Genomic DNA, 132,366 nt, shown 5'->3' on the forward strand with positions numbered 1-132,366 from the left:
GGACACACTGGCCTGGTGCAGGAGGAGCTTGCCACAGGGCCAGGAAAAGGGACCCAGCGAGGAGCCTGGAGGCAAGGGTATAGAAAGCACCGGGAAACCACCTGGAAAGGTGTTTATGAGGCCCTAGCCCTGCACCCAGGCCCATGTAGAATGAACCGTAACCCGTGCCTGAGCAGCAGACTGGCCCGCTCCCAGACTGGAGGCACAGCAAAGCCAAACAGACGACATAGTGAAAGAAAAGGGGATGACCTGGGACTAGAGCCACCGAGGCCACAGCTAAAACCCCAGCATTGTCCACAGGATGGGGGCCAGACCCCAGGCTCACAGACTAGTATTCAAAATATCACAAACCAGAACTGGTTGCCACCTGGAGAGCCATGGAAATATTGGCCAGCAGGGAAAAGGCCCCAGCACTTAGCAACACTGAGCAGCACTTTGGCACCGTCCTAAACAGAAATCACCAAGACAAAGCACAAAAGTGCAAAAATGCAGCACTGCATAGGCTCTGAAAAAGAAACAGTTTCCAGGATGTGGAAACAAGAAGGCTGAAACAAGAAGGTTGCCTTCTTCAACCTCGGCTGAGAAAATGCATGTCTGGCACTCGGGTGTTTTGCTGCCCTGCACATGTCCATGAATGACCGTGCAAGTACTGATTTGGAGATCACCAAAAAAATTTTGTTAGTAGGCAAAACTGCAAACACAAGATCCACAAATAATGAAGACTATGTTAGCAAATCAAATCCACTAATATATAAAGAAAAGAATGCACCACAACCAACTATAGTTTCTTCTGAGACTATAAAACCGGTTTAGTATTCAAGAAAGTCAACCAATGTAATGCATTATGTTGAGAGTTTAAAGAAAAATCACATGAACACATTAATGGATAAGGAAAAAGCATTTGACAAAATGCAACATTCGTTTATGAAGAAAACTTGTCTAGCAAACTAGAAGGGAACTTCCCCAACCTGAAGAAGGGCATCTATGCAACACTTACATCACACCTACAACTAACACCATGCTCAATGGTAAATGACTGAATGCTTTTCCTTAAGACTGGGAACAAGGCAAAGATGTCCACTCTCCCAACTCCTACCCAATATGCAACTGGAAATCTTAGCCACTGCAATAAGGCAAGAAAGGGAAATAAAAGGCATGCATATTGGAGAGGAGGAAATGAAACTATTACTGTTAACAGGCAACACAACTGTCTATGTCAAAAATTCCGGGGAATCTATACACAAATTCTTAGAACTAATAAGTGAGTGTTAGCAAGGTAGGAGGATACAGATCAACACACAAAAACCAACTGTATTTCTATTTACTATTAACAATTGAATATGGAATTTAAAAGTAATACAACCTGTAATAACCCAAAAGGAAATATTTAGGTATAAATCTAACAAAACATGTACTATAAAATACAAGACAAAGACTGTAATAAAAGACAAAGAAGTGATAATGATAAAGGAATCAGTCCTATAAGAGGATATAATAACCCTAAATATTTATGCACCCAACATAGAAGCACCTAAATATATAAAGCAAATATTAACAGACCTAAAGGGAGAAATAAGCAGCAATACAAAAATAGTAGGGAACTTTAACACCCCACTTTCATCAAAGGATAGATCATCTAGACAGAAAAGCAATAAGGAAACATGGGTTGTAAACAGTACCTTAAACCAGATGGGCTTAACAGATGGACACAGAACAGCCCACCAGCAAAGGACCACACACTCTTCTCAGGAGCACACGGAACATTCTCCAGGACAGATCACATGTCATGAAAAAAGTCTTAATAAATTGAAGAGGATTGAAATCGTATCAAGCATCTTTTCTGACCACAATGGTATGAAACTAGAAATTAATTACACAAAGAAAACTGGAAAATGCACAAAATGTGGAGATTAAACAACATGCTACTGAACAACCAATGGGTCAAAGAAGAAATCAAAGGAGAAATTTAAAAAAATACCTTGTGACAAATAAAAAGGGAAATACAATGTACCAAAATCTATGGGATTCAGCAAAAGCAGTTCTAAGAGGAAAGTTCACGGTAATAAATGCCTACCTCAAAAAAACAAGAAAAGTCTCAAGTAAACAACCTAACTTTATACCTCAAGGAACTAGGAAAAAGAACAAATGAAGCCCAAGGTTAGTAGAAAGAAGGAAATAGCAAAGATCAGAGCAGAAATAAATGAGACAGTGACTAAAACGATTACAGAAAAGATCAATGAAACTAAGAGCTGGTTCTTTGAAAAGTTAAGCAAAATTAATAACCTATAGCTACGTTTACCAAGAAAAAAAAGAGGGCTCAAATAAAATCAGAAATGAAAGAGGAGGAATTAACAAATGACAAAGAAATACAAAAGATCATAAGAGGCCACCATTACCAGTTCTACACCAACAAATTGGACAGCCAGAAGAAATGGATACATTCCTAGAAACATAAAACCTACCAAGACTGAATCACTGGATTCAATGGAAAATTAACGGAAAATCTAAACAGACCGATTAACAGCAAGGAGATTGAATCAGTCATCAAAAATATCCCAGCAAGAAGTCCAAGACCAGGTGGCTTTACTGGTGAATTCTGCCAAACATCCAAAAGAGAATAAATACCAATCTTTCTCAAATTCTTCCAAAAAACAGAAGAGGAGGGAACTCTTCCAAACATTTATGAGGCTAGCATTATCCTGATACCAAAACCAGGTAAGGATGCCACCATCCTTATATATATATATATATTATATATATATATATATGTGTATATATATATAATATATATATTATATATATGTGTATATATATAATATATATATGTGTATATATATAATATATATATAATGTGTATATATATATATATATATATATATATATATATCTCCCTGATGAACATAGATGCAAAAATCCTCAATAAAATATGATCCAAATTCAACAATACATAAAAAAGATAATGCACTGTGATCAAATGAGATTTACTCCAGGGATGCAGGATGGTTGAATATCCACAAATCAGTCAATGTGATACACCACATTAATAAAATGAAGGATAGGGGCGCCTGGGTGGCTCAGTCGGTTAGGCGACCGACTTCAGCTCAGGTCATGATCTCATGGTCTGAGTTCGAGCCCCGCGTTGGGCTCTGTGCTGACCGCGCAGAGCCTGGAGCCTGTTTCAGATTCTGTGTCTCCCTCTCCCTCTGACCCTCCCTCATTCATGCTCTGTCTCTCTCTGTCTCAAAAATAAATAAACATTAAAATAATAATAATAAATAAAATAAAATAAAATAAAATAAAATAAAATAAAGGATAAAAATCGTATGATCATCTCAATAGATGCAGAAAAATGATTTGACAAGGTTTAACATCCATTTATGATAAAAACTTAATAAAGCAAATATAGAGAGAATGTACTTCAACATAATAAAGTCTGTACATGACAAATTCACAGCTAATATCATACTCAAGGCTGAAAAGTTGAAAGCTTTTCCTCTAAGATCAGGAATGAGACAAGAATGTCCACTTTGCCGCTTGTATTCGACACAGTACTGGAAGTCTTAACCAGAGCAATTAGGCAAGAAAAAGAAATAAAAGAATTCTAAATTGGAGAGGAAGAAGTAGAACTGTCACTATTTGCAGATGACATGATATGTCTAGAAAACTTTAAAGGCTCCATCAAAAAAAAAAAAACAGAATAAACAAATTCAATAAACTTACAGGATACAAAATCAATACACAAAAATCTGTTGTATTTCTTTACACTAATGAACCATCATCAGAAAGAGAAATGAAGAAATAATCCCAGTTACAATTGCACCAAAAAGAATAAAATACCTAGGGATACATTTAACCAAGGAAGTGAAAGACCTACGTATTAAAAACTATAAGACATTGATGAAAGGGGTTGAAGAAGATACAAATGAATGGAAAGGTATTTCATGCCTATTGATTGGAAGAATTAATATTGTTAAGATGTCCATACCACCCCAAACAATCTACAGATTCAATGCAATCCCTATCAAACTCCCAATGGTATTTTTTACAGAACTAGAACAAACAACCCTAATATGCATATGGAACCACAGAAGACCTGAAACAGCCAAAGCAATCCTGAGGAAGAACAAAGCTGGAGGCATCATGCTCCTTGAGTTCAAACTATTTTACAAAGTTATAGTGATTAAAACATTATGGTATTGGCATAAAAACAAACACATAGAACAGAGCAGAGAGCTCAGGAATAAACCCATGCATGTACGGTCAATTAATTTACGACTGAGGAGGCAGGAATATTCAATGGAGAAAGGACAGCCTCTTCAATAAATGGTGTTGGGAAAATTGGGCAGCACCATGCAAAAGAAGGAAACTGGACACTATCTTCCACCATACACAAAATGGATTAGACTTGAATGTAAGATCTGAAACCATGAAACTCCTAGAAGAAAATAGGTTAGAAGCTCCTTGATATAGGTCTTGGTGACAATTTTTTTTAAAATGCTTATTTATTTTTGAGACAGTGTGTGTGAGTGGGGGAGAGGCAGAGGCAAAGCAGGCAGAGGATCCGAAGCGGGCTCTGTGCTGACAGCAGCGAGCCTGACATGGGGCTTGGTCCCACCACACACCAGATCATGACCTGAGCTGAAGTCAGATGCTTAACTGACTGAACCACCCAGGGGCCCCTTGGTGATGAGTTTTTGAATCTGACACCGAAAGCAAAAACAACAACAGCAAAAATAAAATATTGGGACAACGTCAAACTAAAAATCTTCTGCACAACAAAGGAAACCATTAACACAATGAAAAGGCAACCTGCTGAATGAAAGAAAATACTCATATATCTGAAAGTGGCTAATATCCAAAATATGTAAGGAACTCATGCAACTCAATAGCAAAAAACTAAATAAGCTGATTAAAAAATAAGCAAAATATCCAAATAGATGTTTCTCCAAAGCAGACATACAGGTGGCCAACAGACACATGGAAAGATGCTCAGCATCATTCATCGTCAGGGAAACACAAATCCAAACCACAATGAGATAACACCTCACACCTGTCAGAATGTCTAAAATCAACAACATGATGGGGCACCTGGGTGCTCAGTCGGTTAAGCGGCCGACTTCGGCTCAGGTCACGATCTCGAGGTCCGTGAGTTCGAGCCCCGCGTCGGGCTCTGTGCTGACAGCTCAGAGCCTGGAGCCTGTTTCGGATTCTGTGTCTCCCTCTCTGTGACCCTCCCCTGTTCATGCTCTGTCTCTCCCTGTGTCAAAAATAAATAAAAAAACATTTAAAAAATTGAAAAAAAATAAAATAAAATCAACAACATGAGAAACAAGAAAAAGGAATCCTCATGCCCTGTTGGTGGGGATGCGAACTGGTGCAGCCACTCTGGAGAACAGTATGGAGGTTCCTCAAAAAGTTACAAATAGAACTCCCACATGATCCAGCACTCCCACTTCTGGGTATTTATCTGAAGATGACCAAAACACTAATTCGAAAAGATATATGCACCCTGATGGTCACTGAAACATTATTTATTTATTTTAGAAGATTTTTAAAAGTTTATTTCTTTTTGAGAGAGAGAAGAGAGGTACAGAGCATGAGTGGGGGAGGGGCAGATGTGGGGAATAAACTTCGGAATTCCCTGAGCCTGCACTGATGGGTTAACAAGGTGTGAAGAATTACAAAGCCATAGGATGCTCACACCCAAGTTTGGGTAAACAAGTTTAGGTAAATAATAGGCGGGGCAGAGGCCCCAGTATAGAACAAGGGTATATGAAATAAACAAGATTAGGTATCCTGGGCAAAAGCGTTCCTTAAGTTTGTATTATAGCAGAAAGCTGCTTTCGCAGGAAGGAAGGACCAAATTAGGTAAACAGGTAAATAGGGCTATAGACGCTGCAGGTGAAGCTGCCCAGAGTGGAGCTGATTAACAAAGAAAGGTGCCTTGTTGACCCTGAGGTTACGTACTCTGTCTCATCCCCTAGGCCAGCTAAGACAAACAGACTCGGCAACTCCTGTCTGCTGTTAACAACCATCTGCCCATCCACCCGGTGCCAGGATTTTGTTTTGTGTTAACCCAAACCCCTAACCCCAAATATCTTCAAGACCCCCTTTCCCTCACGTCCATGAGTTAATGTTCACAGATTTATTGTCTCTTTGTGCACGTCCATCACCATATCTGTAAGCCTTTTGATCCTAATAAAAACGGAGCAAGGACCCTTACTTGGGGCTCTTGTCTTCTCCCAGACATTAGCCATCTCTCACTTTTAATCCTGTGTCCGCTCTCTTGCTGGACAAGAAAGAACTTTAGACTTAGAGTCTATGTCAGGCAGAGAGAGAGGGAGACGCAGAACCCGAAGCAGACTCCAGGCTCTGAGCTGTCAGCACAGAGTCAACATGGCACTCGAGCTCACGCACTGTGAGGTCGTGACCTGAGCCAAAGTCAGACTCTTAACCGACTGAGCCATGCAGGCACCCCTTGAAACAATATTTATAATAGCCAAGATACTTAGACAAAACCTAAGTGTCCATCAGTGGATGAATGGATATAGAAAATATGGGATGTTTGTGAGTTGTATATAATGGAATATCACTCAGCCATCAAAAAGAATGAAATCTTGGGGCACCTCGTGGCGCAGTCAATTAAGCGTCGACTCTTGGTCTTAGGTCATGATCTTGTAGTTTGTGAGTTCGAGCCCTGGATGGGGCTCTATGCTGACGGGTGAAGCCTGCTTGGGATTCTGTCTCTCCTTCTCTCTCTGCCCCTCCCCCACTTGTTATCTCTCTCTCTCTCTCTCTGTCTGTCTCTCTCTGTCAAAATAAATAAATAAACTTTAAAATTTTTTAAAAAGAATGAAATCTTGCATTTGGAACAACATGGATGGATGTCGGGGGGATTCTGCTCAGTGCAACGAGGTAGATGGAGTGTGACAAAGACCATGTGACCCCTTACATATGGGACCCAACCAGCACCACAAAGCCAAACTCATGGATACAGAGAACAGAATAGTGGTTGCAAGAGATGGGGGTAGAGAGCAGGAGACATGGGTAAAGTGTTTGGCTTGGTTTTGTTTAAAGAAATGGAATTTAAAAAGCCCACAGAGGGGCGCCTGGGTGGCGCAGTCGGTTAAGCGTCCGACTTCAGCCAGGTCACGATCTCGCGGTCCGTGAGTTCGAGCCCCACGTCGGGCTCTGGGCCGATGGCTCGGAGCCTGGAGCCTGTTTCCGATTCTGTGTCTCCCTCTCTCTCTGCCCCTCCCCCGTTCATGCTCTGTCTCTCTCTGTCCCAAAAATAAATTAAAAACGTTGAAAAAAAATAAAATTAAAATTAAAAAAAAGCCCACAGATACTGGGGCGCCGGGGTGGCTCAGTTGCTTGAGCGTCCAACTTCAGCTCAGGTCATGATCTCACAGTTCGTGGGTTCGAGCCCCACATCAGGCTCTGTGCTGAGAGCTCAGAGCCTGGAACCTGCTTCAGATTCTGTGTCTCCCTCTCTCTCTGCCCCTAACCCACTCGCATTCTGTCTCTGTCTCTCTCAAAAATAAATAAATAAATAAACAAATAAATAAATAAATAAATAAATAATTTAAAAGCCCATAGGTACTAGATCATTGTTCTGAAAACTGGAAAATTCAGACAAAAGAAAAATTTTAAAAGATGTAAATTCTAAATAAATAGAAGAGAAATTGTGCTCGTGGGTTGAAAGACTCAAACTTGTAAAGATGTCAGAAACACAGAGGAGCTACAGCGATAGTTAAAAAGAAGAAGAAAATGGGAGGGGGGGCTCCTCACACATGGCACTGAGACCCCCTGCGGACTGTAGCGGCCAGCACAGGAGTGGGGGCATGGGGACACAGGACAGCCCCAGAAACAAGCGTAGCTATTCGTACAAAGGTGAACAAGGGTTCATACAGAAAGGATGGTCCTTTCCCCAGATGTGTCTGGAGTGATCAGTTGTCCACAGGAAGGCCGTGGTCCTCAGCCTAAGCGGCACATCTTACACAAAGTTTAAGTGGACTGGGGCTCTAAACACCCATCATGAAACTATAAGGCCTTTAGGAAAAAGAAATCTTGAAGATCTGGTAGATGAGAAGTCCCCAGTAATGACGTGCAAGGTGCCACCCCCGGAGAACACACCGATAAACTGGATTGCATCAGGAATTCAAAATGTTGCTCTGTGAAATACACTATTAAGAAAACGAAAAGACGACCCACCCACAGACGGGGAGAAAAAAACTTGCAAACCACATCCGTGACAAAGACAGAGGGGTAGATGGAGAATATATAAAGAACTCTTTAAACTTAACAGGAAGAGATCAAACAATTCCGTTTCAAAATGGGCAAAAGACATGACACCATCAGAGAGGATATATGTGTGCAAATCCGTGCGTGGAAAGGTGTTCAGCATCACAGCCAGGGTGCATGCATCAGATTGGCTACAATAAAACATTGGCTCCAAATGCTGGCGGGAAGGCGGGGTGCAAAGAACCTGGACCTGGCTCTGGAAACAGGCAATTTGGAACTAAGTGAGGCGTGACTCAGCCACAGGCTCAGCAGCGGTCTCCTGGGTGAGACTCAGGCACCAGGATCCGTGGCAGCTCTTCACCAGAGTGGAAACTCCCCGGATGCCTCATGCCTTCCACAGGGGCAGGCCATGCAAACTGCAGCCTGTCTATGCAGACTGACTCAGGCACAGAGCAGGGACCTCAGAGCCCATGGTGGCTGCTGGGCCTCAGGCCTCACACCTATCCCTGTGGCCAGGAGACAGAACTGTGACAGGAGCCAGTTGGTGGGGCTGGGCTGGGCTGGGGCCAGGGTGTGACCCTGGAGGGGCAGAGGAGGGGTGCCTGGTGAGTCCGACTGTGGCAGTGCTCCCGTGAGCCCACACGTGTGCACAAAAGTGGGGTAATGTTATTGTATGCTTGAAATCACCAAAAACATTGCTAAGAAGCTGAATTTCCCTCCTCCCTGGACCACAAGCTAGCCGGGCCTCTGGCCTTTGCTCTGGTCAAGCCCTGGGTCACCTGACTGACCTGCCCTTAGCCTGAGCAGAGGCACTGGGCCTCCCACTGGGGGAGGGTGAGGTTAGAGGGCAAAGTCTGAGCACCTCCAGGGAGGGGTGGGGGCCCACCTGGGTGGTCACCAAATGCGGCAGGTGGGGCAGGAGAACTCTAGGCAGCAGGTGAGGGTATAACCCTGGGTGATGTGGCGGGGGGAATTGGTGTGTGGAGTGTGACCCTAAGTAGTGGGGGATTAACCCCCAGCAGGGGCTGAGTTCAACCCCACGGAGCCTCTGTTGGCCAGTCTGTGATCTGGGGGTGGGTGGGACCAGCCCCCAGTGGCCAGAGTTCGCAGCTCCGTCACCTGCCTGGTGAGGTCCAAGCAGAGGTGGGCGGTGACTAGCTGAGGGAAAGGGAGAGGCGGGACCGCACCCAGCAGGTGCCTGAGGGACAGCAGCCGGCTTCCTCCTTGCGGCAGCCAGCTCTCCAACAGTCCAGGTGAGGGGGCTGTACTGGGCTGGGGGTGCTGTCTGGGTCTGGGGGGGCTATCCTAGTCTAGGGGGTGCTATTCTGGTCTGGGGAGAGCTGTCCCGGTCTGAGGAGGGCTGTTCCGGTTGTGGGGGGCAACCAGTCCTGAGGGAGGGTGTTCTGACTGTGGGGGAGTCTGCCCATCCTCTTTGCCCACTCATTGGGGACTCAAGCTGAGGAGTCTCAGATTGCTGTATCCCTTGGAGGTGAGATATGAGGTGGGGTCCCAGTGTCCCTGGGTCTTGCCTGTCACCTGTTTGTATGATGTGGCCTGTGACCCAGGTTCTGGTTTGGGGACACAGGCTGGGTTCCCTCTGGGCCTCACCAACCCCGAACCCCCATCTTCCCACCTTCAAATGGGTCCCTAATCCACACAGCCTGTCCCACGCCGCAGGGGGGGGGGCGGAGCCCCAAGACAATGGCATCATCACCCCTGCCTGTCACTCCATTTGAAATAAGCACATGAGGGATGTTTACGCTTTTGTGAGACACAGTGTGATACAAAATCACAGGAATCTCTGGGCCTGGGAGACCCCAGACAGCTGTCTCCTTTGGACGGAGGCACCAGCGGGGCCGAGGCTCCCGGCAGTCCTGTGTGTATGGCCCGGCTTGGGGACGCTTGGGGCCCGGGGAGGGTCCTGTAGGGGCCAAGGCCACTGAGCTGGGCACCTCGGCCCTGTGCAAACTGCACTCCAGCCTCAGCCTCGGCCAGCTGCCCGGGGCGGGATGTGGAGCCAACTGCAGAGCTTCCAAATCAGATGAGAGAAGGCAGCGGTTGGTTTTCGAATAGAAACCAACGTCTTTGTTCGGAACTCCCTGATCTCAAGTTCCTTTCAAGAAAATGTGCTCCTCGGGGCCCTACCGACCTCACTCATTAGGGCACAAGGGAGGCTGCTTGGGAGCAGTTATATGTCTAGCTGGTCCCCTGGCCTCACCTGGTTCAGGGCTGACCTCAGGGCTCCCAGAGTGAAGATCCTACCCTGGGGGAGGCCTGGGGAGAGGGCTGCAGAGAGGAGGGGGGGGCAGGGTCCTGGGTCCCCCAAGGTCAGTCTGGAGCTGACCTTCAGAACTGGGGCTCCTCCCGGGAGGGTGGGGAGAGTGAGGGCACCTGGGGGGCTCAGTTGATCAAGCGTCTGACTCTTGATTTTAGCTCAGGTCATGATCCCAGGGCCGTAGGATCTCGAGCCCCAAGTTGGGCTCCACACTGAGCATGGAGCCTGTTTGGGATTCCCTCTCTCTCTCTCTCTCTCTCTCTCTCTCTCTCTGCCCCCCTCGCTCTCTCTCTGCCCCCCTCGCTCTCTCGCTCTCTCTCTCTCTCTCTCTGCCCCCCTCTTTCTCTCTCTCTGCCCCCCTCTCTCACTCTCTCTCTCTCCGTCTGAAAAGAAGAAGAAAGAAAGGGGCTCTTCTGGACCCCATCAGCACTGTGTGTCCCAGGCTGGACCCTGGCTCCACAGCACTCCTGGGCAGGCCCGGCTCCTGTGGTGTGGTCTTCCGCTCTGCCCACTGACTGAGCTCAGACATGCTGAGCCCCAGGGAGGACAGGGTGGCTCTCCAGGGCAGCAGTGTCTGCGACAAGGGGCGTCCGGTTCCCACTGCTGCCCACACCCACAGGTGCCAGCCCAGCCCTGCCCTGCCCTGCCCTGATGGGGCTGACCTGGAAGCCGCGGGTTCTCACGGCACTGCTCGGGGCGGCAGTGGCCTCAGGCCTCACCACGCTCATTCTCATCCTGGTGGAGGCCACTGATATCCTCCTGCCCACAGACACCAAGGTAGGCCCCCAGACCCCGAGCAGTGGGGAGATTGGGCTGGGCTGGGCTGGGCGCTGGCCCCACGCCCTCCTGACCTTGTTGTCACTCTCAGTTTGGGATTGTGTTTGACGCGGGGTCCTCCCACACGTCCCTCTTTGTGTACCGGTGGCCAGCAGACAAGGAGAACGACACGGGCGTGGTCAGCCAGGCCCTGGTCTGCCAGGCGAAAGGTCAGTGGGCAGCTCTGGGGACAGCGGGCGGGTGCGCACGGCTGTCGGCTGCTGTCTGGGAGGGATTCCCGGCGAGGAGGAGGGTTGGGAGGCGGTACAGGCTGGAGCCAGCTGAGCCACATTTACATCCTTTAGCAAATCAGCAGATGAACCTACAGGAAAAGTGGCTCAGAGAGGTTGAGTGAATTACCCAAGTGGCACAGATGGTCAGTGTGGAACTGGACCAGAACCTACATGTGCCTGCACAGAAGTGGACCAGGGCCTGCCCGGTCCTTCCTGCCTCTTCCAGCTTCTGGAGGCTCCTGGGCTGTGGCCACATCGTTCCAACCTCTCCCCCCAACCTCACGTGGCCTTCCTCCTCATGTGCCTTGACCTTCCCTCTCCTCTCTCTTAGAAGGAAATGGGTCATCAGGGGTCGCCTGGGTGGCTCAGTCGGGTAAGCGTCCGACTTCAGCTCAGGCCACGATCTCCCGGTTCGTGAGTTCAAGCCCTGCGTCGGGCTCCGTGCTGACAGCTCAGAGCCTGGAGCCTGATTCGGTGTCTCCCTCTCTCTGTCCCTCCCCTGCCTCTGCTCTGTCTCTCTCTCTCTCAAAAAATAAAACGTTAAAAATTTTTTTTTAAATTAGAGGATACGGGTCATCGGATTTAGGGCCCACCCAGGGAATCCAGAATGATCCCATCTTAAAACCCTTAACTTAATTACATCTGCAAAGATCCCTTTTCCAAATAAAATCCCACTCAAAGATCTCAGTGGTTAGGACATGGGCATACCTTTTGGGGGCGGTGGGGGGCGGAGACACTGTTCAACTCCCCACAGGCCCTTCCGGCCCAGCCCAGCCTTCAGGCCTGGAGCCTCGGCCTGGGGTGCTGTGTTTCAGGGCCTGGAATCTCCTCCTACGCCTCCAATCCTGCACAAGCCGGTGAGAGCCTGCAGGGCTGCCTGGAGGAAGCGCTGGCGCTGATCCCAGAGGCACAGCAGTGGAAGACGCCCATGTTCCTGGGGGCCACGGCTGGCATGAGGCTACTCAGGTGAGCTGGGCTGACTTGGGGCCTGTGGCACATCCGTGAGGAACAGCTCCGAGAGCCGTGGTGTCAATGCCTTGGGCAAGCGGGCCGAGTGGAGTGGGTGTGGGTCTCCTGCCAGCTCGGGCTGCTGGTCTTTTCTGTCCAGCCAGAAGAATAGCTCTCAGGCAAGAGACATCTTCGAGGCGGTCACCCAGGTCCTGGGCAAGTCCCCCCTGGACTTCTGGGGTGCTGAGCTTCTGGCCGGGCAGGACGAGGGTGCTTTAGGTTGGATCACCATTAACTACGTCCTGGGCATGCTGGTCAAGGTGCTGTGTGCAGCCCGAGGGTGGGGGTTGGATGACCAGGGGCGGTGGGTCAATGAGGCTGGTCCCAGGACTCAGTGCCCCTTGTCTGTGCTCAGTACTCCTTCTCTGGAGAATGGATCCAGCCTCTGGAGGGGACACTGGTGGGCGCCCTGGACATGGGTGGAGCCTCCACCCAGATCACCTTTGTGCCTGGAGGCCCCATACTGGACAAGAGCACCCAGACCACCTTCCGCCTCTACGGATCTGAGCACAGTGTCTACACCCACAGCTACCTCTGTTTCGGGCGGGACCAGATGCTGAGCAGGCTTCTGGCACAGCTGGTGCAGGTCGGCTGGGCCACAGAGGAGGGGGAGGCGAGCTGGGGCGGCCTGTGGCCCTGGGCTGGGCTCAAGGCCACCTCCCTGCCCTCCCGCAGAGCAGCTCCGGCCCCCTGGTCCGCCACCCATGCTACCACAGCGGCTACTGGGCCACGCTGTCCCCGGCCGCCCTCTACGAGTCCCCCTGTGTGCACACAGCAGCCCCTCCAGAGCTGGCCGGGAACCTCACTGTGGAAGGGACAGGGAACCCCGGGGCTTGTATCTCAGCCATCCGGGGCCTCTTCAACTTCTCCAGCTGCCAGGGCCGAGGACACTGTGCCTTCAATGGGGTCTACCAGCCCCCTGTGCGGGGCCAGTTCTATGTGAGCTCCCTACCCTGTCCTCCCCAGGGTCTCAGCCTCCTTCCACGGCCCCGGCCCCAGGGGTCTGACCCCAGGTGGGCCCAGGATGAGCCCTGCACAGGCGGGCTCTTGGGAACTCTGGGGCCCCGCATGGGGGCAGGTGGGGACTTTGCCTGGTTTGTCCAGGGCTCCTCTGACCCGGGCCCACCGGGCATCACCCCAGTGCCCAGGGAAGACACACAGCTCATCACCCCCCTCCGCCCCCAGGCCTTCTCCAACTTCTACTACACCTTCCACTTCCTGAATCTCACCTCCAAGCAGCCACTGGCCACTGTCAACGCCACCATCTGGGAGTTCTGCCAGAGGCCCTGGAAGCAGGTGGGTGGATCCCAGGGCCGCCCTGGGTCTCCGAGCTGCAGCTGTCGCAGGCACAGACCTCAGCAGGCAGGGACTTGGTGGGACCCTGTCCCTGGAAGGCTGGGAGCGGGGACACCAACTGGCTCCTCACCTCCCGGGCCCCCAGGTGGAGGCCAGCTCGCCCGGGCAGGACCGCCGGCTTCGTGACTACTGTACCTCGGGGCTGTATATTCTCACGCTGCTGCTTGAGGGCTACGGGTTCAGTGAGGAGACTTGGCCTGGCATCGAGTTCCGCAAGCAGGTGACCACCTGGCCCAGGACGAGGGTGGGTCAGGGGCTCCAGGGCAGCCACCCACGGCACTGAGCAGCCCATGTGTCCCACAGGCTGGTGGCACGGAGATGGGCTGGACGCTGGGCTACATGCTGAACCTGACCAGGATGATCCCGGCCGAGGTGCCTGCCCAGTGGCGGGCACAGAGCTATGGCATCTGGGCGGCCGGGGTCGTCTTTGCCGTGCTGACTCTCACGGTTACTCTGGGGGCTGTGGCAGGCCAGCTCCTCTGGCCCCAGGGCTAAGCTGGGCGGCCGCCTGATGGCGGAAGGCACGGGCTCAGCTCCCACGGTCTGAGCTGGTCAGAGCCTCCCTGATCTCCTGACCCCTGCCGGGTCCCCTTGTCCCGTGGGCTCTGGCCCCACGGTCAGATGGCCCCCGTGGATGCAGGAGATATTGTGGCCTCCCCAGGGCGGCAGGTGATAAATGCCAGGCCACAGGGGCCCCTGCAGCATTCCAAGGCTCTGTGACCTTCAGTGTTAGCGGGACGTGGGGCCCGGTCAAGCCCGGATGTGGGAGTGACTGCTGAAGAAGGGGTCGGCTCCCTGGGAGAGGCTGGCAGGGCTTCAGGAGGTTGGCGGAGGGGCCCGGCCCGAACGGGGGTATCACTCAGCCTGAGGGGAGGTCTCCAGGCTCCTAGGCTTCTCTGGGAGCAGCCCCATCCCCCATCCTCAAAGCCTCCATCGGGCCCTCACAGTGGACAAGCCAAGAACACAGACCACACCTCAGTGGGGGGAAGATTGCTTTATTAAAACTGTTCTTGCCACGGGACTTCCTAGGGCTGATTTCCTCACTGGGCTTGGGGTATGTGGGACTCCAGGTGGGGGTGTTGGGCTCCTCACATGTACTGTCCAGCTGGGACCACGAAGCACTTGGGGAAAATGCCGATGCGGCCATCACAGTGGCCCTCCAACCAGGCCGGGTCCACTGCACGCGAGGGGATGTCAGTGTTCCTTAGGGCACATCAGATAGTATCTGCTCACAGAAACCCCTTTGGCCCCAGCGCCCCACTGACCTTCACACAGGACGTCCACGATGTCCCCTGGCTGTAAGTCCAGGTCCTCAGGCCCCTGGGCAGAGTAGCTGTGCCGGGCCACCACCCGGTAGAGGACAGGCCGGCCGCCCGCTCCCTGTGGCAGGGGAGGGCTCCAGGGTGGGCCGGCTGCAGAAGGGCCCCAGGGCCTCCCCCGCCCCGCACGCACCGGGACCCACACCGGGACCCACACCGGGCTCTCCTGGGGCTCACCCGGCACTGGAGCCGCAGGACCCCAGGGCTGGCCGCCTTGTCCCGCCAGGCCCTCTGTAGCACCTCCTCCCTAGCAAGGGGGACCCAGCGCCCCTCGTTGCTGGGGTCTTGGTAACTGCAGAGAAACTCCTCCAAGTGAGCGAGCGGGAGGGGGGAGGGCAGGGGGGGGTCTCTGCCAGGGCACAGATGTACCAGCCCCTCTTCCAACCCCTGCCCTGGGGCTTCTGCCCTGGGCCAGGCTCAGAGACCTCAGGTCCCACCTCTGACTGGCTCACCTGAGCTGCCCGTGCTGGGCCTGGTGGGGGAGGGCCTGGCTCAGCAGGGTCCGCAGGCTGGACAGGTCAGCTCCTCTTGGGACCTTCAGGGCCAGTGTGAAGGCACACTGCACTATGAGGGTCACCAAGGACTCAGGGTCCCCCACAGCCACTCCCTGGGACAAGGCAGAAAGGCAGTGGTCAGCTTGTAAAGCCCCAAATCTCCATGCACAAGGCCCAACTGGGGTGGCCTTCGAGCTGGGGCTGAGGGTGGGGACAAAGACGGTGGCAGGGGGCTGGGGCTACGGGCCTGTAAGTTGCTCATCAGCTGGGGTCCCCGGGGCCACTTGAAGGGATGGGGCCTAGCCTCAGGGCCCCAAATACCAGAAGAGTGGGGGTGACACCAAGGCTCTTACCCCAGCATGAGAGGGGTCTTCAGAAGGGCCGGGGTGTGGCTCCCCTGCCACCCGCAGCCCTGTGGAGGTTAACAGAGCAGGTTCTCAGGTGGAATATTTTGGAGCAGAGGACCTGCCTGGACCACACGCCCACTGGGAAGCACAGGTAGCCAATCTCCTCCTTAGGGGACAAAGAGGCTGCTCCCCACACCCCCAGATCCCTGCCCCCTTCCCCCAGTATCCCTGCCCACCGCCTGCAGCTCAGGAGCCCTTACCTGGAGGAACCTGTTTGCCAACTTGTTCCACACTGGGCCTCTGCAGGGAAAGCCACAGGCTTGGAGCAGGGGCCAGGGATGGGGGCCCTGGGGGTGGGGCAGTGTCCCTGGCTTGTGGAAGCAGGCCCAGTGGTGAGGCGTACGGCCTGTGAACCAGCTGACCACCAGCAAGCCAGAAATGCAACCCGTGTTGGGGTGTGTTCAGGGCAGGCACCGGGGTCCCCACAGTCCTAGCGACCACAGACAGGCTGCCTTACATCAGTGCGGATGAAGCTGTCATCCCGGGTGGTCCCAGGTGGAGCCTGAGGACCCAGGCCAGGGACCAGCTGGACCTCACCCTATGCTGGATGTGCTGCAGGGGCAGCAGGGCACCCCAGAGAGGCCCCGGGGTCCAGGCCATCCTGACTCCGTTCTGACTTCAGGTGAGGGTCTGGAAGTTCATTGGTAAAGGAAGCATTTGGACTTCAGCGTATTTACCAGCTGGTTAACGCACTTCAGAAGCTATTCGCTATCGTGCCAGGAGGGTCGAGGGCCTAAAACCCCTAAGTACCATGAACTTAGTAAATGCAGCTTTAACCGCATGCAGGAAGTTAATAAGGCACAGCTGTGACAGAGAATAACCGCTAAGGGCACAGGTCCGTTCAACTTGAGTTAGCTGAGCACCAGGGAAAAGAAAGGGAAGTGACCGCATATTCCCTCATGAAGTCCTTTGATAAAATGCCTGTTCAGGTCAAACGCCTGCTCTGTGCGTGGAGGCCCCTCTCCTGGTGCTGGTGTGGGAGGGGGTCAGCCACGCCCCTCCTGGCTGCACCTGCCTGGGAGAAGCTGGTGTCCAGGAAGGAGGGCTGGGGTGCCAAGGGCCACGGCTGGATGGAGCAAGACCCAAGACCCAGAGGCACAGGCTGCAGGCCAGGCCCCCCAAGGCCTACGGCCGGGTGAGGACGGCCATCAGCAGGCCCCCCCCCACCGACCCCGGTGTCTGGCTCCGGCCCTGTCTCTGACCCGACAGAGAAAGCCAAGGCTCTGTCCCCCAGCAGGGCACGAGGTCGCCCGCCCCAGACCCGCAGAGCGCCTGGCTGTGGCTGCTGTTCCCCATCTCGGGGTCACCCACCTGTTCATCGGAGAGGACGGGCGCATGGTGGTCAGCCTGCCCCGCCTGCCCGGGGCCGACCTGTGTCTCTGTCTCGGGGGGCCTCCTGGGACCACAGGCGGTGCAGGTTTTCCAGGCCCCGGTGACTGCAGCCCTAGGGGAAGCGGGGGGGGGGACCCTTGGCCTCAGGACTTCCTCCCGGACAGCCTGAGGAGGGCCTGGAGTGTGGAGATGAGGGCTAGGTCCGAGCAGGGCCCCAGGGCGTGGGGCCGGCTCTACGTCGCCGCAACCTTGAGCACCAGCCCCTCTCCTGAGTGGGGACAGCCCCATCTGTGAGGCTCCAGTCTGGCAATGCCGGAAGCGTAATCACGCCAGCCTGCAGTCCCGCCAGCACCCTCCCTGGGCACCTTGGCCCTGAGCTCTTGCGCTGCTTGGAGTCATCATGACCGCAGTCTCAACTCCCCTCTGGTGCCCGCCGGGGCCAGGGTGACGGCTCTATGAGAGGGGGACACCCCTCCCCCGGCACCGGGGGCTCCGGCCACATCCACTCTGGAAAGGGGGTGTGACAGTCCTGGCCCCTGGCCAGGTCTGCACGGGGGCTCCGGCCTTGGGCCTCACACCAGGGCCTCTGCCCCAACAGGAGGGACGCTCCTTCCTACCGCGGGGCGGCTCCGGGCCTGGCTCTGCCATCCGTGCCCTGAACCTGTGGGCACAGAATGCCAACCTCTCAGGATGCAGACCCCGGTGGGGGAGTTCGGGGTGGGGAGGCCTAGCAATGCTCTTCCCCACCCCCCCAAGCAAGACTGCGTGATTTTTATAGACTCTCGCACAGAATAGGCCTGCCACTCCCGATTCCAGATCAGAGGAACACTGGGCACGGTCCAGAGCATTTTCCTCCCGTAACAGTAAAAAGGTGCGAAGGGCTCAGGCCTGCAGACTGACAGAGAAAGCGGGGCTGGCTGGCAGGCCACCACCCACCTGGGGCTGCTGAGGCTGGATGTCCTCCTGCCGGTCGGCAGGGAAGGCAGAGGATACCACCTGGTAAGGGACAGCAGGGGGACAGCAGGGGGACAGCCGGGTCAGCAGGCACCAGCCCCAACCCCCAGGGGGCTCCGTGATGTTGGCTCCCAGCCCTTGCCGCCCACCGCACCCCCCTGAGTCTCCCATCTGCTGGGCAGGGGCCTGACCCAAGCTGCCAGACCGCCACCATGGGGGCTGGGAAGGCAGGAAGAATACGTCTGATAAAGGAAGACATCTGTGCTGAGAGTTTCGACTTATTTTGAGTACAATTTTTGAAATATTTTTGTTTCTTAGAGGTCTTATACTGTGATAAGTGGACTCTAAACTGATCAACGCAGCTCAGAACCGCCTGGCCCCCACCAGCAGATGTTTGCGAACATGAGGTGTCTGTGGCAGGTGACCTCGCCAGCACTTTTAACATGGTCACATGCAGCACGCTGGCCCTTGGTGACCTCGGGGGTGCCGGGGCTAACCCAAGGTCCACCAGCTTGAAGTCAATGTGAATTTTCCTTTGTGCGCACAGGAGTTATTTCCCTGTGTTCCCCAGTGTTCTGTGATTCTGGTGGTGCTGCCCGGCCCTGACCAAGGGGTAGGCATGAAGTGGCCCGGGCCAGCCTACCTCGGGCCTCCCTGAGATCTCACTGTCCGGGGCAGAGATGCAGGCAGACAGAGCCAAGGAGATTCTGAGGCCAGAAAAGCATGGCTGAAGTGGAGGCAGGCGGGGGAGCCTCGGGGATCCCCGTCAAAAAGGCATGAGCTCCCTCCTCCGCAGCCAACTTCTGGTGGCCTCTGTGTCCTGGTTCCAAGAGCCCGGGATCTGTAAACTCCACCTGGAGACACTGCTTCTGACCTAGGAAGCTCTCGTATGTCTGCAGCTTGCGGGTGGCCGGTCCCTCCCCAGCTTGCTGGCTCCTGAGCACCTGGGCTGGGAAGCGAGACGCTGCCCCCTTACCTTGGCCTTGCCCAGGAAATCCACTGGTTCCAGGAGCTCCAGGTGCCACCTGTGGGGCCGGAAGACCTCACCCCTGGGGCCCTGCCGAGGCTGCAGGTGCACCTGTTTCTGGAGGGGGTCCGGCCAACGCAGACCTGAGCATCTGACCAGGGCGGTGGTCTCAGGGGGCCCCTCCACCCACTTGTCACAGACTACGGGAAGTCCTTCCCCAGCCCCCACACCTGGGCACATGGGCTACCTCCCTCTAGAAAGTCTTGGGAGGCCTGTATAGATATGAGCCCTGCACAGTGGGCTATGGGACCAACAACCCCAAGGGGTGGGGACAACCTGCTTTCCTCCCTGCCCTCCCCCCTCACCTGCACTTGGTCCAGGGCAGTGCACAGGTGGTCTCGGGCCCCTTCTGACCCCTTGGAGAGGGCTTCCTCTAGGCTGCGGGTGGCCTCAGCCCAGAGACCCAGGCGGCACTGTGCGGCCCCCAAGTTGAAGAGCACCTGGGAGCCAGGGGACAGCCCACTGCCTCCCTTAGTCCCCTCCGCCTTTGGGTCTCAGCCCCCCCCACCCCCCCGCCTTGCCCCGCCTTTGCCCCAGATTCTACCCCGGGGCGTGCCCCCAGTCCCACCGCCGACATTTCTCCTGGCCTCGCCCTCAGTGCCACTATGTAGCTCCAGCTCCAGTCTCATGGTCCCCTCCCAGGTCTCACTCCTAGATCAGACCTTCTGGCCCGGATTCCGGACCTCCCCGCCCTTCCCCCCACCCCCTCCCGTTCAGGCCTTGGCTCCCAGTCCCACCCCCAGCCCCTCTCCTGGCCTCACCTCCAGTTCCCCTCCGGGCGCCTCTCCCGGCCCCACCCCAGCCCCTCCCCTGGCTCCACCCCCGCCCCCACCCCAGCCCCTCCCCTGGCTCCACCCCCGGCCCCCTGCCCGGCCCCCAGCCCCTCCCCCGGACCCACTCCCAGCCCCTCCGCTGACCCCGCCCCACCCCAGCCCCTCCCACAACCCCACCCCCGGCCCGAGGCACAACAGCGAGGGCTCTTCTGGCCCAGGAGCCTGGCTCAGGGCTAGGCAGCCGGTCCGTGGCGGCGCCGGTGCGGGGCTCTGCCGGGCAGGCCTCACTCTCCAGACCCCCCCATCCGGAGCGGTTCATCGCTCTGGCGCTTCTCTGCTCCAAAAATCAGGGGCGGATTTCTGGAAGCGGGAAGCATCCTCTCTGCCTGCCTCACCCCCATTCTGCATCTGGCCAAACCCCTTTTTGCGGCCCCTTCGTCTGTGTGCTGTCCTGTCAGTGCATGAGTCTGGGGTGCCGTCCAAGGAACCCATTTCTCTGTCCTGTCCCCGTCCCCACCCCCGTGTCACAAGACGTTTGACAGACAGTTTGGGTTGGGTTAAGGCTGCCGCGGCCGGACATACCGAGGGCAGAAGCAAAGTTGCCTGGTGCTCCTGGGAGCCGACCTCCCCACTGAGCCCCTGCTGCTGCCACCGAGGCAGCAAGTGCCACCCAACTTGGCCCAACGTCAAGAGAAATCAACACACTCCCTCCGCGCGGCCCTCTGTCCCCGTGGCCTGCCAGGTGACACCACACCCCCAGAGCCAGCTGGCCGCCCTCTGGAGACTCCTGTTACAAGGCCAGGTGGGGGTCACTGCCAGGCCATTCCTCCCCGCGCCCCCCACCGCCCTGCACTGTTCAGTGCCCTGGGCCAGGGGACCCCACCTGGAGGGGCTTTCCCACGACTTGTTTCTTGCAACACTGCTTGTTGGGAGAAGGCTGCAAGGCAGCCAGTTTCCGGGAGCACTACGGTGTCCTCTCCACTCCCCTCCCTTGGTGTCAGCCACAGAGAGCCAAGCTGTGCTGCTTCCTGACCCCACCTGCCTTTCACCTGTCTGCTCTCTGCCCCTCCCCTGCCCTTCTCCTGGGCAAAGCACTCCTGGTGGCCTCTAACTTCTTCTACCCTCCAGCTTCCTCAGGATGAAAGAGTGGCCAGAGGGAGCCTCGGTCAACACGGCCCCACCTGTGACAGTGAGAAGAGGATGGAACCCAGAGGACGGGGCCTGAAGGACCACCCGGGCCACCCGCAGACAGCACCCCCAGAGCCCCAGCGGGCCACACTTCCCCGTGCAAGCTCACCTCCCAGGCATGCAGCTTGAACCGCAGGCCCAGCTGTGTATAGTCGATGGCGGTGTTGTCCCTCAGCTGTGCCAGGGCCAGACGGAAGTCACACAGGGCCTCCTGGAACCTGTGGGCAGTGGGGGAGCCAGCAGCGAGGGGGACCTCAGTGGCTGCAGGGAAAGGGGCCAAGCCCTGCCCCAGCCTCCCCACCACCCCAGCTCCAGGGACACCTGCTAGGGGGCAGTGGTGGTCACCCAGGCCTCAGCACATGGTGGGCCCTCAATTCACAACACATGGGTCATGGACAGACTGGCTGTGAGGGGCATGGGGGCACCACATCCGGGGTGTGAGGTGATGCCAGCTCTGATCCAGTCCTGATTCCTGGGGACCTCACTCACTCTGCTGCCTAGAGCCCCTGTCTGTACCCCAGACCCTCTTCCACATTTCCCTCCTGCTTCACAGGACCCCCAACCCTGTGGGCCTCCTGCCGCAGAGACCGGCTGGACACTCCTTGGCCTCCACTAGAATCCCCATCTCCTCCAAGGAGGCTCCTGGACCCATGAGAGGAGGAGGTTGTCCCCAGAGCCTGCCTGCCCTGGCATGGGGCCTGCCTGCCGTGAGGCTTGTCCTGGGGCTAGGTGGGGTAGGGGGAAGCCGGGCCTGTCCTGCAGAATGTTTCCTCCTCTGGGAAGGACCACAGTGCAAACAGCCCAGGTGAGCATTGAGGACCCCAACCCCCTCCCTGCCCTGGGACACACCATTCCTGCAGCCCTGTTCGAAGTTTCCTCATCTGCAGAATGGGTGTAATCCCGCCATCCCTGCTGCAGCAAAGATGTGGTGAGGAACAAAGGAAGAAGTGCCCGTGAAAGCGCCCTGTGAACCTCAGCACAGAGACAGGGCTCACCGTGTGGCTGTTCCCTGTGTCCCCCTCCAGCATGACCACAGTGTCCTCTTCCAGGCTTCCCTGAAGCTATGGAGGAGGGGGTGGGCAAGAGAAGGTGCCCCATGGGGAGAGAGGAGGCGGGGAGCACAAGAACGGACTTTGCAGAGACAAAGGGCCCTCAGAGAAGAAACGAGACACCTCTGTGCTCACCTCTCCAGCTGGAAGCTGGCCACTCCTCGCTGGAAGAAGCCCACAGCCATGCAAGTGTCCTTGGTCACTGCTTGGTCAAATGCCTGAGGACAGAAATGCCCACAGATCACCAAGGTCTGCAATTCCATCACCCCTGTGTCACAGATACAGCCCAGACAGATGACCAGTGACAGGGGGCCAAGGAATTTCACTGGGCCCCACAACAGCCTGCATGCAGGGCATCACCATTCAGTTTCCCTCAGTGGCACGACCTAAACCAGCCTGAGCTCCCGAGGTGCAGAGAACACAGTCACAGTCCAGTCTGTTTACCGTAATGACAAGGGGGTACAAAAAAAGGAAACACTGCGGCACATTAATGATGGTTACCTCTGGGGGATGCAGTTATGCAAGATTTTTGTCTTTTTAAAATCCTATGTGGGGAGGGGCGCCTGGGTGCCTCAGTGGGTCAAGCGTCCGACTTCGGCTCAGGTCATGATCTCACGGTTTGTGAGTTCGAGCCCCGTGTCGGGCTCTGTGCTGACAGCTCAGAGCCCGGAGCCTGTTTCGGATTCTGTGTCTCCCTCTCTCTGACCCTCCCCCGTCCATGCTCTGTCTTTCTCTGTCTCAAAAATAAACATTAAAAAAAAACTTAAATTCTATGTGGGGAATAAACTTCAGAATTCCCTGAGCCTGCAGGATGGGTTAACAAGGCGTGAAAAACTAGAAAGCCACAGGATGTTCGCACCCAAGTTTGGGTAAAGGAGATTAGGCAAAGTGCGACAAAGGTCCCAGTATAGGACAAAGGCACAGGAAGAGGGACTCTCAGGATGAAAACATCCAAGGTGAGGTGAACAACATTAGGTATCCAGGGCGGAAAAGCCCCCCAACTTAGTTTAATAGCAGAAAGCTGCTTTCACAGGAAGGAAGGACCAAATTAGGTAAACAGGTAAATAGGGCTATAGACGCTGCGGGTGAAGTTGCCCAGAGCAGAGCTAATTAGCAAAAGAAAGGTGCCTTGTTGACCCAGAGATAGCCTGCTCAGTCTTTCTGGTCCCCTAGGCCAGTTTAGGTAGTAAACAAGTCAAGTCTGCTGTAAACAACCTTTCGCCAGGAGCCAGGATTTTGTTTTGTGTTAACCCAAACCCCTAACCCCGAATATCTTCAAGACCCCCTTTCCCTCGCGTCCACGAGTTAATGTTCGCAGTTTCATTGTCCCTTTGTGCACGTCCATCACCATGTTGGTAAGCCTTCTGATCCTAATAAAAATGGAGCAAGAACCCTTACTCGGGGCTCTTGTCCTTCTCCCGGACATTAGTCGTCTCCCGCTTTGAATCCTGGGTCTGCTTTCTTGCTGGACAAGAACTCCAGACCCAGAGTCCATGACAACCCTATTTCTGATAGTTCTCATGAAAGGACACACTCCTTATCTATTAGAATCAGAAAGAACAAAAGTTTTAGTGTGTGTGTAAAGCACAGCTCTTCCCTACACCTCACTCAGAAATGATGTTGTCTGTTCCTAACGAGGACAGTGGCTCTCAGTTAGACACAGGCAATCCGTCGGAGGGGCTTCATGCTCTTACAATCTGGCCAAATGGGGGGCTTGTGCAGCCCTGGGTTTGACCTAAGGTTGAAGGGATGCACGGAGGCCCTGATGCGGGGGGCGCTCAGTGCCAGAGAAGTCCATTTGTTTACCACCCTGCCAGGAACAGCAACCAAATCAGGCTCACATAGGTTCCTATCGACAGACCACAGTCCTCTCTACACCCTCCTCACCCGCCCTGCTCCCCAGAGACACTTGTATTCATCGCAGCAATTCCGTCTGCTTTCAAAAATCTCCACGTTTCCAATTAACGTGCCCATGCTTTAATTACTTAATTTTATTGTCTTTCCACAGTCCTCCCTCTCCTATTGGGTAGAGGATTTAATACCATATTCTTCTGCTCACCACCTCTGGCCCCTCTGTCTGGCTAAATCACAGTTTATAAGGAAGTGATAACTGGATTGGCCTCACATCTACCATTCGCTGTTGAACTACCTGCTGTCAGCGATTGTGTTCCCGTTCTTAGGTAACATTTTAAAACTGAAATTGTTGGGGCGCCTGGGTGGCGCAGTCGGTTAAGCGTCCGACTTCAGCCAGGTCACGATCTCGCGGTCCGTGAGTTCGAGCCCCGCGTCAGGCTCTGGGCTGATGGCTCGGAGCCTGGAGCCTGTTTCCGATTCTGTGTCTCCCTCTCTCTCTGCCTCTCCCCCGTTCATGCTCTGTCTCTCTCTGTCCCAAAAATAAATAAAAAACATTAATAAAAAAAAAAAAATTAAAAAAAATAAAACTGAAATTGTTCCTGAGAATTGTAGATTTGTATGCAGATGCAAGGAATGACAGAGGAGATCCCTTGTAAGATCTGCCCAGTTCTGCCCGCCCCCGCCCCCCCAACTCCTATGGTGAATTTTTGCAAGATATTGACATGGGCACTCTCCTACAATACCTAATTCTCTTTTCATTTGTGTCATTTTCCAGGTAACTGTCACTGATGGTCTCCACAGCTGTAGGATCCTGTTTCTTTTTACTGGGGAGATTTGGGGACCAGAACAATGAGCAGAGTGCTGCTGGATTTTTGCGGAACATGAATCACTTTAAAGAACACAAAGCATTTAAAAGGCGGCGAGTGGCTCGGTGCTGCCCCCTCCGCAGAGGCAGGTATGTGTGTGTGCCCGTGTGCACTTTTGAGTCTTGGTTCTGTTTTGGGGGACAGATTGGGAAACAGAAGTACTCAGATCAGACGAGACAGACCTCATCTCCTTGCCATTGCCACAGGCATCTGATGAAGTCCCCTGCTCTAAGCTCTACACCTCGGGAAGCAGGTAAGTCCCCTCCAAGCAAGATCCAGCCTCGAGCCTACTTCCGGATATGTTAGACAGTGAGCACCTGAACCACTAGCAAGAGCCCGGGCCTTTCTCCTTGACTGGGGAGTGTGGCACGTGGTCATCACCTAGTGGAGGTGGTGAGGGAGCCCAGCACCTCCATCATGGCCCAGACTCGGTTCTGGTGGGATCCCCCGATCACACAGTTCCCACCTGCTTCAGGTGTTCATTGAGGCGGAACCCTAGGGGGACATCCCCAGGTGACTATCAGGAAGAACGGCGGGGGGGGGGGGGGACCCCGGGCTCATCCCTGTAGCTGGGTCTTTATCGCACCGCTCCTTGACCCGGAGCAAGGTAAGTAAGGTTCCCCAGGGCCAGAGAACAGCTTCCCCAAGAGGTGGGGTCTCCGCGACCAACCCTGGGGGCGCCCGGCTGTCAGGCCCCCGGCTCACCCGCAGCGCGGCCTCCGGGTCCCCGGCCAACAGGTGCACGCAGCCCACGTTGAAGCACATCCTGGCGGACGGCTCCGGGTAGCCCGAGAAGAGGCGCAGGGCACAGTCCCAGTCCCCGCGCGCTACGGCCTGCGCGCCCCGGTCCCATTCCCGCAGCAGGTCCCCGAGAGAGGGCATGGCGGCGTGGACACCCGCGGGACCGTGCGGCGGAAGTCCGCGCTTCCGGGCGGGAGCGCGGCGGGCGCGGCCGGCGGCGGCGGTGGGGGTCCCGCGAGGGGTCCGGCGGGACGACTGCGGGCCGAGGGCCGCGAGGCAGGGCCTTCAGGGTCGGGAGACTAGCGTGGGGAAGTGGGGCCCCCACTCCGAGGCCGGCAGGGTATCCGGGCGGGACGCGGCGCTGGGAGCGCGCGGAGTCCACGAGCCGCGGGTGCGCCACGCCTCCTGCTGCCCAGAGCGCCCTCTCGCGGCAGAGCGGCCCCGCCCCTCCCCACGGCCCCGCCCCCGCAGGGACCGCCCCTCTGCATCCGGCCCCGCCCCCCCCCCCCCCCCCCCCCCGCTTATGCCGCGCCCCTCCGGACTTCCGGCCGGAGCTCCCCGAGTTCGCTCTCCGCAGCCCGCGGCCCCTCCGGCAGTGTGGGTCTCGGTGCGCCGGGGAAAGCCGTCCGGGCCTGCCGCTACCGCCGCGGCCGGGCCAGGGTTCCGGGCGGACCCCGCGGGCTCAGGTGAGAGACCGCCCGGGCGCGGGCCGAGGTGGGGCGGTCTAGGGGTCTGCAGGGGCGCGGGGAGCCAGGCAGGGCCGAGCGGGGCTGTGGCCGAGCCGGCGGCCTGGCCGGCCCTGAAGGTGGTGGGGGTGGGTCCTCCACTGCGGCCCCTGTCCCGCCAGCCCGCGGACCGAGTCTGCGAGGAGCGAAGGCGTCGTCGTTCCGGCTCCGCTGGGAGGGGAGAGCCGCGGGGGCCGGTCCTGGGGCCGGGGGCGGGCCACGGTGGTCTGGGGTCTCCCACGGCGGCGGCCCGCGCTCACCCTCGCTCAACTTCGGGGGGAAACTCGGGGGGAGGCCCCGAGTCTCACTCGTGGAAAACCAGGTCGTGGTGACGTGCCAGTGGCTCTTCTGGGGCCCGTCGGTCCTGTGCTCCCTGTCCCTGCCCCAGATGGAGGCTCAGAGGGCAGGACTAACCCAGCCCAACCCACCCCTGTGGCAGGCGGAGCCCCTGCCCTGTGCCCTGCACAACCTCATTCACTAGAAAGTGGAGGCCCTCCGGGGCCAGGAGTCTCTCCCTGCAGGGGCCCCAGCCTCTCGGGGGCACACGTCCCTACCGACACTCCCATACAGGTCTTACCTGCTGTCACATCCTTCACACCTGTGTTAGAGAAACAACCAACAGGTGTACAGAGAGATGGATTGACTTTGAGCAGCTGTGGGGGCTGGAAAATCCAAAATCTGCAGGAGAGCCAGGGAAGAGCTCAGGGTTCAACTTGAGTCTGGGGGCAGAGTTCACTCTGTTCTCTTAAGGCCTTCCCCTGACTGGATGAGGCCCACCCACGTTAGGGAGGGTCATCTGCTTTAGGACAAGTCTACTGTTGTACATGTTAATTTCATATAAAAAATGCTTTCACAGCAACCTGTGACTGTGTTTGACCAAACATGTGGACACCACAGCTTTGCCAGGGTGACACAAAATGAGCCATCACAACACCCAACCCCAGAAATGCTCCCGTAGACAGGCTCTGTCCTTTCATGCACATAAGAGAACACCCTGGCCCCCACGGTCCAGGGGAGGCTCGGGTCCTGGATGGCTGTCAGAACTCAGAACTCAGCTGTAACTCAGGGACCTGACTGGCCTTCCATGTTGGCCATCCTCTCTCCCCTGTCGGGCCTGTGGGTCCTGTGACCTGGGAGCCACTCTGCTCGGTTATGGCTGAGTCTCCTCCCTGGGTGATCCTGGTCCAGCTCTCTGACCCTATAGACTTCCTTACCTGAGGAATGGGAGCGCTGAGTCCTGGCCTGGCAGAGCGCTGTGACGACTCACAGACATCGCCTGTGATCTGCTTGGAAGGGCACCTGTGCCCCCGAGGACCTGCTTCCTCCCCAGTAGGGGCTGAGGCTCCCCGTCCTGCTGGCCTGGAGGTGGGTGGCAGCACTGGTTCCCTTTCCCACCGTGCTGCTCCCACACCGCCTCTGGGTGGCCTTCCTGCAGACCTGTCGGGGTCACTAGTAACCTCCTCCCTGGGCATGGCTCATCCTCCCCCTGGCCTCAGGGACATGACCCCCTCCGGGTCCCCCAAGCCCCCCGGCTGCCCCTCCTGCCTCCCCTGGGCTCTGGCCTGGCCTTTCTGTGCCCTCGCTCCCCAGTGGTCCCACTGTTTGAATTGCCTTTGGGCACCTGCCGCATGGCTCTTTTCTCGACTTCTCTATTTCCATAATAAAAAGATGAAAAAGTCCCATCCCTGTGCCTGTCACCATACCCTAACATTCACCGCAGCTCTGTTCATGAAGCCCCAAACTGGAAACAACCTAGCTGTCCTCCAGTGGGCGAACGGTTAGGCAGACTCGCACCCACACGTGGACGAGGGATGGGCGGTGGGCACACACAGCTTGGGGAAGGAGTCTCAGGGGCATGCTGAGTGGGCAGAGATCGCATACTTTGATCCCATTTGTATACGTTTCTAGAGGTGACAAATGATCTAAGCGGAGAGGTTAGTGGTTGCTTGGGGCCGCTAACAGATTAATGGCGTGGGGGTGGCTATAAAGGGGCAACCCTGGGGGGTCCTGTGGGGTGGAACGTTCTATATCTTGACTGAGTCGGTGTCAGTCCCTCATTATGATTTTGACGGTGGTAACGTCTTGAGAACTGGATAAAGGGTGTATGAGATGTCTCTTTCTCTCAGAACTGCGTGTGTATCTCAAAATAAATTCTTAATATAAAACCATTTTTAAAGAAGGATTCAATCACAGGTTTTTCTGTTTTACAGATGCCCTGAAAGTTGGAGTGATTACTGAGTCTAAGATTCTTCCAGCTCTGAAATTCAGCTGCTGACATGTTGTTTCGAAAACTTACATCTGCTAAAATCTGTTCCAAGTAGGTGCTTCAGCGTTTGGAGCGGCCGCGGCCTGAGGACCGGTCTGAAGCTGGCCTCTGCAGGGGGCCCTGGCACCCTCCCCAGACGTGCAGTGGCTGTGGCATCGGAGGGGAGGCCGCCCAGGCTCCTGCCGCCACCAGCTGCCTCCCTGTCAGCTTTACGGGCAGACCCGCTAAGGTTGTGTGGATCACACAGTTCCTGCCTCAGTAGAAGAGTCCAGAAAAGGGAACCATTTCCTCAGGTAAGAGCATGACTCAGATAGAGGTCGGCGTGGTGCTGGAACTTATTTGCAGAGGAGGGCAGTGCTTCTCTGTGGTTAATTCTGGAGCACGAATGTCCAAGAAACAGGCAGGAATTGGTTTTAGCCCAATACAAAGAAGTCGGGTTTGTTTGTTTTTTTTCCTTTAAAAACTGGGCACTTTCCAAGACGAAATGAAAGAAAAATAAGATTTTTCCCTCAGGAAATAAAAATAGTCTTGGTGTGATTGAAATGCATGGTGTTAGAGATCAGCTTCCTGAGACCCGGCCCTTCCTGGGGTCAGCGAGGAGGCACCCGCCGCGGGGCACCACGTCTCTCAAAGCCACCAGTTCCGCCGAGGACCTCACCCTCCACCACCCAGGAAACGTTGAAGGGACGAGGAAGGCAGAGCTCAGGCCGCTGCGGGGTGCTCTTCTTGGTGGCCGAGACCGCCTGTGTGACAGGGGAGCCGTGCCCGCAGGAAGCACCTCAAGACTCCTCTCCTTTAAGGTGCACGGTTGAGACTGCAGAACAGGGAACGTGTCAGCGTTCCTGCAGGACTCCATGCTGGGCAGACCCTCATCCTCTGGGCGATGGGAGTCCTGGGCCGGCAGCACCAACGCGCCCTCACGCGCCCCTCTACTCTCAGGCCGAAGCCAGTGCCGCCGGTTCCTCGCCTTGTGGTTTCAAACGCAGAACGAGCCGTCACCGGTCTCTGAGCCAGTTTCTGCACGCGGCCCTTCACGGTGGGTGTCTGGGCCAGGCCACACATGAGACCCTCTCGCAGCGGTGGGGGACCCTGTGCCATGGCCACCACAAGGCATGGCCCGCTGTCTGCGGGGGAAGCGAGAAAGGGGCAAGGCTCAGAGCCCTCGGGCCGACTGACACCGTCACGTTACGCCCCGGGACTCTGATAGAACAGCCTGTGAGAAAGGAAAGAGCTTATGGTGCAGGAAGTAGGTGAACGAGCTAGTGGATGACACCTTGAGACATGCAGGGCTGAATCGAAATCCAAGGATGAGGGGCCGGTCTGAGGAGGTCCCAGAGGGCGGTGACGGCCGTTTGCAGAGGAGGGAGCCAGGCCAGCACAGCAGCTCTGGAGGTCGGAAGGAAGCAGAATATCTGTGAGCCGTTCGGAGGAAAAGGCAAATCCAAGTAGCCCGTATTTAGTCAAAAGGAAGGAAATCATGCCCAAAAAAGTAAAAAGCAAAGGGAAGAAACCAAAAGGAAGAAGAGGGAGTTAATTAAGAGAAAAGCTTAATTAATTAACTAATTAATTAATTAAATCAGAAAGCATAAAATTGGTAAGACGGGGCACCCGGCTGGCCCGAGCGTGCGACGCTGCATCTTGGGGTCGTGAGTTGGAGCCATGTGTTGGGTGTAGAGATTACTTAAAAATAAAGTAAATTAAAAAAAAAAAAAAAAAAAGTCAGTGTCTCAATTAAAACAATAAAATCAGTAAGACCAAACACCAGTTCTTGAAAAACAAACGATGAAATAAACTCCTGACGAGATAGAGGGAAACCAGTGAAGTGAGACAACACTCAGGCTTAATGAGAAGCGCAGATGTTCTGCGTCCACACTGGCACCACGGTCGTAAATGGGAAAACCTCAAGAAATCGATGCCTTATGCAAACACACCTGAGAAGAAACAGAAAATTGGAGCAGGTGGTGAGCAGCAGGGACGCAGCGGGCTGCAAAGTTCCCGCCACGCGGGCACCGGGCTGGCAGCTTCCTGCCACGCACGGGTGTGTGCTCCCAGCCTGCGTGAGCCCCCGGCCCCAGCTGGGCCTTGAGACAGCGCAGCCCCTGCCTTGTTCCAGCTGTGACCGCCAGAGACCCTCACACAGGGCCACTGGGCCAGGCTGCTTCAAGTGCCTGACCCCTGGCGACCAGGGCAGGATGTTTTTTCTGTTCTGAGCCACTGAGTTTGGGGCGGTCTGTTTGCCAGCAGCAGATAACCGGTGATGAGGGCTTAAAGCCGTCCAGCAGAGCGAGGGCCGTGGGGAGAGGACCTGGTGTCCAGTGGGAAATGGCCACCGCCCCTGCGGCCTGTCGGGGGGCTCATGGAGGAGTGAACGGTGGCCCCGTCTCCTTTCTGCGGCTAAGATTCCTTTGTAGTTTATTTTAACTTTTAAGATACCATTTGTGGTTTTCTTTTCTTTGTGAATATAAAGTGGAGTGTGTTCATGGTGGAATATTTAGCAAGTACAAAAAAGTTAAAATAGAAAATACAGTAAAACCTTGGATTGTAACTTGTTCTGCGAGTGTTCCACAAGATGAGCAAACATCTCTAAGAAATTTTAACTTGATAAACGAGCCATGTCTTGCAATACAGGTAGTACAGAATGCCGAACGTCACGTGATCACAACTGAGCCAATGGTTCTTCTTTCTCTCTCTCTCTCTCTCTCTCTCTCTCTCTCTCTCTGTGGGATTGTGGGTGATCGTCTTCCATGCTTGGATGTTTGGTCTCAGGCTGTGGTGTTTGGCAGATATCCGTGATTTTTCAGAATGTTACAAGGTGCCCACAACTGGCACTGGTGTATTTTTGTCACTTCAAAGCACCAATGGACAGTCCTTTGCTTTTCCAGACAAGAGTAAGCTTAGGAATACTTTGCTTCATTCTAGGTCAGGCTGCCTGCAGATAGAGACCCTTTCCTCTGCTGCCTTATTGCCGGTTCCATTAAATACAGTCTATGACAAGAGTTTGTTAATACTGTGCTGTAATCAGCATCTGTGTGAACGTTTGCAATGGCCCCCATGCAGAGAAAGGTTGAAAAGAAAGGCAGGAAGAAGGAGATGATCACGGTGGAAGTCAAGAAGGAAATCGTCGAGAAGTACGAACGAGGGATGCGAGTGGCCGAAATTGCAAGATTTTATAAGAAGTCTACGTCAACCATTTGCACAATATTAAAGAAGAAAGAAGAAATAAGGGGGCTAGATGCAGCGAAAGGAGTCACGAGAATATCAAAGCAACGGCCACGTGTTCTGGAAGATGTAGAGAAGTTGCTTCTGGTTTGGATAAATGAGAAACGGCTGGCAGGTGACACCGTGACCGAGAACTTTATCTGCGAGAAGGCAAAGGCCTTGTACACCGACCTCGTAAGTAAACTGCCAGGTACGTCAACAGAAAACGAAGAAGGCTTCAAAGCAAGCAGGGGATGGTTTGATAACTTTAAGAGGAGAAGTGGCATCCGTAGTGTTGTGAGGCACAGAGAGGCTGCGAGTTCGGACGCTAAGGCAGCTGAGGTGTTTGCTACCGAGTTCCAGAAGCTCATGGCTTCCGAGTGTTACCTGCCGGAGCAAGTTTTTAACTGCGATGAGACGGGGCTTTTTTGGAAAGAGATGCCAAAGCGGACGCACATTACGGAAGAAGAGAGTGCAGTGCCTGGTCACAGGCCCGTGAAAGACCGTCTCACCCTCTTGTTTTGCGCTAACGCAAGTGGGGATTTCAAAGTCAAGCCCCTGCTCGTGTATCATTCCGAGAACCCACGAGCCTTCAGGAAATGCAGGGTGCAGAAGAGCCAGTTAAACGTCATGTGGAGGTCCAACAGCAAGGCTTGGGTCACTCGTATCTTGTTCGTCGAGTGGGTCAACGAGGCCTTCGGTCCTGCAGTGAAGAAATACCTTTTGGAGAAGAATCTGCCGCTCAAAGCCTTGCTGGTGATGGATGATGCCCCTGCTCATCCTCCAGGCTTTGAGGACGACCTGCTGGAGGAATTCGAGTTCATTAAGGTCAAGTTCCTTCCTCCCAACACTACTCCAGTCCTCCAGCCCATGGATCAGCAGGTCATTTCAAACTTTAAACAGCTTTACACCAAAGCGCTATTTCAGCAATGCTTTGAGGTGACCAAAGGAACAGACCTTACCCTCCGAGAGTTTTGGCAAAATCATTTCCACATCGTGAACTGCCTCCAGATCATCGATAAAGCCTGGGATGGGGTCACCAAGAGAACCCTCAATTCTGCTTGGAGAAAACTGTGGCCCGATTGTGTTCTTGCACCTGACTTAGAGGGGCTTGCTCATGAACAGCAGCCGCCAGTTGTCGGCAAAACGGTGTCCTTGGGGAAAACCAGGGGACTGGAGGTGAATGAGGACGACAGTCAGGAGCTGGTGGAGGAGCATGGCCAGGAGCCGACCACCGACGAACTGATGGGTCTGCATCGCGAGCAGCAGCAAGAGGTTATGGGGGAGATCTCGTCTGCAGGGGAGAAAAAGGCCAAGGAGTCCCTCACTTCAAGTGAGATTAGGGAGATGTGTGAAAGGTGGGAAACAGTGCAGAAGTTTGTAGAGAAGCACCACCCGAATAAGGCTGTAGCAGTGCGAGCGACGAATCTGTTTAACGACAATGCGATGTCCCATTTCCGTGAAATCCTCAAACGGAGGCAAAAGCAGGTGTCATTGGATAGGTTCCGTGTTAAAGTTGCACGAAAAGAAAGAGATTCCACGGAGCCAATAGACGGCAGTGATTCCATTAGTGATGATGAAAGTCGTCCTACCCAATAACCCTCCTCTCTCTTGTCTCCCTCACACCAGCCACGAAGGTTTTCAAAGGTCAGTGCAGGTTAATTTGTTGATTTTCCTTTATATTTTGTATTTTCTTTATTGTTTTGTATTATATTTCATATGAACACTTTTGAGTGGTGGAATGAATCATCTGCTTTTCCATTATTTCTTATGGGGAAATTCACTTTGATATACAAGTGCTTTGGATCACAAGCATGTTTCCGGAATGAATGATGCTCGCAAACCAAGGCGTTCCTATACAGAGAACCGGCAGGCGGCACCCCCCCTGCCAGGGCCCACATGTCCTTCGTGTCCGTGCCGTGTCCCGGGCTGACACCACCGGCTGTCCTGTGGCACACGCCGTAACATTGATGCTCTCGGTTAGGTTCAACGCTAGGCCACATTGTGAGGACTTTGTTTCCCGTGACATTAGATGTTTTTGTAAAATGTCTTTTTTCAGTAGCCATTCATCATTCATAGGACTTCTGCCCCGTTGTTGGATATTAGGAGGCCCTCACGAGAGCAGGTGTGGAGCCGGAAAGCCCAGCTGAACTCTGGGGCCAGTGATTTCTGCCTCCTGCCCCCGGGCCATGCCGCAGGCTGCGCCCCATGGGAAAGGGTCCCCGAAGAGCCTCCTCTCGTGAGGGGCCCCAGCCAGGACTCTGGAGGAGCCGGTTCCTCCCTGAGCTGCACATGCAGGCCTAGACCCTGCTCGGTCTTGACAATGTGCACATGGTCGTGAGTGTGCGGAAGGGCACCGCTCCGGCCCAGAATCAGCACCCGCCACGGCGGCGGCCAGAGAGGCACACACCAGCAGTTGTACCTGGACCCCTCGTGGTATCTCTGAAAAGTTACCTTCTTGTATTTCAAATTGGCAGTCTTAATTTTTAAAGAAAGGAACGGTCTGAAGTTAAACCAGTAAGTTAAAAGTCGCTCCCACGGATACGGACAAAATAAAAGAGACACCAACAAACGTTGGCAAGGATGTGCGGAAATTGGGCCCCTCGTGCGCCGTGGAGGGAAGCAGTCCGGCCGCCTCTCAGCCAGCGAACCAGCTCCGCTCAGCCGGGCAACTCTACTCTCAGAGAAATGACGGCACACCTCCACGTACGGCATCCGCGCACAAACGTCCATGGCAGCCACAAGGTGGAAACAACCCAGATGTCCGTCCACAGAGGAGTGTGGTCCGGCTGTGCCGTGGAATATTGTTCAGCCGTGAAAAGGAGTAAGTGCCAGCAGTGCTACAAGGTGAATGAGCCTTGAAAGCAGCGTGCTGGGTTGCAGGACCCAGAGGCAAAGGCCACGTATCATATGACCCCTTTTCTTTGAGTGTCTAAAACAGGCAAATCCCAGGAGACAGAAAGTGGATTTGTGGTTGCCACCGAGAGGGCCGATGGGGAGCGACTGCTAATGGGTGGTCTTTCTGGGGTGATGGAAACGTACTGCCATTAGGTAGCGGCGATGTTTTCTCCTATCTAAATATACCAAAACACCGAGTTGTGCACTTTAAAGGGGTAGATTTCATAGTATGTGTATCATATAAATAAAACTTTTTAAAAATCACTGAGCTGTGTGCCCGGACATTTGATTCAGTTTGAAAACGAATTGAAATGGCTTTCAAATTAGCATTCTCCTTTAGCAAAACAGACCTGAGTGGCCCCTGTTTTCAGGGTCCAGGCTGGACGCCCAAATGTGTCTGGGTTGGCGACCCCAGCTCCACTGGCATTTGGAATTTGGGGACGGCAGGGTGAATCCCGGTGCTGTTGTGCAGAGTGGTGCCTTTGGGCCCGGTGCCCATCTCTGTGGAGGCGGCCAGGCACCTCCAGGTCCCCTGTTGTCTGGCCGGCTGCTTACCCAATGAAGACCCAGCAGAAATGTGTGAATCACACATGTGCTTTTAAATTTTCTGGTCCAGGGAGCCTGGCTGGCTCCGTTGGTAGAGCATGAGTTTCTTGATCTCAGGGTTGTGAGTTCAAGCCCCACGTTGGGCATAGAGCTTCTGTTAAAAAACATAAAAAAAAGTGGGGGGTGGAGTTAATTTTTCTGAATGTTTATTTTTGAGAGAGAGAGAGTGCAGGTGCAGGAGAGGCAGAGAAAGGTGGGGGGGGGACAGAGACTCTGAAGTGGGCTCTGCACTGACGTGGGACTTGAACCCAAGAACCGTGAGGTCATGACCTGAGCTGAAGGCAGACGCTTAGCCGACTGAGCCACCCACGTGCCCCAGGAGAGGAAATTAATTTTCATTTCCTAAGTCCAGTGTTCCCTGAATATCACCGTTCCCACCTGTAATCGGTATAAGAGATCAGTACAGAGACGTTTGATGCCTTACGCCAGGTACATTTTGCACTGGAAAGTAGGGCGTAGCTGACCTGCTGGATGGTGGGGGGTGGGGTGGGGGGCGGGGCAGGGCTGGGAGGAGACAGGGACTCCAGGCCTCAGGGGCCTCCCCCATGAGGCCTACGGCTTCGGGGGCTCCAGGGCTGGTGCCAGCTGATGACCCTCTTACGGCCCCTCGGCATTCCTGCCGCATGTCTTATGGGTAACACGGGCGGGGCTGCCACCCATAGGGCCTGGGAAGGCTGGGTGCCGCATGGGGGGCTGGGCACCGTGTAGGGGGCGCCAGGAGGAGTCCAGGGCTCTGGCACCCCCGGCAGTGAGGCTGCCTCGGGCAATGGAGCCTGGGAGCTGGCAGCTCCGTTGTCACCCCCTCCTCGGCCTCGGCCACCCCTGTGATAAAGGGCACAGGACTCACCTGGAGAGGGGGCCACACAGCGGCGCCCCCTGTTTGCAGAAAGCATTATAGGAAAGTGGTGAAGGGACCATGACTTGGCGTTCACACGAGAGTGCTTTGGTGACATTTAAAGTCACTTCAGTGACCACAGTGTGGAGAGAATCGTGCTCTGTGGCCGCAGGAAGCCCCCTGGCCTTGTTCTCCTGGGACGAGGGACAGACAGGCAGAAGGCTCAAGCCAGTAGCCAGCCGCATTGGACTCTCAGCCAGCCACGTAGCTCCTTCCGGGTTCTTTTAACTTCTGACCTTTTCCTTTACTTCCCACCTTTCTGGGAGGCTTGGAGGGCAGCTTTAGGTCAGGACACACCATGAAGTGTCTGCTCCATGCTGTCCTGTCCTGGCCAGGAGCCTGGCCCTCTGGGCTTCCAGCCAGGTCTCAGGCTTTGCTGCTGTGCTCCTCCTATGCATGTGGCCTCTGTGCAGAGAGACCACCAGCTGGAAGAATGTGCCTCCCGGCCCGTCTCAGAGCAAGCCAGGGCCCCGCGCTGCTCTCCCTCCTGTAGAGGTGACGAGACAGCCAGGTCACAGCCAGGGCTGTGCGTGTGTCAGCCACACTCGCTCTGTGGTTCCCATGCCCTCACTTGCCCCAGGCTGCCCACTTCACCGTGCGGCTGGGCCGGGACCCCAGCCTGAACTGTGCAGGGTGCCAGCGGGCTCTGCCTGGAGGAGACAACACTGCTGGGAGGGTGGCTGGGGCGTGGCCGAGGGGCAGGGTTTCGGGAGGCCTTGGGTCCTGCTTGGTCAGTGCGCCCTGGAGCATCGGGAACCTGTAGCAAACACTGGACATGGCTTGTGTCGACCCCGATAATTAGACAGCCAGTTGTTTTGCCAGCAAAATGGGCTTACACGGGAATGGCAGAGGCTTTGCGATTCGGGACGAGCAAGCCATGACGAAGCCACAGGCAAGTCTGGAGAACAAAGGACAGGAAGGTTACTTTACAGAGAAAAAGGAGACAGTTGTGAGGCACTGCATGGAAGGGAAACCCCTTGGAGGAAGGGAGGGCTCAGGGTGCCGGCAGCTTCTCCTTGGCCGAGTCCTTCCTGCTGAGGGGTGAATGAGGCCCCAGCTAAAGTAGTGTGCACGCATGCACAGGTGCCTCTCTTGCTGCTGGGTGTGCGGCTGGCGCAGAACGCTAGGGCTGAGGGCTCCCCCTGCTGGCTGTCTGGCTCCACGTAAAAGGATGGTTCCTTTATTCTGCTTCACATCTGCTGGGGCCTGGCGGGCCTGTGCGGCTGTCAGGTAGGCTCTCCTGGGCCAGCTGTCAAGAGGAGGCCACCTGGCCCGCGCCCTCCTGCTGCCGGGTTTGCCGCTGAGCCAGGGGCTTCCCACTCAGGTGTGGAGCAGGGGCCAGGGAGCAGGGCCTCTGGAGTGAGCGGGTTCTTTGAGGCAGATGTTTTGTTGTGCTGCAGGGTACCCGGCAAGAACCTGGCTCAGGTTAGCCGCCTTTCAGAAAAATACATGGTGCTTAAATGAGTTGCACATTTTGACCGTTCATTTTAAATAGAAGTTCTCAAACTGCCAGGAGCCGCTCACCCCAGTGGGCTCCTGGAAGGCCGTCCGTGGGAAGGCCTGCTGGTTGTGGTGTGGGTTGCAAACCCAGAACCACATTCCCAGCTAAAGATGATTTGGACTCCAGATTTTTTAATTTTCACTTTAAAATGAGGTCAATTAAAAAAGTCTGTCGTGGGGTGAACTTGAACTTGGTCTCTGCCAGCTGTTTTCATTCTCAGAAGCACATGGGTTTCAGTGTGTTGCTGTACTTTGTCCAGGGCTCGGGAACAGAACAAAGGTTGTGTAATGAGAGCTGAGCGGAGTTAATGTGGCCTCGGTCCTTTCTCCAGGAGGAGGGGGTAGGTCCGTCTACCTGTCCTGGGACTGGCCTGTGAACGGAGCCCACTGCCCGCCTCTGGGTGGCCAGATGCTGGGTGCTATGCTACTTAGAGAAAAGGGGAAGAGAGCCTGTGGCAAATCTTGGAGTCGTAGGGGTTTCTCCACTAGAAAAAGGCCCCTCCCTCAAAAGGGCCATTTGGTCATCTGCCTCCTTCCTGGGCTGACCGGCGAAGCGGGTGGCTGCAGTGCAAAGGAGGTCGTCGGGGTCATGGCAGTCTGTGCTGTATGCGGCGTGGAAAGAGCCTGACCACGAGGCATGGATGGACCACACTTGGTCTGCAGGACAGGCTTCCTCCTCTGGTGACCTGACTTGAAGGGGTCAGAGGAACCTTTGCCCTGCACCGATGCTAGTCTTTATTATAATTCTGATTGGACTGGGGCTCCACCTTTTTTAAATTTATTTGAGAGGTGGAGGGGGGGATGAGTTGGGGAGGGGCGGAGAGGTAGAGAGAGAGAATCCCAAGCAGGCTCCACGTTGAGCACAGAGCCCAATGTGGGGCTGGATCCCACGTCCCTGGGGTCATGACCTGAGCTGAAATCAAGAGTGGGATGCTGAACTGACTCAGACACCCAGGAGCCCCAGCTCTACCTTTTTAAAGAGGAGCCCCTCAGACCACACAAGGGTGGGGATAGCCAAAGAGAGGGGGTGGCCTGGGGGCCTGGCTGTGCCTGAAGGAGGGCTTTAGACAGGACGCGTGGCAAGCCCTCGGCCTCCCTCTGAGACCCTTCTAGCAGCTGTCAGAGTGGCCTGCAGTTCGGAGGGCAGCACAGGGCACCTGCCTGCAGTCGACCCAGAGACAGAGGCCAGGGGGAGGAGCCACCATTTGGGGTTTATTTAAACCACCCACATGGCTCTCGGTCATGCAGGTGGTGGGTGCTTGGCCCTGTGTTTTTGGACGGTGGACAAAAGGGTGCTGAGCCAGAACTCTGTACCCTGGGGGGAACTCCCGCCCCCCACATCATGCTCTTTGCTCCTCCCCACCCCCATCCTTGTGTCCAGGGAATGCAGGCACAGGATGTGGCCCCAGGGGCTCACACTGCCCTTGGGGGTTTGCTGCTTGCTTGGGTGGGGCGTGGTGTGGAAGGACCCTGCCTAAGAGGCCCTTCTGCACATGTGCTACACATGCCATGAGGTGTCAAGGGCTCTAGAAACAATGGTGTTGACACCATGGAGAAGCCAGGCCAGGGCCTTGGCCTTGCTGAGGCCTGGAGGCTGCTCCAAGTTAGCCCAGGGAGGAACCAGGGTTGAAGGACTGAACAGAGGAAGAAATGGGCGGGGCTCCTGGTGCCTCCTCAGGGAGGGGCCCACAGGACCCGGACGGTCTCCAGCTTCCCCTCATGGGGGCCGTCCGCTGGGCCCAAGAGTTCTCCTCCCTCTTGAGGCCACAGGGGCCTGAGAGGTCTCCTTGGCACAGCCCACGAAGGCACTTGTGGCACCGGACTGCCCCCTCAGCACCCAGCTTTGTGGGGACTCCCAGGAAAGGGACAGCAGTAAACAGACAGGTGGATCGGCGGGAGACTGTGACCCGGCAGGTGTCACGGGGGAAAGACCGTGAGGGACGAAGGTGGCACGTTGGCTACATATGAGACGAGCAGACAAACGAGGAGAGCCCCCAGCTTCTGCTGCTCCTTCCAGCGGAGAGCCTGGCCATGGGCCTGGAGGAGCACCTGTGCGTGTGCCCCATGGGGCCTGGCCAGTGTGCAGGGGTGCAGGTACAGGGGTGGCCGAGACCCCCAAAGAGGGTGTGCTGTGGGAACGAGTCTCTGTCCCCCTGATTTGCTTGCCGTGGTGCAGGAGGAAGGAGGCCTCCAGGCAGCAGGTCTGGCGGGGCGGGTTGGGTCTGGGGGCGGGGTCAGGGGCAAGGCCAGGTGTGGGAAGGGGGGGTTGGGGTGCAGGGCTGGGGGAGGGCTGAGGGCCAGGGTCAGGCAGGTGTGTGAGGTGGGTCAAGGTGGTCTGGGGTGTGGGCGGGGTCTGGCACGGGGTGGGCCACGGTCAAGGTGGGGCAGGTGCAAGGGTAGCCACCGTCTGGGAGATGCTTTGGTCTTGCAGGCTGGAGCGGAGCCCTCATGATCTTCTGGTTTGGCACATTTGGCGTTTATTGTGGACTTGAGCTACCTTAACGTGATTTCGGAACAAGATCCAGGAGGAAACCCAAAATAGAGAGAAATTATGATTGTGCTACGTTAAAGTGAGAGCTGTCCCTAAAGCGTCTTCCTGCTGAGAGTCCTTCTGTTTCTTGAGTTAGGTAGGAGACAGGATGGTTTATTGTGAGGAGAAGGAGGGGCCCTGGGGCGTGGGAGCCTGTGCCTGGAGCGTGCTGTACCCAGCGTGTGCAGTGCGCGTGGCAGGGGTGGCGAGTCGGGGGCGCAGTAACTCGGCACAACCCCGACCTGCAGGAAGGCGCCTGTCCCTCCTTGTCACCGCATGAGGGCCCATCCTGCACCCAGCACCAGGAGGGGAGGAGGGCTGCCGCACGCGGCGGGAGCGCTGACCCTGACCACGTGTCTCGGCAGGGAGGCTGGCACCCGGAGCGTCGGGGCAATGGCCAGGAGGTGAACAGCACACGACTGTAGCTTTTAATAGCTTTCCTTTGCATTAATTTTTCAAAATTTGCAAGCTTATTTCATTTTCCAAATACTCTACTAATATGCATAATTGCCTTTATAAATAGTAAAAAGCCAGTTAAAAACAAATAAAAGTGAACAGTGGTGCAGGGAAAGAGCTGGAAGAAAACCCAGGTTTAGTCCCAGGTGACCCCCTTTTTCTCACACGCAAACGAATGGCAATCCCCCTGGCTCTGGTGGAAAGTCAGACCGGATGTGGTCCCTTAGTGTCTGAGGGTGCTCTGACCGGTTCGGAACCAAACGTGGGGAAGCATCAGGGGTGTCTAGCCCCCGTTATGGTTGAATTGTGTCCCCCTAAAAATTCATATGCTGAAGCGCTAAACCCCAGCACCTCAGAATGTGATCGTATTTGGAGACAGCATCTTGACAGAGCTCATTAAGATGAAATGAAGTCATTAGGGTGGGCCCTCACCCTCATCCACTCTGAGTGGTGTCCTTGTGGGAAGAGATCAGGACACAGACATGCACAGAAGGAAGACACGGGGAAAACGACCGCGTTCACACCCAGGAGAGAGGCCTCGACACCTTGATATTTGGCTTCCCTTTTCCAGAACTGAGAGAGATTAGATTTCTGTGGTTTAAGCCATACGTTTGTGGTGCTTTGCTTTGGCCACCCTAGGAAAGGCATCCCCCCACCCCCGGAGGCCAGTCTGTGGGTGGGGTGGGGTTGTAAGCTCGCCGTGAGGACCACCCCCTCCTGTAGTCCCGTCTCTCCCTTTCCTTCCTGGTGAGAAGCCCAGGCCGGGCATCCATTCATCTGAGCTGTGGTAGGAGATGTGCACACCTCTGGGGCAGGTGTTCCAAGAAGAGAACCGTGCAGGCCGACATCATTTGTGGACTCGGGTGCGACAACACTTAGGAGAGTAGTGAGACATACGACAGCACTGTGAACAGAGCGTGAGCTCTGCAGGAGCTGGGTTTATAGCAGAGACGCCTGCCTGCCGGCTAAGAGCCACAGAGACTGGGTGGTGGCTGCCTACCCCAGCCTCTTTTGAGGCCCATTAAAATGATGGCAAAGGCATTTAAAAAAGGACAGTTTTGCCTTTTTACTAAAGGCAAAAGTGCTTAATGGAAAAGACAAGGGGAGGAGATGGAAAGCAGGGTGACTAACAGCCTGAGAAAGCTGGAGCCTGAGGCAGAGGGGTGACCCCGTCCTGGCCCGAGCCCAGGGAGGCTCCAGACTGGAACCAGGGTCTTGGGGGTGTTTTCAAGTGGAGGGGTCAGACCCTGACCTCGGAGACCTGGGCGGTGGCAGCCGAGTGCCCGTCTGCAGGTGAGGAGGGAGCATTCCCTCCTGACAGACCGGCTAAGGCGAGAGACCTCTGGGCCCTGGTCTCCCAGGCCCCCAGTGTACCCGCACCAAGGACTGGCTTCTGCTCAGCCCCCAGGCGGCTGTTCAGTGCCTCACTCTTGAATATGAGCAGTGGTCTCCAGACGCTTGAGAAAAGCTTCTGAGAGGAAAGACAGTCACTGTGTAAGCAGGAAAAAGGGCGTCGATACAGAAGAATGTGTATGAAAACAAAGACTGAGTCATGAGGTCCTCTGGGGTAAGAAGAGAAAGAGTTCTTGATTAATGAAATTTTGATAGCGGAAATGAATAATGCAACGAGCATTTTAAAAAATAAAGTTCAGGAAACCTTCCCCAAAGGCACAGAAGAGGAGAGATAAGAAAAATAGAGGTTCTTCCAGGAAGCTCAGTATCTAAGAGCACTTCCGGGACAGGACGGAGGACAGGGAGGCCAGGACATTGTCAAGGAAAAATAAAAGACATGTCCCAGAACTGAGGGACATAAGCATACCCGATGGACTCCACCCCATCCATCCTGCTGAGACCCTGGATGCTTGAAGGGAGGGTGCCTCGGGAGGAGGAGACAAGCGTCCTGCATACAGTGGGGAGTCAGGTGGCTGCAGACCTCTTGGCACCAGCACTGGGAGTTAGAAGGCAGTGGAGGGCCATCGCCATCACCTGCCGCCCACACACAGCCAGACTTCCAGCCAGGAGCAAGGGCCCAGGGAAAACTCTTGCAGACAACCAAAGCCTTGTTAAATGTGCTTCTTTGCGATCGTTCTCAGGAAGATGCTGGAGAATGTGCTCCTCAAAACCAGAGGAAAACTGGGGAAGGTGAGGACTTGGAAGTCCAGAAATGCAGGAGGCACCGGGAGAGGAAGAGAATGGGAGTCTCAGGGTGGAAGCTATGGCACAGGGCTGGAGATTGGCTGTCCAGACTGAGACAGAGGACAGAGGCTTGAGAAGGGATGTCTTTAAGAACAAGTGATAGACTTCCAGGATTGTTTAAACATGTGGAGAGAGGTGTTGGAATTCTGTCAGAGTCCCATTAATGATGGCAATGTAGAGCATCCAGCAGTGCAGTTTGTTCTTTGATCTATTCCCTTTCCCCATTCTTTACATAAGATGAGTTCTAGTGATCTGTCTTCAAATCCCCCAATTCACCTGCCATCTCCAATCCACTGTCAGGCCCAATCAGTGAATTTTTCATTTCAGCTATTATACTTTTTATCGGAGAATTGCCATTTAGTTCCTTTATATAGTTTCAAGTAATTTCCATTTTCCCTTGTCTGTTTACTCATTATGACCATGTTTTCCTTTAACTTTTTGGACATGTTTTCCATTCATTCTTTGCATACACTTATGACAGTTGTGTTAGTCTTTGATAAACCCAACATCTGAGCCACGTGGAGTTGGTTTCTATTTTTTGGGTTTGTTTCGTTATTGTTGTTTTTTGTAATGTTTTCTCCTTGATTATGAGCCATATTTTCCTGTTTCTGGGTAGATCTTGTGATTCTCATATCATGTACCGAACATTGTGAATGGTGCATCGCAGCAACTCTGGATTCTGTTATCTTCCTCTGAAGAACGTTGACCTTTGTTCTAGTAGGCAGTTAATTTCTAGCTGATTACCTTGAACAGGCGAGCATGGCTTGGCATTTCGTGAGGATGGGTCTTTGTGTTGGTGGGACTCAACCTGCAAAGTGCTCCATTGTGGATTTTACCGGGGCTTGGTTCTGGATTTTGGCAGGGCAGGTCAGGAGTGGGGCTCACTCTAGGCATAGCACCAAGGCCTGGTCTTTCTGGAGTCTTGGCTAGATGCTGCAGTGTTGTCTGGGCTGGAGTCTAATGTGTCTAGCACTGTTTGACTGCTAGTGTCTCTGTTTCAGTCTCAGCCCCAAGGCAACTGTTTCTGGGAGCCGTGGGGATCCTGCATCGCTCGTACACACTCCCGGCTGCTTCAACCGCCCCTCTTGCCGGTGCGCTGCCCCGCAGATGGCCTGCCACCTCCTCCACTTGGTGGAATGCTGTGCTCCCTGGGTTCCAGATCAGTGGTCCTGGCTGGGGGATTGCCCTCGGTGGGAGGCGGTCATCCTGGGGCCCTCCTCGGGCATTGTCCTGCTGTCGGGAAGCACGGTTGTGTGTGGCCTGTTGTCCAGAATCAGCTGCCTCAACTGTGTTGTCCAGTTGATGTTTGCAGTGAGAGGGCTGCGTCAGTGCCAGCCCTCCCACGTGACCAGAGCAGAAGTCTGGAGCAAACTCTGCAAGAAAGGAGAAATAACCGTAGTCCCCATGTGGCTCAGCTGGGGATAGTATTTACAGAGTTGTACTCATGTCTTCTATAAATAGTGAGCCAAAGGAAGACTCTCTCAGAACCGTTTCAGGAGGTTGCGGGGTATGCAGGCGGTGCTGGGGGACGATAGTGAATTCTTCCCTTGAGGTTGGTCCATCACGGGTAAGACTGAAACTGAAGGAATAACCACATCAACGTATTCTTTAGAAAGATAAATGAGGGGCGCCTGGGTGGCGCCGTCGGTTAAGCGTCCGACTTCAGCCAGGTCACGATCTCGCGGTCCGTGAGTTCGAGCCCCGCGTCAGGCTCTGGGCTGACGGCTCAGAGCCTGGAGCCCGTTTCCGATTCTGTGTCTCCCTCTCTCTCTGCCCCTCCCCCGTTCATGCTCTGTCTCTCTCTGTCCCAAAAATAAAAAAAAAAAAAGTTGAAAAAAAAAAAAAAGTTGAAAAAAAAAAAAAAAAAAAAAAAGAAAGATAAATGAAAGTATCCAAGGGCATAGCTAGCAGAGCTCCTCTGGGCAGGAAGTTTGGAGTAGGGAGCACAGTGGGTCTCCCCTCCCGTGCCCGTGTGAGGATTTGGGGTTTACGCGGTCGGCCGTGCAGGCGTTACTGTGGTGCAAAGAAGCGACCGTGAATGGAGACGAAGTCTTTATACGGCCTCCTGGGCACAGAGGAGAGGAGGGAGAACAGGCTAATCTCCAGAAACGTGGAGAGGTGCGTCGCGGACGTAACGGCTTGTTGCCGGGCGGCGTCGGTTAGCGGTGCGTGGGCCTGTGTGGGCTGGCTCCCGGCTCCTCGTGGCGAGCCCGTCTCTGAGGCCAGCTGGCGGGTGGAGCCGAGGGCGCCTGGGCCCCTGCACCTGGACCACAGAGGCGGGCCCTTGGCGTGCGGTGCTACTTGTCTCTCTCCGCCGATTCCTCAGTCCTCAAGCTGCCCGCTTTCTTCCCCAGCGCCGCCTTGAGGATGGACCCGGCAGACCCTCCTGGCGACCCCGCTGCCGGCGACCCCGCCGCTGGAGACGCAGACCACCCTGGCAACTCCACTGGCAGCGAGCGCCATTGCACAGGCGAGTCTGCGCGCCTACGGCCCTGAGTGCGGCTGGCTGCACGTGGCAGGGCCAGGCGTGGGTGCGCGTGCGGGGTGCGCGTGCGGCGGGTGTGGCGGGGGAGGTCTGTCCGGGTATGGGGTACGTGTGTGCACCAGGTAGGCACCCTGGGGGAAGGCATCCCGTGCTGTGGCCTTGTGCGAGGCCGCCCCGGGAGCGGGTGCGAGCGTGCAGGCGACACAGCACGGCAGCGCCGCCGTCCTGTCTCGAGGGCTGCAGGTAGGCGCCTCTCTTTGCGCCGGGGAGGGCGCCACCGGCTCTCGAGGATAAGCCACGTGGCCTGGTTGTCCCAGGGCGGGCTGCCTGCTGGCCACCTGCTTGCGGGCTGCCAGGAGGACTGCGGGACCGGACAGACACTCAGGCGTGTGTGGGGGCACTTGGGAAGGACGGCTGTCTCTCTGAGTCCTGGCTCGACACGCACAATCTCTGGGCTCCACACATGGGCGTTTGATCTATCTTGCCAAGAAGGAGCGGGAAGGGAACCGGGATGTGTCTGAAAAGCAGGGGCCCGGGCCAGGCTCCAAGCACAGGAGCCCCAAACCCCGTGGGGTGTTCCTGCCCTGCGCCCAGGGGCGGAAGAGGACAGTGCAGGGCATTGGCCCCGGGTCCTGACCGGAGATGAGGGGCCTATTTGGGCACGGAAGCTCCTCCGTGGGGAAGGGAGGCATCTTCAGCTTGGTGGCCCTGGATGTGGTCGGCAAAGGTGGCCCTGGATGTGGACTGTTTTCTCATTTCCACCCTGAGAGTCCGGCTTGCCTCTTTTGTTCGGAGCAGCCATGGTCTCCAGATGTTCCCCACAGCAGCCTCCAAACTGGGTCATCAGTTTGGGGGTCACCTCTGCCCATTGAGCCAACCAGAGACAGGAGCGAGGACCCAGGTCCTGGTGGGATAGGGACCCAGGGTCTGGGGGGAGACAGAGACCTGGGGCCTGGGGGACCTGGGGCCTGGGGCAGGGACTCTGGGTCTGGGACAGGGTATCTTCCGGCCCCTCCTTCTCTCAGGGCCTCACCCAGGGTGGTGTGTCAGGCCCTCCTGTGTCTGCCCATCCCCTTGGGGTGCATGTAGGGTGGGGCCTGTACTGACGTGACACCCGGCATCACACCTGGGCCTCAGTCTGAGGATATGCAGAGCATATGCAGATATGCAGAGCAGCGCCTGCCATCCAGGGTCTTGCAGGCCCCCCCCCCCCCCCAGATCAGACAGCCTCCCCCCAGATCAGACACAGCACCCCCTAGGTCAGACACAGCACCCCCTGGATCAGACACAGCCCCCCCCCATCAGACACAGCCTCCCCCCGGATCAGACACAGCCCCACCCCCGGATCAGACACAGCCGCTCCTGGATCAGACACAGCCTCCCACCCCGATCAGATACAGCCCCTCCCAGATCAGACACAGCCCCCCACCCCCCACCCCCCCATTCAGACGAAATCAAAATGACCTTTCTCTGAGAGCCCAGTGCCAGCATTCCTGGCCTGTGGGATCTGTGAGTATAAGAAATGACTGGTTTAGGGTAAATTTCTACGCAGCCATAAAAAAGGGAACGCCCCTCAAGGACAGGGTTTGCCTTCCTAGCTGTCTTTTCTTCTTAGATGTGCTTTTTAAAAAATTGATTTTCTGCAGTTGTTGTTTTTTTTTTTTTAATGTTATTTATATTGAGAGAGAGAAAGAGAGAGCAGGGAAAGGGCAGAGAGAAAATCCCAAGCAGGCTCCGCACTGTCAGCGCAGAGCCCGACGTGGAGCTCGGACGCAGGAACCCTGAGGTCATGACCTGAGCTGAAACCAAGAGTCAGAAGTTTAACTCAGGAGCCACCCAGGCACCCAGTTCCACATTGTTTTTACAAGTAGCTGTGCCATCATTTTAAATCCCTGTTGTTAGTAGAGTCTTTTCTTCCAGCAGATTCTCTAATGTGCCCTCGAAGTCTGGTAGTTTCTGTGTGTGGATCACATGCTCACCTGAGCGGACCCATAAGCTGTGTGGTCTTGTCGCAGACAGCGAGAGCCTGTGTCTGTGTGGACGCCCTGGCTCATCCTGACTTCCACAGCTATTCGCCGGCCTCGTGCTTAGGGGTCCTGTGCTGAGGACAGGCGAGGTCTGTCTTGGGGGCCCACGGCTTGTCGGAGGAGGCAAGATAACAAGGCCTTCTCGCCCCACTTCCCAGATGGGGACGGCCCCCACCGGAGAGCTCACCCTGCCCATGGGGTTTGGGTGCCGTTGGGGGCCTCCGAGGGGCTGCCGGGCAGGAGGTGTGGATTTGGGAGCTTTGAGGAACGCCCTTTCTCTTGGCCTGGCGCCTGCCCTCGCGGTGCCCGCTCGGGAGGGGCTGGGCCCACCATCACATCCCAGATGAGCGTGGAACCTGGGACCAGGGACCGAGAGGGGCAGACAGGTGCACTGGAGAGAGTGGCAGTCCCCAGCTTTGCAGAGGAACCGTGAGCCCCCGTCCTGGGAGGTCGGATGTCGCCTGCCACCAGCACTCACGTGGACATTGCCGCAGAGGGGGCCGGCACCTGCACCAGGTGGTGTGGTGGGCAGTGAGGGGACGGGCTGGCCTCCCAGAGACAGGCCTTTGTGAGGTGCTTCTAGGTCTGCAGATGTGACGGGGCCTGATGCTGTGGCCCTTTCTCAGGGCCGACAGGGTCAGGACAGCCGTCCTGGGGGCGGGGGTGCACGCCGTGATGACCTGATGGCTTCCAGGCCACCTGAAGAGAGGGCAGGTGTGGTCGGGGTGGCCTGGGCTTGGCGTGGTGGGCACTGGAGCTCTGCAGACCCTGACCCGAGCGCAGCTGTGTATCCAGGTCCCTGACTTCCGAGGAGGAATGAGTGTCCGAGGAGAGGTGGCTTCACGGAGACCGCAGCCCAGCTCAGTCACGCCCCGCTGTGGTTTCTGAACTTCATCTCCCCGACTCCAGCGATAAAAAGCACCCACTTTATTTATTTTATTCCTTAACACCAGCTTCGTGATAGAAAATAGTAGGGGTCTTCCTGGCAGTTGGCATGACAGCTGAACACGTTTTCTGGAATGCGTCTGTTTCTTAAAGCGAAGGCCACTGAGGTAGCTTAGACTCAGTGGCATTTTAGATGAAGCGGCATCTGTCTGTCCTGTCTGTCCCTGTCCCTGCATCCCTCTTCCTCCTGTCGGCCACCTCACGAGTGGAGGTAGCCGGCAGCTCTTGGTGTCCAGTGGGCACCGGGGAAGCGGGATGGGAGGGGGCAGGGCAGAAGGTGGGCCATCCCCGTGCCTCTGCCTGAGTCCCTGGCTGCCTTGTGGCCCCCAGGCACGTGTGTGGGAGGGCTGTGGCCAGGACAGCCAGTGAGGCCCATGTGCCTGGCGGGGAGAAGCAGCCCAGGGTGCAGGGGTGAAGGTCTGGCTCTGGGGATTGAGTGTCTTTTCAGTGTCTTCCCTGCATACAGCCCCCCACCTGCCCCCACCTGCGTGGTCCTGGGATGGGGTCAGGGGCCAGGTATAGGCCGGAGGCCATCTGTCTCGGGTCCCGGATCCAGGCCTGGGGTGGGGAGGCGGAGGTCATGGCAGGCTGTGGGCAGAGGCCCCTCGGCACCAGGCCCCACGTGCCCTCCCAGGCCCCAGCCTCCTGCCTAAATCCCTAGGCCAGGGCAGTGGGGACGCAGGCCCCTCCCTGGGTTCTGCAGAGTGACACAGAGCTTCCTTATCTAACCCTTTAGACAGACACCTCCCAAGTCCTCCCTTTCTGTGTCTTTGGATGGGCATCAGCCTGGGAGCCCCCCCTCAGCCTAGGGGACCTCCCTGACCCCCTGCCTGCATCTTGCCCATAACTCCGCGCCCACCCAGGCCATGCCCTTGCCATGCCTCACCCCACCCAGACCGGCCTCAGGTCCCCTCCAGAGGTCTCCCTGAGGCCACTCTGAGCTGGTGGCCGTGCACGCCTGGCCCTGGCACCGAGGTCACTGTGGAGCACCCATCAAGGCCCAGACCACAGCCGTGAGCATGGTCAAATGTGCTCCCTTCCTGGGAGGGACCGATGGTAGCCTCTCAGCCCATGTGCAGGGTCTAGCTGTGTGGGCCGAATCGGAGGGCATGTCTAGGGCATAGCTCCCAGTGGGGCCCAGGTCTTAGGTGCTGGGAAAGCAGCTTGGAGCAGGTCTGTGCCCTTAGACAGCCCCCGGTGAGGGCAGGACCAGGCCAGACAGGAGAGCCCTCTTCCAGTTCCTGCAGGGTCCTTCTGATCAGTGGGAATCTTTTATGTGATTGACTTCTTTGGGAGACCTCTCCAGCCCAAGGTCTTCAAGATGTTCTCCCAGAGGCCCGATTTATCTTTCACGTTCAGATCTACAACTGGGGGATGGATTTTCTGTAGGTGTGAGGCCAGGAGATGCTCCAGGGTCCTCTCAATAGGGTTACCCAGTTCCTGGGGCCAGTGTGGTCACACATCGGGTCCTGTGTGTGCCCAGCTCTGACTTGAGGTCTTTACACTGGTCCACACCTGCCCTCTCCGGGCCAGTGCCGCTCGCCTTAGCTAGGGTGCTGCTTGGGGCTGGGTGGGGTCAGAGTCCTGTCTCGCTGTGATTTGGGTGGATGGTTAAGACAGGTGGACACACACACACACACACACACACACACACACACACACCCAGCCCGCTGTTTGGGCTGGAGCAGAATGGTTCATTGTGGGACAGGTGACAACTTCACATTGTCTATTGTGTGGGATGGCCCTTCTTCAATAGGCCTTTTAATTTTACTCTCAATGCTTTATGGCTTTTTTGCATGAATTTCGTTTGTTAGAGTTATCCAAAGAAATCTGAATTTTTTTCTGCCATTGTCACTGTTTCTTTTTTTTTTTTTTTAAACGTTTGTTTATTATTGAGAGAGAGACACAGAGTGTGAGCAGGGGAGGGGTAGGGAGAGGGGGAGACACAGAATCCGAAGCAGGCTCCAGACTGAGCTGTCAGCACAGAGCCCGACGCAGGGCTTGAACCCACAAACCCGAGATCATGACCTGAGCCAAAGTCTGACTTAACCGAGCTTAACTGACTGAGCCACCCAGGCACACCTTTATTTGAAATTTCTTTCTTTTCTTTTTTTTTTTTTAAATGTTTATTTATTTTTGAGAGAGACAGAGACAGAATGTGAGTGGGTTGGGGCAGAGAGAGAGGGAGGCACAGAATCGGAAGCAGGGTCCAGGCTCCGAGCTGTCAGCACAGAGCCCCACGTGGGGCTCAAACTCACAAACCCCGAGATCATGACCCGAGCCGAAGTCGGTCTCCCAACTGACTGAGCCCCCCAGGCGCCCCCACTGTTTCTGATGCCCATCTCCACTTGCTGGCTTACAGTGGACTTTACTGTTGGCCTGGTGGTGAGCGTCCGTGCAGAAACGTGTCCACTGAGGAACCTCTTCAGATTCTTCAGGGCTCTCCACAAAATTATGTTTTCAGTGAGCAGTAGTGTCTTTTCTTGTTGTTGTTTTGTTTTAACTTTTAAAGACTTTATTTTTTCTAGAGCAGTTTCAGGGTTACAGCAAAATCCAGGAGGTTACAGAGATTTCCCATATCCCTGCCCCACACAGCCTCTCGTGTCCCGGCCAGTGTGGTGCCCTCATGAACCCTACTGACACGCCGCCATCGCCCAGAGCCCCCGTGGGCACTCGGGCCCTCCTGGCGGCGGTGCTCTGTGGGCTGGGACACATGCGCGTGATGTGACGCGCGTCCACTGTGACGGCCTCCCGCGGCGTCGCGTCACTGCCTGCATGGCCATGCCTCTTCCCGAATGTCGCGGGGCTGGGATCCTGCCGCGTGTGGCCTGTTCACACGGCCTCCTCCGCTCAGGAGTGTGCGTTTGAGGGCCCTCCGTGTCCTCTCTCGCTTGACCGCTCATTTCTTCTAGCGCTGAGTCGCATTCCGCTTGTGGACAGACCAGAGTTTGTCAGAGTAGTGTTGACTTTATTGTTTCCTTTCCAAATTCTGTGCCGTCAACTGTTCCTTCGTGTCGTGCTGAGCCGGCAGGGGCCTGCAGGCCGTGCTGAATGGGCAGTGGGTGCCCTCCTGTTGGCCCTGTTGCTGGGGGCCTGCTTTCAGCTTTCAGCATTAAGTTCTATGTTTGCTGAGGGGTTTTGTTCATAAACATCTTTTTTTCTGGGTCATGAAGTTGCCTGTGGTCTAGTTGCAGAGTTGTTTCCTAAATCGTGAATAGAATTTACTCTTACGAAATGCTTGTTTTACGAAATGTTTCCCCGTATCCCATTAACGAGCCACAGTGATGGACCCTCCATGGGTCGATCAGCCTTGCTTTCTGGAGTGCGCCCAACATATCCCTCCTCCTGTACTGTGCACTGAGTCTGACCACTGTTGCCTTGTCTGGTCCCTGCGTCTGTGTGCTCAGGTGGGCAGCCCTCCAGGGCTGGGCTCAGGTGTCCCCGCCTTTCCTTCCACGTCTGGTCTTCTGCAGGAGCCCAGTGGGTTGCTCTTGTCTCTTTGATTCTTGAGTAGATTTGCGGGTGAGCCACCCATGCTCTTGAGCCCCCTGACTTGACCTATGGAATCTGTTAGTGACACCACCCCCCCCCCCCCCCCCACCTCTGAGCCACATGGCCTTGATGGTTCTTGAGGAAAGAACGAGGCGCCCCCTCTGGGCCCTGTGCTCTGCAAGGTTCTGGCGGGGCTGGGGAGGCCAGGGTCAGTGGCAACCGGGTGTCGGCAGCAGAGCTTTTGCACAGAGAAAAGGGGTTTCCGTGGCCTCGTGTGGCGAGGCCATGGGGAGCCAGGAAGGGCTGAGCAGGGTGGCCCTGCCCTGAGGCCCAGGGCAGGTAGCCGCAGAGGTGGGGCGGGCCCTCCAGAGGCAGCCAGGGGGCGCTGGTGGCTGTGGGTGACTCAGAGACCGCTTTCTTTCCCAAAGTGGAGAGCAGGCGGCAGCCACCTTCCCAGACCTTGACCTTAAACCTGGTCTGAGGGCACAGTCCCTTTTCCAGCATGAGGGTAACCCCAACTTCCCCGGGGCCTAGGGTCCCAGTGGGATCCCTGCCCCGGCCAGCAGTCCTGCGGTGGGGCTGAAGACTTGGGCAAGCAAGAGAGGGCCAGGGCTGTGGGTGGGGAGGCTTTGGGGAGCAGCCAGGAGAGGCAGAGGCCGGAACCACTTTAGGGGCTCAGCAGGGGCTGGAGGCCACACTTGGCGGGCAGTGGACAGGCGTGGGCTGTGACATGGCATGGAGGGGTGGGGGCGCGGTGGCCCACCAGGCATGCCCTGATGGTTAGTGCTGTGGGCTTGGCCCTGGGGTCCGATGCCCCTTCCCTGCCCACACGGTGTGGTCAGTCTGAGACCTGCAGCCCACCATTGCTGAAACATGAGGCCTGGGCTGCCCCAAGCTGTGGGCAGAAGCCCATCCCAGTGAGCACTGCAGGATGGCCAGGCTGGCGTCACAGGGAAGGGCAGTGGGGAGCTCTGGCCGGAGTCCACGGGCACTGGCTGGCATCTGCGGGGAGCCCCCAGGCATTGATCAGAGGTGGGGGGGTGTTGGTGGACTCTGCATAGCCCTTGTCTCGTCCCCCCAGGCCAGGACCCACTCCTGTTCCGGCAGGCCCTGCAGACACTGTGGTCCACGCGAGAGCTGCAGCAGGTGAGTGAGCATGGGGGTTGCGGGCCCTCCACTGGCCTCAGTGGGCCGCCCTGTCCAGATGTTCTGGCAGACACGTGGGGGCTGGGGCTTGGGGTGACACCCACGAGACACTGGTAGACACAGACCCCTGAGGCTCAGAGCAGGAGGGAAGGGCCTGCGGCCGCCATTCGGCTTCCGCACAGCACAGGGGACCCAGTGGGCCATGACCACCTGTGTGCCGGGTGGGGCCCAGGTACTCACTGGTTCACACTGGCCTCGCCCATGGCCTCCTCTCCCAGGGACAGCCTGTCGTCCAGCAGGAGGCGGTGGGCTTGACAAGGAGGCTGCTTGGTGGTGGCCTGTGCCTGGAGGGTAGCTTTGTCTCCGGAGTGGGACTGCCTGACCTCGGGCCCTGTGCCCTGTACTCGGCTCCCCTGGGGCAGCAAAAGAGTGAAGTCGCCCCAGTTCCCAGGGAGGACGCAGAAGTCACTGCTGTGAAGGCTGGAGGGATGAGGCTCGAGTCCAGTGTTGGCCTTGCTTCCTGCCGCCCAAGGAGGGCCAGGCCCACGGGGGCAGGTGTCCAGAGCAGGCGTGCTGCAGGAAGGGGCTGCAGGCTCGTGCGGGAGCCGTGCCTGTGAGCTGTCCAGGGTTAGGGTGCTCCCCGGGCCCGCAGCTTGCTTGGTGATGCCGGGAGGACCTGTCCCTGGCTAATGGGTCAGCCAGACTCCTGGGGCCACCACATATGTCTGTGTCGGGGGACAGGCCTGGGCTCCTCCACTCCTGAGCCAGGTGCTTAGGCTTCGAGCGGCCAGTTCAAGCTGGACGAATCCGAAGTTTTCTGCAAGTCAAAAGCTCTCTTCAATTTTGTAACGGTGGCTTCAGGATCAAGACTGAAGCAACATGACAGTGCTGTCTGGTGAACAGATTCTCTAACTCAAGTCGCCCCCGCGTGTCTGGGACGCGTCTCCCCTGGTCACTGTGGCGTTTGTGAGTTTTTGTCTCTGTTCCTGGTGAACTAACCTCATACAAGGTGTTCCTTCGTTCCTGTCCCGGGAGCGACTGGCGGAAGACAGGAATTACTTGTTCCTCCAGAGTCTGGGAGAGGGAAGAGTGCACAGTCCTCCCCGGGGGGTCTGGGGGGGGCGGGGGGGCGGGGGACCCAGGCCTGTTCAGAGTTTTGCTTCTGGTTTATTTCCCCAGGAAGCTTCCGTTTCTTCTGTGTCATCATGGCTGCTGGCCAGGCTTTCCGAGGGGGGCAGTGCGAGCCCCCAGCTCGAGCTGTAGCGCTTTCCCCGGGGCTCCGCTGTTGGCGTCTTCGCTGTGGCCAGCGTGTGGGCGTGGCTGGTGCCGCTGGGCACCACCGCTTGTCGACGCCGTCCTTACTCTCCGGTCCTTCTTTCCCAGGCGCTCGCCCACAGCGGTGCGTTTCCCTCCAAGTTCCCTTGGTCACGAGTTTTGAGGTGGAGAAACCCGTTGTCCCTCTTCCCTGTTTTCTGATTTTCATTATGTTGTCTCATTCGGCCAGCAGGTTACTTATTTCCAAGCAAACACAGGTGTGTGTTTTACCTTTTGTTACTCGTTTCTGTCTGTAAAGGGTCACGTCCGTGAATTTTCATTTTTGGTGCCAGCGAGGCCTGCTGTGCGTGTGCCAGGGAACTGCGTCGGCTCCCAAAGCCCCTGGCTGGAGGGACACGTGCTGTCCCCTGGCTGACCACAGGGAAGTTTCAGGGTCCCCGACAGAACAGCACAGGGAAACTGGGGGTTGGGCTTGGAGAACCGTGTGAGGGTTTGTGGCACAAAGAGGAAAGGGGCAGGCTGGTGTGGACTGGGGCCTGGGGCGGGGGACGGACAGTGGGGTTGGGATGCCCTCAGAGCCCCCTGAGTTGGGACGGCAGGAGAGATGGCCAGCACAGGAGGGGTGAGCAAACTGGAAGGACGGTACTCCTTGGAGCAGGGCCCCCAGGCAGCAGGCACCTGGGAGCTTGTGAGAAATACAAGTTCTCGGGCGGCCCTGCCTGTTTGAACAGGTCCGTAGGGGCTCTGGCGCCACTCCAGCCCCAGGACCATGTGGGCACAGAAGCCGGTGACGACAGGGCACAGGCCCCTGCTGGGTGGCAGCGGTCAGGGGGCAGGAGGGAAGGAGACCCGGGACCCAGGCCGAGGAGGGACCAGCACAGGAGCAGGGCCTTGGGGCCTACGCTTAGATCCTCTAGGACGAGGGGCGGCAGATGGCCCATGGGTGCTGGACCTAGTACCTGAGGGGCACCCTGGAGGCCACAGGGGCCGGAGGGGCGGGAAGGGCTCTCAGACCCCAGCCTGGGGGGTGTCCTCCTGTCCCTGTTCTCAGACCTTTCACTGTCGTGTTGTGGCCGTCACTCACGGTGACTGTTCCCTGTGTGCTTTGTGGGGTTTCACGTGGGCTCATCTTACTGAAGCTTCTTCCCCTGGTGGCGAAGGCCCAAGTATGTCTGCAAAGTAGTTAAAGAGCGATGGTGTTTTTTCCTGCCAGCTCCTGCCGGGTGTCACCAATGCGGGTCCTTGTGACGTGGAGGCCCATGTGTTGGAGGGGCTTCCTGGGACTCCTGGAGTCCAGGCAGCCCACCGAACTGGGATTGGCCCACCCTTTCCCTGTGGCACCCCGTGGAGGGTGCTGACCGCACAGCCCTGGGCCCTCAGAGGCCTCCTTTCCCACAGACGCCTCTCCTTTCCTGGGCGTCTGCAGAGAGAGACTTGCCTGGCTTCCTGAGTTCACCCAAACGCTTGAGGGGAAAGTCTGCATTTCATTTTTGGTAAGCAAGTCAGATTGCTCAAGTACTGTGGTCTTAAAATTACATTCAAACCAAGTGGGTGTTTGCTCTAAGTGTCCTGGGGAAGCATCGTCCACACCGTGGATGCCAGGGCTGTGGCCCATGCCCCAGTTCTGCACCCTGCCTCCTGCCCACTGCTCTGTGGGTGGGCCCCTTGACCTGTGGGCTGCTGGGTGCTGTCTGAGCAGGGCAGAGGCACATGTGTGGGAGAAGGCACGCACAGACAACGTGGGTGACTCTCGGAGCTCCAGACATAAGAGATGATTTGCAAGGAGAGGGTTCTGGCCCAGCCTGGCCCCGAGATGCTCTCAGGGCAGAAGCGTGGGAAGGGCCGTGGGGCCAACAGCAGAGGGGGTCTGTGCCTCCCTGGTGACTTCCCCTCCACTGTTGCTTAGTCACTGGCAGTGGAGGAGTCTGTGGACCAAGTTTGATCAGCAGAACCCTGGGGAGGTCACTGGGGGCTTCCAGAAGGCCTCCTCTCTCCAGGGGAGATGCCAGAGTGCAGCAAGGAGGTGCCTGGGCCCTCACTGGTGACACAGCATAAATGAGGCCTGTAGCCCCCAGTGGGGCTTGGTACCTGGGCAGGTGAGTGTCACCTCCACAGTGCTCCCAGGCACTTTTTTTTTTTTTTTTTAATTTTTTAAACGTCTATTTATTTATTTATTTATTTATTTATTTATTTTTTCAACGTTTTTTATTTATTTTGGGGACAGAGAGAGACAGAGCCTGAATGGGGGAGGGGCAGAGAAAGAGAGGAAGACACAGAATCGGAAACAGGCTCCAGGCTCCGAGCCATCAGCCCAGAGCCTGACGCGGGGCTCGCACTCACAGACCGCGAGATCGTGACCTGGCTGAAGTCGGACGCTTAACCGACTGCGCCACCCAGGCGCCCCAAACGTTTATTTATTTTTGAGACAGAGAGAGACAGAGCATGAACAGGGGAGGGGCAGAGAGAGAGGGAGACACAGAATCTGAAACAGGCTCCAGGCTCTGAGCTGTCAGCACAGAGCCCGACGCGGGGCTCGAACTCATGGACCGTGAGATCATGACCTGAGCTGAAGTCGGACGCTTAACTGACCAAGCCACCCAGGCGCCCCTCCCAGGCACTTTTCACGGGAAGGGACAGAGCCAACTCCCAGCCACGGAGGGCAGAGTCCTTGGCCCAGGGTGCCAACAATGGGCAGCGGCCATTGTGGAAGGACATGCCCGCTCACTCCCCTTCAGCTGGCTACCACGAGGTTCCACCACAAAGAGCAGCTGGGCGAGCCCGAAGGAGGGAGCCGGCCCCAACAGTGGACTACGGAGCGACCCTACTGGGAAGGGGTCTGTGAAACCTACCGGGGCTGGGCAGCCACACCTGGCTGGAAGGGTGGTGGTGCCCTTGGAAGAGCCTTCCTTTTCGTGGCGCCTGGTCAGTAGGCACCCAGCTCAGAGCTGGAAGGTCGGTCCTGCGCCTGGTTCCTCCTTCCGGCCCCCTGCCCTGCCCCAGGGCTGGCTGCCGCACACCCTCTGTCCGGCTGGTGGCAAGGGGCCAGGCAGGTAGAGACTGCCCAGCGGAGAAAGGAGACGAGGCGTTTACCTGAGCTCACCTTGCGAGCGGAAAAGCTGACTGGCTGGCGACTGTAAGCCCAGGCCCCGGCCACACGGCCTCCCTGCTTTGCTCTGGGAGCCTCTCGGAGCTGTTCTTCAGGGGCCCTGAATGGGCACCACACGTGAACAAGTTAGGACCAAAGTCCAGGGCCGCATCCTTCTAGATCTTTCCTTCCATGAGCAAGAAAGTGGCGGTGGTTCGGCCTCAGCTGTCTTCTTTCACACGTTCCTGGAGGGTGGGGGACAGTGGCCCCTGTGGGTGCCCCCAGGCTCCTTGAGACGGGCGTGTGGCCCACGCATCCCAGAGAGTGGCAGTATTTCAGGCTGTCCTCAGGGTGCTCTCTGTGTGCAGGTCTGCAAGGACAGCCGGGGCCTCACCTCCAGGCTGCTTACGAGTAGCCTCAGGTGTCCGGGTGTCTGTTTCCTGAGCTCACGGCCGAGACCCTGACCCTGCAGCTCTGCCTGGAGGGGGGCCCGAGACAGGCCTCTGGAGTTGCAGCAAGTTCTTGACTGCAGGGTGTCTCATGACTGAACGGCCGAGTCAGGCAGAGTGGAGAGCCAGGGCTGGGTGCAGTGTGGCCCTCACCCGACACCCCACTTGCTTAAAAGTCCATCAGGAACCACTGTTCTCCTGAAGACACGTTTGGGAGAGAACAGCACACGTGTTCCTGGTGTTTCTCCTTTCGGCTCATACGTGTTTCCAAGCCTTTGGCAGTGCAAGAGGTAGAAAAGTGAATCAAAGACCTTTTCCAGTTTGGCTTTTTCTCTTCTTTCTTCTGTTTCCTGTTGCTTGCTGGCCCCGCCAGGGAGTCACTGTGTCTGAAGGACCAGTGCCAGGTCCTCGGCGTGCCGCACGAGTAGTTGGGGCGAAGCCGAATGAACGGAGCCTCTCAGATGGGTCCCGCCGCCCTTGGCCTGACTCGGGGAACATGCCCTCTGTCTTTACGGGACCGTCGGTGTGGACGGTGGCTGCCACCCAGGGCCAGGGGCATGGCGGGTCAGACCAGGACCCCGAGGATGGGAGGACAGTGCTGACCAGCCCCAGTGCCCCCTCTGGGCAGACCACATGCTGGGCCGTGCAGGTCGGGGCAGGGTTTACCAGGAGGGTTTGAGCTCAACAAAGAGACAGTGAGGTGCTGTGTCTCCGCAGCTCCGGGAAGAGGCCTGGCGGGGGTTTGCTGCCCTGGATGACCCACTGACCGGACTCCTGGACACGCTGGAAGGCAGCCAGGCCTGGCAGCGGAAGGGCCCCTCCCTGGAGGCCTGGGTAGTCGGTGAGCTGCACCGCTGGCTGCAGGCACGGCCACTCCCTGCGCCGGCCCAGGTGAGCCCTGCCCACGGCCCCACCAGCCTCGCCCCTTCCACCCCCTCCATAGCCCCCAGCCTGGTGGGCTCCACGCCTGCCTGACCTGGCCCGCTGAGCTCGTTCACCCTGGTGGGCAGGGGCCGCTGCCTTCGGACTGACTGTGCTCCCGGGTCTGTGGGCTTGACTCTCAGCTTCCCCACGGTCACACATCTCCCTCGTCTGTGCTCCTGCCCCCCAGGCCTTGCCTGCCTGGACTGTCCACCGTAGGCACAGGGTCGAGGTGCTGGACTTCTACCCCAGCACCATGCTTCAGCTGCAGCCCCCCACTCCCCGGCTGAGGCTGGCTCTCTGGTCTCCCAGCACAGCTCAAGGCTGCAACAGCTACAGGCCCGTGCAGTCAGGGTCCTCGCCAGGAGCCCCCCTAGTCTCGTGGAGCCACTGGTCAGCATCTTCCAGCTGCAGGACGCAGACCGGAGCCCCCTGCTGACTCACATCCACCAGCTCCACCAGGAGGGCAAGTTCAAAGAAGTGAGTGTGACCCCCATGTACACCGGGGCTGGCAGGGAGGGGCTCAGGGGCCAGGTCCGCACGTGGGGTCAGTGGAGCAGGCAAGAGCTGGGCTGAGGGGGCTCACAGGGTCCACCCTGGGAGTGTCCTCTCCACCCCTCCACTATGGGAGTGCTGCAACGGGGACTCTGGGTCTGGAGCAGAGGGTCTCAGGGACCAGCCACCCCAGGAGCCCAGCTCGGGGCTGTGCCATGCACTGGGGTCCTAGGAGCCCCTCACACTCACCAAGCTGGAAAAGAGTCTGGGAGCAGCACCCCCCCCCCCCACGCCTGGCTCTCTGGTGCAGCACCTGGGGTCCTTCCTCCTGGGTGTTCACTGGGTCCTCAAATGTGGTCAGCAGCCCAAGGACACCCTGGCTTTGGCCTGGAAGCCCTGTGGCAGAACCGCTTACCTGAGCCGCTGCTGTCCAGTCTCACATGTCAATTCCCAGAAACACTCGGGGGGGCTAAGAAGATCAGGGGTGCGGGCATCCCTCTGCCCACACTTGCCACCCCTCGAGCCTCGATCAGACAGCTGGACCTCCCACACCCTCCCAGCCCAGAGCCTCCCAAGCGGGGAGCTTTGCCAGGGAGCACCCACATGACCCCACAGGGTTTCCCCTTCTCCCTCCTGCCTCTGCCCAGGCCCACTCGCAAGGTCTCTTGGCCTCAGTGTGATGTGGCCTGGGGACCAACAGGCCAGTTCCCTCTGGGCCCAGCCGCTTCCAGCTGCTGGCTTTGTATCCTTGTCGGGGGTCCTGCAGCCACACCCACACCAGGCCTGGGGACTGGCCAATTTGCTCCTTTTCTAACAGCGGGGTCTGGAAGAGCCCCCTGAGAGCCCTCATGCTGTGTCTGCCACCTCCTTGCACCCGTCAAGGGGCCTGCCCTGGAATGAAGGGGCCTCGCTCTGGGTGGCACAACTCCTGCTATTTGTCGTTCTGTTGGACCAGGTCCCCGCAGCGGTGGTGCCCCTGTGAGGGTCAGACACCCCGAGGGTCCTTTTGGCTCCTTGCAGGTACTAGGCTGGGCAGGACCCCAACCTACCTGTTTCAGTGTTTCCCAGGACCAGCCCCTCAGCATGATGCTCATGGTTTTGGGTTTTTTTGCAGAAGTTCCGCGTAGGGCACAGCACTGGCACTTTGGGGCACAGGTGACCAGTTATGACAGCAGAGAGTCCTCTAGCGCATATGATGCTTTGGGACGTGGGGCCATGCCTGGGACCGGTCATGGCTCCCTTATCCTGGGAAAGCCTGGGTCAGAAAAGGCAAATGTGGAAACGTGGGCTTAGTAGCTGCAGGTCTCTGGGTAAGAGCTTGTGGGGCTCTGGAGGTCTTGGTGGGTTCGTTGGGTCTCCTTTATGAGCCCTGCCAGCTCTCATATAAGTCCAGAAGTTTCCGAGAGGAGGTGGAGGCTGGCCACGAGCACTGGGAGTGACTTGGGTCTGCATGAGGTAGTAAGGAGTGGGGGGTCTGTGGTGAGCAGGGAGGGGCGGCTCTATGGTGGGGGTGGGGTGCAGCTCTGAGCTGTTGCTGCAGGCACAGGGGCCCCCATGACATCTCTGTGCCCTAAGATGTGAAGGTCGCAACACGGGGAGAAGTCCTAGGCTGCCCAGCTCAGCGGGGCACTCTTGCTATGTCCCAGGTCCAGTCCCAGGGGTGTCCAGGGGCTCACTCCTGGCTCACCCCTCCCACTGCCCAGGGGCGCTGCTCCCCATGCCTCGGTGGGCACCAAGGCAGGACCCCAGACCTGCCCCACGGGGGGCCTTCCTCCCCGAGGGGCCAGTCCCAGTGAGGAGGCTCATTGCCATTTGGGCCTCACCTGGACCGCCAGTCCTGCACCCTCAGAGGTGTGGGCCATGTGTTGGCGACTGTCATGCCCGGCCCTGGGCTCTTGTCTCGAGGCTGGTGAAGGGCGCTGAGAAACCAAGATGGCCACACCAGGGACAATGTGGCTGGGGCTCCGCTCCTGTGGCGCAGGGCCATTCTCCGCAGGCTGAATGGGCGGCTGGGCTTGCAAGAATGCGGGAGGCAGAAGGCAGGCTAGTGTTTCGGTGTCTTCTGTTACACCCGAGCCTTTCAAAGAGTGTCTAGGGCCGGCTGAATGCGCCTCCCTCGCGCTCCAAGGCAGGAATCCCAACACAAAGGGGGCTCTTGTCCCGCACAGGCCCCTTCTGCGAAGAAAAGCCATTGTCCCCAAGCGGGGCCGCCCGGCAGGCGGTGCATGCTCCAGTGCCCACCGCCGCGCCCGGCGAAAGGGGCCGCATTCAGGCCTGTCCGCTCGGATTAGCAGGGACTCACGACTTAATGTGCACCGATATTTCATGTCGAGGGCGGCGGCTGGCTCCAGGCGGGATGAATGCCCGCTTTTGTCTACTGAGTTATTTTATTTACATTTTTTAAACAGCTTATCAAGGTAAAAAGATAGCTTTGCTTCAGGGGGAAGAAAAAAAAGCCCCTTGGCTCCAGGCCCGAGCTGAGCTGTGGAGGTGGGAGGCAGGCCCGTCCTGGGTCTGAGGCTGCCGAGTCTGGGCTTGGCTGCCTGGGCACCTGCCCGGCCTCCAGCCCCATGGAGTGGACAGCCGGGAGGAGGTGGGGGGTGGCCCATGAACGCTCCTCCCACGGTGGCCACCCCGGCCCCTCTGGGTTTTCTGAGTTGTTTTCCCCAAAGGCAGCAGTCCCGGAGTCTGTCTGGCCAGAGGTTTCCACAGCCTCGCCCTGACTCAGCTGGCATCTCTCTTCTTAGAGGCCTCCATGCAGAGGCCAGGAAGGCCTGGGAGGTGCCAGGGGCCCACTCCTCCGCAGTTTCCTTCTGTGGGGTCTCAGCCCCTCCCACCTTCCCTGTCACAGGTGCCTGTGTCAGCAGGTGATGTGCCTGCACTCTCTCATGTGACCAGGCCATGGGCGGCTTGGTGTGCTGTCCTCTCAGCAGAAGCTCAGACAGAAAAATGACCAGAGACAGATGCTAAGCCCACCTCATGGCAATGAAAGAACTACATACAGCACCCGCCCCCACCAAGCCCCAAGACAGAAGCCAGGCCCCGGGGGGCTTCCTGCTGTCAATCATCCCCACCAGGTCACTGAGACCACACCCCCTGGCTGCCCCTTTCCTTGTCCTGTGCCACCCCACCCAGCCTCCAGGTACAGAGGTGCAGGTGCAGAATGAGGGTACCTCCCAAACTGTCCCTGGGGGGTGTCTGCGGCCATCCAGCCCTGGCACGCTGGCCATACCCTGCAGCTTCCACACAGGCCACGTGGCTGAGAGAGGGCACCCTGGGTGCTAGGAGAGCTTGGGAGGAACCAGGGAGCAGAGAGGGGCCACGCTGAGCACTCTGAACCCTGTGTGGCAGTGTCATTGTGCGGCCAGGTGGGCTGTGCACCCGGCCACACATGTTAGGCCTGAGCTGCCTGCCTAGGATGGGTGGGCTGGGCTCTGAGCACCGCCCCCCCCCCCCCCCACCTCAGCCAGTGGGCATCACTGACCAGGACCCTGGTGGCAAGGCGGCAGGTGAGAGGGTTGGGGTTGGCACCGCAGGCTCCTCGGGGGGAGGGAGGCCCTGCCGGCAGAGCGGGGGCACCCTCAGGGCTCTAGGCTGCCCTGTAAGGCGAAGCTCCTGCTTCTGTGAAGGGCAGCGCCCAGCCTCCCGTGGCAGCCTGACCTGACACCCAGGCCACCGTTCCAGGCTACCCCCTTCCCAAGCCTGAGGCCTCACCCCAGGAGTCAGAGGGGTTGTTGGAGAGTGGGGGGCTCAGGATCCCCCCCAGGCCCCAATGAGGGCTGGAGTCTAGAGACAGACGAAGTCTTGTCCCTAGAGAAGCAGGAGCCACAGATGATGGGGGCCGATACCCCAGCAGAGGTAGTGAGGGGAGAAGGAGGGCATCTCTGCCGCCCCCTGCCCCTCGCCTCGTGCCCCCCCCCCCCCGCCCGCCTCCACCTCTCCCAGGGTCACTGGCTCATGGCCCGGTCTGGAGGATGGGAGGGTCTCAGGCCCCCAGGTATCCCTCCCCACAGCCCCTTGGCTGTCAGGCGTGGCCTGACCGAGCGCAGGTCCAGGTGTCGATGGCGGAAGAAGCACCGCAGGTGGTAGTGTTCCGACCACCCCAGTTTGTGAGCTCGGTGCGCGGGGCCACCGGGGTATGCACGCTAGCCTTCCCGGGTGGGGGCCTGGCCCTCCCTCAGTTCTCGGGGGGCCTCCCATCCAGAAAAGACAAGGTCCCCGTGGGCGGGAGGCACCTGCACCCCTCCCACCGCCCTGAGCCCCTCCCCAGGCCCTGCCCCGCCTCGAGTCCCTCCTCCAGCTCTGGCCCCTCCCCCTGCGCCCTCTGCGCCCCCTGCGCCCCTGCCCCCCTGCCCCCCGCTCGGGGCCCCTCGGGGCCCTGGCGGCCGAGCTCCTGGACAGCAGCCAGGCTGTGGAGGCGCCGGGTCAGCGCTGCGCAGGGAAAGGCCCCTGGCCCTGCGCCCCCGCCCCGCGCGGTCCGCGGCCGGAGGCCGGAGCGAGCCTTTCCCAGGCCGCTATTTTGGTCCTTTGTGTGAGCCGCGTGGGGCGGGGCGCCCGGCTGCTCTGCCGGTTATTTTTGCTCATAATGGGAGCGCGATGTATGGAAATTATTAATAGCAGCCCGGTCAGCGCTACGTGCGGGCGCTCAGGGCCCCGGGCGTTCTCTATGCTGAGTCGGAGGAGGGTCCCTGCGGCCGGTCGGCCGCCCGCGGGCAGGGTTCTTAGCTGCGCCCACTACCCTCCCGTCCTCACCAGGAAGCGGGGGGTTCAGAGCCTCTCTTCTGTGGACCCAAGGGGGCAGCTCTGTGCTTCCGCCAACACACTCAGGCCACACCACGGCCTACTCCGGCCTGTCGTCCAGGGGCCAATCCGCCCTTTTGGACAGAGAGTCCTGCGCTCATTAGTCGTTTTGGATCGCACACACAGGATGCCCTGTGGAAAGCGCTCAGAGGCCCCTGCACTTCAGGGCCACAGGCCCCCAGGCCTCAGGGTGCACAGAGGCAGGGGTCACCAACCCTGGCCCCTGGCTGTGAGCACCGTGACTGGCCATGCCAGGCTCTTGCAGGTGGAGGGCAACTGGTGGGAGGTACGGCGCGTGTGAGAGCGGGTGTGTGGAAGCAGAGCCTGGGGGCAGGTGACAAAACTTCTACGTCTTGTCTGCTCCCCCTCGTTCTCTATCCACTCATCAGCACCCCCCGGCCAGAGCCACTTGGGCCCAGCACCCACCCTGATGCCCTATCCAGCAGGCCACACCCCAGCCTGGTAGGGCCCATGGGTCATTCCCGCCTGTCCCACCTCTTGTGGAACCCGACTCAGCCCCGGGGGGGGGGGGGGCGGGGGGGGGGCAGGGGTGCTTGTCTGCCAGGAGGCTCCTGGATTCCAGGCCCCCTGGACCTGAACAGGCCTGTCCTGTGCCCCAGTGACAGAGGTGTAGAGGGTGGGAGCCCCCCCACCGTGGTGCTGTCCGTGCCCCACCAGGGCCCGTGTACTTTGTGGAACCTGCTCCATTTCTGATTGCCAGGCTGTCGTGCTGGGCTCCAGGCTGAAGTTGCAGCCAGCACTTGATGTTGAAAAGGTAAGTGTCTTTCTCACGTGAATTTTGTAGGTCCCAACACGGATGAAGCCCAGGTCTCCAGAAACATGGTCTGGAGGCAGAGGGTCTTGTACCACTGAGCCCTGGCCTCTGCTGTTCACAGGGTGGGGCTGGGGTGCTAGAGGGCACGGGTCACATGTGACCACCTGACCCTACTCGGAGGGCCCAAGGGGCGTGCCCAGGAGGGCAGTCATTGGGCTCAGGTGTGGTATGCTCCTAAAGTGGTGGCCAGAGGGGCTCTCAGGAATGGAGCTCTCCGTGAGGACCACCCCCATGGTTCCAGCCTGGCTGAGGGGACCCCATCCAGTCTGGGCTCCAGGCAGCCTGACCTGTGTGGTCACATGGAGAGGAAAGGAGGTGAGGTGGGGTCTAGTGTAGGGACCACTGGAAGGGGGCTTTGTTGAGGCCTGACGTTTGCGGTGGAAACGGCCCGAGTGTCCAAAGGGCCAGTGCCACCATCAGGGGCTGCCTCCAAGGTTCCCTGAGGGCTCAGCTTGGGGCTCTCATGGGCTCATGCACTCATGGGCACTAGGAGTAGGCATGCCATCTGTGCCAACGAGGAGGCATTTCTGGGCCATCGGGCTACTGCCCACGTTGGCCTCCCTCCCGCCCCCCGCCCCCAGTTCAGTGAAGACAGGAAAAACAGCTTCCCCAGGTTCCCCTTGCCTCTTGGGGCCTCCAGGCCTTTGTAATGGAGATGAAAATGACCACAGAGCCCAGGCCGAGCCCCAGGGAGCTGTGGGGCCTGCATGTGTGGGGGCGAGATGCTCAAGCGCAGGGCATGGGCTGGGCTGCCTGCACCGTGCCCCAGGAGCCACTATGGGGGCACTCACACTCTTGGCTGGGTTGGAGGTGAGTCCGGGGTCTCAGCTGGGGGCGGAGGTGCCAGGTGCCCACAGGGCTGTGGCCTGAGGACGTGCTTCCCCGCAGATGTGCACCCCACTGCTCCTCCAGGACAGAGTGAGCCTCGTGGAGCGTTATGTGGCCGGCTTCCCGGACCTCCAGAGGAGGCTGCTGGCCCTCCTGGACTCCTGGTGCCGGCCCGGCTTTGACATCGGAGTTGTTGCCAGGTGAGCCCCACGGGGGCCCAGGGTGGGGTGAGGGGGGCAAGCACAGGGGAAGGCCACACGCATGGCCCCCACAAGTCGCAGCCGGGTCGGCCAGCGAGGGGCCACACCTGCCAGGGACCAGATGAGAGACGGTTACCACCCTCGAGCGAACAGAAACAATCCTCCGCATCAGGTGGGTGACTTCTCACCTGGTTCCAGAAGTCATGCTGCTTATCCATTCACTCATTCCTTCATCCCTTCGCGGGATAAATCGCCAGGGATGGGTGTGGAGCCCATGTGGATAGTCCACGTGCCGGTATATGTGACGTGAGGGTGTCGCCTGGGTGTAGGGCACGGGGGTGGCATCTGGCGGGAGAATATCTTCTTGCCACACGTGTTGAGGGGGGCACAGGGGGCAGCAGCTCCTGGAGGTCTGTGAAGGCTCCTTGAGCCACCCGCCCGTCCGCAGGTAGTAGTGGCTTGATCCGGGCTCCACAAACTACCCAGCCCTGGGGCCCCCCGGCTGGAGATCCAGACCTTGGGCTCTGGGGCAGACCTCCCTGGACCTATGAGCAAGTCACTTCACTTCCTGGGTTTCTTTCCTTGTCCCTAAAACTGGACTGATTTTGCCGTCTCAAGGGTTGTGTGACTTAAATGCTGGGAAGCAGGCAAACCCACACAGCCCCGGGCCGGGCTCGTCCAGCGCTGGCTCTCCTCCCTGTCATTACGGATTTGAAAAGTGACAGAGTGGCACCCAGCTGGCCCAGTCAGTGAAGCATGCGACTCTTGATCCCGGGGCCATGAGTTTGAGCCCCACGTTTGGCGGGGAGATTACTAAAAAAAAAAAAGTGGCTTGAACAATAAACAACGACTTTAAAAAAAGGGTGGGGGGACACAGAGCAAATAAGTGAACATACTGTGGGGCCAGGGGTCAGAGTCCCATGTGGAGAAGGGACATACATGGATGGACAGTGGGACAGTGAGGAAGGCCCTGTGTGGCTGGATTTAGTTGAGGATATTGGTTTAAATCAATGATTTTTTAAAAATTTCCTGGGTCTTAAGACACCTGGGTGGCTCAGTCCAACTCTAGATCTCGGCTCAGGTCGTGATCTCACGGTTCATGACTTTGAGCCCCACGTTGGGCTCTGTGCTGACAGCTTGGAGCCTGCTTGGGACTCTCTCTCTCCCTCCCTCCCCCCATTCTTCTTTCTCTCTTATAAACAAACAAACAAACAAACAAACAAACTTAAAAAGAATAGTTTAGAAAAAATTTTCCTAGGGCCTAGAGAAAGGGAGGGAGAGAGAGACAGAGACAGAGAGGGAGAGGGAGAGAGAGAAAGAATAACAAGCAGGTTTGGCACCATCAGCACAGAGTCCGATGTGGGGCTTTAGCTCACGAACCGTGATCATGACGAGCTGAGATCAAGAGTCAGATGCTTAACCGACTGAGCCCCCAGGCGCCCTTATAAACGCTAGGTTTTAAAAAGTGCTTCTGGCTGATAAATACAAGCATTTATTATTGTGTCTCTGCCCCAAAATGGAGAAGACATTGTAAGAGAAGGAGAGGCAGCAACAGCAGGGAGTCCAAGAGCTGGTGGCAGGTGGTCAGGTAGAGCACTTAGCAGGCTGGGAAGCTGACCTGTGGCCGCCAGGAGCATGTGGGGTCCAACGCAGAGCCCGAGGAGGGCCCTCAGCGGTCAGCCGGTCCTTGGGGACCCTGGGCCGAGGTGTCTGCAGAACACAGAACAGAACTCTTTGCAATCAAAAGTTTAACAGCGAAGTGAAAAGCACAATAAAAGTTTGGAAGATAAATTTGAAGATGTCTTCGAAAAAGTACAAAACAGATAAACAAAATGAAAATCAGAGAGAAAAGGTTAAAAGAAAAAGTAGAGATCTTGTCAAGAAGGCCCGACATCAAGTAATGGGAACCCCGGTCCCGAGGCGCCCGGCTTAGCGGGTCCGCGGGGCGGCCCGCATGGGTGAGACGCACACTGCAGACCCCAGGAAGAGCAGGGATCAGGCGGGATTCCAGGAGCGTCGCCTGCCCAGACCCCCAGGTCTCGGCTCAGCCGAGCCCTCAAGCCGGCGCGGGGCGGAGCTCAGGCGCACACCAGCTCTAGCAACTTCTGCGGGTGTGTGCTGAGCTGTCAGCTGGGGGAGTGAGGAGGTGTGTCCACCGAGTTGTGGGCACAGGGCGAGGCAGGCGGGGGGCCTGGGTCAGCAACCTCAGCAGACAGGTATTAACCCTGAAGAGAACAGGAGGGTGTGGCCTGGCCACTGACAGTGTTCGCCTGGTCGTCTGGTCACGATATGGCAGACACGGTGTCCTGTCCCTACGTAAGGGCTTGGATACTGTGTGGGGAGGGAGGCTGGAGAGCCTTCCGTGGTGAGATGTCCAGACCAAACTCCTAAAACTGAATAACCAAGAGATCACGTACAAGGATGTCGCTTGTAAGCACAGAGACAAATACGAAACACGGCAAAAGTGACGTGTGTGTCTGGTGTGCAGTGGGGCAGGGTGACAGGGTGACTGCTCTCTCCCTAAACCTTGTAGAACTAGCTGAGTTTTAAACTGTGCGTGTGTGACTTAGATGAAAACAAAAGTCTTAAAGCAGTGCCAGACAGGAGCCGTGTTTCTCTCCCTGCAGGCAGCACCCACAGGTGACCTCGAGGCTGGAGAGGCTGAGTCCCAGAGTGCTAAGTCGGCGGGTCCTGAGCCAGCTGGAGCGGCTGGGCCTGGACCCGGGTGAGTGCCGCCCCCACAACCTGTGTGCGCCCGGCAGATGCGGGGTTCAGGCTGACCAGGGTCCACCGACCTCCCCCCCTTCCTGCCGCCTGCCCATCGCAGGCCCTGGACAGGAGCAGCAGCCTGAGGCCCGCAAGCCCCTTTGCCCGCCTGCCTGCGTAGACTCCTGGGAGGCGGGGCCTTGCTGCACCCCGCCCCCTCCCTGCCCCTGTCCCTTCTTGTTCGTTCTTGTCTTTTCGTCCAATGATGGCTGATGGCCGTTCTAGCACACGTGAGGTGGTATCTCATCATAATTTGGAGTTTCGTTTCCCTGATGATTAGTGGTACCTTGGACCATTTCATTCATTCAACACCTGTTTGGATGTCTTCTTTGGAAAACATCCATTCGGTTCCTCTGCTCGTTTTTAAATCTGGTTATTTGGGATTTTTGGCTATTGAATTGCATGGGTTCCTTCTATATTTTGAACATTAGCCTCTTGTCAGATGCGTGGTTTGCAAATATCTCCTTCCACTCTGTAGGTTGCCTCTTCATTCTGTCGACTGTTTCTTTGCTGTACAGAAGCTAATTTTTAGTTTGATGTAAGGCCACTTGTTGGTGGCTTTTGGCTTTTTGGCCCTCTTTGTTCGTTGCCCTCCCCAGCCCACCAAACTAGATTTTAAACCTTTTTGCTTCTTAAAATATTCCTCAAGTTTCAACATATATTAGTTCTATTATTGTCCAGCTTAAGATATTTTCTAATTTTTATTATAATTTTTTCTTTACCCATGGGCTAATTAGAAATGTATTTCTTCTTCTGTTTTTAATGTTTATTTATTTTTGAGAGAGAGAGAGAGAGAGCTAGTAGGGGAGGGACAGAGAGAGAAGGAGACAGAGGATGTGTCCTGACAGCAGAGAGCAGGATGCAAGGCTCGAATTCACTCACGGTGAGATCGTGACCTGAGCCGAGGTCAGACACATAACTGACTGAGCCACCCAGGCGCCCCTAGAACGGTACTTCTTCATTTCAAAGCTATGTGGCACTATTAGTTACCTTTCTAGTGTGGGCTCTTAATCTCATCATGATCAAAGATCATGCTTGGTATGATGTCAGTCCTTTGGGTTGAAATGTGTTGTTATGAAGAAATCTAATTTCCTTTCTCTGAAAGCAATCTCTCTCCCTCCCTCTCTCTCTCTCTCTCTCTCTCTCTCTCTCTCTCTCTCTGTCTCCTCTGTCTTTGATGTTCCGCAGTCTCACTGTGAGGAGAGTGGTTATAGATCTCTTTGTATTTATCTGGCTTGGGTTTTGTTGGGCTTTTTAAATCGGTGGATTGCTGTCTTCGGTTGGTTCTGGAAAATTGTAAGTCACTATGTCCTCAGATGTTGCTGTTGGTTCTCTGGCCCCGTGTGTGATCTTGTCACCCTGCCTTCCCTGCAGTGTTACTGTCCTGTGTCTTGCTCATGATGAGCTCGGGCAACTCCTGCTCTTTTCCGCATCACTAATTTTCTCCTCTGTGTCCCAAAAACTACAAAACACTGCATTTTGATTGTTGTATCCGTGGCTCCAGAAGTCATACTTTGGTTCTTTTCCAGATCTGCTCTTTCGCTTTGTGTGGTTTCTTGATACTTGAACATATTTCCAGTTTTGTCTTTTTTTCCTTTGAATGTCTTGCTCACAGGTGTTTTATGGTCTGTGTCCAAGTTTCAGCCCCATCTCTGGTCAGCATCTCGTTTCGGTCTCAGTCACCTGCAGGCTTCTCTGTCCTCACACCCTTGAGAAATTATGCAGATCCCCTGACCCTGGACAAAGGTGCCTCCGGAAGGCAGTATTGCCTCCAGAAAGGAGGGCAACACTAGGGGCTTTTGCAGACAGAAACACATCACCAAGAGGTTTTGATGTGTGATTGTCCACGGCCCCCAGGTGGCACTAGGTGAAGAGATGGGAGGAGCAAGAAGTGGGCGCCTGGAGGCTGGTGGTGCGGGTCAGTCTGGGTCAGTTAGGGACAAGGAGCTGCTGGCTGTGCTGACGGTAGCTGGGGGGGCCTCTGCCCGAAGCAGCCGAGGCAGGTCTAGGAGGACCGGCCGGCTGCTGGGACCCCTGGGGCGCCAGGGGACACAGCCCTAGGAAGGAGCCACCCTCAGGCGGCAGAAGAAGACCAAAAGAAGGGCTGTAGGTGCAGAAGCTCCAAGGAGGGTCCCGGCAGCACAGACCCCTGCGGGTGCTGGGGTCTGAGGGACCGGGAGGTCTGGGGTGCGGCTGCAGGACTGGAGCGCTAAGGAGTGGACCCCCCCGTGGGGATCCCCGTCCCTGGCATGGGGGCCTCTGAGGTCACCTGCGTGCCTGTCCTGGGCGCTGTGTCGGGGAGCCCTGCTGGCATCCCTCAGGGTGCACACGGGGTGAGGGACACGGGCCCGAGAGGCTCTCAGCACGGAATCACTCACAGGGTCGATGCTGGCTGCTGTGGGGGGCTGCGCCTGCCGCCTCGGCAGAGGCTCTCCCCACCCAGGACTCAGGCCCGTGTGGGGCAGGGCGGGGGTGGGGCGTGAGGCCCACAAGGCCGGGGTGGTGGGCAGGCTGTGTGGGAGACCACAGCTGGGTCTGAGGTGCAGGCCTTCCCCCCGCCGCCCCCCCCCCCCCCCCCCAGCAGCCCTGCCATGACATTCACTGACCCACAGGGCCCACACTTCCGGGTCGGGTCGTGGCTACAGTGGGCCCAGGGCTTGGGGCCAGAGAGGTCTTTGGGGTCTTGGACCAGCCTTAGCCTGGCGCCCCCCGCAGTTCAGGATGTGCCCCCCTTGGAGGTCTATCCCTCCCCACAGGTCTCAGCTGAGTGGGGCACTGGAACAGGTTAGGTGCCTAGGCACTCCTACATAGTGGGGACTCCCCCCTGACTATGTGCCGAGTCACATAGTCACACACAGTGGGGGGCCGCTGGACAAGAGGGCGGGGTAGACAAGCCGGTGCTTTCCGTGGGTGCCTCGCTCGTTGGCCTGCTGGGGGCAGGGAGGACAGACCCCCTCCGGGTCTCCTGTTCCGCATGTCCACCCGCTGCCAGGCCCCATCTGCTGCTTCCCCAGCGGGGTCTGTCTTAGCCCGGAGGCCTCAGGGTCACAGCTGTGGTCACTGTCCCTTTGCCCCTCTGCAGTCCATCCGCGTGTCCACCGTCACAGCTGTGGCCTCCCCAGGACCAACCCCATGTCCTCCGTGGGCTGACGTTAGACGCAGAAGGAGGGTCGGGGACTTCTGTTTGCCTCTCCAGCCTGAGCTCCCCACTAGCCCACCCCTCCCCAGGCCTGGGTCCCAGGTGGAGCCCCCCAAGGTGTCCTTGCGCAGATGAACCAGCAGGCTGCAGTGTGTGTTGTATTTGGGTTTTGTGGTATCTGCAGGTGCTCAGGGGTGTGGCAGGCGGTTGGGCCTGGCTCAGCTGTGCCCGCCCCTTTAAGGGTTTGTGCTGCGTCCGGACCAGCCAGTCAGCCCAGGCTGCGCCGGAATCTATCTGTGGACACGATACCGTATCCACAAGGCTTTTGGACAAAGTTTCCCACTGGCAAAATGATGCTTCAGATTGTGTAAATGTCGGAAAAGCCAGTCTCTGTCTGCAGATGCCTCTGCAAGGACACATGGTTACTTTGTGTCCTGACAGAGCCTGCAGAAATTCACTTCTTTCCTTCTTTCCTTGTAGCTCACTCATTCGTTCCCCCCTTCCTCAGGCCTTGTCCACCTCACTCTGCAGTGTTGTCCCAGGTTCCTTAGCAGCCTCCTGGGGTCTGGAACCCTCACAGCCTGGGCAGGAAGGAGGAGGGGGTGCCCCGTCACCTGTCTGAGGAGTCGCTGGCCCTCCCTTGCAGGCCCCAACCTCTGGGCGGCACTGACCTCCGCTGTGGTTGGACAGCGACCCCGTAACAGGGCGCTCCCCGGTGCTGGGAGTGGGGTGCTGCGGGCGCAGCCACACTTCCGGAGGGTGCAGGGCCCTGAGAAGGCCAGGCCGCCACTGGGAGGGGCAGGGTTCTGTGGTCAGCATCCCCTGCGCACTGCCAGGCTTCAAGGACAGCTGGCCCCAAGAGGGAGGACCAGCATCAGAGGGCGGGGCGGGTGGATGGGTGGGTGGGAGGGGGCCCTTCCTGGGCCCCCGCAGGCTCTGAACAAAATGTGGAAGTAAGGCCAACAAGTAAGCATCAGTTTGTAAACAGGTGAGCAAGATGGCCCCTTCCTCACATTCTGGTGGGAGGAGGACACGAAGGACAAGAAGCCTGGAGAGATGGGGCTCCTGTCCCTCAGAGCCCCTGATGCAGAGGGTCTGGGAGACCCCAAACGAGGCTCAAGGCTGGGAGGGCACCTGTGGGGACAGTGAAGGGTGGAGGGGAGTGGGCAGAAGCCCCCCACACACTGGCCCCCGGCCCCTGCCCTGCCCTGAGCTCTGTGCTTTTACAACAGTTCTGTGTCCCAACGCTGCCACTCAGCAGCGCCTGGCCGCCCTGCGCTACCTGTGCTACAAGCGGTTTGTGGAGGTGCGTGTGCCCTGGTTAGCGCCCTGAGCCTGGGCCCGTGACAGGGGGTGGGGGGAGCTCTCCCTCCCCAGCTTCTAGAGCTGCAACTAGAAAAGGTTATCTTGATGCTTACTTTTGCAGAGAAGTATGTCTCAGGAGAACTGGGTGGACCACGTGCAGGTGAGTCCAGGGGCCCTGGAAGCCTCTGGAAGGGTCTGGAAGGCTCTGGAAGCCCCTGGAAGCCCTGTGCAGGGTGGGCATTCACTGGAGACCTGGGCAAGGACCAGAGGGGCACGTGGCCCTGAGAGGCTATGTGCACACGTATGGACTAGGCATGTGGTGTGTAGGCCCACACACCGGGTCAGCTCTTCCAATGTCCAGGCAGGGCCGGAAGCAGATGGTGCAGGGACGGGGCTTCTCCCCACCCAGCACAGACCCCACACCTTGATGAGAAACCAGACACAGGGACTCACGTCTGCCCACCCCTGTCAGGAGGGGGGGTGCCAGAGGCAGCTGCCGAGGGGGACCCCACCAGGTGAGGCAGGGCCAGAGCGGCTGGGGGTCCTGGAGCCCCTTTTAGCTGGTGGAGCATGGAGCTGCCAGGCAATGGAGGAGGTCAGGTTTGCTGGAGATTCCACTTGTGCACCGAGAGAATATTCTAGACCATCCTTGAGTGCTGTGCTTGCACACAGCTCTGTGCCCCCTGAGGCCTGGTGAGGAATGAGCCCCCAGCTGCCCAATGGGGTGATACAAGGGCCACTCCTGGCCCAGGGGGCTACAGAGCCCGCCAGGACAGCAGCCTAGACAGGACCATGTAGTGGCCTGGGTCCTTCAGGCCCAAGCTGGAAGTGTGGGTCATCATGGGCACAGCGCTGTCCCCAGCCCTGGGCGAAGCAGCCTTGGAAGAAGGTAGGGGGTGTGGGGTCCCAGATGCAGCACAGGAGCAACGCACCAGTTAGCGGGGTGGGGGGGCCCTCCTTCCTTGATGAATGGTCTAGCGTCTGGTGTTCTGAGTGGCATCCAGTGGGGGGCAGCGCTGAGCCACCCCTGCAGTGATGGGTGTGTGGGGTGGGCGGTGAGTCACCAGAGAGGAACGTGGACCCCCGGGAAGGCCCGGAAGGCTGGTCCCCCCTGGGTGCCAAGGCCGAGGCAGCCGGAAGGGCAGCGGACATCCTGAAGAATGTGGAGGGGTTTCCACATATTGTCGTCCACGTGGGAACCCGCGGCCTGCGGGAAGCGGATGGCCTGAGGCTGCTGGGGGGACAGAGTTGTCTGGGAGGGGCCCTGCCTGTCAGCCAGCAGAGGCTCCTTGGGGAGCACAGAGCCCTCAGGGGCTAGAGATCCGGAGAGCGAGAGGCTCAGGCTCTGGGGAGGGTGGGGTGCCTGGGCCTTGCCCTGGGTGCCCCGAGGCTGAGCGGACTTGGGTGGGCTGCCCGTGGGCTACATGAGTCCTGTGCTCCTGTGCTGGGCACTGGTGTGGGAGAGGCCGCCTCGGGAGGCCCCGGAGCATCATTACCCCTCTGAGGGCCGCCCGTCCGTGTCCACTGTCTGGACCGTGGATTCAGGGGTGTCCCGTGGCCCTCCTTCCCCTGAGCATGTTGGCCAGCCCAAGGGTAGAGGCAAGGATGCCCGAGGGGCAGACTTGGACAGCCGCAGGGTCAGGAGCAGAACCCACCAGGGCAAGGGTGGAGACAATGTTCTAGAAGGACAGTGCCGGTGTCAGGTTGGGGGGGCGGGACCGGTGAGGAGGTGCTGGTGATAGCAGCGGGGGGGGGGGGGGCAGGCATTGGAGACGGGGAGACGGGCGCAGGGAGCCAGGCCGGGCTGCGGACACAGGACGGTGACCCTCCAGCCCGACCGTGTGGAAGGTCCTCGACAGCTCGGTCAGCACAGAGCCTTGGGGTCTGCGGGGGCAGGTCTGGGCCTGGTGCGGGACTGTCTGCACCCCCTCGGGGCAGAGCCGGGCAGCACAGCCCATCCCGTCCGTCCCCAGGGCCTGGTGGGCCAGGAAGGGCGGCCCCAAGAGATGCTAGTGCAGCTGCTGGCCTCCCCCGGCAACGAGGCCGTGGCCGCGCAGTGCGCCCTGGGCCTCTCGGTGCCCGAGGAGCAGCTGCCAGCCACAGTGGCTGCCGAGCTCCGCCGGCTCGAACTCCAGGAGAGGTGAGCACCCCCAGGCTCGGGAGGCTGGTGAGGGGAGCACGCCCTGGGGCCCCCACCCCTTGGGAAGTGATCCCACGGCTCACATATGCCAGCACTTTGGGAGTGAGACCAGAAAACCAAGGAGGGGGCACATGCCCCTGTTCCCAGAACGCAGACACGCACAGAGCAGATGAGCCAGGAGCCCGCACCCCTCCGCACCGGCCTCAGACCCTGGGGCCGGAGCCCACAACCAGGCCCCACACCCCCAAGGGCCTGAGGAAGCGGCAGTCTGTTGGCCGGGGGCGGGGGGGGGGGGCGTGGGGGGGGACAGGGGCAGGTGGGCAAGGCGGGGAGAGCAGCTGTGTGGGAGGAGGGGCACAGGCGGCCACACCGCAAAGACCCCGCAGACGCCAGCGGCCCTCATAACTCCCCTTCCCCTCTGAGGTCTACTCTGGGCCCGGCCAGGCCAGGAGGTGGTGGGGTGGGGTGCGGCCCCAGGGGCCCAGAGCGGGGGGGTGGGTGCCACTGCTCCGCTTCTTCCAGGGTGGCCAGGGCGCCTTTGGAGGACAGGAAGGGTGATTATTACCAGCTGCCCATCGCCAGGGAGGACATCCACTTCCTGGCCTCTTGGGAGGACTTGGCCAGGCATGAGGAGGCGTTGCTGCAGGTGGGTGGCCAGCTCTGGGGCTCTGTCCACGCCATGGACCCCCAGGCTCGGCTGTCCTTCCCACCCGCCCCAGACACCCCTGCAGAGCAGGGCACCCATACCAGCCCATTTGGAAGACCCTGGGCCCAAAACACAAGCATGAGACACTGGCCCCTCACCTGCAGCAGCTCCAGACCTGCCCTGTGGCTGGGCCCTCGGCCTGGTTGCCAGGTTCCTTTGAGCCCTTCTGTGTGGAATGGCGGGCAAGCCAGGGGCCAGGCGTGGCCCTGGTCACGTGGGAGCTCCCAGGGCTGGTCAGCCCTCCCGACAGAGGCTGCCTTACCTGGACCTCACACTCAGGGGGGGCCCGGCTAGCTGCACCCTCCCAGCCCTCAGCCACAGCCCTGCAGCCCCAGCGGGCCTCGCCTGCTCATAGCAGCCCCTCTCCGCAGCCCGGCCAGGTGGTCGGGGTCGACATGGAGTGGAGACCCTCGTTTGGCACGGGGGGCCGGCCCCAGGCATCAGTCATGCAGTTGGCAGTGGAGGGCCGCGTGTTCCTGCTGGACCTGCCTGTGCTCTCGCGGCCAGCGGGAGGGCAGGTGTCAAAGGCCTTCTCCAGGCTGGTGTCCCGGCTGCTCTCGGACCCCTCCATCACGAAACTGGGTGAGCAAAGCCCCTGCCCACCGACGGGGAGGGTGCTGGGGCAAGGCCCCGGCCCCTTCCTCGGGCGCCTGTCACGCTGACGGCCCTTCTTGCAGGTTATGGGCTGGCGGGGGACCTTCGGAGCCTGGGTGCTTCCTGCCCGGCCCTGGCGCACGTGGAGAAGCGGCTGTGGGGCGGCCTGGACCTGCTGCGGGTGCACAGGCAGGTCCGCTCGAGGGGGGCAGGGGGGCCCTCCTTTCTCTGCTGAGCTGCCTGCACAGCGATGCCCTGCGCCAGCTGGGGGTCTTCACCATGGGCTGGCGGGTGTCTGTGTGCCAGGATGAGCTCATGACCTCAGAGCACCTTTGTGTTGGCCACAGGTCACCAGGCCCTGCCGAGGAGGGAGAGTGACCACGTGTCCCCACACTTTCCCCAGAACCAGCCCTGCTTTGGGCCCCTCTGAGTTCTCAGCACACGCCCTTGGGGGCTAAGATGTCATCCCCCGAGCTGACCTGAGCCCCCCCCCCCCCCCGCGCAGCCTGCCTTGGCCATCCACGCCCTCCCTTCCACGCACTGGCGGCTCTGGAGGGCGAGGGCCTTCCCCAGGGCAGGGCCGCCTGGCACCGTGGTGGCCATCCTTCCTCCCGCACAGGCCGCTCACCCCTGAGGGGCTCTGTCTTGGTAGATGCGGGTGGTGAACATGCCAGCTGGAGGCATGTATGAGGCCAGGGGGCTGCGGGGCCTCAGCCTCCTGGTGCAGCAGGTCCTGGGCAAGCCCCTCGACAAGACGCAGCAGCTCTCTAACTGGGATCGGCGGCCGCTGAGCGAGGGGCAGCTGGTTTACGCAGGTGCACACCCCTACTTCCCCCACACCCCACACCCCTGTGCCCCCCACACTGGAGGCTGAGGCCGACCCATGCCAACCCCAGCTGCTGACGCCTACTGCCTGCTGGAGGTGCACCAGGCGCTGAGCAGAGAGCCTGCCAGCTTCTCCCTGTCTGAGGACCTGGCCAGGAGCCTGCAGCCAGGGTGCAGTGAGAGACCGGGGGCCCCGGAGCCGCCCCGCCTTCAGGAGGCCTCAGCCCTGCCTCGGCAGGTGGGTGAAGCCCCCCAGGACCCCTTCATTAGAGTTCTCAGGGAGGAGGACCAGACGGGGAAGGAGGCCTGGGAGGGGAGCAGAGCCCCGTCAGCGTCCTGGAGGAGGGGGGGTTCCCATCGCTCTCCTGTCAGCGGGCTTGACGTGCTCCCACCAAGGTCCAGGGCGGTGTCTCGCGTGGACCGTGTGGCTCCCGAGCCCCGAGCCCCGCTGCATCGTACACAGAGCCCCCACCCCAGGAAACGTGTGGAGGCCCTGCCTGGGCCCGGTGCGAGCGATCTCGCATCGTTTTGTTAATGTGTTCGTCTGCTGTTTTCTGCCTGGAGGCCATACTGCTCTCGATCCTCTTTCTAAAGGCTGAGAAAGAGCTGGCCACTCGGCCCGCAGGGCGCTCACTCCCCACAGAGTCCAGGGCGGGGCAGGGGGGGCCGCAGGCCTCTGAGCAGGGCCGTGTTGCAGGTGCCTGTGGCCGAGCGCGAGGACGCCGCTCCAGAGGTCCCGGCCAGGGCCTTCCGCGTGGTGTGCGACAACATGCTGCAGGGGCTGGCAAGGAGCCTCCGCTGCTTGGGCGCGGACGTGCGCGTGCTGGGCACCAGCGAGGACCACCGAAGGGCAGCTGAGGTGAGCGTGGCGGGGCTTCGTGCCCACCCAGCTGGGGCTCGGGGCCCCTCTCTCCCCCTGTCCGCCGGGAGCAGGGGCTGTGTCTCAAGCTGCCGTGGTGCCCCTGCTGCATAGACCCAGCCCCGGGGCAGAGGGCGGGGCTTCCCTGGCCTGTCAGGGACACTGTCTCCAAGGACAGCGATGTTTGTGGCTGCCGGGCACCTGGGGTCTGCCGGCGGGAGCCCTCTCAGCTCCTGCAGGAGTGGGCCTCCCCCATTGTCCTGTGGCCCCTGGAAACACCACACAGGAAGGAGCTCTGCTCTCAGCTGTGGCAGGAGCCTGCCTGTGAGGACACCAGCCCCCGGGGCCATGGAGAAATCCTGAGCCTTGGAATTCAGGGGCTTGCACTTGGATGGAAATCTTTTCCACGGGTTCATGGTGATAAAACTCAACACACAACTCACCCATCAGAGCGTATAGTTCAGTGGCTTTTTGTACATCCGCAGTGTTGTGGGACTAGAACCACAACTGTCACCCCCCCCAGCCCCGCCCCTGGCCCCTGGCCATCCCGTGTCTGTCCCCGGGGGGTCTGGCCATCCCGTGTCTGGCCCCTGGCCCCTGGCCATCCCGTGTCTGTCCCCGGGGGGCGGGGGAGGCTGTTCTGGAGTCTGGCTGTGCTCACTCGGCACGTTTTCCGGGTTCATCTACGTTCTTGTATGTACCGTTGCTTCCTTCCTTTCTACGACCAAATAGTGTCCTGTTGTGTGAATGGATGGTCACCTGGGCTGCTCCCGGTCACGCTGCTGTAGGGGAGCACAAACATGGCTGTAATGTAGTTTTCCGTTAATCGTGGTTTCTTTTGTGCCTTTGCAAATGTCCTTCTGGGAACGGGTCCCCAGGCTCACTGGATGGCTGGCTGCAGCACGGAGCCCGTGGCGGCCCTGAGACGGCAGAGCACTGGGATCTGTCTGTGGCCCGGGAGCCCCAGAGCAAGCAGCCACCATGGTTGCCTGTATATCACGTACTGGGTCCGGGCAGGGCCGGCCATTCGTGGCTCAGCCCCCCGACACATCCAGCACTTGTGGGTGGCTATTCTTGGTGTCACCCCCCAACCCCCCAACAATGAGGAAGCTGAGGCCAGAAGAATGGAGCCTGCCCCAGGCTGCCTGCCCCTGCCGTTCGTGAGGGGTTGGTGGCGCTCTCCCCCATCTCTGGCCCCTCATCGGCCACTTCTCCCAGGGGCCTGTCCTGGCATTGGCCCTGGCCACCGTCCCTGTAGAAAACACCTGTTTCCCAGCTACGGCTGCTTTTAGCCTGTGGGGTGCCAAGACCAAGGTGGCCAGCCTGCCTTCTCGGGGACTCCAGACCAGACGTCATCGGTCAAGGAATTCATGAGCCAGGGGGGCGGTGTCTTCCCACCAGCCCCCCAGAGAGCGTGTGATCGCCAGCAAATGGGAGACAGGGTTTGGCTCCCGTGTTCGTTAAACACCCGTGTTATACCTGTGCTTTTTTATATTGTGTGACAAAAGGGATTTAAAGATGTAATTTACTAATCAACTTGCAATCAGTCCGTAATCAAGAGAGTATTTCGAATCACTCAGGTGGGCCCAGCATCATCACAGGAGCCCTTCCGAGCAGAAACAGGAGGGAGGAGTCGGAGTCAAGGCACAGGGTGGTGTTGCCCGGTGGACCTGCCCCTGCCCCCAGAGCCCGGCCGCAACCCAGCTTCTGCAGAGTGGTGCTTGGGGGAAACGTTCCGGCCGCGCAAGAGAGGGAGCGCAGGTCCTGGTGGCAGAGCGTGTGGCGCCGCCGGAACAGACGGATGGACAGACGTGGAAGGAGCTTGGCAATCAAGGGCGGTTTGGGGCACCAGGGGAGAAGCCTGGCCGGCCTTGGCGGACCGAGGGTGGAAGGCGTTGAAGGTCACGAGACAGAAGCAGGGTCCGCTCAGTGCTGCTGGGCCGGCCGGGGCTGGGATGTTCAGACCTAAAAACACACCAGCTTCAGTCGAGAGGAGATGCCCGGCCCACCCTGGCGAAGGCGGCATTTGCGGGTGGTCCTTCTCCGTGGGGCAAACCTGTGGACGGAGGTGTGAGCCAGACCCGGACCCTGCCCTGGTGTCGTACTTGCCGTGGACTGGTGTCAGCCATCCAGTTTCCAAAGTCCCTTTGACTCATTTCTGCCCAGCAGGCCTTTTGGTCAAAGCTGTGACTGGATTCTGCATTTTCAGGGCCTCCAGAGTAGGAAGCTTCGCGCCCCTTTGCTTGTCTGCTGCCAGAAACGCTCTGGGCGGTGATGGTCTCGCGGGGGCAGGGCCTCGGGCACTTTCCAGAGCGAGCTGCTGGGTCCCTTGGCTGCTCTCTGTCCTCCTCCGTGGACCTTTCCGGACCGTGTGTTTCCGCATCAGAACTCCCACGAGGGAACTGTGTGTTCTGTATGCGGGCAGTTGTCCTCGAGGTCCCGCCTCCTGTATTGCTCATCTCGTGTGCTGCTAGTGCACGGACAAGCTCGTTCTTGGAGGGAAACGAGGCTCTGCTGCTGAGGGCCCCGGGGCACGAGGGGCGTCCTCCCTGCAGGCAGGCAGGGTGCTCGCAGAGAACGGGGCGCCGTGTCCTGCGCTGGTCAGGCAGGCCCCCGGACCTGAGGCTCCCATGCAGGTGCTCAGGGCACATCCCGGGGCCTCCTGCTGCTTCTCGTCAAGTGGGAGAGGACAGGGTCAGCTGGGAGAAGGTCTCTTCAGCAAAGAGGAGCCAGACTGGGTGACGGGGGGGAGGGGCGGGGGGCGGGCTTCTCAGTCTGGTGGGACCGTGAAAGATGCTAAAATCAAGTGATTGATTTCCAAAGGGTGGCCGAGGGGAGGCCAGGTGCCATGGAGAAGAGGTCAGAGTTTGAGTTTACAAAAGGCTATGGAGGGCCGTGAGGGCATGAGGGTGCCCACCAAGCCCCAGTCCTCAGGGAAGGACTTCCCTCGGCAGAAGCCGGAATTTGAGGAGAAAGCCCACCCACCGGTGACAGCTCTGGGCTGTGCCTGTGGTGTCCTGCCGCTCATGACCCGCCCCCGATGGGCCACCCGGTGGACTTCAGGTGCACCTGGCCAGCCACATGAGCGAGAGCCAGTTCCTTGTTTATGCCTCTGACTGGTGCTGCTTCTCCGGGCGACCGTAGCTCCTACAGACGCTGGTGCCAGATGTGGTTCCAGAGCACAGCCTTCAGGAGGGGTCCTCTGAGTGGGGCCCGGGGCTTCCAACTCGGTGCTCTGATCTGACAACCTTAAAAGGCAGCGTCTCCCACGGGAGACAGGTCGCTGGTAATCCGTGGCATCACGTGGCAAAAGGCACTCAAAATCTTGCCTGCCCTGGATATCCTTACCAAATACCTACGGAAGAAGAGACTGGTGAACGCCTCAGGACGTTTTAGTCAAAGTAACCAGCGCGTCAATCAGCCAGGGAAGGAGTGGGCGTGGGCCTCACACTTCGTGTTCACAGCCCGCACAGGGGACTGCAGAGCTTCCGTATCCGCCCAGGAGAAGCCGCAGGCCTGAGATTGCGGGACAGCAGAGCCAGGGTCTGCGCCTCTGGACGGGCAAGTGGGAACAAGCCAAGTTCACCACTGGCACCAAGCTGTCCTCGCCCGTCCTGTCGGTGTGGAGTCCTGTATGGCGTATTTTAATTCGCCGATCTCTGGTTACCGACCAAGCTGTGTTCACCAGCTGCTGCCGCCTCCAGCCCTACGACGTGCTCAGTGAGGAAGTCGGTGGAGCGGGCCCGGCGCCGTCCTTCGGGAGGCCCGTGCAGAAGCGCTGGGCCAGCAAACCGTTCCCTCGCTGATACGGCACTTTCCTGAAATGCTGAAGGTGGCTCACCGTGCCTGCAGCGTCCACACAGCGTGTGTTCTGTGTGGACCCCCCCGCCCCCCGTCTCTCTGGGAGTCGGCAGTTTGGGCGTAGGCCAGGCCGAGGTGCCCGTGTACCCGGCCCCAGTACAGCCCCTGCGGCTTTGCCTGACAGCCAGCTCTCCCTGCTGCGTGCCCCTGCTGCTGGGTGCACCCCGTGCCTCTAGCCCCTCGCCCGTGTGCCTTTTCACGTGTTCGTTTTGCTTCATATCCTTGCCCCAGAATCGGTCTTTGCCATTAACGAGAACACATACGAGTCCTTCTAGTGAGCCAGTGAGCCTGGGGGGTTTGGGGACCCTGCCCTGGAAAGGTCTCCCCTGTCTCCATCCCTCTGGCTTTGCTCTTCACCTCGGCAGGAGGTGGGGTGAGCCCAGCCGCTCGCTCGGGTAAAGCCTGGAACTGCACTGACGGCCGGTCAGGTGAGGGGAGGGAGGCGGCCTCCCACCTCTCTGCTCCGGCCCTCTCCACTAAGCCCCACTGCCTCGCTCGGCAGAGCTCACCCAGGAACTTGGCGGTTTTGCCAAGAATTGACCTCACACCCAGAAGCCTGCTGAAAGTCTCCTCGGTTCTGCTGAGCCGGCAGTCAGGTCTCAGGGCCTCCTGCGGACTCACCGCCTACGGACCGCTGTCCTTCCTCCCTCTCCAATCCTTTCAGCCTCAGTTTCTGCCCCTTTCCTATCCTTCGCTCACTTGCGCAGAAGCGGTAGCCTCTTTGCCCCGCGCCCTCCAAGGCCCAGGGGCTGTTTCAGCACGAAGCCGATGTCCAGCTGCCCTCCCGTCACGAAGGAGATGGGGATCTGCCGAAAGCTGCCTCTGCAGCAACCGAGACAAGCTCCGTGGTTGGACCTGTCCTGGCCCAGCTTGTGACCCTTTCCTATACCGCTGGCCTTGGGTTGAAGGTCTTATTTGGGAAGTTTGGGTCCCCCCAGGAACACGTCTGACACAGCACTGCTCCTGTCATCGCCCTCTTTTCTGGCCTCGTAAACACATGGAGGCGTTTTCCCTCTTTCTGCACCTTGGAGTCATATTTGAATTCTCTTCTCCTCCAATGTTGGCTGACTTCCTGCGAGGCTTCCGGGCCTGACATGTTAGGGGAAGGGGTTTCTAGAGCTGATTCTTTCTTAGTTAATAATTACAGGACTGTTTAGTTGTCTGCATCTTCTTGGGTCACTTTTGGTAATTAATCTTTTTCTGGAACGTGTCCCTCCCGCCCCATGTCCCAGATCCACACCGTCGTTGGTGTTCTCTGCGTGAGTCCCGCCGTGTCTGCAGCGCTCATGCTTCCGGTCTCACCGTCGGGCACTCGCGCTCCTCCGTTTCTCTTGATCTTACAGAGATTTGTTAACTTAATGAGTCTTTTCAAAGTACTGGTATCTGCTTTGTTGATCCTTTCTATCTCATTCTTGTTTTCTGTCTCATTGACTTCTATTCTTATCTTTATAGTTTCCTTCCTTTTGCTTTCTTGGGGTTACTTCCAAGTGGGGTGCCCCTTAGCTCCTTAACTTTCAGCCTTTTGAATTTGATGATGTAAACATTCAAGACCATAAATTTTTTCTTCAAGTACCGTTTCCACTGCATTCCATCAGTTTTGATCTGTAGTACTTTTCTTATTCTATAGTTGTAATAATTTTTGAGTGCCTGTTACAATTACTTATTTGACTCAAGAGTTCTCTAGAAACTATTTTCTAATTTCAGAAAGCTTGGAGTTTTAGAGCTTTATAGTTCTCTTTTTTAAATGGATTTCTAACCTAACCGAATAGTAATCAAGGAGCATCGTCTATATAGTGCTAATTTAGATGTTTGTGAAGACTTGCCTTATATAGCCAAGTAGACGATCTTTTTAATCAATGTTCCATGTGGGTTTTTGTTTTTAATGTTTTTTTTAACATTTATTCATTTTGGAGAGAGAGAACAGAGCATGAGCCAGGGAGGGGCAGAGAGAGAGGGAGACACAGAATCAGTCTCCAGGCTCTGAGCTGTCAGCACAGAGCCCGACACGGGGCCCTAACTCACTGACCGTGAGATCATGACCTGAGCCAAAGTCCGACACTCAACTGACTGAGCCACCCAGGCGCCCCCCATGTGGGTGTGGGTCTTAAAATGATACATATTCTCCTCTAATCATGCTCATTTCTCTCTCTCTCTCTCCCTCTCTCTCTCTCTCTCTCTCTCTCTCTCTCTCTCATACATACACATACTCAGTAGATCAAACTGAATTAATGTATTTCTCAAATCATCTGTACCTCAATTATTTTTCTGCTTAATTCTCTGTACTGAAGTCTCCTATGATGGTGGGTTCATCAAATTCTTCTTGTAGTTGTGTCAGCATTTGCTTTATATGTTTCTAAATTATGTTATTAGGTGCATATGCATATAATTTTTAGACTTCTTATATCTTCTTGTTTGAAATCTTTTACAATTATTACCCAATAATAAACCTCTTTGGCTCTAGTAATGCTCTTTGCCATAAAGTCTATTTTAACTAATATTGACGTCATTTCTCCAGTATTCTTTGGTTAGTATTTGTATATCATTCCTAGTCCTTTTACTTTCAACCTTCCTTTACTCTTGTAGCCTAGGTGTATTATATGCGTTTCTTATAAGATGCTTCTAGCTAAATGTGAAAAAAAAATCTAGTCTGACAATCTTTGCTTTTTAAATTATTAGGTTAGTCTGTGTGCGTTTAATGTAATTGCTAATACCCTTTGGGTTCAGTTGTGCTCCCCTAACTTCTGTTTTCTGTTGCTTCTACTTCTGTTCTTTTTTCCCTTTGTTTCTTAACATTCTTTTAGCTTTTCACCCTTGTTCTATTTTTCTGTTAGTTTGAAAGTTATAAATTCCATTTCTTATTTATTTGGGGGGGGGGGGGATGCAGAGAGAGGAGAGAGAGAATCCTAAGCAGGCTCCACGATGTCGGCGCAGAGCCCAACATGGGGATCCAAGTCACGAACCATGAGATCGTGACCTGAGCCAAAGTCACAAGTCAGACGCTCACCAACCGAGCCACCCAGGTGCCCCTATAAGTTATATTTCTGTTCTTTTAGAGATTATGCTAGAAATTTTAACATTTATATCTGAGTTAATGTTGTCTAGAGTTAAAGTTAATACGAGGATCTTAGATCAAGTCAGTTTTCTCCCTCCCAACTTACCTGTTGTTATTTTCCAATATTTTAACACAATGTGGTTTTTCTTGATTCTAGTAATTAGACGTCATATTTATTTTGTGTATTTGATGGCTCATAGAGTTTATGCTGTGTGCATGTGCCCTTGTACAACAGAACTTGCTCCAAGAAAAAGCAAGCTCTTTCTTGCTAAAAGAATTTCTTTTACTACATCATTTCACTGGGGCTATTTTTCCCTGAAAAATCTCTATGTCTTCTCTCTCCTGAAAGAGAGTGTTCTGGGTTTATAACTATAGTTTGACAAACTTTGAAAATAGCCCATTGTTTTTTGGTGTCCATCGTTGCTGTTGAGATGTTTGTCATCAGTACTTGGTCATTTCTTTTTTTTCTTTTCTTTCCTTTTTTTTTAGGCTTATTTATTTTTGAGAAAGCATGAGCAGGGGAGGGGCAGAGAGAGGGGGAGACACAGAATCAGGCTCCAGGCTCTGAGCTGTCAGCACAGAGCCCAACGTGGGGCTTGAACTCACGGACCGTGAGATCATGACCTGAGCCGAAGTCGGACACTCAACCGACAGAGCCACCGGGCGCCCCTATGCTTGGTCATTTCCGTATACCTTGTCTGTATATTTTCTCTTAACTTTCCATTCATTTGCTTCTTTCTTCATATTTACTTCAGTTGTGTTTGTTTATTTTGTTTTTTATTCATCACACAGACGTACGTTTGTTATCACTACAAGGTAACCACTTGCTCTATTGCTTTTTTTCTTCTTTTTTGGGGTAAAATATACAAAACATTGATCATTTTAACCATTCTTAAGTGTACAGTTTAGTAACATTAAGGACTCATAGTGTAGTGTAACCATCACCACTTTCTAGCTCCAGAAATTTTTCATCATCCTAAAGAAAGGCTTTGTACCCATTAAACATTCTCCATCCCCCTCCCCCAGCCCCTGGGACCCACCATTCTAGTTTCTTCCTCTATGAGTTTGATTTTTCTGAATACCTGATATACGCAGAATCATACAGTATTTGTCCTTTAGTGTCTGGGTGATTTCACGGAGCAGAATGTCTTCAGGGCTCATCCACATTGTAGCGTGTTGGACTTTCCTTCCTTCTTAAAGCTGAATAAATTCCAGCGTGTGCGTGTGTGTGTGTGTGTGTGTGCGTGTGCACGTGCGCCCACTCACCTGGACGCTTGGGTCCTTTCCACCTTCTGGCTGTTGTGAGTAATGCCAGTGTGCACCTTTCTGTCCACGTACCTGTTCAAGTTTCCGCTTCCGGTTCCTGTGTGACTATGCCTAGAAGCGGGATTGCTGGATCGTATGATGATTCTACGTGTAACTTTTTGAGACACTGCCATACCGTTTTCCATGGTGAATATACCATTTTATTACAACCAGCCACGCATGAGGGCTCCAACCTCTCTACATCCTCACTACCACTTATTTCCCCTAATGGGTGTGAAGTCGTATCTCGTCGTTTGCATTTGCATTTCTCTAACGATTAAAGATGTTGAGTGTCTTCTCATGTGCTTGTTGGCCATCTGCACGTCTTCTTTGGAGAAATGTCTATTTAAGCCCCTGGGCCATTTTTAATTGGGTTATTTGCTTTTTTGTTGCTGACTTGTAGGAGTTCTTTATACATTCTGGATATTAATCCCAGAGCCGATACATGATTTGCAAATATCTTCACTCACTCTTCACTTTCTCGATAGTGTCCTATGATGTACAAGTGTTAAATTTCCATGAAGTCCAATTTTTCTGTTTTTAATTTTGTTGGCCTTGCTTTTGGTGCCATATCCAAGAAATCATTGCCAAATACAATGCCATGGCATTTCCCACACCACGTTTTCTTTTAAGATTTTTAGTTTTTAGTTTTCTTTTAGTTTTAGGGACACCTGCACGACTCAGTCGGTTAAGCATCCAACTCTTGGTTTCAGCTCAGGTCATGATCTCATGGTTTGTGAGTTCGACCCCCATATCGGGCTCCGCAGCTGGCACCGTGGAGCCTGCTTGGGATTCTCTCCCTCTCTCCACACCCCCTCTCGATCCCTCCCCTGCTCATGCTGTCTCTCTCTCTCTCTCAAAATAAATAAATGAACTTAAAAAAAGAGATTTTTATAGTTTTAACTCTTACGTTTTTGTGTTGGCCCCTTGCATACTTCCGAGATCACTAGGGATTGTTTAGAATGTGCCGAACCCATCAATATCGCCGTGTTTGACGTCTCTGTGCATTGCTGCTGTCACCTCATTGATGGGTGCCCTGCCCCCCTGGGGCATGTGAGAGCTTTCCTTGGGTCCTCAGTCCTTTTCACGTGACACTTGTGGACTTTGATGACTTCTTTGCTTTCTGACATGGCGAGATGTGCCCGCCTCACTGTGTGCATTTTCTGCCTCAGACCTGGAGTCAGCTAGTTCTCCAAAAAAAGCCCGATTCCCTTTCCACCTGTTTAGAAACCAGTCTGGGCACAGGCTGCTCCTGGCTACATGGTTGTTCTCATTTGGAGGCCTTTGTGGTAGACAGAGTGATGAAATGCTTTTCAATGTGTGTGCACACACAGGCACGCACGTGCACACGCACGTGTGAAATTCGTACCGAAGCTCCTGTCAGGCCTGAAGCCGTGGTGCCACCTCCCTGGTTCCCATGCTCACCCTTCCTTCTCCCACCCGGACCCAGCTCAGCACCAGCGTCGGCCATCTGTCTTTGGCACAGCTGGCAGCGAGCGTTTCGAGGGACGCCGCCAGAGTCAGCACCAGCGACAGGACCGCTGCCCGGCTTCTTCGCCCTGGCCGCTAGCAGGCAGCCTGGAGCTGCGCCGTCAGTTCGCCGCACTTTCAGGGCGCTTGGAAGACTTCTTTCTCTGCAGTTCATTGGTCTCGTCATCTTTGGATTTTTAGAGATTGCTTTTTTTATTTCAAATTTTGTTTGCAATTATGTAAAATGTTTGCATGATTTTAAGAACCGATCTGCACAATGAGGCAGCGGACCGGGACTCTGCTGGCCACGCAAGCCCCAGGCGGGCAGCCTGGGGGCGGGGGGGGGGGGGTGTGTGTGTGTGGGTGAGCGGTGGTGGCAACAGAGGCCGGACAGGGCAGAGGCAGGGGCAGAAATAGCCCTTGTCCTGGAACCAGCCTGCCCCTCACCTGTCCCTCTGCCTCCCCACAGGTTGCCAGGCAGGAGGGAAGGATCATCTTGACGTCGGGGCTGCCGTACCACAAGGTGGGGGCCCTGAAGATGGCTCATCTTTCCAAGGGAGCCTCAGCCTGGCCCTTGGGCCACCGCCCTCAGGGTCTGCTCGCTGCGGGAGCTAGTGGGAGTGGGGGCTGACGGCTGTCCCACTTGGGGGGACGAGCTGGAGGGGAGGAGCCCTTGGCCCCGGAGCCCAGGGAGGGGAGGTGGGCCTGGAGAGGCTCTGGGTCCTGTGCCCACGGCTCAGCGGCTGCGCTTCCGTGCAGCTCCGGGCCCAGGTCGGGGCTGGGCGCTGCCTCTGGGTGGACTGCTCCCTCAAGGCCCGTCAGCAGGCCAAGGCCGTGCTCAGGCATTTCAACGTTCGGGTCACCCATGCAGACATCTTCAGCCGCTGCCAGGTGAGTCCCACCTGCCCCCGGCCTGCCTTGGGCCAGTGTGTGAGCCCCAGGGCTGTCAGGAAGCCACTGCTGTGACAGGAGACCCAGCGTGTCTCTGGCTGGTGGCAAGACAGCAGAGGTCATGTGCTTTAGCGTTTGTGCCCTTCCAAGCGGCCGCCGCTGCCCCATCTGGGGCAGATGGGCGCCACTGGGTCCATTCTAACGTCTAGAAAGGTCTGGGTCAGGAAAGCCATGTCTAGGGTTAAGATCAGAGAGGGATCAGAGGCCTGGGTCCTGTCTGCCAATTCGGACCAGGGAGGGGGCGCCCTCCTCTCCCTTCTCTGCCGGCCTGGGTGCACCGAGTCCTAGCCTCCATATCCGGCTTAAGGGGAGGTGGTGCAGGCCGGGGCGTGGCTGCACTGCGGCATGGGGTCCCCACAGGGCACAGTCCTAGTGCACCTCAGTGGCTCCTGGTGCAGAGTGCTGGCTATTCCCGGACTATTTGGAGTTGGGGCCATGATGAAGCTCTGTGAGGAGCACCTCTCCAAGCCCAGTTGTTTGGTGGACACTGGGCCTCACCTCTGCAGCGCAGGGGGGTAGGGGTCAGGGTCTCCAGCCAGGCTCATGGGACATCATCCCACCTTGGTGTGTCTGTGTCTGGAGATGGGGCACCCTGAGGGCAGGCATGCAGCCAAGTGTGGGAGACAGGAGGGAGGGAGGCCCTTCTTCAGGTCCTGGACCCCCCTCCACCCAGCTTCAGGTACAGCCTGTGCAGACCCCCGGCCCCCGGCCCTTCCAGAAATGACTGTGGTCATCCCAGTGGCGGGAAGTGCACTGCGGGGCCTTTTCCTTCAGTGAGCTCTGGCAGGACAGGAACCTTGTCTGCGGCCTCTCTTTGTCTGTGCTCAAGCCGACAAGTGTTGTAAAGACCCCAGGACGTCCGGGATGCCTGGGAGGCATTTTAATGAGCTTTTCAGAGCCTCTGCTGCTAAGTTTTCTTGAGAAAACAGGAAGTTGGGTAGCTGGGAGGAAACCCCCACCCGTGCCCCGGGAAGCCTCATGCTGGGGAGCAGGCTGACCTCCTTCAGGCCTGCGAGGGCACCGAGGGCAGCCGCACACGGAAGAGTGTCCACGGCCCCACCTGCCCCTCCGCCCTGGGCAGTTGTAGAGCCCCCCCTGCCCTGCCAGGTGCGAGGGGCAGGATGCAGAACGTGCCCCGGGGAGGTGCAGTATGGAGCCAGTTCAAAGGCTGGGAGGCAGAGTTGCACCAGCCCTGATAGGGGACCAGCAAGTGCCCTGGCAAGAGAGGGCAGCTCTTCAGCACCCCAGGACAGAAGACAACCCACCGGGGGGACACTGTCCGGGGGCACAGAGGTGCTAAGACCTATTCTGGCTGCAGCAGGTAGCGGGGGGAGGGAGCCCAGGTGAGAGGTGGCATCTGTAGCAGGTGAGGAGTGGGCTCGGGTTTCAGGCTTTGCCCCTGGCCAGCAGGGAGGGAAGGTGCTGGGTCTGGGCTCCCTGGGGTCTTGGTCTGGAGGCCCACGCATCAGGCCCTCTAGGTTGGGGACGGGCATGGGGAAGGGGAAGCCTCGGCTCGGGAGCTCTGCCCAGCACTGTCCTTATTTGAGGTATATATGCATTCCGCCAAGACTAGTTGGGGAGGAGGACAGACAGGGTCCACGACTTGGTGCCATGTGACTGCACTGGCCAAGAAGCAGAGGGCAGCCACCCCAGGCTCGAGGCGGGGGGGGGGGGGGGGGGGGGTGGGAGGGGGCGTCCCAGGCAGAGACCCCTGTGTGTGGCTGCAGTCAGGGGCTGGCTGACAGGCAGCAGGCAGGAGCACAGGTGTAGGGCTGCATGTGGACGCCTGATGGGCCTTTGTCAAGAAAGGGCCTGGAGAGCTTCTGGTTCCAAAGCTGGCCAGTGGCCTCCAGCTGAGCTCAGCTCCAAAAGAAAGTGTGCTGGGTGTGCCCCAGGGCAGGACCCTCCCTGGGTGGCAGATAACTGTGTGGGAGGGTCCAGGAATGTGCACAAGGAGCCTGAAAGGCCAACTCTATGGAGCCAAGTGGGCAGAGAAAGGGGTTTCTGAGAAGCCAGGATTTCTAAATTTGGAACCGGCCGTGGTCACCACAGAGACATCTGGGGAAGCGGTGGGAGGACTAAGCTTACTCTGTGTCAGTGAGCTGGTAGTATTAATGCTTGGGCCTGAGGCCGGGGTCCCCACGCATGTTCTCAGACCAAATACCCGGTCATTGTGAGCACAGGTCTGGACAGGCCTCCGGCCACATTCCCACCCAGAGCTCCTGGAGCCCCTCCGCCACGGCATTCCCAGCTGAACCCCAGGAGCTCAGCCTGAGAAACAGCCAGGAACGCCCAACCACCCCATCCTGCACACTGGCCACCTCTACTCCCCACCCAGTGCCCCGCTGTTCTCAGGGCCAGGCAAGGTAGATGGGTGGCAAGCACTGAGAAGCCCCAAAGAGGTGCCCCACAGACGTTCCCAGGCGATGGCCCAAAGCTCAGTGAAGCCACTAGGCTGGCTCCACGTGGCCCCATGGGCTAGACTGGCTTTCGAGCCGGTCTGGACATGAGAAAGTGCCTGCCGCTGACCAGCAGGGAGCGTCACACTCAGGACTGACCCAGGGAGGGCCTCTGTCCTCAGGGCCCCGCCCTGTGCTCCAATGGGGCCTGCGCACCCTGGACGCTGGCTCAGAGCCCCTGCCGCCCGGCCCAGGCTGGAGCTGGCTGTCTCCCTGGAGACCTCCCACTGCCAGGCTGACTTTCCATTTTCTTTTCCTTCCTTATGCTATTTTAGTGCCATTCCCAGAGGGAAAACCCACTTGACACACAGGCATTCCCAGAGTGAGCCTGGCTACTCTCTGGGCTGGTGCATCAGGGTCCAAGGCGGGAAGCAAGTCAGAATGGGAGAGGGCTGGTCCAGGCCTGGGCTAGGTGCCTGGCCAGGGGTCCATGGCCGTGCCCCACTCTAGTGCCCAGCACCTGCCTCCAAGCTGTGTTGACACTTGGCATGTGCCTTGGGCACAGGGTCCACTTTCTGGGGCATCTGCACATGAGGACAGGGAGCCACGTGGTGGAGGCCAGAGGTGGGCAGGGAGGCTCGGGTGAGGGGGTGGTGGGTCTCCTGTGGCGGGCAGGGTCATGGACCCCTGAAAATGGCCACCTGGGCCTGGGATTGTCCGTCAGGAACATCCGCCAAATGGATGTTCCCAGTGCCGTCCGCTATGGGAAAATATTTTATCAAAGAGATTGGAGTTAAAAAAAAAAAAAAGCGTAAGCAGGAACCCCTGACATGGCCCAAGTGTAATGTCTATTTTTACTGTCCCTCTGGTCCCCCTCCGCTATGGTGGGGAGCAGGCTGTGGTCCCCGTGTGCAAGTGGGGCGTGTCCTAGGAGTCAGTGACGTTGGCCTCCGGAAGCGGGCACCCGGGAGGAGAGGCCACTGCAGGACGGTGACCCTGCCTTGGGGAGCTCTCAGGCAGTGCTGGCCGCAGGGTCCCCAGGAGACGGAGGGTGTTGGGCCAGAGAGGAGCCTGCAGCTAGAAGAGGTGGGGCCTCAGGCTACAGGCTCACAGACACCCAGGACACGACAGGGCTGGGCGGGGGGCCCCCGGGGTGGAGGTGGACACCGGCCCAGACTGATCTCTGGCAGGGGACGGATGCAAGCAGAGGGCTCCCCTGGCCTGGGGATGTGAGGGGGACTGCAGGCAGCCACCTCCCAGCACCCATGCCCAGAACCTGGGGCAGCGGGGACACCTGTGCCCAGCCCATTCCTGCAGACCCTCCCTCTTTCCTGACGACCAGACTAGGAACCGACAGGAAGAGGGGCAGTGGCCGCTGACCCCGCCCCTCCCCAGCCTTTGTGTCCCGTGGCCCCCAGCCCTGTTCCCACACTCCGTGCCCCCAGGGTCACACAGGCACAAAGGCTGCAGGAGGGGTGGCCACCACCCTGCACAGGGAGAGACCCTGGCCCGCCGGCTCCTAGGCGGCAGGGGGAGCAGCGGGGGGCTCTGGGGGAGGATGGGTTGGGGGCAGCTGGCGTTGCGTTTCCGTGCCGACATGGGGCCTCAAGGACAGTGGGGTCCACCAGGCAGCTTTTGGCAGGGATTAAGGCCAGCGCGCCCCCAGCCTTAGGATGCTAGCCAGGGTGATGTCCCAGTGCGGTCCCTGGGGGCTGACGGCAGGGTGGGCCCAGGCCCCACAGCCGGCAGGGCCACCCCCCTGCCCTGCCTCCCTTCCAGAAAAGCCCTGGTCCTCGGCCAGAGCCCAGCTTCAGTTCCCACCAGATGGCCCTGGGGAGTAAGGGCCCGGGCCCAATGGCCTGGCCGCCCCCCTCCCCCCCCCCCGTTTCTGGTGGCTCCAATCTGACCCCAGCCGCTTCAGGAAGCGCCCTGGCACTCCTGGGTCGCACCCCTGGCCCTGGCCCGTCCAGCAGTCAGCACCGCCTGCTTCGTCTCTACGAGACCCTCATCCTCCACGGCTACACAAGCGGCACCTGTGCCACCCTGCGAAGTGGCCTGGGCTGAGAGGAGGCCCTAGGGCCAGTCCTGTGCTCATGGCCTTGAGACCTGCCAGGGCGCCTCTGGGCCAGTGTCCGGGAGGGTTGATGTGTGAGTCCCCCCAGCCCAGCTCACGCCAGGCGCCCAGCCGGGTACCCAGCCCCTCTCTCCTTCACACCTCAGTCTGTGTGGGCTGTGCTCCAAGACCCGGCCGTCAGCGATCACGTGCTTCTTAATGGGCCTTCCCTGCAGCGATCTGGAGGCCCATCTGGATGGGGCGTCTCTGGCTGGACCCCCGGAATGTTGATGGAAAAGGGAGCCCACGTCCTGTCCACTTTCAGAAGGGGTGACAGGCTGGCCTGGCCACGCTGTGAGGGGACCACACTGGACACAGGGCCACGGGGCACACGTGCTCACCCAGTGTCCACAGGTGCGTGGACACTCAGCATGCAGGTGGACTGTTGTGGCCTGGACAGACGCATCCATGGCCCCGAGTCAGGCCAGTGTGCCCTGGGCCTGAGGAGCTGGTGCAGGCCAAAGACAGACCCCTGGGAGTCTGGGGCGAGGACGGTGGGGAGGTTCCCTCAGGCAGGACAGTGCAGGCCTAGCCATCTGGGCCAGGGCGTCCCTCTGCTGGTCAGCTGGTGGTCACATGTACCAGAGGATGGGCCAGGCACAGCTGGCCGCGGGGGCACCCCCAGAGCTGTCGTCTTGGGCCTGCGGCCAGTTAAGACACCTTGGACAGTAAAACAACACCTGGCGCCCACGACACACTGTCTGGGGGTGCGGTCGTGTCTCTGAGGACCTAGGTCCTTCCCCCTCTCCGCTCCACACCTCCACACCCGCTGCGCAGCCCCCAGCCACGGAGCTGTCCAGAACCACTGGCCAGACATGGCCGAGGACCGGGCTCTGAAGAAATGGAGGGAGGGCAGAGCCCCTGGTGACCAGCCGGGCCTCTGGGCTGGAGAGCAGAACAGCCCCACACGGGCCGAGGGAGCCTGAGGCTCAGGGACTGAGGCACACCGAGGCCGCACACAGCCAGCCTCGGGTTTACCGGCAGGCTGAGACAGACACCCTGCCCCTGGTGTCGGCACACCGCAGCCTGCGGCTAAATCGTGTGAAATTCACATCTCAGCGTCCGCAAATAGTTGTCTTGGCAGCAGCCCTGCCTGTGTGTCCTTACACTGCCCACAGCGCTTTTTCAGGGACCCAACGGCCCTTCCGGGGGACTGACCCTTGCCTAGGGGCCTGGCTGGCATCTGACCGGGGAGGCGGGCACTCTTCTTCCTTTTGAACGATTGCCAGCCCCAAAGCAGAAGTGGGGCCCAAGAGCCAGGGGGCAGTGAGCTGCGTGGTGGGTGGCCATGGGCCTGGATGGGGACAGCAGGCCTGAGAGCATGGACCCACTGTCCACTCAACCCTAGATACAGAAAGAAAGGCCTGGCTGGCCTCAGGGGTGTAAAGCCAGCAGCAGCCAGCCCCCCTTGGGGCTGCAGGGAGAGGAGGCCATGGGCAGCCATGGATTGGGTCTGGGGAGGGCCCATGGGTGGTAAAACAGGGTCTGCCAGGCAGGGACCAACGGCTGGATGGCCGGTGCAGCAGGGCGCTGGGGGGGCGGGGGGAGGGCGGGGGGGGGGGGGGCAGGAACATCCATGAGTCACCCGCACTGCCCCCCCCCTCCTCCCGCCCAGCCTCTCTTCCCTCCCTGGCTGGGGCTGGGGAGTGGCGCATATCCCCTCCTCCCTCTCTCCCAGGGGGCCCTACTCACTGCCCACTGTGAGAGGAGCACATTCAGGACAAGTGTAGACCCCAGAGGTCACTGAGGGCAGATGGGGCGACCGAGGCAGAGCAGCATGCCTGGAGGGCCCTCTGCTCTGGCAGGATGGGGGCTGGGTGTGACCCCAGCCAGCCAGGGACAGGGAGGGGCCTTGGAAGAGTAACCCCACAAAGGGAGACAGGCCTGCTCGGCCAAGCCCGAACTCCTCCCTTGAGGTGGGGGAGTAGGTGGTGCAGGGTCCTTCAGGGAAGTGGGGGGAGTCAGGCTCCAGCAAGGACTGCTGCTTCCTCCCCTCATCTTGGAAAACGCATTTCAAGGCATAGGTGTGGTGGAAGGAGCTGCCTCTCTTAGCCTGACTCAGTGGCCCTGGGAAGAGGCAGGGAGGAGAGGGCCAGGGGACCCCTGCTCTGTCTCAGCCCCCATTCAGGCTGGCTCCCCACAGTGCTGGGCCCATCATACTGTGGCCCCCTTGGCACCTGATTTCCCACCCTCCCCACTTGGTCCACCAAGCCCCAGGTTGTCTGTCACTTCCTCCAGGAAGGCCTCCAGGCCCCCAGCCCAATCTCTAGAGCATCACCACTCTTTGGAGGAGTACTTTGGGGGCTCCTCTCTCCCTTGGCTGGGAACACAGTAGGGCAGGCCTGCTGTGAGTGAAAGGCAGGCCCCACAGACATTCAGACAGCTTCAGACCCCAGGCTTCAGGGCTCCAGTTCCCTTCCAGGCCGCTGCCTGCTGTCTGAGGGCTTGGCTCCACTTGTCTGTTGAAGGGGGACAACCAGAGCTGATCCCGGCTGGCACAGCCTCGGGGCCCCTCCCCAACTTCCTTAGCCTGCCCCCCCACCCCCACCCCGCGCCCGTTGCCTCCCTTGGCCCTAGGTGGGAGGGGTACCCCAGCCCCCCTGGCCCCGGGTCCTGGCGCGGGAAGGCAGGCGCAACCGTTTGCTTTTGAATCTCGGCCGGGTGTCCTGAGTGGCCCTTTCAAAGGCCGGCCGGGGGCGGGGGCCGTTCCCAGGCGCGCCCCGCCCTCCCCGCCCGCCCCTCCTCCCGCTTTCCCACGCGGCCCGGCCGCCGGCTGGTTCTCACGGCCCGCTGCCCCTCCCCCGTCTGGGAACGGGCCGCGCTGCGCCCGCCGCGCTGGGGTGCCCGGGAGCCCCAGGATGGGGGGTGGGGGGTGCGCCTGGCGGGGGGGGGGGGTTACTGGAGGGGGTGCCGCCTAGGGGTTGCTGAGGTCGCCAAAGGGAGGCAGACAGCACCCCACACACGGGGCCTGAGGCCAGATTGTATTGGATTTAACCTAGGGCAGGTGCTCTCTGGCCCCCCACGCCTCGTGGAGCGACCCAGGGGGCCCTGGCCAACCCTGCCTTGTGAGTAGGGACAAAAGCACCCACTCCTCATTAGGGTCTCCCTGACCGGGAGCAGGTTCTGGGGCCCCGGTTCCTCCTAATACCCTGCAGAGACTAGGTCACTGGTTTTAGGAAGTACAAATACAGACCCCGCAGAAAATAGTGAATACCTTCTCACATAGAACTGTAATCCCATCCCACACTTGATCTGAAATTCGCATTCAGGGCCCAAATTCTCGCTGGCTGCCTGAGGGGGCCTGTGACTGTGTCCTATCAGGGTTGAGGAAGCAGGGCAGGACTTGACTACCAGTCTGGGCCCCCTGGCTCACCTTGGCTTGCCTCCATGAAGGTCAACCCCGGCCCACCCAAGTGAGCTGGAACAAGGGGGTCCTTTCCACCCAGCTTCAGATAGCCTGGGCTGGAGTCGGCCCCACTGCCCCCACGAGGGGGTCTGCACGGGGGTCCCCAGTGGGCCCTGGGCTATGGTTGGTGCAGCTGGAGGAGGAGTTTTTCAGAAGCCCGGACACCCAGGGTGGGGAGTGGATGCCAAGTAGGAGGCCCACCCGCCCGTCCTATGTGTGGCCACTGCCCAGGGCTCCAGCCTGCAAGCCCCAGAGGGGCCTGGAGGAAGGGCTGTGACCCTCCCGAGTCTCCCTGGCCAGGGCACACCTAGGCGGGGCAGGGCTTCCTGCTCGGGCAGGCTCTGGCTGTCACGCATGGTGTGCCCCTCTGCCCATTCCACCCACCACCCTTTTCCCCCCTCCCTCGCCATCAGAGAGACCAGCCATGTGCTGCTGCAAGTTCAGGGGTATCCACCCCCAGCCGTGGCTATTGGGGCCCTCACTGTGAGACTGTGAGCTGTCAGCCCGCCCTCACCCACTGCAGGCATGAGGGCAGCTCTGGAGCTGGGGGGTCCACTCCCAGGGAGTCCAGCAGGCCCTCCCGTCCCTGTAGCAGGAGGTGGGCCCGGCAGGAGGCTGGCGGGGAGGGTGTCTGGCTCCAGGCGCCAGCCGTACGTCTACCTTTGAGGCCAAGGCCCCAGTCGCGGGGTGCTGGCCTCAGAAGGCTGCACAAGATGGCATCAGCCTGAGCCTGTGTCCCATGAGCCGGTCGCCAGCCGGGAAGGTCCCAGATGCCATTGTCCCCTCCACACCTGCGGGGGGAGGTGGGTGTTCAGGTCTCCTGCCACTGAAAATAGAGGCCCCCGGGAGCGCCCCTCCTGCACTCCCTGGCGAGGTGCACACAAGCCCCTGTCTACAGACTGCTCATACACAGACACACTCCCAGGACCAGGGGACATGTGAAGTGACTCGCCCTGACACACCCCGTCACACGGGTCCCTCATCCACACCTTGGAACACCCAGTCACACTCACTCCTGTCCATGCCTCTGTGCTGCTTACATGCACACACACCCTCAGTGCTCTTGCACCCTTCGTGCCGGAATGCTTATGAGAGAGACACCTGCAGGGCGCCAGCTTCACACACGGGCCCAGTCATAGCCCCTCGGGGACTCCTGCACCCCACATGCCCCAGTGCCAGTGGCTCCTGACCCCCTAGGGAACCCACACAATGCTGACTGTGCCCAGGCCCTGCTGTGTCTGTGGAGACACTGTCCTGAGCCTACAAAGGGATGGGCCCATGGGAACTGGCCTTCCCGGGCCTGGGGACAGGGCTGGCGCTGGAGCACGGCCCCTGTAGGGCTGCTGTCCTGGGTCATAGACATCCAGGTTGGAGGCCACCGGCAGGAGGGCCTGCTCCACAGACAGAAGAGCACCAGGGTTGGGTTTGAAAACCTTCCCATGCAGGCCTGCAGGCCTGCGCATCAGCCCCAGCCACACGCTCCTTGCAGGGCCTGGGTCCTGGCCCTTCTGTCCAGCGTTCGCCCCAGGCCAGCAGGATGGGGTCACATCTCACAGATGCCCTGTGGACCAGCTGCAGGGAGGGGGCTCCGTCTTCCTGGCCCCTTGTCCCGTCTCCTCTGGGCAATCAGACAACACCCCGTGCCGGGGGCCAACAGGGTCTTCATGGGCAAAGCTTGGCTGATGTGCTTGTCTTGGAGGAGGGCCCCAGCCCCAGCAGTCGTGCTCCGCTCCAGGGCCACATCACCTTTGGGGGCAGATGGCTCAGGGCCCCACGAGGTGCTGCCTGGATGGTGTGGGAGAGTGAGGTGTGGAGCAGACCCAGGCCTCACCGCTTCCTCTGGGGCTTTGTTCCCGCCCCGTCCGGGCAAGGTGTCAGGCCAGTGGCCTTTCATCCCAGCCCTCTGGCCCTGCACCCGGCGCCATTTGTTAGGGTGGCCCTGGGGGCGGTCACGGTGGATGAGCCAGCCTGGGGAGGCCTCAGGACAGCAAGTGTGGACTGTAGGGGGAGGTGGCGCTTGGCAGGGACCAAATGGGCAGAAAGCACCCTGGGAACAGGGATGCTGGTGTCCTGAAGTTGAGACCCTCCAGGGCTCCCACTACCCTGACCGGAGCATCCGAGACGCTGGCCGTGTGGAGATGTGCTCGGGAAGGTGCCGGAAACCATTCTCAGTGCCACGTTGGCTTTTCCCACCGGGCGGTGGGACGAAGTGCTGTTTCTTTTCTTCTGCTCTTTTATGCTTCGCTCTTGTTCCAATTTGCTCTAAATGAGCAAGAAATAGCCCATTACTCTAGAACATGCCACAGCCTCTGAGCCCAGCCCCCACCCGCCCTGCCTGTGGGTCAGAAATCCCCAAGCGTGGCCTTCCAGGGCCTGGGCTCCAGAATGACTCCCCCCTCCCCCACTGGGGGTGGGGGCTGCAGGGGTCTGGCAGGGCCCCCGCTTGGAGCCTGGACCGCACTTGCCGTCAGGCAGGAGTGAGGTTTCTACAAGCCTGCCCCTTGCTCAGAAGGAGGGCACCCAAGTGGCCTGGGCCCACTTCCCAGCTGGAGCCTAAAACTCTCAGCGGTGCCTAGTGCCTACCGAGCTGGGGAAGCAGGGTGGTGTGAACTCCCCAGGCAGCCAGCCTGTGGTGCGGAGCTCAGGTCATGGACCTGGCTGCTGGCTGGGCAGGAGGCCCCACTCACATCCTTCTTAGGGCGGGGGTCCCTTCTCTGGGCTCCCAGCCTAGGCAGGCCCTGCACCCTTACGAACACGTGTTCTCTCACATACCCCATGCCCGGTGAGTCCCAGGTATGGCTTCTATCCCGCCCTCCTCTCTCCCTCACACCCACCCCCCATTTGCTGAGGCCTGGGGCTCAAGGCTGATGGGGGCCCAAGGGTGTTTACAAGCAACCAACAGGGCTGTGCTGTCCTGGGCCCAGGGAGGGCTGGTTGCCTCTGGAGAGGAACGTGTACAAGGGCCCCTCCGAGCTGCCTGCTGGCCCTGCCCAGCCCGTTCTGTGGCCCTGGCTGGGGCGTGCCCCTCTGCACTCTACGCCTGTGTGCCAGCTGTCCGCTGGTTGTGCACCGCAGACACCTGCAGGCATGCTGACCAGGGTTGTGTGTGTGTGGGTGGCCCTGCACCCAGGGCAGGTGGGAACACAGACGTTTCCAGGGACGCAGACTTCAGGACAGATGCTGCCACCTTGCCTGTTGCGCAGCTCTTGGTTCTGCTGGCCACGACCACTCCTTGGGTGAGTGTGACTGCGAATCCTGGGCTCAGACCTGAGAGGAGGCCCCGCCCTTGGGCATGGCCCCTCAAAGCCCCCCAGCTCCCCCCTGCCAAGTCTTAGCCTCAGTGGAACGGGCAGGTGTCCCAAGTGCCTGCTATAGCCTCTTGTCACACCCCCAAGCAGCCCAGAAAACAGAGCCTCCTGGAGAAGTGGCCAAAGCAGTCCTCTCCCGCCCTCCCCAGGCCCCAGGGAGGGGCAAGGGGCTGCAGAGGGTGGGCCAAAAGGTCAAGCCTGCCTAACTCCCGGTCTGTGGGCCCCAGCAGTCCTGATGACCCGTCACTGCTGGCGGCCCAGCCCCTGGGAGGCAACCTCCCCCTTGTGGGCTCAGGTCTCTGGCCGAGACAGTCCCCAGGCGGACAGAGTGCCCTGAGTTGGGACAGCACGGCAAGTGGGTGTTGGCTCCAAGCAGCTGTAAGAGCTGTGGGGACCGGGCACGCAGGTGGACTCCTGGGACCAGGAAGCCATGAGCCTTCCCAGTCCCTCCAGCCCCCGACTCACCTGGCCCTTCCCGCCCAGCCAGGCTCTGGGGCTGGAGGCCCTCCCCGCCCTCAGACTCCCAGACTGAATGGGGGTACACAGAGACCAGGCTGGACTCACAAGACCATACCACCCAGCCCCTGTCCAGGGCCCTCCCCGGGACCCCCACTGCAGTCTGTCCAGGCCCACTGGCATCCCAAGGCTCGGGTTCGTGTGTCCCCCAAGGGGGAGTGGGCATGGCCCAGACACCACCTGCACATACCCCCTCTCCTAAGGGTCAGCGTGAGGACCTCGGTGTGGGGTCCTCGCTAGCCGAGGGCCCTGTAAGCAAGTTACTCAGCCCCTCAGAAGCCCCCTTTCTTCATAATGAAAGGCAATGTCTCCCCCTTTGGTGTCAGGAAGGGACCTCTGCTGGACTGGCACCTAGCCCATGACCAGGCCTGTGCTGGGCCATGGGCCCCGAAGAGCAGGGCCTCAGCCTTGTGTGAGGCAGGTGGACCTTGCAGGGGACGGGGACAGGAGACACAGGGAGCCGCTAGGTGCTGGTCCTTCCTGCAGATGGGGGAGCACAGGGCAGAGAGGGGGTGAGCATGTGGAACCGGCTTTTCCAGCTGGGGGTGGGGGTGGGGGTGGGGGTGGGACAGGGCCTCCCAGGGCCCTATGGGGTGACGGCAGGGCCCAGCAGTGGGCAGCAGCCGTGGGAAAAGCAGCACCGGTGGTTCCCGAGGGTGGGGCCAGGTCCTTGTGGATGGCACCGGTGCTTTGTCTTCGTGCCGTGACTCAGCGTGAGCTGGCGGTCCCGCCCAGGTGTGTGCATCAGGCCCAGGTCCTGGGAAGGCTCCCACCCCCTCCCACTAATGCAGCATCCCTCTCACACCTACAGGCTCCGTCCCCTGGGGGGGGGGGGGGGCCTGGGTAGCGGGGGAGGAGGGCGAACGCGGTTCTCTGTGGTGGGCAGCCCAAGGCAGCGACCACCCTTTCCCCAGCTGGACCTGGAGTGACCACAGGCTAGACCTGCGGCCAGGGCTCCACCTGCACTCCTGCCCAGGAAGGTCCCTGGGTCTGTGACCGGGAGGCCAGGGCCCACGGCAGACTCCCCGTGCCAGAGAGGTGGCCAGGGGACAGGAGGCACCCCCCCAGAGAGGCAGGAGGAAGGGTCCTGCTGGCACCAGCCCTGCCCCAGCCCCACCCAGGCCTCCCCGAAGAGGTGGCCCCACCCTCCGGCGCCCCCAGGCCCTGGCTCCCGATGCTGGATGCAGTACAGCAAGCTCATGGTGTCGAAAGGCCCATGGGAAAAGGGCGTGTGGGGGCAGGGGGCACCGCCCCTGACGTGGGCACACCCTGAGGCTCCAGGGGCTGGTGGCTGCCACCTACCCACCCACCCCTGGGAGCTGTGTCGTTCAGGGCACTGGTCAGGCTCCTCCAGGAGGGGCCCGGGAGTGATCCCATGAGCACAGATCATGGACCCCTCCTCCCTGTGGCCCCGGAACGCCCCCTCCCACCCTCAGGCCCTGCTCTAGGCTCATCCTCCTCTTACAGGCCTCTCTGATTTGGGGAAGGGCTGTGACTGGCTGTGCATGTGTCCATGAGCACCTGTGCCCACCTGCCTGGGAACCAGTGGCCCCTCCCACTCTCCCTTGGGCCCTCCTTACCTCATCATGGGGACCCTGGGGTCCTTCACCCTGTCAGTCAGTGGCCATCATGAAGCAACCCTGGGGCAGCTGTGTTGGGAGGACAGGATGGGCCCCAGAAGCCCCTGCCCCCACCCCCAGTGTCACTGCAAGGTCAGCAGGGCCGAGCTGAGTGCCTTCCAAGAGCCATTGCACGTCCTAGACAAGGACCCCAAATAGAAGCAAAAGTGGCTTCCCTCCTGATCCCTTGTAGATGTGATGTGGTGCCCCGGGGGCAGGGGGGCGGGGTCAGGCAGCAGGCATCATCTACAAACACGGACACTGAAACGGCCTGGCTGAGGGGCCCGCTGCAAGCCTCTTACCCTGACCCTTTGATGCTGAGCTAGCCCAGGGATGCCCAGGCCTGGTTGTGCCCTCGAGGCTCTGCGGTTGGGGAGGACAGCCCAGGTGATGACAGAGGCCCACAGGGTCTCATGAGCCAGAAGAGGCTGCCTAGGGCCTACTAGGATCCAGTGCCGTGCAGGAGGGCTCCCAGGAGGAGGTGTGCCCTGTCCTGCAAGGAGAGGAAGGGATGTGTGCTTTTGTCGCTGTGAAACCCCCTAGCCAGACCCAGAGCTGCAAGGAGCCTGAGGCTGGGGGTGGGAGGTGGGCGGAGCCTCACCTGGCCTCAGCACCCCCTCTGTCCCCAGGCCTGTAACTGTGACCAGTACCTGAAGGTCTCCAAGGACATGATGAAGCAGCTGGTGAGGCTCAGCAGCCGCCCGGAAGGCCCCAGCATCACAGGTATGTTGCCCCATGGGGTTAGGTGTGGGCTCCGTGGGCTCTGTGGACAGTGGCCCAGTTGTGGGATTAAACTGCAGGGATGACCAGGGAGGTGCCGGCCAGGGGCCGGTGGAAAGGCAGAGCTCACGCTGTGCAAAGGTTACAGGCCCGGGAGGCCAGGAAGCTGAGACACTCAGGGCCCCTCTGGGGTGGGGTCCCCCGCCCTCTCTCCCGTCACCCTGCCCTTCACACAGAGTGCACATGCACACAGGCATGTGTGCCGGCACGCACCTGTTTGTACACACTTGTGCACACACGTGCACGTGCACAGATGCACATTTGCTTGCACACTGGCACCTACTAAGCAATCTGAAGGCGGACGATCCCGGACAGACAGAAAGGAGGGCAAACCCCAGATGTCAACCCCCTCAACCGTGGACCCAGCCTCAGTTTCCATCCTTGTAAAACTAGAAACTGGAAGGAGGCTTTGAAGTCGCTGGCTGGGGCAGTGAGTGTGCCCTTCCATTCCTATCACCGGCTCCCCCGCCCTCTAGAGAGAGGGGCACCAGAGGGAGCCTCGCAGCTCCTCCCCAGGCTCCCGGCTGCTCCTCAGCGGAGAGCAGGATGGGATGGATAGGAGAGTGTCTTAGTGCCCTCTCCAGGGAGGTCAGCCTGAGGTTAGGGTGCCTCTGAGATCCCTTTGCACGGCTCGCCGTGGCTCTCCCGGACGGTGACGCCCCCCACGAGGATGTTCTTGTTCTTCCGAAACCCCCTGAGGTTTGGGGCTGGAGCTCCTCAGGTGAGCCATCATGATGGCCTGTGTCCAGCCCCCAGCAGCTCTCAGCTCTCCACAGTGTGGCCTTGACATGTTCAAGGCCCAGGAAGGGAGGAGCAGGGTACGAGCACTGCCCTCTGCTAGAGCCGCCCCACCACTGGGCTCCCGGCTCCTCTGAGCCGCCAGCGCTCTGCCCAGAGGCCCACGCCTGTCCTGAGGTGGTGGGTGGCCCTCCTGCGGGCCTGCTGGCATCTCGTGGGCCTCAGGTAAAGGCTGAGGCCAGACCGACTAGGGCAAGATAGGGAGACCAGATGGAGGTCATGGCCTCATCGCGTTGCGGGGGGGTGGGGGGGGAGGGGCGGGGGCAGAGCTCATCCATTCAGGCTCCGGCTAAAGTTAATCTGGAGCCATCTGTGGAGAGATGTTTGCCAAGCAAATTAGGGGCAGGACTCTTCTTCCGCCTGCCGGCTAGGACTCAGCTGTCACTGCCCTCACGCCTGCACCGGCCCCTCAGTAGCCCCAGGCCTGGCCACCTCCCTGGAGTCTCCTGTGCTCTTAGCGGAGGTAGGGACCCTCTTGCAGAGTCAGAAGGTCGCCCTGAGCTCCAGCAGGTCCCCTGGGCCCTGCTGCTATGAAACACAGGCCCTGGCAGTGGCTTATCTTCTCATCGCCACGAATGGGATGCCCCCGCCCCCACCGGCCCGTTCGCAGGCCCCCAGTGCCCTAATCGGCCAATCTCACGCCCAGAACTTGTTTCCCAAGGACCTTTGAGCCCCAAGAACATTCCAAGGTGTGAGTTCCCATGGGAGGGGATCAGGCTGGCACCAAAGCTCCTCAGCCCCCTACCCTTTGCCCTTTCTGCTAAGGGTGGGGGGAGAGGCTGGGCACTTGGAGGTGCATTGTGGGCACTGGGGCTGCCAGGGCCCACCCTTAGGACAGTCCCTGATGTCCTCAATTGATTGCCAGGTGATGAGGCCACCCAGAGCGAGGACATACAGGAGTCAGGTGAGCCCTGGGACCCCCCACTGACAGGGTTTGTTCCTGGCCCAGGAGAGGGGACTGCCCTGAGAGGATGGGCCTGTGCCCTAGGCGAGGGGTAGTGGGCAGGGCCAGTGGGGAGAGAGGGCCAGGGGTCCGCGGGTTAGATGAAGCAGAGCGTTGGGGCGACCAGGCAGTGTAGGGCAGAGGCACCGGAAAGAAAAGGGTGGCGGCGAGACCATCCCCCCAGCCCCTCCCACCCCACCCCACCCCACCCCACCCCACCATAAGGCTGAGAGCTCAGGGCGGCCGCCCACCCCCCACCTTTCCAGACTCGGCCCCAGAGGAGGCCCCCGGGGGCCGTACCTACGACCCACCTTGCCGCTGGCTGGAGGCCGCAGACCTGCGGGCTGGCGCGCCTGCCACACTGGCCAGCGGCACCCAGCTGCAGCTGGCAGGGGTCCCGGAGGGCGTGCTGCGGCGGCCGGGGCTACGCCATTTCTACTGCTGCTCTGGCTGTGGCAAGGTCTTCTGGGAGGGCTCCCACCTGTGCCGTGTCACCTCGCAATTCAGCCAGATCCTGAGCAGCACCTCCAGCTCCTGGAAGCAGAGCTGAGCCCCCAGGCCCACGGGCCTGCACCGCCCCCTGGGGCATCCACCCACCCACCCCCAGCAATACAGATAATAAAAGTCCTGACCTGCATGGGCCTGTGGCCGCGGACTCACTGCACACACCTGGGCCTGGCCCTAGGTGCCCCTGTGGCCGTGGACTCGTTGCATACACCTGGGCGCCAGCCCCAGGTGCAGAGCTAGGACCGGGGTGGAAGGGATGAAAGTTCTTGCACAAGGTCAGGATGCTCGGACCCTGAGCTGAGAACCGCCCAATACTCGGGAATGAGGCCGACGGAAAGTGGGAAGGACACGCCTGGTAGAGGAAATGGCCTTCACAAAGGCCCGGGGCTGGGACCCAAGCGGCTCCCGTCAACGGGGCTCAGTGGGGCGGAGGGAGGCGGGGGCACACAGGCCCCCCACGCACTGGGGGCCCACTCCCTTCGCTGTGTTGGTAAACGCCACCCCCCTCTGCCCCACCTTCCTGGGCTCCTCAGACCTTCGGGGAGGCCTCCAGTTCCAGGGAGTATGGATGGTGGGACCCCGCAGGGCCAGGGCCCTTTAGGCCAGATGTGGCGGGGGTGGGGGTGGGGGTGGGGGGCTTCCTGGGGAACGGGGCCCAGCCCTCTGTGGTGCAAGAGGCAGGGCGGCCACCCTCTAGGAGGGCATCCATTGTGTCTGGAGGGGAAGCCCACCTCTGCATCTGCTGCCCTCTCCCCCTCGCCGGCCAGAGTGTGACCCCACATGGCTTCTTCCCCCCGCCCCAACCCGGTCGAGGTGGCCTCCTCTCATGAAACAGAGTGGCAGCCGAAGCCACAAGGGGGCCCTGCACCCGAGAGCGTCCACCCTCACAACTGCAGGAAACAGCCACTGCTCCACCTACTCTCTGGGAAACTGAGGCGCAGGCGCCCGTTGCCGGCACCCGAGGGCCCCGGGCACCGGTGCCAGGTGGGCGGGGAGAGGGGCCTAGACTGCATCTTGCCCTGGCCGCCTCCTCCTGGCTCACTCCCTAGGAATGTGCCCCCCCCCGCCCCACATCCCTTTCCTGTCCTTCCTGCCTTGAGCGGAAACCAGCTCAGATTTGGCCCGGGAACCCAGGCGGAAGCCTCAGGGCCGGGGAGTCCGGGGGGCGGGGCGGGGCGGGGCTGCCGCCTCTGCCCAGAGCGGGTGCACCTGCAGGCCCAGGTGTGACGGCCTCAGGTACCAGGTGGGTGCTGGCAGTGCCAGGCCTACCTCCGCCCCCGCCTGGGCTGGGGGTCAGGCCCAAGAGTATGAGGCTGGGGGCTCATGCTGAACGCCATGCACCCATCCTGCCACACTGCCCATCATTTCCTTTCCCTGAAAACGCCCACCTCGTGCCAGGCGCTGGCCCACCTGGCCCCGCAGCAACCTTGGGGCCAGCCGGACCAGATGCTACCGCACAGATGGAGGGAGGGACTCGGAGACTCAGGACAGGACCGGGCTGAGCCGGGGCACCGTGTCAGGGCCAAGCGTGCAACCCTGGCTTCCCCCACCCTTCGGTCACTGCTGAGCCCGAGGGCCACGCGGGGCTGTGGGGGCGAGCAGACACCCCACCAGGGCTCGGGACCTTCTGTGATCAGGGTGCTGCTTCCGAGAGCCAGACCACTGGCCCGCGTCCTGTCCTGGGAGGCAGCCCTGACCACGCTCCTCCCCTAGTAAGGTCAGGAGGAAACCGCCGGGGGTGCCGGCCCCACTGCCCAACCCAGCTGCTTCCTGAAGACTCTGGAGACTCTGTTCTGACCCAAGGCCCTGGTGGTGGTTGCAGCTGGTCCTCAACACAAGGAGGCCAGAGCCAGGGACCAGCACAGGGGAGACAGGAGACCACGTGTCCTTCCTGTCCCTCCAGGCAGGCCCGGCCCCAGCACCCCACTGCCCCGCGCACCCTCTAGAGGGAGAAGAGGGCGACTGCGTGGGGCCTCTTTCCCAGTGTGCCCCTCACAGCTACACGCGTACCGTCCAGCCTGCCTTCCCACCTCCCCACCCCTCTGCTGCCCAGACTGGCCGTGTCCCCCCGGGAACCCACCCAGGCTCACGTACTCGCTGCCAGCCCAGCCCAGCCCCACGGCAACCCCATCCTAGGCCCCAGCCCCCGACCCCTGGTCCTGAGCCACCAGGAGGTCAGCCCAAAAAGCCTTCTGAGGCCCCAGGACTGCCTCAGGCCCCCTCCCAGGCTAGGGGTCAGGCACCACGCCGACAGGGTGGGCTACGGCCCTAGTGCCAGGCCGTGCCCTAAGCAGCCGCGCAGTGATTGTCTGCCACAGTTCCTGCCCCGGGCGTCCTTCCTCCGCTCTGGCCGAGGGCTGAGTGTTTGTTATTTGATCTCTATCCTCTCTCGGCCCTTCTACCAGGTGTCTGGGCTGCTGGGAAGAAACACTCTCCTCTTTCCCACGCTCCCCGACACATTTTAATGAATTAGCTGGAAGCCCCGCCCCCACTGCCCGCCTGCCTGCTCACCCTCCCTCCCCCGCCTAGTGCCTTTAAGGTGGCCGCAGGCCTTGGCCCAGCTCTGGCCAGCCGCCTCTTCTGCGCTGTCCTCCCCAGGCCGCTCCACCCAGACCTTCCCAGCCCATATCCCAGAATGCTCCCCAGGCCGCTCCACCCCTGCCCACATTGTTCCCCCCCCCCCAACACCCACTGCTGTGAGCCTCTAAAGGAAGGGGGTCCCCAGAGAAAGAAGGGGGCCCTCTCCAACTCTGGCCTCCACCCACCACGGCCCTTCAGGGTGGCACTCCTGGGCCAGCATCCTTGGAGCCAATGGAGAGAAGGACGGGGTCCTGCCGCATGGTCAGGGTCGAGTGTGTCCCCCCAGACCCCAGGTCAGGGGTTTCTCACTCAGAGCCAGTGAATTGCTTATCTATACAACACCACCAAGAAACCCCACCCACACCGGAGAGGGGCTACTCTGGGCCGCAGGGCAGGGCCTGGCTTCCCCATTCCCTCCAAGGCATTTGGAACAAATGTCCTCCTTTTGGACCATTCCTTCAGCAAACACTGAAGAAGAGCTTACTGGGAGCCAGTGCCCTGCAAGCCCCTCTTCCCCTCCTGTCCTCAAATGGGGCAACTCCCAGGGTGTGGACCACGGCGGCTCAGACCAGAAATACCCTCCCAGCCACGGCACGGCCACGGAAATCCCATCGGCTCCCCAGAGATAGTGTGACTGTCACCCGAACCCCACAGTGGCAGACCTGGCTACACCTGTCTGACCCTCACGCCGAGCCCTGGGTGGGGCAGGAGGCAACATCAGGCTAGACTCCTATGGCTGCTCTATGCTCCTATGTCCCTGCCGGGGGCACCCAAGCCACCGATTTCATGGCCCATGGTGGTGGCCGTGCATTCCCACACTGAGCTCACAGGGCCCCTTTGTCTGCCCACCCCGAAGCCTGCGCGGGTGTCAAAGGGACATTTCACCCCCGGGCTCTGCTCCCGGGCCCTACAGGGTCTCCAGACGCCCTTCTTCAGGTCAGGGGACCTGAACCCACCTGCGCTGGGGCCTATGAACCCCTCACCTTCTGGGGATAGCCCTGGGCACTGTCCAGAGGTAAATACAGGCCCCAGGGGACAGGGCCTATGCCCTGATGCTGGGAAGATGCAGGGAAGGGGGTGCTGGAGGTGGTCAGGGCCCCGCCCTCGAGGGGTTCACAGTCCAGCAGGCTCCCTTACTGGGCCCAGGGACCCCATCTGGCAAGATGAGTGGGGCAAGGGAGGGGCTGTTGACACCGGCACCCCCACCCCCACCCCCACCCCCACCAGGTCACAACCTCAGCTGAACCTAGCACAGGGCCTGGTTCGGGACTCCCCCCTCAGGCCAGGGCTTACCCACCTACACTGTGGGGAGCTCCTGGTGGGAGCAAGACTGAGCAGAAGAGCTGGACCACCAGCCAGACCACCAGCCTCGGGAAGACCAGAGGGAGGGACTCGGGGAGCTCTGGCTGCCAGGAGGACCCCGAGAGAGTCCACAATGGTCAGGTCTGAGGGCAGCTGGCCAGAGGCAGCCAGCCCTGGGGTGGCCTTACCCAGTTTTTCCTGTGATTCGGCTGTGACTCGTTCCAGAGCACAGAGCGAGATGGGGGGCACACACCCACCCACATATGTCTCCAAACATGGGGCACACCAGGCAGGTGCCCACGGGAGCCCATCCCCAAACAAGGCCTGACAGGGGGGGACTCCCGGGCTGAGGCCCAGGGCCGCCTCCTCGGGAATTTCCAGCCCGCTTCCGAAGGAATTGAAGTTCCTGTGTGCTGCCCTGCTGCCCTGGGCCTACTGCTCCGAGAGTCATTCCTGCTCGATTTCCAGCCACCAGAGCCCAGCTATAAACTGTAAAATCCTAATGAGGAAATCTGGCGGGAGTATTAGAATGTCAATAAAAAATGGGTTTACGGATTGGAAATGAGTCATTTCTGGGCTTTCTTTCGGTCCTTGGTGCCCTACCTGGGGCTGCTCACCTGGCCAGGCCTTGCCTGTCCCTAGTCGTGCTGATGGAGGTGGCCCAGGAGAGGGAAGCACGCCCTGAGGTCCGGCCGACTGACCTCCCCGCCTTGGAGGGGCTTCTGAGCACCTCCAGCCCCCAGCTTCCTCCTGTAAAGACCCTGCTTCGTCAGGGCGGGACCTCAGGGTTTGGCTCCTCAGGCTTGTCAGGTTGGGGGCAAACACGGGGTGACCCAGGGCGCCAGAGGAGCCGCCCTCGTTCAGGAAAGACCGCGTGGCCCAGGTCACACGCCCGAGCTGTTCGTGGACTTGTCACCCGCGTGGACTTCGTGTCCTGGGGGCCAGGCTGAGCCAGTCTTGTCGCTGCGCACCCAGCCCGCTAGGGACGCAGAGGGTCTGCGGCCCGCGCTCCGGAAGCGCGGAGTGAGACCCGGGCTCTCTACCCGGGCCTCCCGGGTCTGAAATGTCAGCGAACCCCCACCACCGGTAGGCCGCCCTTCGGTGCACCTCGGGGTTGCGCTCGGCCGGGGATCGGGCCTGGGTCTGTCCGCGGAGGGAGCTTGGAATTCCCCGAGTGGCAGAAAGGGGAGTAGGCGGGACGACCGCGGAGTTGCGGAGAGCCCGGGGGGGTACGGAGAGCAAGGACCCCCCGCTACGGCCACCTGGCCCCCTGCCGGCGACCAGCGCCCCCTGCCGCGAAGCGCGCTACCGCCCAGGCACGCCCCGCCCCCGCCCCGCCCCCACGTGGGCGCCGCCCAATCATCCGGTCGCCGGCGCGCGCGTCACGGGCGCCCTATTGTTATGCAAATATAAAGGGAGTAAAAGGCGCCCCGGCGCGGCGGGCGGGCGGGCGAGTGTAGCTGCGCGTGGGGAGGCGCGTGGGACCCGCGTGGGAGCCGCAGCGAGCAGGGACCCGGAACGCGCGGCGCCGCCGCCGGGCCCGCCGGCCCCCGCGAGCGCAGTGCCCGCCCCCGTCGCCCGCTCGCCCGGGCGCGGCTGGATGCGGCGGGGGCCCCGCGGCGGCGGCCCCCGGCCCCCAGAGCCCGGAACGCCCAGGGGCGGCGTGCGGGGCCCGGGGGCGCCGCGCCCTCCATGCGCCGAGGCGCGCCCCGAGACAGCCGGGGGCCCGCGCCGCAGCCGCCGCCGCCGCCGCCCGCGCTGAGCCCCGGCGCGGCCCGCGGCCCGCGCCCGGAGGCAGCATGAGCCAGGCCGAGCTGTCCACCTGCTCGGCGCCGCAGACGCAGCGCATCTTCCAGGAGGCCGTGCGCAAGGGCAACACGCAGGAGCTGCAGTCGCTGCTGCAGAACATGACCAACTGCGAGTTCAACGTGAACTCGTTCGGGCCTGAGGGCCAGACGGCGCTGCACCAGTCGGTCATCGACGGCAACCTGGAGCTCGTGAAGCTGCTGGTCAAGTTCGGCGCCGACATCCGCCTGGCCAACCGCGACGGCTGGAGCGCGCTGCACATCGCCGCGTTCGGCGGCCACCAGGACATCGTGCTCTATCTCATCACCAAGGCCAAGTACGCGGGCAGCGGCCGGTGATGCCCGCCCGGACCCGGACGCGGGCCTCGAGCGTGTCGTCTGCTGTACCTTCCCGCCAACTACCTCGGTGCGCACCGGGCCCCCGGGCCCCGCGGCCACAACGAGTCTGGCGCGCGCGTCCGCGCCCACGGGGGCCGCGCGGCGCCCGCTGCCAGGGGTCGACGCCCCCGCGCGGCCGCCCGGACCCGGGCCGAGGGCTTCCCACGGCCCCCGCCCTCCGCCTCGCGGTGGGGGGGGGGGGGGAGGTGGGGGCGGGGCGCGGGCTGCAGCCCCTTTGAAATTTGAGTCTCGCTACCAGCAAGTTTGGAGTCCCGAGACACCGGATCCTCCGGTCAAAATGTTTTCTCCCGAAGGTGGAAGGCGGGCGGCGGGGACGCCGGGCTCGGGGCGCTCCGCCGCCCGCAGGACCCGCGCCCGAAGCCCGCAGTCGCCCAGGGGCCACGGCGGGGCGTTTCCGGCCCGGACGCGCGACGGTGGAGACGCTCCGCTGTTCTTAGGGTTCTAAACTATTTATCATGTGTGTGTATATTTGTGGGTGAAGTTTGTGCGCCTGAATTTTTTTGTTTGGAAAATATTGTGCGTGGTCAATGTGGTTATAGGGGGGAAGATACTTTTTTTTTTTTTTTTCTTAGTCTTAAAACTAAAAACTTGAGTCTGTCATTTCTTGGTTGCACTGAAAACACCGCCCAGCCTGATGGTTTTCCCGTGCAGGTCCCTCTCCCTGCTTCTCACTCTCTCCCCTCCTCCTCCCCCCCCCCCCCGTACCCCCTCTCCTCCCCCTCCTGACACACAGGCACACAATTTTGGGAAGCCCCGGGGCTCCCTCTCCCCTCTCCCGTGAGAGAGGCCACCATCCCCCGAACCTGCTGGCTTTGCGAAGTTTCCTCGGGAGCACGGGTGCTCGGGTGTGGCGGTGATGGGGGCGGGAGGGGTCCTACCTTTTCTAGTGAGTTCTATTATAGTTAGTAGGTCGCACACTTTTTTAAAAAAGTAAATGGATTTGCCACATTTGAATGTCATAACATTTATGACAGAATATAAAATATTAACATATTTTAAGCCAAGTTTTAGGTGTATGTTTTGAATCTTGGTTATAAACCCAATTTTAAAGGGCGTTGTATCCAGCGTTGTGAAGGCAACAGTGTACCCATATTTATATTTTTATAAAATACCTATAAGACTGTGAATCTCTTGTGCTAATTGCTGAGTAAGTTGAAGGACTGTTTGGCCCCTTCTTCAGTCTCCCGGAGCTTCGAGGACCCGATTCGAATCCAAAAACCCTGTCATGGGGGGAGGGGCCGCGCGGGGACCTGGGCTGGAGGCGGTGCTTCCGCGTCACTTTCGGTCCCGAAAGGCGCCCTTCCTGGTCTCCGAGGTTCCTATTTTCTATGCAACCCCACACCCCTTGTTGTTTTGATCCTGGGAAATAAAAGGGAGGCTGAATTATTCAAATTTAAATGAGGCTTCCCCTGGGTAGAAGTGCCGCTGACCCTCCGTGCAGAAATGGGGAGCGCTTGAGGACACAGGTGGGTGGAGGCCCTTTGCGCGCGGCCGGTCACACTCGGGCGTCATCTGGGGCTTTTTATAAAACCCTGTGTGAGCAGAATATATTGATAATGTCAGTGAAACAAGCAGACATTGAAACTGAGGCACAGATTACTCCAAAAGGAGTTTTTCTGTATATTTTTTCTAGATGCAAATACCTTTTTAATTATGTTAATTAATGTTAAGACTTTCTAGGCTTATATGGAAGCTGTGTGTGGGTCCTGGTATGATCACTTCTAACTGGATAAAGTCTGCAGCACATTCCTGAGTGTACGATATAGACTTGTAGCCCAGCATGAAAAATTTATGAATAAATTTTTCATTGATTTTTTTTTTATTAAAAAAAAAAGTTTGTTGGTTTTTCTTAGTCTTGGCACCCAGGAGGAGGGTCAGGCTGCAACCTGCTAGTTGTGGGTGCCATCTACACAAAGCCTGGCTTGTTTTCACCTAAACACAGCCTGGTGAACTGGTCAGCCGCAAACCGGGACTTAGGAGGTGCCAGGGGTGGACCCACTTCCGCCCCGGGGGGGGGGGGGGGGGAACCTAGGCCACCCTGAGTGCATCCAGAACCAGCCCTCAAACCTTTTCCTCTGCTCCCTGGCAAAGCAGCCGAGGCCTTTTGCATGGAAAGTTCTCGAAGCTCTTCCCAATCCCTAGCCAGCCCGACGTGCCACAGGTCCTGGGAAGGACCAGGCCCCACTCCTGCCCACCACCACCTTCTTTTGCTGTGGGCTCATGCTGGACCACCTGCTGCGCAGAACGGGTATTTTTTGTAATTTGCGGGAACACCATAGTTGCTCTCTCCTGACAAGTAAAAGGCCAGTTTCTCCTCTCCGTCCCCTGGTGGCATCTGGGAGCTGAGCTGGGGAAGCCCCTGGAGCCGGCTGGTCCTCGAAGAGCACAGACCCCAAGTTGGACTTAGTGTCAGCCAGCGTCCCTGTGTGCGTGAGGAGAGCTCAGAGCAGGGTGTCTGCTGCTGGGACCCGCTAGAGGAGCAGAGACTCTTGGCACATACCCGAGCTGCCCTCGGGGTCCTGGGGCCTTACGGGAAAGGGGGGAGGGACACCAGAGCAAGAGGAGCCTGCCAGGAGAAGGGGGAGCCGGCAGCTTAAGACTTCCAAGGTGACAGCTTTTTCTCGGAGCTTCCAGACCCCTCTACAGCAGCCCAAGGGCTCAGGCTTCCCCGCCCCACAGACACACTGCCCTGTCCAAACTGGACGCTTTGGGGGCTGCGCCTTCCATGTTCCTACTTCGCACACCCTGCCCTGCTGGACCCTTGAGGGTTTTCTGAGCTCGTTTTTCTGTTGATTAAATCGGCCTTTACCTTCCCCTCAGCCAAGAGACCAGGGCCGGCTCTACCCTCGGACACACGCAGAGGTGAGTGGAATACTTGTTGCCAGTGAGCTCCCAGGGGAGGCGGTGTCCACTGGGCTGGCTAGCATGCGGGGCTGCGGACGCCAGCTGAGGCTGCCAGGCCTCGAAAGGGAGAGTTGCCACAAGAGCTCGGGCTTCGGTTGGGGTGTCTGGACCGTGAAGCCAGGCCCTGGGCACTCCCTGGGTGGCATGTGGGACAGTATCTCCAACCCCCACGGCAGAGGGAGGAAGCTGGCTTAGAACTAGCAAGTGATGCTTGTTCCTGGCCTAGGCTGCTGGGGAGGGGTCTGCTTCCCAGTGAGCCGCTGTCCCTGCAATCCCCTTAAAGCCCCACAGCGGAGAGGCCCATCGGCCGCCGGTGGAGCGTGGGCACCGGGGCACTTCCCAGGCACCCGCCGGTGGCTGTCTGCGGCTCCCTTAAGTCCTCCCTTGGAGAGACACCTTTGAGAAAGGCTTTGCGCTGCTCACAGGAATGGTCTCTCCAGCCAGGACAAAAAAGGAGGCCAGGCCCTGCTCAGCACCACAGCTCTGGGGGAGGCCTGCTGGCGTTCGGCTGCCTCTTTCCTTAGGTGCCCGCCGCCCCACTGCCTGGACCCTGGCTGTTGGTGAGGGCTCTCATGGGCATTTCATGGCCCTTTCGCTGGGCAGAGCCCTAGGAAGCAGATCCCGAACTACAGTTCTCCTTCTGCTGTCCGAGGTCAGAGCTGTGAACAAACCAGCAAACGGAGCAGTGCCGGCTCGTTCTCCAGGACCTCTGTGCTCAGGAACTGGCGGTAACTGCTGTGGGTGGGCCAATGGTGTCACCTGGGAGTCCCCCTCCGCCCCCAATGGGCCTTCAGGGGTGGAAGCATCCTCTCAAGTGTCTTTGTAGCCAGGATGGGAAAGAAGTCAGAGCTGACCTCTCCGCCTGGCCTCCAGGATTCTGCAGGTATGCACGTGGAGACCAAGCGAGGGGCCCAGCCAGGACCACCCAGGACACCCAAGGTGGAGGAGTCGGGGGGGGGGGGGGGGGGGGGGGGCAGGGCCTGCCCCACTCTCCCAGCCAGGAGTGATGGCGGCTCCAGTCCAACTGTCTGTCTCCCTGACCTGCCCCCAGCCAGACACAGGAAGTGTTTACTGTTGGAATGGATGCCAGAGACAGACCAGGAAATGCAGGAAAATGGTCAGCCAGAAAGAGTGAAGTCTAAAGTCAACAGGCGTGGGAGCCAGGACAGAGCCTGCCAGAGGAGGGAGGGCAGGATCTGGAGGCCAGATCAAGGGCCAAGGGCCAGGGAGGGGGGTTAGGAGAAGGAGAAGGGGCTGCCCTCGGTGTCCCCCAAATGTCTCCCAGCTCAGCAAAGGGTGGCACACGAGGGGTATGACACACGGGCCTGGCAGCTGGCTTGGCCAAGTGCCTCCCAACACCTCACAGGAGCCTGCCTAGAAGAGGCCGGTGTCCACCTGGAAGCTGTTGGAAGAGCAGGGGTGCCCCGCACAGGGGGCAGCTGGGGAACAAAGCCTGAGGCTGGGGTGTGAGGGCGTGGAGGACAGGGGGCCCTGGGAGGTCTGGGAACCTCCCAGACAGTTCCTCCAGAGGCCTCCTCCTGGGGCTTGGGGTCTCTGGAGGCCGCCCTCCCCCACCTCCCCCTGCACGCTCCGCCTCTGGGGCCTAGGCTCCCCGCCCCCCTTCAACACTCCCTCCCCTCCGTCGGGCTCATTCTTCTGCTTGGCTGTATGTCGGGCCGTCCCTCTGCGCGTCTGTCTGTCTTTCTTCTCTTGCCCCCTCCGAAGCTGTGGCCCCCATTCATTCTCAAGGCCTCTGCCCTTTCCTCCGAGCGGGTCCCCGCTCGGCGAGCAGCTGCTATGCTAATGAGGGCGGAGGGAGGTGGGGGACCGGCGGGCAGGGGGAGGCTGGGGGGCCAGGGAGGTGGGGGGGGGGGGCAGCAGAAGCTCAAGAGAGAGGCGCCAGTGGGGGAGTCCCGCTGGATGGCGCAGCTGGGGGGCGGGCTGGGGGGGGGGGCGGGCTTGGGTGGGGGAAACCAGCGTGGGGAGACTGGGGGCTCGACAGAGAGCGGGGGAGGGAATGCGATGGACGGTGGGGGCCCTGGCTGGGGGAGGGGGCGGACACTCACAAAGGCCGGGGTAGGGTGGGGGCACGAGGGCTGCCCCACCACCCCCAACTCAAAGCCCACCCTGGGCACCCACTCTCCAGGCGCGGGATGTAGCGGGTAGAGACCAGCTGTCATCTCTTTTCTGGGGTCACGGCCTAGGACCGTTCGGAGGTCGTCTCCCCCCTCCCCCACCCCCACCCCGCGCCTGGCACCGCGTCCCGAAGACACTGCTGCGCACGGGGACTGCAGTGCGCTTCCCACTGGAAGGGATCTGGCACTCACTCCCCACCCCCACCCCAGGAATGGATGGTTGGACACAGAGAGGGGTACGGGGTAGCCCCCCACAGGCGGTGCGTGAGGATCCCGGGTCTCGTTGAGACTGGGGAAGGGGCGGAGAGGGAGACGGGGACCCTGACCACCGTCCACCCTGAGTCCGAGAGGCTACGAGGGGTGGGAGGACCCCGCGAGCCTGGCTCTTGGCGCCCGGTGCGCCCCTGCCGGTTCTCGACCGCGTCCCCCGCCTCGGGCGAGAACCCACGAGTGGGGACGGCGGGCAGGGTCCCCGGCAACTCTCGCGTGGCGCGTCCCGCGCCGTAGCTGTCCCAGGGCGGGCTCGGCACCAGCGGGGGCGCCGGCCCAGGGCCGCGCGACGCGGGCTGTGCTGCCGCCCTGAGGCCGCGGCGGGCACTACGCCCACGAGCCTGGGGGTCCCAGCGTCCGAGGGAGACACGAAGCCCGCCGGCCTTTCGCCGCGCGCACGCACGCCTTCCCCGCCTGCTGAGAACACCCTGGAGCCCACCCCGGGTCTGAGGATGGGTCAGGTGCGTTGACCCCATAGCGGCTGCTGGCTGCTGCAGTCCCGGGAAGGAGACAGGGCCCGGGGAAGGGAGCCCGTTGCGGTCCTCATCAAGCGCTTGCCAGTGGTGTCCCGTCCTCCCACTTGGCCGAATAGGGAAGACAGGACATTCCAGGGCGCTGGGGCCACAAAGAAAGGATGGTCCACAGGACCCAGTATCTGTGGAAGCCCTGTGGCTACCACGTCACCCTTCAGGACCCGCAGGCCACCTCTCTCAGAACCAACAGGACCAGGCGTGGAGGTGGGGTGAGCCTGGAGCCTCGGCAGAGGGGGCTGGGAAGTGAGCAAGGCTCTGGTGGTCGGGTAGAGGCTGGCATTGGCAGTTGCAGACTCTTCCTGCTGTCCCCCCTGCCCACCCCGCCCCACAGGAAGCGGTTAAGCTGAGCACGTGCAAGGAAAGAATTTCTCTGCTCAAACTCTCGCCCGCTCAGCGCTGGAGCCTGGAGACCGGGTTTACACCTGGTACGGCCCCCCCAGTGCATACAACCCACCTCTGCAGGTCTGTGGGCCTCCTCACTGGTACCCCGTGGACAAGAACCCCTAAGGGAACCAAGCCCAAAACGTCCCATAAGCTTTCCAAGAAGATACGACAAAATTCAAAACAGCAGTGGTGTAAACAATACGATGCATTTCTCAAAGGAGAAGTCAGGGTAGGTGGTCCCCGGGTGGTCTGCGCTGTTAGAGGCCAGGCTCCCCGGATATTGTTCTGCTGTGCGGCGTATCGTTCACGTGACTCAAATGGCGGCCCAGCAAGTCTACGTTCCAGCCGACACACCGGAAGAACTGGAATTCGGATCCTCTCTTCAGACACGCTTCCTACGAGTTGCTCCGGCCACGTCTGCTCACGTCTCATTGGCTAGAACCTAGTCACATGACCAGTCTCGCTGCAAGGGAGACTGGGAAATGTAGTTTCTATTCGGCGCTGTCGCCCAGGTTAAGATGGGGTCTTAGAGGAAGAAAGGCTGCTAATTTGGAGGAGGGGAGGGGAGGTAGCAGTCCGTGCCTGCCTTGGAGACGTCGGCACCCAAGTTGTCAGGCAGGATTGTCTGTGCTTTCTGCCCTGCCGTGTTCTAACCGTCTGCAAACACACTAACAGTCTAGGTTTGGAAGTCTGTGCTTTCGAACCGTCCTAAGAATTAAAATACCCACCAATGGACCGAGCAGAAAGAACAGAGGGGCCCTCCTGAGCGCGGGAGAAACCAGCCTCGTGCTGCGCTGGGACTTCCGCCCCCGGGAGAAAGAGGACAGGCGCGAGGCTGGCCTCCTGCCGCAGTGTGTGCGCGGATCTGGGCCTGTTTTCCGCGGCAAGCAGCACACGCCGGAGCAGGTGGGCGATCCGAGGCCGTGCAGCCATCAGGAAGTTAAACTACTTTCTGCTCTCAAGGCTCAGGAAGGGCCCCAGGAAACCTCTGCTCCCCGCAGCCCAGAGCGAACAGAAATGTATGTAGATGTAACTTAGCCCTTTGCCCCCCCCGCCCCCCCCCCCCCCCGCACGTCCTTCTTCCGGGTTCTCTTCGCCTCAACCCCCCTCCCCCTTATCTTGGAGGAAAGTAATAAGTAACCCAGCACTTTGAATTCTCAAGGCCATGTTGTTAATAAAATACTCCTTCTCAAGGCTTCCTCTGATGTCTTTGGGTGGTTGGCTTCTTTTCATTTTATTTGAAGCTGAAAGAAAATCGTTAGGTTTATCATTTATATTCCTAAAAATCAACTTTATTGTGGTATAATTTACACACAATAAAATACAGCCATTTACAGTGCAGTAAGTGCCGATCAACGTTCATCACCACATAACTAATGCCATAATCAAAATATACGGTATTTCCATCACCCCCAAAAAGTTTTGCCATGCCCCCCACTCCGTGTCAATTCCTCCCCAGCTCTAGCTCCAGATTCGTACTGACCTGATTTCTCTCACCACGGATTAGTTGTGCCCGTTCTAGAATCGTATAGAAAAGGATTCGTGCAGGATGTACTTTTTTGGTGTTGCTTCTGACATTTGGCATAATGCTTTTGAAACTCAGCATGTTTCAATAATGGGTGTCGGTCTTTTTTTTCTGTGTGTGTGTGTGTGTTTCCACTAGAAAACTCTGGCTGGTAACACACCAAACACAGGATAGTTCTCAACGGTAATTTTCGTCAACAGAATGACTGTCCTCAATAAAAGGTGCTGGCATCACAAGGACACCGCAGAAAACCCTGAGGAGGGTGGGCACAGGCCCACCCCAGCACATCCCCCCCCTCCCCCGCCCCGGACCCAGCATTGCCAGTGTCCGTCGCAGTTTGTCTCCTCCTCCCGGACAAGGAGCCCTAAGAACTGAAAATCCAACCCCAGAGTGTCCACAGAGCCAGCCTCACCCAGGACAATGTGCGTCTCAATGCACTGAAGAGTGTGGGCTTGAGATCCAGGGCTCTTCCTTTGCCAGAGATAAGAGTAAGCTGTGTACTCACTTCACAGGGCCCGATATGTGAACTGCCATTCATGGGGTACAGTCGGTATACAAAAATCAATTGCATTTCTGTATCCTATCCATTAATATTTAGAAAATGAAACTTTAAAAATATCGTTACCAGGTGGGGGGGGGGGGGCACCTGGGTGGCTCAGTGGGTTGAGCGTCCTCCTTCGGCTCAGGTCATGATCTCACGGTCCGTGGGTTCGAGCCCCGCGTGGGGCTCCGTGCTGACAGCTCGGAGCCGGGAGCCTGCCTCGGATTCTGTGTCTCCCTCTCTCTGCCCCTCCCCCACTTGCACTCTGTTCTCTCTCTCTCTCAAACATAAATAAACATCAACAAAAATAAAAATTAAAACAAATACTATCAGGAAAATAAAAATGTAATCCACGCATTGGGAAAAAACCCTACAGTGTACACACCCAGGAAACAGCTCCCACCCGGGTCGTATAAAGAACTTCTGCCGCTTACAAACCAGGCAAGCCCCCAAGGTTTAAAAGGGGCAAAGCCAGGGGCGCCTGGGTGGCTCAGTCGGTTGAGCTTCCGACTTCGGCTCAGGTCACGATCTCGCGTGATCTCGCGTGATCTCGAGTGAGTTCGAGTGAGTTCGAGCCCCGCGTCGGGCTCTGGGCTGATGGCTCAGAGCCCGGAGCCTGCTTCCGATCCTGTGTCTCCCTCTCTCTCTCTGCCCCTCCCCCATTCATGCTCTGTCTCTCTCTGTCTCAAAAATAAATAAACATTAAAAAAATTTTTTTATTTTTTTTTTTAAATTTTTTTTTCAACGTTTTTTATTTATTTTTGGGACAGAGAGAGACAGAACATGAACGGGGTGGGGCAGAGAGAGAGGGAGACACAGAATCGGAAACAGGCTCCAGGCTCAGAGCCATCAGCCCAGAGCCTGACGCGGGGCTCGAACTCACAGACTGCAAGATCGTGACCTGGCTGAAGTCGGACGCTTAACCGACTGCGCCACCCAGGCGCCCCCAAAAAATTTTTTTTTAATGGGCAAAGCCAGACCAGGGCTCCACCTTGTAGTTGGCTGGGAAACGTGAACTGAAACAGCAAAAAGCACTACGAGCAGCTGGATTGGCTGGAAGTGAAAGCCTGACAACACCCAGTGTCGGCGAGTGTGTGGGCCAACTGGACGCCGTCTACACTGCCTGGGTAATGGTGTAAAAAAGGCACGGCCACCGTGAACACCAGTCCGGCAGTTCCTCACAGAGGTAAATACGTACCTACCCTCTGACCCAAGAGAAATAAAAACACATGTACGCAAATACCTACAAGAATATCCAAAGAAGCTGCCCTCTTCAGCCAAATACCGCAAACCATCCAAATGTCCATCACCCAGTTTTTAAACGGTAGGACACTCATGTGACCGGATGCTACTCCACAATAAGAAAGAACAAACCACTGGTACTTGCAACAGTGTAGACGGACTCCAAAACCAGTAGCTCAGGGGCACCTGGGTGGCTCACTTGGTGAAGTGGTTACGCCTCTTGATCTCGCTCAGGTCTTGATTTCAGGGTTGTGAGTTCAAGAGCCGAGTTGGTCTCCATGCTGGGTGCAGAACTTACCTTAAAACAACAACAACAACAACAACAACAACAACAACAAAAGTAGCTCAACACAGGAAGCCGGACATAAAGAGCAAACTTTATAAAATTCCATTTCCGCAAAGTTCCGTAATGGTTAATACTGACCTATGGTGGAAAGTGGCTTCTCCGGAGTGGGACAGACTCAAGGATCTTTCAGAGAATGTTCTCTATCTTGACAAGGGTGTGGGTCCCACAGATGTACAAGCTTGTCACAGCTCCTAGACCTGCGGGCGCACTGAAGACCTGATGGCTTGCTATATGCTAATTAACCTCAGTTTCAATAAAAACAACGAAGGATGTGCAGCCATATAATACAGTGTTGTTACTCCGTAAGAGACTTGAAAAAGTATTTAAACCTATGAGAAAATAACGGTCATCACATGTTTAAGTAACAATAGCAAGTCATGATATGCATTCATGAGTATATGTCTGTTTTTACACTAGAAAATATACACCAAAAATCTTTTAACTATCATAGTATCACATCATATAAATGACTCAGAAAGAAATCTAAGAAAAATGTGTAATCTCTCGACGTGCAAAACTATAAATCATTGCTGAGAGGTATTTAAAATTTTTTTTTTAACGTTTATTTTATTTTTGAGACAGAGAGAGACAAAGCATGAACAGGGGAGGGTCAGAGAGAGGGAGATACAGAATCCGAAACAGGCTCCAGGCTCTGAGCTGTCAGCACAGAGCCCGACGCGGGGCTTGAACTCACGGACCGCGAGATCATGACCTGAGCCGAAGTCGGCTGCCCAACCGACTGAGCCACCCAGGCGCCCCTACTGAGAGGTATTTTAAACACTAAGCTCCTACTGAGGAAGACATATGTATTCAGCGGGATGCTAATCAAAACCTCCCCAGTGCAGGGGCGCCTGGGGGGCTCAGTCGGCTAAGCACCCGACTCTTGATTTTGGCTCAGGTCACGATCTCCTTGTTCTCGAGTTCGAGCCCCACATCGAACTCTGCGCTGACAGCACAGAGCCTGCTTGGGATTCTGTCTTCCTCTCTCTCTGCCCCTCCCCTGCTTGCTCTCTCTCTCTCAAAAATAAATAAATAAACATTAAAAAACAAAAAAACAAAAAACCTCCACAGTTTGGGGAAGGATTTGTCAGCCTGACTCTAAAGTTGTTTTGAAAATGCGAAGGGTCAGGACAACATGGACCACGCTGTCCGGACACAAGACTCAGTGCAGAGCCTCACCAGCTCAGCCGTGCAGGCTGGCACAGAACGCACACACAGAGCAGGGCAGTTGAACGGGGTCTGGAAAGAGGGTCACATACACGCGAGAACTGACTCCTGATGACAGCTGCACTGGCTCAGTACTTGAAGAAAACAGAAACATTAAAATTTGACCCCAAGTTGTGCCATACACACAAATCAATTCCGGGGGGGTGGGGGTCGAGTAGACCTGACTGGAGGTACCGAGGGGCAAGACTCCACCAGATTAATTTGGGGGTGACATAGTTCAACCCATAACAGTACCCTAGTTGTTGTGGATTTACCTGTGCACAGAGATGTGGGAGATACGTGCAAAAATATTTAAGGCAACATTACTCACAATAGCAAAAATAGTGAAATAATAAAAACATTCAAATATCCATCAACAGAATGCAGTCGATTCCTAGAACAAAGTGTTTGCAGTAAGGACAATGGAGACTAGAGTGCAAGCTGCACCAGGGGTGGGTCTCACAAACACAATTCTGAATAAAGAAGCCAGACACAAAACAAAATGTGTGGTTCCACTTATATAAAGTTCAATCAATAGTCAAAACTAAAGAAGAAGGTGGCAACAGTTCCAGAATTGTAGACTGAGGAGCTCAAAAAATCCTGTCCCTCAAAAAGCAATAAAAACAAAAATTCTAGACTCTGGAAATTGATCAAAAACTTGGAGAAGCAGGGGTGCCCGGCTGGCTCAGTCAGTGGAGCATTGACTCTCGATCTCAGGGTTGTAGGTTCGAGCCCGACGCTGGCTGTAGAGATTACTTAAAAATAAAATCTTAAAAAAAAAAAACAGTATTGAGAAGCATTTCTTCAGATCTCTGAGAGGAAAGTGGGAGTCGGTGGTGTTTGGCCTGGGGCTGTCCCCAGTTTGCGTCACACAGGACTCATGCCAGAGTGGGACCAGCCAGAAGGGGACAGCCACCTTTGAAGTGACCTGGAAAAGTCCCATCATCAACCAGCGTTGCTACAATGTATTATCAAAAATGTCCAGTTTGAAACGGAAATATTAGGAGACAGGCAAACAAACAGGAAAGTGCAATTCACACACACGGTGAACACAGTAAGAACTGTGAGGGGGTCCCGATGTTGAATTTAGCAGATAGACTTCCAAGCAGCCAGTGTAAATGTTTGGAAAATAGCTTGGCAGTTACTTAAAATGCTAAAAACAGAGTTCCCAGGGGCACCTGGGTGGCTCCATCCTTAAGCGTCCAACTTCAGCTCAGGTCATGATCTAGTTTGTGAGTTCAAGCCCTGGAGTGATTGGGCCCTGTGCCAACAGCTCAGAGCCTGGAGCCTGTTTCAGATTCTGTGTCTCCGTCTCTCTCTGTCCCTCCCCTGTGCGTGTTCTCTCTCTTCTCTCTTAAAAATAAGTAAACATTTAAAATATTTTTTAAAATAAACAAACAAACATCTAAAAAAATTAAGGGGTGCCTCGGTGGGTCAGTCAGTTATAGCATTGACTCTTGATTTCGGCTCAGGTCATGATCTCACGGTTCCTGAGTTTGAACCCTGCATCTGGCTATGTGCTGACAGTGTGGAGCCTGCTTGCACTTCTCTCTCTCTTCCTCTCTGCTCCTCACTCACTCATGTACATTGTCTCTCTCTCTCTCAAAATAAATAAATAAACATTGAAAAAATGTCTTTTAACTATGTGAGATTTTGTAAAGCAGACTGTTAACAAAAACAGAGATCTGCTAAGAAGGGGCACTTGGCACCTTGCTGCCATGGGTCTGGGATTCAGGATGTCATCTCGGTATTTTGTAGAAGGTCCAGCACGCAGTGGACACGGAGAGTACGGTGCTTCCATGAATCTGGACATCTTGAGAAGTGAGTGATACTTGCGTCCCCGTGATGTAAACGAAACCATTTTGAGGCACTCTCGAACATCAGTCTCGTAACTTTACGACTTGGTCCCGAAACATCTCACTCAACTCGGTCCTGGGGGGACTCTGGGTTATTTCACCACCTGCACAACACGTCTTCACAAGATGAAGCTTCCTGCCCCCGAAGGTGTTTAAACGAACGGGCCACTGGTTCTGAAGGTCATTCTGGAAGAGAAGTGCTGGGCATTTTGCACATTCCTGGAAAAATGTCCCCACAACACTCTCTTAGGTGCATCAATTCCATCACTTTTAGAAGCAAATCCGGGGGTACCACAGCGACCCAGCCAGCCTCACGGCGAGAGGGTGGAGCCCCAGCTCAGACACCCAGGCGGTCAGCCGATGCGGGGCACCTGGGCTTCTCTCCCGAGCATCTCCGAGCAGAAGCTGCAGAAGGTCACCGACCAGACCCAGAGCCACGCGCAGCGGGCTGCGGCTGGAGTCTCAGCGGTTCCTGTGCGGGCAAGCGGTGAGCCTCTCTCCCTGAGCGGTGCTGACCCCTTCTGGAAGGACGGCGTCTGTTCTCCCATAAAAGCCTGTGGCTGCCCCACTCACCGCTGAACGTCCTCCATCTGGAACTCGGCACAGAGACGGCGGCCCGGCCCTGCGACAGCCTGCGGCGGTCAGGCTTCGCGAGAGGTCGTCTGGGGCGAGAGATGTCGCACGCTCCGCTCCAGCGTCGCCCGTGTTGGATCTGTGACAGCTTCCAATGCAGGCCAGCTGGCTCCCAGCTGGGCGCTCCTTGCTTTGCCGGCCTAAGCCCCACAGTCTGTAGAACTGACCTACTTCGCCCGGGGTTTTGCAGACCTCCGGCCGCGAGGAACGAAGGACCAGACTTTCCCAGAAGATGCGTCTTGACCATTTCCGAAAACAGCCACCGCTGCCACCAGCAAGTCTTTTCGGAGTCGCGCCGACAAATGACTAAGTGCCGAGCACCAGCTTCTCCCGCGTGCAGCCGCCTCACCCTTGGCCACAGCTTCCCGAGCTTCACCGGGACGGCTGGAGACGGTCTTTGGGCGTCAGTCTGCCATGTTCCCAGGTCGCCCGCTTCCTGAATAAAGCAACCTTCCCTTTCCCACTCGTCTCTCAAGGACTGCTTTTCAAGTGGCAAGAGGCCAAACACGAGACTGGAGTGGGTCTTCTGCCCGGTAACCGTTTGGTTGATGCTCCGATCACAAAACAAGATGCACCCGTTCTGACGGCGCAAGAGCCCATCTCGCGCTGCCGTTCCAAGGAGGACTTTGCCGTGTCTTCCTTCATCCGAGCCACTGATGTTTCCAGATGCAATCTGATCCACAAAGGAAAGGATCCCCTCCCATTTCCTCTGTGGATTCCCATCACTTTCCATTCTGTCTGCAAAACGTTTCACTTCTTCAAAAAGAGAAGATGCTTTGACTCTAAAACTTCCAAGACAGACTGAAAACAATAGCTTTTTTTGTAGTAAAGAATTGGAAGACAGAGAAGAAGGAGGAGGGAGAGGAGGGGGAGGAGGGGGAGAAGGAGGGGGGGAGGAGGAAGAGAAGGAGGGGGGAGGAGGGGATGGGGAGAAGGAGGGGGGAGGAGGGGATGGGGAGGAAGAGGAGGGGGAGGAGGGGGAGGAGGGGGAGAAGGAGGGGGGAGGAGGGGAGGGGGAGGAGGGGAGGGGGAGGAGGGGAGGGGGAGGAGGGGGAGAAGGAGGGGGAGAAAAAGGGGGAGAAGGAGGGGGGGAGGAGGAGGAGAGGGAGGGGGATGGGGTGGAGGGGAGGGGGAAGAGGAGGAGGGGGAGGGGGGAGGAGGAGAGGAAGAGGAGAAGGAGGGGGGAGGAGGGGAGGGGGAGGAGGGGAGGGGGAGGAGGGGGAGAAGGAGGGGGAGAAAAAGGGGAAGAAGGAGGGGGGGAGGAGGAGGAGAGGGAGGGGGATGGGGTGGAGGGGAGGGGGAAGAGGAGGAAGGAGAGGAGGGGGAGGGGGAGGAGGAAGAGAAGGAGGGGGGAGGAGGGGAGGGGAAGGAGGAGGAGGGGGAGGAGGGGGAGGAGGAGGACCAAATGGAACATCTGGAGTTGAAAAGCACAACAACTGAATGAAAAGTCCAGGAGATTCTGCTGCTGAAACAACTGGACGTCCACACGCAAAACCTTCATCCAGAAACAGACCTTATGCCCCTCGTTAAAAAGAAACCGAAAATGGATCACCTTAATGCAAAATGCAAAACTATAAGCCTTCTGCAAGAAGGAAATCTAGATGAGCTTGGGTTTGGCAGTGACTTTTTTTTATGTTTATTTGTTTTTGAGAGAGAGAGAGAGAGACAGAGAGAGACAGAGTGCAAGCAGGGGAGGGGCAGAGAGAGAGGGAGACACAGAATCCGAATCAGGCTCCAGGCTCCGAGCTGTCAGCACAGAGCCCGACGCGGGGCCTGAACCCACAAACCGCGAGATCGTGACCTGAGCCGAAGTCAGACGCTTAACCGACTGAGCCACCCAGGCGCCCCTAAGATACAAAATCAAAGGCACATTTCATGAAAGAAAGAAATGATTGGCTAGATTTCATTAACATGAACAACCTCTGTTCTTAAAAGGCAATGTCAAGGGAATGAGAAGACAAGCCACAGATAGGGGGACACATTTGCAAAGACACATCTGATAAAGGCCTCTTATCTAAAACAGACAAAGAATTCTTAAAGCTTGGGGCGCCTGGGTGACTCAGTCAGTTGAGCGTCCGACTCTTGATTTCGGCTCAGGTCGTGATCCCAGGGTCGTGGGGTGGAGCCCATCAGGGTCTGTGCTGAGCACTGAGCACGGAGCCTCCTTAAGTTTCTCTCTCTCTCTCTCTCTCTCTCTGCCCCTCTCCCCACTTGCACTCCCTTTCTCTCAAAAAAAAAATAATTTTTTTTTTAATTTTTTTTTTCAACGTTTTTTATTTATTTTTGGGACAGAGAGAGACATAGCATGAACGGGGGAGGGGCAGAGAGAGAGGGAGACACAGAATCGGAAACAGGCTCCAGGCTCCGAGCCATCAGCCCAGAGCCTGACGCGGGGCTCGAACTCACGGACCGCGAGATCGTGACCTGGCTGAAGTCGGACGCTTAACCGACTGCGCCACCCAGGCGCCCCCAAAAAAAAAATAATAATTTTTAAAAGGTTAAAGAAAATAATTCTTAAAGCTCAACAAGAAAACAAACAACCTGGTTAAAAAATGAGCAAAAGATCTGAGCTGACACCTGCCAGAATAAAGATATACGGATGGCCGGTAAGCACAGGAGAAGGCTCCACATCACATGTCATCAGGGAAAAGCAAATGAAACAAGACACCACTACACACAATGGCAATGAGCAAAGTCTGGAACCTGACATCAAACGCTGGCGAGGACACAGGCCAGCAGGAGCTCGCATCGCTGGCAGGCACACAACACGGTGCAGCCACTAAAAATGACAGCTGGGCAGTTTCTGGCAAAACTAAACCTGCTCTTACCATGTGACCCAGCAGCTCCTCCGTGTCTGCTCAAACTAGATGAAAACTTCTGTCCACACAAAAACCTGCACCCATACATTTACAGCAGCTCGATCCATAATTTATTCATAATTGCCAAAACTTGAAAGCCACCAAGGTGTCCTCCAGTAGGTAAACGGATAAACCGTGGTACGTCCAAAGAATGGAATGCTATTCAGCACTAAAAGGAAATGAGCTCTTAAGCCACAAATACACACGAAGGAACTTTAAATGCATGTTGGTAGGTGAAGTGAGTCAATCTGAAAAGGTGACATACTGACCGCATGCTTCCGATGATATGACATCCCAGAGAAGGCAAAACACAGGAACAACAAGACCAGTGGTTTCCAGAAGTTAGGAGGGAAAGAGGATAAGTCGGTGGGGTACAGACGATTTTAAGGACAGTGAAAACACTCTTTATGATAATGGTGGCTATGTATCATTATAAATTTGTCCAAATCCACAGAATTACAACATCAGGAGTGAACGCTAATGTAAACTAGGGAGTCTGAGTGATAATGGCTTGTCAATGTAGGTTCACCGATTGTAACAAATGCACTACTCTGGTGGGGATGTTCACAGCTGGGAGGACAGGAGTTCCACAGGAAATCTCCACATTCTTCCAATGTTGCTGTGAACCTAAAGCTGCTGTAAAAAAAAAAAAAAAAAAGTTTATTTATTTTTTATTTTTTTAATGTTTATTTATTTTTGAGAGAGACAGACAGAGAGTGAGCAGGGGAGGGGCAGAGAGAGAGGGAGACACAGAATCCAAAGCAGGCTCCAGGCTCTGAGCTGTCAGCACAGAGCTTGATGCGGGGCTCAAACTCATAAACCGTGAGATCATGACCTGAGCTGAAATCAAGAGTTGGACACTTAACCGACTGAGCCACCCAGGTGCCCCAATAAAGTCTATTTTTAAAATATCCACTTGAGGGGATCAACAGCAGACTTGAAAAGCCAGAAGAGGGGCACCTGGGTGGCTCAGTCAGCTCAGTTCCAATTCTTGATGTCAGCTCAGGTCATGATCTCACAGTTTGTGAGATCGAGCCCCATGTTGGGCTCTAGGCTGACAGTGCAGAGCCTGCTTGGGACTCTTGCCCTCTCCTTTTCTCTCTCTTCCTCTCTCTCTCTCTCTCTCTGTCTCTCTCTCAAAATAAACATTTAAAAAAAGAAAGAAAGAAAAGCCAGAAGAAATAATCATCGAACTTGAAGACAGATCAATAGAAATTATCCACTCTGAAGAAGCTAAAAAGGAATGAAGAAAAATAAACAGAGCCTTAGAGACCTGTGAGACTTTATCAAGAATATAAAAATGTATATAATGGGAGTCCCAGAAAGAGAGATAAAAGACAAAGGAAGAAAAAATATCTGAAGAAACAACAGCCCAGATTCCCAAACTAGATGCAAAACATTAATCTTTACACCAAAGAAGCTCAATGAGATCCACACCTAGACATATCAGACAGAAGATGTTGAAAGTCGAAAAGAAAACCTGAAGGCAACAAGAGTGGAAGGGCTTCTGTACTGGGATGCAGTGTGGTGACAGCTGACTTCTTGTCAGAAACAATGAAAACTTGTAGGCAGTGGGATGACATTTAAAAAAAATTTTTTTATGTTTATTTTTGAGAGACAGAGAGAGAGTATGAGCAAGGGAGGGGCAGAGAGAGCGAGAGACACAGAATCTGAAGCAGGTTCCAGGCTCTGAGCTGTCTGCACAGAGTCTGACATGGGGCTCGAATCATGGACTGTGAGATCGTGATCTGAGCTGAAATCAGTCACTTAACCAACTGAGCCACCCAGGTGTCCTAGTGGGATGACATTTTTAAAGTGTCAAGAGGAAAACTGTCAACCAAGAATTCCATAACCATCAAAACCCATCGAACTTATATGCTGAACTACAAATGCTGCTGAAAGAAATTAAAGAAGTACTAGATAAATGGAAAGAAATCCCATGTTCATGGATTGGAAGACGCGATATTGTCAAGATGTCGATATGCCCCAAAGTAAACTACCACTTCAGTGTAGTCAAGTTATATGAATCAAACTTCCTACAGTTTTTGAAGAAATGGAAAAGACAGAATTTGGATGTATGTCAACTTACAAAGAGTCCTAAAATAGCTCAATGACTGTGAAAGGCTAGAATCTGGGAGTACATACAGAAGTCATAAACACAAACTGAAACAATCTTTTTCACAAGGGTTATGAGGGTATGCTATAAAAACTTTATGTCAATAAAATTAGACAATTTACATGAATTGGATAAATTCCCAGAAATTCCTAGAAAAACATGAATTATGAAAACTGACTCGCAGAACTGGCATGTTTAATTAAGAATACAGACCTTGAGGGGCACCTGAGTGGCTCAGTCAGTTAAGTGTCCTACTGGCTCAGGTCATGATCTTGCAGTTCATGTATTGGAGCCCCGCGTGGGCTCATTTTTGTCAGTGTGGAGCCCACTTCAGTTCCTCTGTCCCCCCCTCTCTCTGACCCTCCCCTGCTTCTGCTCCCTCTGTCAAAAATAATTAAAACATTTTTAAGAAATAGAAGTAGGAAGACCCAAGGAAAGCAACTTTTCCCAAAGCCTCCAGAAAGAAGTGCAGTGTTGCTGACATCTTGATTTTAGCCTACTCTGGCCCAATTTGGATTTGTGACCTGAAGAACTCTAAGATAATACATTTGTGTTGTCTCAAGCCACTAAGTTTGTGGCAACTTGTTATGGCATTAACAGAAAACTAGCAATTATACTGATACCAAAGTCAGACAAAGACATCACAAGAAAGTAAAACTTCATACCAATATCCCTCATAAACACAGATGCGTAAGTCCTCAACAAGATATTAGCAAACCGAATCAAGCAGCATATAAAAAGGCTTACATACCACGACCAAATGGGATTTGTCCCTGGAATTCAAGGTTGGTTTAACATCTGAAAATAAATAAAATAAAGGACATAAACCGCATGAGCCTCTCAATAAGTGAAGTAAACATTTGACAAAATCCAACACTCACTCAAAAAAACTCTAAACACTCAGACAGAATGAAACTGTTCCATGCCAACAAAGAGCACTACAAAAAGTTCTACAGCTAACATCCTACTTAATGGCAAAAGACTTGATGCTCTGCCCTAAGATCAGGAATGCCACTTCTGGCCAACATTGTACTAGGAAGTTCCAGCCAGTACAATCCGGCAAGAAACAGAAATAAAGGGCATAGAGATTGGAAAGGAAGAAGTAAAACTGCCTTTATTTGCAGAAACATGGTCCCATATGTTGAGCACCCCAAGGAACCCGTACCAAAAAAATCCACAAACGACACAAAAGCAAAAACAAAAACAAAATGAGGACTAATAAACAACTTCCACAGGGTCATAGGATCCAAGATCAATATACAAAATTCAATTTTATTTTGGGGGTACCTGGGGGGCTCAGTCGGTTAAGCGTCCAACTTCCGTTCAGGTCATGATCTCGCTGTTCATGGGTTCAAGCCCCACATTGGGCTCTGTGCTGACAGCTCGGAGCCTGGAGCCTACTTCCGATTCCGTGTCTCCCCCTCCCTCTGCCTCTCCCCCGTTAGCACTCTGTCTCTCTCTGTCAAAAATTAATAAACATTAAAAAAAAAACTAAACTAAACAAAATTCAATTTTATTTTTATATGCCATCAATGAAGAGCTTGAAAAGAACAGTAACACCATTCCACTGGCAATGACACCAAAAAGAATAACGTACTCAGGAATACCCTGAAGACAGGAAGTGCAAGGCCTGCACACTGGAAACTACGTGGAAACCACGCCACGGTGCTGAGAGGACTGAAGACGGGAGCCTGAGTGGCTCCAAGACCACGGACTGGAAGCTTCAATATTATCAAGATGGCACTTCTCCCCAAACCGATCGCTAGAGTCAATGCAATTTGTATCAAAATATAGAAATTGGTTTTTGGTTTTTGTTTTTTGTTTTTTTCAGAAATTGGCAATCTGATCTTAAAATTTATCTAGAAGGGCAAAGGACCCAGCCAAAACAATATTGAAAACTAAGAACAAAGTTGAAAGACTCACACTTTCCAGTATCAAAACTAACTATAAAGCTACAGAAATCAAAAGAATGTGATTCTGGCATAAGCACAGACACTTAGATCAACAGAAAAGAACTGAGAGTCCAGAAATAAACACTCATCTTTGTGCCCAATTAATTTTTGACAAAGTTGTAAAGTTTTGTTTGTTATTCAAACAAAACTTAATCTAGTTTTAAGTTAAATGTTGTTGTGAAGGCATTTTGTAGATGAGATTAAAGTCCAAAATACGGGGGCGCCTGG

General features: G+C 57.7%; 5 protein-coding genes and 1 long non-coding RNA gene across 12 annotated transcripts; 4 read left to right on the plus strand and 2 right to left on the minus strand.

The window, feature by feature from the left end:
- The first annotated feature begins 9,086 nt into the window (after window positions 1-9,086).
- On the plus strand, window positions 9,087-21,555 carry ENTPD8 (ectonucleoside triphosphate diphosphohydrolase 8). 5 transcript variants are annotated; one of them, XM_058693404.1, is made up of 10 exons: window positions 9,087-9,181; window positions 11,139-11,296; window positions 11,388-11,505; window positions 12,384-12,534; window positions 12,677-12,836; window positions 12,932-13,162; window positions 13,252-13,515; window positions 13,762-13,872; window positions 14,018-14,152; window positions 14,236-14,953. In XM_058693404.1, the coding sequence occupies exons 2-10, from the start codon at window positions 11,171-11,173 to the stop codon at window positions 14,425-14,427; spliced, it is 1,488 nt and encodes a 495-aa protein (XP_058549387.1). In that variant the 5' UTR covers window positions 9,087-9,181; window positions 11,139-11,170; the 3' UTR covers window positions 14,428-14,953. The 5 variants fall into 5 exon arrangements, 4 of the variants coding, with proteins under 4 accessions (XP_058549387.1, XP_058549388.1, XP_058549385.1 ...); XR_009251267.1 differs by lacking the exon at window positions 9,087-9,181 and adding an exon at window positions 9,188-9,497 and having other exon boundaries at window positions 10,914-11,296; window positions 13,257-13,515; window positions 14,236-14,348; XM_058693405.1 differs by lacking the exons at window positions 9,087-9,181; window positions 14,236-14,953 and adding exons at window positions 9,188-9,497; window positions 21,376-21,555 and having other exon boundaries at window positions 10,914-11,296.
- NOXA1 (NADPH oxidase activator 1) lies at window positions 14,912-26,371 on the minus strand. The gene is made up of 14 exons (XM_058693407.1): window positions 25,901-26,371; window positions 22,611-22,693; window positions 21,536-21,644; window positions 19,771-19,905; window positions 19,415-19,522; window positions 18,421-18,480; window positions 18,102-18,145; window positions 17,464-17,596; window positions 16,353-16,392; window positions 16,099-16,157; window positions 15,704-15,858; window positions 15,429-15,543; window positions 15,198-15,312; window positions 14,912-15,109 (listed from the first exon to the last, which is right to left on the minus strand). Exons 1-14 carry the CDS (start codon window positions 26,075-26,077, stop codon window positions 15,021-15,023), a joined length of 1,422 nt encoding a protein of 473 aa, XP_058549390.1. The 5' UTR covers window positions 26,078-26,371; the 3' UTR covers window positions 14,912-15,020.
- A 100-nt stretch (window positions 26,372-26,471) lies between these two features.
- Window positions 26,472-105,681, plus strand: EXD3 (exonuclease 3'-5' domain containing 3). Of its 3 annotated transcripts, XM_058693401.1 has the most exons (23): window positions 26,472-26,622; window positions 28,872-29,220; window positions 45,561-45,676; window positions 53,237-53,301; window positions 58,828-59,001; window positions 59,344-59,511; window positions 65,048-65,101; window positions 66,050-66,189; window positions 68,817-68,914; window positions 73,327-73,400; window positions 73,521-73,559; window positions 75,373-75,539; window positions 76,062-76,185; window positions 76,617-76,827; window positions 76,923-77,032; window positions 77,492-77,654; window positions 77,736-77,902; window positions 78,362-78,523; window positions 88,681-88,734; window positions 88,971-89,102; window positions 103,153-103,246; window positions 104,967-105,005; window positions 105,311-105,681. In XM_058693401.1, exons 3-23 carry the CDS (start codon window positions 45,574-45,576, stop codon window positions 105,592-105,594), a joined length of 2,622 nt encoding a protein of 873 aa, XP_058549384.1. In that variant the 5' UTR covers window positions 26,472-26,622; window positions 28,872-29,220; window positions 45,561-45,573; the 3' UTR covers window positions 105,595-105,681. The 3 variants fall into 3 exon arrangements, with proteins under 3 accessions (XP_058549384.1, XP_058549383.1, XP_058549382.1); XM_058693400.1 differs by lacking the exons at window positions 26,472-26,622; window positions 28,872-29,220; window positions 45,561-45,676; window positions 53,237-53,301; window positions 58,828-59,001 and adding an exon at window positions 62,378-62,603 and having other exon boundaries at window positions 59,403-59,511; XM_058693399.1 differs by lacking the exons at window positions 26,472-26,622; window positions 28,872-29,220; window positions 45,561-45,676; ... (2 more) ...; window positions 59,344-59,511; window positions 65,048-65,101 and adding an exon at window positions 65,114-65,971.
- On the plus strand, window positions 32,018-33,724 carry LOC131490930 (tigger transposable element-derived protein 1-like). Its single transcript, XM_058693331.1, has one exon. It carries the CDS (start codon window positions 32,018-32,020, stop codon window positions 33,722-33,724), a length of 1,707 nt encoding a protein of 568 aa, XP_058549314.1.
- Window positions 105,682-111,216: 5,535 nt separating the features above from the next.
- On the plus strand, window positions 111,217-112,764 carry NRARP (NOTCH regulated ankyrin repeat protein). The gene has a single exon (XM_058693408.1). It carries the CDS (start codon window positions 111,233-111,235, stop codon window positions 111,575-111,577), a length of 345 nt encoding a protein of 114 aa, XP_058549391.1. The 5' UTR covers window positions 111,217-111,232; the 3' UTR covers window positions 111,578-112,764.
- A 15,354-nt stretch (window positions 112,765-128,118) lies between these two features.
- Window positions 128,119-132,264, minus strand: LOC131490983 (uncharacterized). The gene is made up of 2 exons (XR_009251268.1): window positions 130,938-132,264; window positions 128,119-128,706 (listed from the first exon to the last, which is right to left on the minus strand). It is a non-coding gene; the product is annotated as an uncharacterized LOC131490983 (long non-coding RNA).
- Between the last annotated feature and the right edge of the window lie 102 nt (window positions 132,265-132,366).

This window comes from Neofelis nebulosa, chromosome 12 (assembly GCF_028018385.1).
Source record: "Neofelis nebulosa isolate mNeoNeb1 chromosome 12, mNeoNeb1.pri, whole genome shotgun sequence".
NCBI classification, from domain to species: Eukaryota; Metazoa; Chordata; class Mammalia; order Carnivora; family Felidae; genus Neofelis; species Neofelis nebulosa.

Coding starts and splice junctions, on each gene's coding strand:
- NRARP (XM_058693408.1), top strand. CDS start 111,233: ATGAGCCAGGCCGAGCTGTCCACCTGCTCGGCGCCGCAGACGCAGCGC.
- EXD3 (XM_058693401.1), top strand. CDS start 45,574: ATGGACCCGGCAGACCCTCCTGGCGACCCCGCTGCCGGCGACCCCGCC. Junction 68,915..73,326: donor GCGGCTGGGCCTGGACCCGG/GTGAGTGCCGCC, acceptor CTTTTACAACAG/TTCTGTGTCCCAACGCTGCC. Junction 77,033..77,491: donor TGCTGCGGGTGCACAGGCAG/GTCCGCTCGAGG, acceptor CTGTCTTGGTAG/ATGCGGGTGGTGAACATGCC.
- LOC131490930 (XM_058693331.1), top strand. CDS start 32,018: ATGATCACGGTGGAAGTCAAGAAGGAAATCGTCGAGAAGTACGAACGA.
- NOXA1 (XM_058693407.1), bottom strand. CDS start 26,077: ATGCCCTCTCTCGGGGACCTGCTGCGGGAATGGGACCGGGGCGCGCAG. Junction 18,146..18,420: donor TCCAGCCTCAGCAGCCCCAG/GTGGGTGGTGGC, acceptor CTGTGCCCACAG/GTTCAGGGCACGGATGGCAG. Junction 15,859..16,098: donor AAGACCCCTCTCATGCTGGG/GTAAGAGCCTTG, acceptor GCCTTGTCCCAG/GGAGTGGCTGTGGGGGACCC.
- ENTPD8 (XM_058693404.1), top strand. CDS start 11,171: ATGGGGCTGACCTGGAAGCCGCGGGTTCTCACGGCACTGCTCGGGGCG. Junction 11,506..12,383: donor CCTGGTCTGCCAGGCGAAAG/GTCAGTGGGCAG, acceptor GCTGTGTTTCAG/GGCCTGGAATCTCCTCCTAC. Junction 13,163..13,251: donor TTCTGGCACAGCTGGTGCAG/GTCGGCTGGGCC, acceptor GCCCTCCCGCAG/AGCAGCTCCGGCCCCCTGGT.